The following is a 144,179-nucleotide window of genomic DNA, read 5'->3' on the forward strand; positions in this document are numbered from 1 at the left end:
TGAAAGCGGACCTCCCGTCCAATTGCTCCCCCGCAAGTTAGGCAATTATCTGCCCCGACCAACTCTTCATCCAGACCATCCTCTGTCTTCTGTCTCCTTCTACGCTGAATGCATGCGAATTGCATCCCACGTGTCTGTGCCCATGGTTTGACCTGTGTATAAACAGGTCGTATCAGGGCCAATATTAACATAGCTTTTATCTAGTTCATAGTTATATTCCGAAGAAAGACTACCAATTGTAGCAGCTACATTGGTGCAACTTCCAGAAAATTTTATATAGTTTTTCGTTTCAGGATCCATAAGAACCCAAAAACATTGTAATTTTAAAAGTGTGTGTATATATATCACATATTTATGGACACGATAACTGCATATATAAATTACGCTCATATTTCGGTAGGTTTGTAAATACTCTATAGTAATGCATTATATCCTTTTAGTAAGCGCGAGGTTCTGAACATCCCTCTTTTGCAGTGAGCAACTACCAAATTTAAAATGCTAACTATAGCACATGCTGTTTACCGAATATCTCATTCAAGAATCTTGAAATATACATCTAAAAAATACCCGTCTTTTATTGTTAACCCTCCGGATATTTGTTGAGAACTTTACAGAAATTCCGAATCAGACTTTCGTGAAAGGACAGGACGCTCGTGTCGTGCATCCTTGTAGACTTTTGAGGGGATTGTGACGCAATTTTGAGTGAAAATGTAAATATTGTCTGTCGCTTTGTCAGCCAACTGCTGTCTACACCCTTTTAGTTTTAGGTAGGCATCTTTTATTGTAGAATGCCTAACCCAAACGTGCAAAATTGAAAATTTCCTGAAAAATTGACATAACTCAAATAATTTACTCCAGAAAAAGTATTTTTTTTGTAGTTAATAAACCAGATTTTTTCTAGTGTCAAAATAATTAGGATATCCTTTCATGGCTATTTTCTCACTGATTTTACAGCTAAAAAATTTAAGAATCCTTTGATGGTAAAGGAAACATCCTTACTACTATTCGAAAACTGAAATCATCTTCATTACGTGGAAATAAATGTCTCGTAGGTGTAAACCAACTTTTCCACATCAAATATTGAAATAATGAGCAATAAGTATATAATCTAGTTGTTAAGATTTCAATATTGGCGGTCCTGTTGCCTTATGGCCATGTGTGACTTGAAATCCTATCAGTCAAACATGAATGTCTGTTTGAAAACACCCGTTTTAGTTATTTACACACTATAAAAATCAATAGACCAAATGTGAGCACAGGGCAACCTCTTCGACCCTAATAATTTCTTGAGTGATTTTCGTGGACTTACATAGTTATCTTGAGCAGTTTGATTAATAAAAACGTGTTATTTTATGAAGCTCTGCACATCGTTTAGCGGGCCAAGTGCAGTTCGGCTCACTTCAGTGCATTCCATATTCTCAGAACACTTTAGAATCCCCACTCAGTGCTCACTCTGATTCAGCGAGAAATTTAAAAACTGATTGATCGACCAATTTTATATGATACACATGCTTTAGATCTTGTTCAAGACTAATAAATTAATACCGCAGGTCACAATATTTTGGACTTAAAATACAATAATTAAGAGGAAAAATGCACAATGTTCTTTAACATAACGAACCAAGTTTCTAGTTAGTATAACATTGAAGCTATATCAGTGACCAATATTTGATTCAAAAGGTTAAATATCTTTTAGCAAGTCAATATTAATATAGATTTTTTTAATTTTTGTAACTTGCAAAGTGAAACAAATGTTACTGTCGTAATGAAGTTTTTGTTGGAATGTGTCCAAACCAATCGTCGTTTATTTGAGTTAATTTTTTTTGGCTCAGATGTGGACAGGGATGATCGCCGAAATTTGTTTCATTATGTTCCGATCATTTGAATATTGTTAAAAATTGCAGTACATTTATGGAATTTTTAACGAAGAACTAGCACCAAATAAACGAAAAGTTATTTGTAATCTAAAATGTTTGGATCTTCATAGAAACTACTCTGAGTTCGGACTTCCGAGTTACGTGTTACTTTGTAAACAAGGTAAACACACAGGTGCACGAAAAAAAAAAGTTTTTTCTTAGACGTTAAAATTTTTTTCAATGTTTTGTTACTATTTTAATCATGTTTGTCTCATGTTAAAAGTAAGTGAATTTCAAACAAGTAAATTTCAGAAGATAATCGTAAATTAACTTTAATCCCTGGATAATTTGCAACCAGCGTTCTTCGTAAATTTAATATGAAAATTTCTATCAGTGAACTCTCGATAAGTATTTTCTTTCAACCGGTAATGCATTAAAGCAGACAAAAAAAAAACACTGTTGACAGGAATGACTGCCGGAACTCGATTGCAAAGTGTGTTCAGATTGGCTGGAATTCCCTACAATTTGGCTGGTTACTCCAAGGCTGGAAGAAAAAAAAATTAAAAAGGTTCATCTTCGTTCGCTCTCCCTTTCATTTTATTTGCGGGCGTGACCAGTCACCCCATATATTGTTGTCCTTATTCCAAGCGGCTCTTGGGCCACAGAAAACATAACCACATTCTGCTCACCGAACCCGAGTCAGAAGCCACAATTAATTATCCTTGATCGAGCATCTTCGGATTTTTTGTTGTAGTTGATTTAGAAGTAAGAGTATTGTAAAAGTATTTACAACTAGCAGTTCACCCGAAAATGTAACATCGTAATGTTACTGTTTTTAGCAAATTTTTAAATTTTAACTCCATAACTAATAACTAATATTTACAATGCAATCTACAACTTACTGACAAAGTGTTACGAAACGTAGACAAGTGTGAAAATTTTTTTCAAGTTAACTAAGTTAATACATTCTTACATAAGTAGTAGGTCTAATAAAGTTACATTTAATTATATGTTATGGTCATTCGTTCACTTTGAGACGTGAAGTATGGTGATCTCAATGGCCATTATCCCAATTTTTTTCAGGAATTAAATTCAGTAATATTTAATTGCTTGTATTTTTTTAAGCTCACTCTGAGTTCATTTGCAGTATCAGATTACATGCCATAAATTAAAGTAATGAGTGTGATTTTGAAAGCTACTCGTGTATTTATTAAATACCTAAATAAACAAGTATACGCAACCTTTTTTTCTCATACATGAAGTTAAATATTCATTTTAATTATACCAACTTACCTACCATATTTTATGAAAATTCAATCAATAGTTCGAAAGTTATCGTTGGACAAAGTCACAAATAAAACATTCAATGATGCACATAAAATTCTTAGTTTCATTTGATCAAAAAAAAATTCTCGCGAAACTTACTTTTTTTTCTTCAAGAGGGTAGATTTTCGCACGTTTAGGGCATCGTTACTAAATTTTAGGGTTGATTGGGTTAGTTCGGGTCAGCAAAAGCTGAAAAACTTTAGTATCATGAAATGAATGAATTCTCACAGAATGTTTTGTTTTTAATTCCGAGGTTTTTTTTCCCCGGAGGTCAGTGAATAGCAGGCTTCCCTTCGCGCCGAGGTGTGTGTGCGTGGGTGCGTGCTTGATTGTCAGCGACCCCCACAAGGGGGGAGGGAGAAGGGGGAAGGGTGTGCGCGCACATCCTGCTAACCGCCGGCGGCGTGCGACCCGCTCGGCCGGGCGACTATCTGGCGGGAGCTGGCGTGGCGTATCGTGTTCCGGCACACCTCCGGGCTACGGCTATTGAGAGGAGTCCTACCCTCCCTCACACTCCCCCTCTCGCAAACCCCCTTGCGACAATGGAGCTCGCCCGGTATGCCGCAGGGCATACCGTGCCACGCGCTACCCTTTGGTATCCGGTAACCACCCAACTATCGCGTCTCGCACGTGGGGAGAACCCCACATGTCAGCCGTCCAGAGGGATGGTCAGAGGGGGAAAAATCTCTGGGCCACGGTCATCTTTGATGGAGGGGGTAAGGGGGGAGGCAGGTTGAGTTTCGAAAAATTTTTTTAGTTAATGAGTTTACCATGAGAGTACGAAGACATTACAAGTATTTTGCTAATTTAATTTCATTGCAAACCTGAAGCATTACGCTCAGTTCACATTCACATTTACTGCCACTATAACGTTTACAGTTTTTATTATTATTATTTTTTAATTGTGGGGTTAAAACAATTTGAAGCTAAGAAATGGAGAAGGGGCCCGATCAAATTATTTTCCCTAGGCCATCTTGGTTTCTCTCGACGGCCCTGCCGACCGATTCAATCTTTGACGTCACTGTAAACTTGCTGACGTTTCTTAAATTAATGCACCTCAGGAAAACGAAAGGTTATTTGCAGTTTCATGTTATTGGAATTTTTTTTTGTAGGAACTGGGCCAGATTCCACATTTTCGAGTTTTTTGTTTCGCTGTAAAACAGAGTAAACAGCCTTAAAATAAACTCTAACAATGTCGTAGGTTTAATACTTTTTTTAATACTTATTTAATGCAGCGAACATGTTCAGAATGTTTTTAATTGAATGCGTTCAACATTGAATAGCATAGAAAAATTCTTACTATGATATTTAAGGTTTATTTAAAACAATATTTTTGACATACAAAATTGATAGTTTAAACTGTATGTAATATTGAAAACCGGAAGAATGGACAAACAAAGTTAAATACACAAAATCAAAGAAAAAGACAAAATCAGCCAATGATACATATAAAACATAGAGAGTTCCGTCGAAGGAATTAGTGAGGACAATATCACAGCACAGACAAACCCAGAGGACTGACAACGATGAGACAGTTGCGACAAGAACAGTAAATACTGACAAACAACAGCCTTGGCTAACACAGTGGCAAACAAATGGACCCAACAATGATTCGAAACAGGTCATCCGGACAACACAAAGAAAATACAGTGAGCACATGCGAACCTAACGATGAAATTAAACTTATATTCTTGCGAAACTATGACAACAGATATAAACAAAGTAGGCTTCCTACGACACAACAATTACGACGTTTCTGGAACTGAGCTGCGAGGGTTGTTGGTTTGAAATTGTTTTTGTAACAATGTTGATTCTGTTATAATTGATGGTATAAATATATATTTTTTGTTTTAATACTTTTACCGATACATTGATGTTGCAGACTGCAAAAGCTGATTCGTTTTATTTTAATTTAATTGGATATTTTTTCTGTACGAGTGGAGTTGCATTGTCTCAAGACTATTTTATGACTGTGGTCCCAGGCATGGTCAGCAAGCCTAGATTATTGAATTAAAATGATTTCTTTGATGCGTGTTGTTAGGGATCGGCCAGTTTTATCAATACATAATCATACACACGCAAAGGGAAGTTATGACATCAAAACCTGTCTGTGGTTAGTTTATTCTGGTAATCATACTTATGGTGGAATTTTAATTAAAAACTTTTCTTTGTCTGTGTTTGTTGCCCAATCGTATTTTTTTTTTCAGGGAGGCTGCATACATAGGGAATAACTATCGTACCACATAGTTTTTCGGCTTTTTTGTTAAATAATATGGAATTGGTTGATTGTCATGAGTTGATTTATGACTTAATTTGGGTAAACATTTCATTTTTTAAAGTAGTTTTGTTAATCAGCAATTGATTATTGTCAGAACAAATAGATTAATCTGGGTTAATTAAAGTGTGAAGTATGACAGTTTTGGTGCCTGTTGGATAGTTGAAATATTAAAGTGGTTTTAGCCTTTAGGTGTTGGTTTCCTGAATACTTTTAGTTGAGATTTTGTAGTTTTCCTTTGAAACAAGAACATCTGGGAAAGGAAGGCACCCATCGGTTTTTTGTTTTATATTTGAAAAGTATAGACAGCCTAAGTGAATTGAGAAAATGAGCAAACTCCTTTAACTTTTCATGTTGTCAGACGAGAAAATTGTCGTCAACATAACGAAGTCAGGTTTTAGGTGGGTTATGTTCAACACTTCATTCTCAAAACTATTCATTAAAATATTGGCCTTTAAAAAGAGAAAAGTGAAGAACCCATTACTATTTCATCTGCTTGTTTTTAGAATCCTTCTTTAAACTGAAAATGGTAGTTGTAACACAGAGGGATATGTTTCATGAGTGATGCGATAGGTATGTATGTTCTTCCCTTCAGGGTGCTTTCGTTTTCCAGTTTGGTCTCTATCGCAATGTTTCTAGTACAGACACATTGGTGAAAAGGCTTTGAACGTCAAAGCTCACAAGTGTGTTTGTTGGTGACATTTCGTTTTGGTATGAAAATAAAGAGCCCAGAATCTTTAACGAAGGTGGATTTCTCACCTGTGAGTGGTTGGACAATTTTTTAGTAGAAAATAGCTGAAGTACCCGACGTTTCCCATACTGAACATAAGGTAAAGGGGATTTGTTTTTTGAAAATTGGATATAGTCAGTAATTGTATTCTTAATTTGAACGTCAAGTGTTTTAAATTTCACCACGCGTTGCTCAAATTCTGATTCAAAGTGTGTTGTGGAAGTGTTGAGAGAGAGAGAGAGAGAGAGAGAGAGAGAGAGGAAGGGGGGGGGGCAGGAGGTAATCAGTGTTTCACAATCTCATGCATTCAATTAACTTTTTTTTAAAATCATATGTAGATAGTAGGTAGTGTTCTTATTTTTAACGTCAAGTGTGCAAAAATTCATCTAGGAGGGTATAATACTGCTTTAAGGGGTAGTTAAGGAACATGGGAGTTGTTTTTCGTAATATAATGCTCAAAACTTCACCAAGGAGGGCCAAAAACTGGCTTTAGTCTTACTTCAAAATTTACCTAAAAAAATAGGCCACGGCAGTTGATCTGATCTTAGGCTCTGGCGTCGCAAAGTTCTGCTGAGACACTGACTGTGGACGGTCATCCAAGATTAAATTTGTGTACTGTACCACTTCTCCACCTACATTGTTAGAAATTACAGTAATTTGAAGAAATTTTAAACGAAGAGTTCTTCGTAATTTCAAATAACTGATCTTCGTATAAACTACACCGTATTTAGAATTACTATTTGTATGTTTCGTTACAAACAAAGGCAAACTACACGCGTGGAAAAACAAAAAGAGCTTTTACTTGTTACAGACTTAAGAATTTTTTGACTGTATTGTTAACATAACAAGAATATATATATTTTTAATCATCTTCAAAGAAGTGAGCCAACTCAGTGTCCCTAAATTTACGAAGTTAATCCTGTGTTTACGAATATCCCCTCATAATTTGTTACCAGCGTTCTTCGTAAATCCAAGGTGGAAATTTTTTAACGGCGTACCCGGTGCTCAGGAACTCGAGTCGTGCCGCGGCGCCGGGACCGAACCCACGACCCTCGCCCCATGAGCGCGATGCCCCAGCGGACACAGCCGCGAAGCAGCCCGCGGTGGCCCGTGTCCGCGCTCATAGAGGGACTGCACTCTTCCAAAATATTCACCTTTAATTTACGAAGAACGCCGGTTACAAATTATCCAAGGATCTTTGCATATTTATTGTTATCTTCGGAAATTTACGGGTTAAAATTTCACTTACTTTGAACCATGAACCCGCACGAATAATCTTAATGTATCAGTAAAACATAAAAAAAAAACTGTTTAAGACTCATGCAGTATTACACTTATTTCTTCCACTTGTACATTCACCCTGTTTATGCAAAAAAAAAAAAAAAAGGAATTATAAAATTTAAACACGGCTTAGTTTCTTTGAAGATCCAAGATCCAAGAACTCTTTGTTTATTTGAGATCATTCGTTTTTTATTTCAAAATTCCGTAAATTTACTGTATTTTCTAAGTGTGTAGAGTAGACATTTTGTGGCTGTACGCTCATGTTGAACAAATGTATTTTCGTACCAAAGCAACTGATATTAATCAGTTAATATTGTTAAGTCAACGATGATCTTGCTTCTATTTACCAATTGCCAACTATAAATAAACTTATGTTGAATATAAATAAAACCCACGCAGTTTTAATTGTTTACGCTCATATGCTGTCTGAAGCAATTTCTAACAAACGTTGTAACTTATCATCATCTAACGTGAGAAATCTGGGAGTTATGACGAACACAACTGAAACCTGTAAGAAGCATATGATGCAAATTATCAAGACAGTAAATTTATCCATTCATTGTTTACTCCAGTTAAACAATTTTCTCTTTCCTAGCATTGAAACCATTATTGTGTTGTTTAGAAAGCTCATACCAACGATTTGATTCGCAGGCTCGTATCTGGTACACTTGTCTAGTGTAAGTGACTCTCATGTTGGTTGAAATGGCGAAGATGGCCGACGTGCGGTCGCAGAATTGTGAGAGCAACGACTATCCGAAATTACTTTGGAAGAACTGCAAAGGACGACGAATCACCTGAAGCAGAAACATAAAATTTACAAACAAAACCTATCGTTGTATTAACTGTAACTCTGTTTAGGTCTATCTCTAGTATGCAAAACATTAACATAACTAACTAATTTCTTGCAGTTAGGTCTGATAAAATCATTGGTGCGTGTGAACGGCATTAAATACAATACAGTACCCTGAAGTTTACTTTTTCATTGTAAATTGAGAAGTTTCATTTTAAAGAAGTCTCTAAATAAAGTTAAATTTTTTTTTATCCATTTTAATAATATAACTGCTGCTTAACAAATCTATTATATCGAAAATGTTTGACGAATTAATGTTTACGAAATTGTGATATTTTAAGATTCGCCAGCCATTTTTGATAATTTGCTCTTCGCCATTTTCAGATTTGTTTCAATAAATGTTTCCAATTTCATTATACAAGAGAAAAATGCGTACATTAAACATATGTGGAAACATATTAAGTAAAATATTAATTATATTAGCAAAAGTTTTGTTTATCACGATTGCCTTCCAAACATTTAACAAACAGACAGTCTCTCATAAAAGCATTATCTAGGGTCTAACGACAGTAAAACATAATTTTCATTGATTTTACAGTGAAAAATCGATTAGAACTGCTCTCAAAGAAAAATTAATCACTCACAAAAAAAAATTGTATGTACTTTTACAAAAGATTCCTTTGGAAACCGGTTGCTAAGAAATAGTTTGTAATAAAAAAATATACTGCAAATTTCTATAACATATGTGTATGTTAGCATTTATCAAAAAAAATTTGAGGCAGAACTGAGTATTTATTACGAATATTGTCATTAAATTTTATATTCTAATTTATTGTTTTATTTAAACTTTTTGTAACATAATCGAATATTCAACAATTTGACATTATTTTGTTTAACTGTTCTTATTAATATGCACAGTTAATACTACAAATATATTCAGGATAATGTTACAAATAACTTTAAGTTACTGGAGGTACTGCGACAACAAAAAACACAAATGTCCGGGTGAAAGCCGAACCCAGATTTACTGCGGTATTTTTTTTGGTGACATAGTTGTTTTCACATAAACGTACAATTAACAATTATCTGTAATTTTACATCAATGTTTCTGTTCCATTTAAAAAGAAAATTTACAGTGCATGTAAATGTGAAATTATATCGCGGCTAATACCAAGACTTGATCAAAATTCTTTGGTGAACAGGATTTCCGCAGAACGACGAAACTCAGAACAGGATCCTTGGATCCGCGAATGGAATCTCCACTTCCCCCTCCCCAAACCTCTTCCAGAACAAAGGACACGTGCCGCGCATTCTCACCCTTGCTGTTGTTGCTACTATACGTGAGGAGCGCTGCTGGGAACATCTTAAACACTGTCCCCAGGAAAGGTAAACTGACGATGACAAACCATAATAACATATAAGAACTCATTTCTCCAGTACGTTAACAAAAAAGCATGACACTCTTCGTTGCAAGTTCCGTGAAATATCTCATGGTGTTTCAAGAAGGTTTTTTTTTCTGTCAGAAACATTCAGAGAGAATTATAGGAGTGTGCGTAAACCATATATTTTTTTAGTGCAAATGGAACAGGTATGTTCAAGTGAAATTACAGATGTATGTAAATTTGTACATTTGCATGAAAACAACTATATCAATACAAAATAGTGTTCGCAGTAATACTGGATTCGAATTAGTACTCGGTCATTTATGCTTTGTGTTGTCCCAGTACCTCCAAAATTAAAGATTTTTATTAACCGTTGCCTGATTAGCTTTCTAGTATTATTTGCACACATTAATATGCATAATAAAACAAAACAAAATAAAATTTTTGAATATTCAATTATGTTTTCCATAATGTTTTTTTCCAAAAAATTTGAAATCTATTAAAATATAAAATTATGTGATATTTTTGTAAGACTTACTTCATACATGCAAAAATAACTGTATATGTTGTAAAAAGTTACAACTATTTCTTGTAGTATTAAAAAAAACTTTTTTGTCAACTTTTTTTTCCACAGGAATCATTTGTAAGGAAACATAAATTTTTTTCTGTGTAGATACCTACGAAATTCGCGTTATTAATTTGAGGTAACTTAAAATCAATACCGTTTTAAATTAAAATAATGACGCACCATGAAATAAAATATACTGATAAAACATAACGGTACTACAATAAAACCCAACCCATAGTATGTGCAGTCAGGACAGAAGGTAGATTGAGGCAGTATCCAATGTACAAGTGCGTAGAGCCTATCCTGGTACCGTAAAGTATCGCTGGTTTTGCAAGTCTATACATTTTTCGTAAGAAGTAAATCTGTACATTTTTATGCAAACAAGTTTATAACTCATGTTTTCATACTGGGTGCCTAGTAGCAGTATAACAGGTAAACCTAGTAAAGTCAGGGAATTTTCAGCAGCAGGGAAATTTCATAGACAAAACAGGCAATATGTTGATCAGGGATTATTTTAATGACTATAATAAATGACAAGGTTGATGGAAAATTAAAGTGATAGCAGAGACTTGTTTCGTTTTGAAAGGTTTAATGTGCACACCCTTTCTTCCCCCTGTCCAACACATACCTGTGTGTAATAAAAAGTTTTCGGCCCAATTATTTTTTTATCACAAGTACCTAGATCAGCACTTCAACCACGCGAATTGACTTCAGCAGAGCGACAACATAATTTATAGTTGCCTGTTGAAGAAGTGAAGTGTGATATGCCTACGAGTCGCGAATTGTTACTTAAATTTTGATATTTATTGGCGATAAAATAATACCAGTTCTCAGGTTAATGGTTTTCCATACCGGGAAAAGTTTGAGAATTTTTCATCGCGGGTTTGCAAGTCATGCTGTCACAGGAAAACTCAACAATTTATCTGGCAAAAATTTTGTGTTAGTCAAGTAGTGGTTTTTGAGAGCAACCTCATTTCCAAGCTCTAGCTACGCACTGACGCGCAAACAAGCAGGAATTGATACGTATGTTGATAAGCCGGGTAGTTAACGTCTGTAACGAATTACAACAGCACCCACCTGCAGGGATTCACGCCCCAACAACGTGAGTTCATTTGATGCCAGCACAACTACTAACTTAGCTCATGTTTGGGGCGCAATACGTTAAGGGGTGCTATAACACATCTATAAAAAGCAAAAACCACCGTACAATGATCAACCTGTGAAGCCCTGGAAAGCGGTAAGTGCTGTGTCATTAGATCATGAGAAAGAAGGCAGAAAGGGTCAGAATGACCGGGGCGCAGACGAGCTAAAGGAAAAATTTTGTACTAAAAAACTTACAACACACATTCCACATCACAACAATTTCTTTAAATAGTGGCTGACGCTGGCTTCACACCGTCGATATAGTGATCACCATACGTTGGTGACAGCACCAGGCATGTTTATTATGGTGCCAGCAGAAACGGGATTCGGGCAAAAATGTCTTAATTTAAATCATCATAGGAAAAGCTCTTCGTATAGTCCTAGAGGAGACGAGATAAGTCAGGTGAGCTCGCTAGAAACTGCTCTCTAGAAGTCTGGAGATTCACCGTTTGAGTCCCGAGCATACATTGTACGCATGGTAATTTAAGCACGTCTATATGTAAATTTAAATTCTGTACTTTAACAAAAAAAATCCTTTGGAAAACAGTTACCAATAAATAGTTCATATACTACAAGAAATATATTGTAACTTTGTACAACACATGGTAATGGTCATTTTTTGCATATATAAAAAAAGTTATTAGAGTAAATATCGAATATTTCTTACGAAAATTGGCGCATAATTTTATATTTTAATTGCGGTTAAATTTAGGAATTATTTTTTCGAAACATAAACAAACCGAGTATTCAAAACTTTGACTTTATTTTGGTTTATTATTGTTATTAATGTGCGCAGTTAATACTGATAGTAACGGTTTACAAAAAAACTTAACTATTGGCTGTACTGGGAAAGAAATCATAAATCCCCGGGTATTAATCTGAACCCAGTATTATTACTAAGGCCTCTATTATGTTGTGATTTTGTTGTTTTCATGTAAATGTACAGATTTACAAATATCTGTACTTTTACATGAATATTTGTTCCATTAAAAAAAATAAGAGTAAGTCTTTTAGTACTCGCCAGTGAAGTGTTAACATCTAACCACGGTAACAACGAAATTCATGTGTTCTCATGTTGCTAATAAATGTATAATACAAAACTCCGACACCAAATTTGACGTAGAATTATTTAAAATAATGCTGGCTTGACAAATATACGAAAAGTATTCATTTTAGGGAAAAACGGGAATTTTTTTTCCCCTTTTAAATACCTAACTATAATTCTGTTTAACGAGACGGTCTCAGGGCTAGCTGAACCACAGGAGTACCGAACGCGTCGCATGTAAATGCCTCAACGCTGAACTTTTCCTGCTAGACCGAAATAATTATTGTTTACTACGTTTTTGAATTTATATATACTTCTTTAGGTGTGTTGAGGGTGACATTTTAGTGTGCAGCAGAAATGCAATGAAATAAGTGCGCATTACACAACGGCAATTAGACAGGTTGAATGTCCAATGCGCATACATGCAGAAACTGCTATAGCCACGAGCTGAAGTGATCAAGATGGTGGACCCACATGTGGTAACATGCACCCGTGCATGTTTCATTAACATCGGGGATGTACTAAGCCTATTGGTGAGCCAAAGTAAACATTATGGTAGTGAAACCATCCTGAAATACATTTTGTAAACTTGAATATTCGTAAAAAAATACAATAGCAACGTTAAAAATACCTATAATTTATTAACAAACTAGCTGCCCGACCCGGCATCGCACGTGGTATTAATGGGGTAAAAAATGAGATCAAATATCTTATTTACAGTTATAATAAATGAAATAAAATGAAAATTAATTAATTTTGACAAAAACCTAATACAATGCTTTGTAATGTACCGAAGAAAAAACGAATAGCACCGATGGTTTCACGACTCTCAAGAACACAACGTTGTCATGGAGACGAAGTACCCACTGTTTCCCGGGCTTAAACACCAAAAATCGGAAAAGTTGGAAAAAATTACACATACATGCCAATTTTCATCAAAATCGGTTGACTTGGTGAAGAGTTCACTGGAAACAAACACCAGGACACTGGATTTATATATATTAAGATAAAAATTGTTTTTGACGAACATGGCGTCAAAGATTTTAACATTTTGTTTTTTTCTCTAAAGCATTCCGAACGTGGCGCTGTCTTTAAGTATTTTTTTGAATTAAATTTGTAGTCCAATATATCCCGGCTTTGTTTTTGATTTTAGACAAAGAATTTTACTTAAATACTGTCCATATTGTTCAAATTCATTAAATCATTTAATACTTTAAAGATAATGCACACGTTAGAGGTTTTACTTCTATGGACTTGCAAAATTTTACACCTGAAACTTTAAAAAACACATATTATAATACTAGGTGAATGTATGGGATAATGATATTAATGTAATACTATATAATATCGGCAATTTAATGATTATTAACCTTTAATTACATTTCAACAGATGTGTATGCCAATTTAAAGTTAAAAACCAATTAATTTTCTGTTTATCTGTAATCTATGTATATTTATTTTACATTCAATTTTTTTTATATCAGGTATTTTTACTGAGCTATATTGTTTGAACAATGTTAATGCAATTTTAATGTAGAGAAACGTAAATCTTGAATTTTTTATGACTAAATTCCTTCCACGGAATTATTGTGCTGTCTGATATTTAAATTTGAATTTGTTCGTATGTGCTGTCGTCGTTATGTTGTCCATAGTACCTGTTTAGGATCATCTTTGGGTGTATCTGTTTGACATCAGCTGATTTAGGCTTGTTTTCCGTGGGTTTATATTTTCATTTTTATTTCTTATTTTGATTTTATGAATTTTAACCATTGAAAAAAAGTGCAAAACTGAAATAGCGTATGTCCAATAAAATGTATTAAATCAAAATTCCCCATTGCATGAATAATTTAATGAACGTTTCAATAATCTAGCCCGAGACGGCTGATTATTGATATAACTGATATAAGATATAAATTTATCAAGTCAATGGGACATCAAACAGACCTGAAGGTGGATTTAATGTGTACCATTAGGGTAAATGTGCTATAAATAGCCGTTTTGTATTCAATAGATATCAAATTTATTTTATTTTTTTGGTTCGAGAAGAACCTAATAGCCATCAAATAAATAAATAATAAATTCCAGCTTATGAATGATATAGACAGGCAAAGGGGGTGGGCTTGCATGAACATTCTTTTGAAATTAAATATTCAAGTTATTTTAACCAGTCCTGGTGACCAACTTTTGAACATTTCACCCAATATCCTGTCTTTGGTTTTCAATTGTTTCCCGAAATTACTTCAGGAAAACCCTTGCATAAATTACCTTAAATTACCTACCACATAACGTTATTTTCGAGAAAATATTTCTTCTAGCTATTCCAGCATTTAACAAATTCACGTGTTATTCTACATAGGACATTTAGCTGTAGCATATTAAAGAAAAGTAAAAAAAAATAGTTCACAGATATTTTTGTATTCTATGAAGAAAACAGAAAATTAGACTGGTTTGATTGTGTTTTTATGAATGAACCTAATGGTACATAAATTTCGAGAGTGTAAGAAATTCGTGACATTATTGTCATTAAAAATATTTATCTTAAATTGATTCAAGTGCCAGATTTGTGTTAGTTGTGTATTACTTATATATTTAACTGAAACACTTAATTGTCCAAACTACCTGTTCAAAAAACAACGTCTAGCCATTTGCTGGGAATGGGAATCAACGAGATGAAGATTGCACAGACTGCAGCACGCATACAAACTGAATATTATAAGTTTACCTACACAAGGGAAAAATATCTTGAAAATTTAAGTGACAAACGGGAGAATGAAATTGATCGGTAAAAATGTTTGTTTAGGAATGAAATCCCTTTGCTGAAATTTCAGTTATTCTACGCTGGAATGAAAATTTTATGGTGAACTGCTCAAAATTTACTTTCAGCTTACTGTATATTCAAACTCCACACAAATAAATCAACAATGACGTGATCCAAAGTGATTACATTCGTGGAATAATAATTGAAAAAAATACGATTTCAGTGTCCATTAAGTAAAATAATTTAGTCTCTTAGTGAGACGGCAAAACATTGAAATATATATATATATATATATATATATGCTTTCAGCATGCATATATTAGTATAGAAATTAACAATACACAGATAATTGATTCAAGAGATGAGAGGCAGTGATTATTTATTTAAAGTTAATTGCATGCGTTGAAATAATATTCGAATACTAGAGGAGCTGTTATCATTTACTCGCTGTAAAATTTAATCGATCAGGAGGCAGAATGTTACAAAATCTGAATTTAGGCTATTCTGGAACCTTGGACTGGGAATGTCCCAGACACTGAAGATAGTAAGAGTCCGCGTCACTGGGAAGGTGTCCCCGAGTTGGAAATTTTATAATATAAGTTAACTTGTAAAGTAAAACATACGTACACAAAATTGAGCGAATATAGGATTGTGCGGACTGCGCAAAGATATGCGTCACTGTGCAGGGGAAAAAAATTACCGTTTTCTTCCCTCGATACTGGTGATGGTGAGCTCCGAGAGCAAGAACGATAACATGTTTTGTTGATGAACAGATTTGTGACAGTTTTATTATACGTTGGTGGTTTTTAAACATCTCGACTCGCGGCGGAATTGAAATCTAGTATCAAACAATGAGTAGTTGGAACACCCGAGCTGAGTTGTGTCGCGATGCACGTTTATGCTGATTGGTCAAGTGCGCGCGTAATGGGTTTGTAGGCACGGGAAATGTTCCACAATGCTCCTACGTCCGCTCCGTTGGTCAACTACAAGCTAGACGTTTTCTCAGAGCAAAGGAATGCAAGAACGGTGTTGCTTTGTTTACCCACCAACTTGCTGCCGTGCGCGGACGACGCAGAACACACACAAAACATTCCCATTAATAGTGGCCCTGGAGTGCACTTTTGCTAACTACCAGCCCGAGCGAGGTAGTCACGGCCGAGGCGATAGCTGGTTATCAGCGGAGACCTGGTGGACCTCGGCGTGCCGAGCATGTCGAGCATGTCGAGTGCCATGTCGAGTGCCATGTCGAGTGCCTGCAGGCCGCCCCGCTGTCCAGGCGCTTGTTTGCTTCTCCCGCGGCGAGGTCCTGGCTCGCTGGGTGATAAGCAGCGGAGATCACACAGTTGTAATTAGGTTTGCTATCGCCTGGTTACAGTATTGCAGTACAAAGAAAATTACACTCACTGTTGCCAGTTTATACTACCTGGCTTGAAAACATTAAAAACTTTTGTTTTGGGTATGATTGATAATTTTAATAATTTTGAATATATTTTGCTTACTTTTCTAAGACAATAAAATAGTATGATTACAGTTATAAACAATCTGAAAGAAATAATAATTATAAATCCCAATTATTATTATTACGGGGGTGAGGTACTATTTGTAGCAGTCGGTCTCTAGTATGGTTAAATAGCCAAAATTTTTAATATGATATAAAACTTTTTTTGGCATAAATGGTTTAAACAAAGATGCCGTATTTTAGAACCGATTTTTTAAAAGTAATACTTGAATATTTTTATATGATGTTTTTGATTAAAGCAACAAGTAAAATATTTCCCAAATTATTTTTTTAATATTCCTTTGGATTTTTATATATTTTAATTTTTTTCATTTTATTATAAAGCTATGTCCAAAACGCAATCTAAGGATGATACACACTACAGCTCTTTTATGGAGGTACAAGTCCATTGGATGGGTGCCTATTCAGAGGTTGAATTCACTCTGGTAAGCAAAAAGCTGCAAAAACAAGAACGCAATATATCTGTTTTAATGATTGAAAGTAACTCGCTGAGAGGCATCGTCTAAATGCCTTTAGGAAATGAGTATAGTTAAAAAACAATGTTATCAAAACATCAGAAAGAAATCACCGTTGAAGTTAAGTACAACCAAAATAATGTAGTCGGTAGTCGTTCTTTTTTTAAATTAAATTACTAACACGCCAAAGATTGCACACAACTATTCCCTCACTTGTTCCCTCCATGCGCTGCTTCAAATATTTCTCAATGCTGATGCAGGAAGAAGAAAACAGCACAACCAACTTTATGGAATATGTACGAAATGCACAACATGCCACCAGGGACTGTTCACATATAAGCATTGTATGATATGTGCATTCAAGTAAACATTTCTCTACGGCTATCTAAAAACACTTGCAAATATTCACTCACCCTTGGAAAAAAGCCAAATACGGTAATCCTGATTATGTTATGGTACCATCTTTGTTCTTTAAGTTAAAAAAAAGCAAAAAACAAACTCTTAACTCATAGGAGAATATAAACATATATGAATAGCTTGAAGAAGAAATTGGTTTCATAGGAAATAGTCGTTTGGTTATACGAGCAACAAATTGTTCGTTTGTAAAGTGTTAACTTTGAAAGTAGTGGAATATTTAAAACATAGCTGTAGTTCATTAGCCACATAAAAAAATACTGAATATTAGATCTAATATACGTTCCTGTGGATATTTTGATCCGCGAGACCCTATAAATCAAGACACAAAATTCTTGACTTTGCTTTAATTGACGTTTTCTAGTTTTTAATAAAATTTTAATTCATTTACATTATTCCAATATCAACACGATCATTATTTAGATATTTTCAACCGGTACCTCCAAATTCAATTTGTGGTTTTGCTTGGAATATTAGGCCTACATTTTACCATACGCCGATACTAAAAAAATAGCGGTAACTGTAAATATGAAGTAATGTAATTTTTTTTTCATTTCAGAGAAATAGTTCGAAATAGAATAATGTCTTACGTAGAACAGATGACTTTAAAACTTTCCATGTTCCTGCTACGGTCCCGTACTTGATTCACTGCGGGTGAGTTTATACTGTCCACTCGGATACGACTTGTACGATCCTAGTCACCCGTAGTGAAGTCATGAAGGTTGAGCGTACAAACATTTCAGTATTGTCGCCACGTTATTTGTTTTCCATTATATTAAGGTTTCTTCTCACACTACAGGTTGATGTTTTAATTTTCGTGTCGCTGATGTAATTAAAGATCTACTGTTGTTAATTCATCCCCATTAACTATGTCAACATTTTTTGTTTATGTTGCAAGTTTCGTCACAAAATGTTTACAAGACTTTATGTGCGAGTTTTAAATTGTCACTCAATTCTTCATAAATATGATCGCTTGTGTGACTTTTAACTGACATTGTATAATAATTTGTGAGACTTGCGGAATCTGGTTAAGTAAAAACCAAGTAAAGACCCTTTTGAAGGTTAATTAAATAGAGAAATATAATTTCCTTTACCTCAAGTGACGACCGCTTAAGCCGGCATAAGACTATAAATATCTGGGGATGAAAGTGAAAAGTTCACCAACGTTTCGGTAGAAATTGCAGTCGCCATCATCAGGGTAACAGTTTCCTGGTGAGTATGAGTAGTAGCAGGAAACTAATACTCTGATAATGGACACGGCAATGTCGAATGAAACGTTAGTGAACTTTTCATTTTCGACGCGGCTACAAAACCCACAAGCCAAAAAACCTCAGACATTGGCCATGAAAGCCCACGATCCTTAATAAATACGAACGTTATGATGAAATACAAACCACAATAGAGTTGTTTTGACAAATATGTAAGAACATATCTTGGGAAAAAAAGGTGAGCAAGTATTTCAGTACTCACCAGTGATGTGTAAACATCTAACTTCGGTAACGAGCAAACTTATATGTTCTCATGTGGCAAATACACTTATAATAAGAAACTCTAACCGAAATTAAACTTAGACATATTTTAAATATTTTTTTGTTACTAAATTTCTGCACACGAATCACCTGTAGTTACTGCACCCACCGCTAGAATTCGCTGCCGGAGCTTCTACGTCGACATTCGAATCATTTGAATAGCAGTCCGAAATTTTAAACTATACAATTCAAAAACGCTCCGAAATACTTAACTCCGGCTTTGGACCTGATTTTCAACAAAGAAATTCATTAAAATACTGCTCGTCTTTTCAAAAAAAAAATAATTAAAATTTGGTTTACGACATCACTAACAGATGGCGGGAACGTGGTTCAAAAATATTCCGTTCGCATGCGACTTCCTTTTCATTAACGTAATTACTCCTAGCAAATGCCGTACACCGAGAGCTAAGACGTAGCGACGAACAGATAGTGAAATCACGGAGCCGTAGAGACAGCGAGGTCCTCTGCTTCAGACTGGCCCGAGAAGGCCGCGACAGATTCCCCGAGAAGGTGGAATGGAATCGCACGCACGCGACTCCCGTGGAAACCGAGACCTGCCATCGGGCGGGGCGAATGTTTACGGCGTCCTTGTAACCCTAGCCCAGAGCCGTGGAAGTATGCGTGCGGCGGCGGCGACGGACGGGCGAGCGCCCTTGGGGCTCCGAGCCGGGGCCTAGCCGCGCGTCTATCCGGCGAGGTGGCCGTATAAAAAGGTTTGGCTGGTCAGGACAACACATCAGTTCGCAACCAGCGTCGCTCCGCCATCACCGCGCAAAGCATCTCCTCGACATGGCCGGCTTCCGAGTCTCCGCTCTCCTGCTCCTCGTGGTAAGAGTCGCCGGCATGCTTCTCTGCGGGGGTCTTAACACAGGGGCGTCTTCAGTGCCGGGCCCCGGGCCCCATGACTAGCAGGCCCTTCCATAACGAACGCACTAGCAACATAAAATTGTTGTCATTAAACTGTAGAATACTATTTGTTATACAGGATGTCCATAAAAGAATATCCCAGTTACAGTGGTATATTATAGAAATTTATTAATTTAGACTATTTACAACAAATCATACATTAAATTGAAGGTAAACTACTAACCTTGTTTTTCTTACAAATGCCTAATATATGCACCCATATTGATACCAACCAAAATTTCAATTCTTCCCACACCTTGGTTAACACGTCCAGAGTAATGGAAGCAATAGCCTCTTCAATTCTGTCTCTCAACACTGGAAAATCATTACGTAGAGGCGGAAAGTAGACTCGGCCTTTTATAAAGCCACAAAACCAAAAATCGCATGGCGTTATGTCAGGTGAACTTGGAGGCCAGCGAAAAAGTGCTCTGTCGTCTCGAACATTACGACCGACCCAACGGTCCGGGACTTCGACTATCACCCACTCTCGTACAAAGAGATTTCAATGGGGAGAGCCACCGCCACGTTGTCAAATAAAGTTTACAGTTTCACGCTCTACTAATTCGGGAAAGGACCATTATTTTAACATAGGTGACGCTGCAAGCGAGAAAACCACAAAGCAGTATTCGCGAATGCACTTATTTAAAACTGAGTTACTCTTTAATTGTGACTTTGAAACAACACTTTCACTCTACAACGCTTACTGGTGATAATATTAAAATTTATAACTGGGACATAATTTTATGTACAAACTGTATAACTTACAGGTAGTTTACTAGAATTCAGTAAAGCTAAACTGATCACTATTTGTATTATTTATTTTTTAAGTTCCGAACTTAGAAATAATTTAGCAAAACCATCGTTTAAATTTGAGCTCCCGTTTGACTTAAATATGTTGTTTAAAATAGTTTATTTTTAAGACTGTCCGTCTTTTATCTAAGGGGGATTTGGTAAGGCCCGTTTCCAAAATATCAGAGTCCCGCAAACATAAATAGCCGTGGGCCCCGCAAATTCTGGGACCACCACTGTTTTAACATCACAAACACAGAAGATTCAGTGTCTCACCTAGTCAGTGGTGAATTTGTGTTAGTGAGGCTGGATGATAAGTGCGACGCTCGCTGGTTATGCTAGCGCGGTATCGCCTCTAAGTGTAAAGCTGTGGGCTGGTCCGCAGTTTTCTCTTCGTGCATAGGACAACTATGATATTTGAGGGGTAACCACATTATATAGCACAGAAATTAAGATAAAGGTGAAATCAAGTATCTTGAGTGCTATTAAGAATCTGTACCGGGTATTTCATGCCTAAAAATTATTCTGAAAACACTTTTATTTTAGCCATATTCACTCAACAAAAATGCAATTCAAAAACCAAAGTACAAGCTTAAAGCTACTAATCCGTCCTGTGCCTATTCTTAAATGCTTTTCGTAAATAAACACCGTTATGTGCCCAGGTAAGCATGACCTTTAATTAAGTTTCGGTCTCACACGCCATGTTTATTATTTAATTTTATGTTATGTGACTATCACACATAAAAATTACACATACGTACTCAACTTTTAAAATTTATCCGGGATCTACTTAAATCAGGAATATTATTGATACCTAAATTTTACTGCAGTGCTATCTAAAGGTTCCATGGTAACGTTTTATTCAACCATAAATACTTTTTTGTAAATTTAAGCACGCTGCAATACCTCACCGGAAGTTACAATTATTTAGTAAAACACTATCAGTATTTGTACGCATTATGCTCTGTTTCAGCTGACGTCACAACTCATGTTTATCGGGCGCATTAAAACTGATCTCGGTAGGGCGACACCAGGGGTGTTTCCCAAATCGCTGACTCTCACTCTCAGACAGCTTCATGTGACGCGCATCAGAGTGCATAGGTACCTGCCACCAGCCGGCCTTGCAGCAGCTCACACCAGCTTTTCAGTACACTCGAGTACACAACACGAAATGAATATTCACGCCTGATGCACTGAACTCAGTCTCCTTGGTAATCAGATAGACATAATTTCGTTAATATTTATTTTTATTAGTTCTTTTAATTTATTTTTAACAAAAAATATTTTATCGTGTTATTTTTCCTAGAAGAAAGTTAAAGAATCACCAGCTCCATAAACAAATTAATTATATCGAGTCACTATCCACTTTATCCTGGAATTAGAGTTTGAAAAAACCCTGCTAATTGCATGTCAGAGAGAATTTTATTTTTTTCAGGAACGCATTATAGAATGTTCGCAAAGGAAATTATTTAACAATATTTCACATCCCAGAATCTCCGACAGTTTTATCAATGTTACAGTTATTGTGTGAGCAAAACTTTTCCTTCCAAGGACATCTTGTTGGAGGTGACTAATAAGAAACATTTGCGCTATGAAAGGTTCTCGCAGATAGTAATAACGACGAAGATAGCACAACCCAGCATTTTTCGTTAGCCGACCCATGAATGCCGTAGCACGTTCTCGTACTTAACGTGCATATCGTGTTTTCCTCATGAATTTACATTATTTTTTCAAAGTGGTCAGCTATCTTCTTTTATTGTGCTTGAACTAACCGGAATGAAAAATAATATAGTTTAATATCTGCGATATTTAAGCGACAAGTAAGAATTCTTGTCGTTTGAATATCTTTTTAAAAAATATTCAAAATTTATTCAGACTCTCATAACATGCTTAAGTGCTTTAAGAACGCTTAGATGGATTCGCGTTAATGCCTTCTTAAATGGCTGCCTATAAACGGTGTCAGTTAAAGTTAAAATAATTTAATGAAGGGCAGTTTCAAACAACTTTGTTTTATAATTGAGTTGTTACTGTATTATGGGAAAAAAGTCAGACAATATTGCGTATTTAAACAACAAAAATTTTTAAAAAAAATTATTATCTAACCAACAATATATTTTGTAACTACTGCATAAAATAAATAATTAAAAACCAATATTTTACTGTATTCAAACAAAATGTAATAAAGCATATTTTAATTTTCTTCACTAATATAATTTGTTTTTCTGTAACAACTCGATAGCACGGTTTTAAGTAGCACTGATTAATTTTTAAATCTTAGAGATTCGTTGAACGTGAAACCATTACGGATAAAAATAAACTAAAATTATTAATCGGGGATCATAAGAAAGTAAGTAAGAATAATCCATAGCCAAAATCGTTCCCAGAATTTGCCATGGAAATTTTTGAAAACAATATCGAATCAAAGCCAAGGGGTTTAGTATGGGATTCAAGTCTACGTCTTTCCGAATGCAGATCAAGTGATTTTCCTCCACTTTACTACACTCAACGATCGAATTAAATATTGCCCCACGAAAAAAAGTAGGTTACCTATGACAAACACGAAGCTCCAAATTAGTCTTGACAATCAATTTTATAAATGCTGAATCTCTGTTTGCAATTTCAGATTGTAATTCCGTGATTGAAATAAACTTTTATCCAACGACTATTGATTACAAATAGCAATATATGCAATAAACATAGATTTTTTAAAATTTATTGGACCATTTTCGGAAGGACCCCTCTCAATTGGCTGAGAAAAATTACTTCTTAATATACGCAGATATTTAGGAATAATAATTAAACGACCAAAGAAAGAGTGTGACAATAATTATTTTAAATAGTTGTTAAAATTTTTATATTTGATATCACATCTTTCAGTGTAATTTTTATTGTTGAAAAGTGTTTATTTTTTTTATGCCTTAAAAGTTTGCTCTTGTTCTTGTGAACATAATATTTATAGTGCTTATATTTAATGCAGGCTTCATAATTGATGAAATATTTTATTTGAAATTTATATATTATTTTTTATATAGAGATTATGGGTTAAAATTAAAAAATACACCTGTTTATATAATTGATGTCACTTTCATATTAATTAAAATGCTATGCTCATAATTCATGTAGGTACAATGTTAATTCTTTAAATTTCTGCTGTCTTACTTTAATTTTTAATTCTATTTTACACTACTTCAATATTTATTTCATTTACTAAGAGGGGAAAAACAGGTTTGAGATGTTCCGAATCATTTATGGAGCAAAACAATTGGTAAGTTATTCAGGGCTATATTTTTAACTGCAATATGTGGAAGATGAATCAGAATGGCCAAATCTGTATTCAAACCCATGCACTTCGATTTGCGAGTCCTGACACTTGCTGTTACACCAACTCGCTCCATTAATTTGAAATATAACTGGATGTGTCTCACAACTTCCTATCGCTCCGGCCGATTATTTGACTGTTAGGATGAAAGTTGCACAGACGTGAAACAGAACTAATCAATTTAATATAGAATGGAATTACAAAAAATATATTATAGAATTTACATAGTTATAAATATTTTAATTTATTTTGGGTATTAAGTTTCTTTATTGAACGGTTTATTCACAAGAATTGGTACAAATATATTTTACTTCATGTATTGTATGAAGGCAAAATGAACAGATTCTTTGCAATTAAAATACTACACACAGTTGAAATAAAGATAGTTTTAAAATTCTATACATACATATACATATATATAAGAAAAAAGTCCAAATGTTTGTTTGCTTGGTGTCCTGTGTCACTCGGATGGATGGGTCCTCCCCTTGCGAGGAGGCCTCAGGAGTCTCCCCCACCCTCCCCCTCACACTAGCTGCGACTCGGCGTCCTGTGGCAGATCAAACAAGAGTCCTCTGTTCGAGCACAAGGGCTCAGTCTTCAACCTCCTCCTTCTCCATAATTCATACTTTCCTTCGTCCATCCATCTTTTGTGGATTACATCTGCCTGGAACGTCGGGCGGCGTTGAATACTTACATTATATTCGAAAAGTGCTCTAGATTTATATATAAAAAAACGTTTGTTTTACCAGCGTTAAATTTAGCTACGGTATACGAACCACAAGCTGTTTACGAATACCTCCTCAAAGGGTCCCGCCTACCTGGGCACACATAATGTGGGCAAAGATTCGGACGAGACCACGCAATTTGAAAACTGCTCGAGATGTAATAGTGATGTCTTTTTACAAAAATCAATTAGGAATACGCGAGGGAGGATGAGTAGTTCTGTTACCGTATTTCGTTTTCAAACTGAATTTTTAGAAGAATGAAAATGGCTAAAACGCGTGTTTTCAAAGTAATTACCAGGCGTAAAACATTCGGTGCATATTCTTGAAAGCACTCACGAGCCCTGCATTTCACCTTTATCTGGACTTCCCCTTCATGAATTGTTGTGTTTAACACCCAGACGAAGAAAAGATTGCTCGTCAGTCCACAAACTTGCACTTTTAAGCGATATCGCACTAGAAGCACGAGCTAGCGTCGCCCTTATAATCCCGCCTCACTAGACAAATACATCCTTGACTAGGTGGGGACCTTAAAGTACCTTTAGGTGCCGTTGTTACAGCGACTAAAACCATGATATTAAATTTCTTCGTGGCACGAATTAGTGGCGCGGGTTAGAATTCCTGATCAGGGCATGTTTATTTCAGTTGTCCATGTTTCCGAAAAATCCCATCAAGAAAATTATGTTTTCTCACTCAAATCCATCGATTGCCCACCCAATCGCGTTGATACATGTCGATGTGTATGTTTGGATGTGTAATTTGTACACAATGAATTTCTTATTCTCTTGGAATTTTTGATAAACCAACTGAAGTTGTTGCTGTTTGTGATGAAACAAAACGAATAAACGAGTTAGGAAGCCTACAGTTCACAGGGATGAGAGCCACACCCGAACAGTTTCGAATTTTTCCGAAGTTTGCTGATCACTCATTTTTAAAATAAAAACATATTTCAAGGATTTACATATTTTAAATCTCACTTTCATAAACTTCGGAGCTGTTCAGGTTGTAGTAGTTGTGGCTTCCGTCCCTGTGGACTGTAGACTAACCGTTGTTGTTAGTGACAAACAGAACGAATAATCGAGTTGGTGTCTTGGATATCTTAAATCTGTCTTATTAATTAAATCATTCAGGGTACTGCCGTATACGAAAGGTCGTCAACGTTATCTGGATGGATGAATAATTAATATATCGAGATAATTATCGACGGCCCCACGGTGGTCGGGCGGTCAGATCGATATTTTACCAGGACATATGTTTTATAGGCTTTTTAACTGTCCTTTTAAGAAATTTGGAAATGTCCCCATCTGTTTAACATATTGAAGAAAAAATAATATTATTTAGTCTGTTGTAATTTTTTAAACATTTTTAGTCAAATAACTCTATTTATTTTTCATACCTCGACTCAGACGTCCGAATAATCTGCATTTTTGAATTTTTTTTCTTTGTCGTTGTTGAAGTAAAGTGATGATTAATATGGGTCAGTAATAATAATATTAAAAATTGTTTGTTTCCCGTAGCCTGTTAATATGTTTGCTGAATTATACATTTAACGAAAACAGATTAGGCATTAAGTATCTTTTATTGCTGTAAAGTAGTAGTAAAAGTTCTCTTTTTTTTGTGTTACACATCTGGTAACCCTAGCTTCGATATTTCATTTGAAAGATACTTTCAATGGTGAAGGTTGATTTTATTATATTTCATGGGCATACGTCACTGCAGGTCCACACTGGTTGACACACCGCAGAATGGACGACAAGCTGGCTGGGCGGCGAGAGGTGACCTCGGATGTGCTCGGTGTTCGCAGGCGGTGGTGGCCGCGGCCTTCGCCGGCCCGCTGGGGCTGCTCGACTCCAACAAGTCCACGTCCAACAGCGGCGGACAGGACTTCCTGATGGGGCTGGTGAACGCCCTGCTGCGGCTGCACGTGAGCGCGCTCAACAACGTGCCGGTGCTGTCGCCGCTGCTGTCGCTCTGAGAGCCCTCGCGCGCGACTCGTCTCGCACCAGGCCACTGGCGGTGTTTGTACAGGAGTGCTGAGACGGGAAGGACAAACCGTACATTTATGGACTTTTAAACGATTGTTGTGGATTGGCGTTCGAAGTGAAAAACATAGACAGCGATAAATTTACGAAGACCCTTTGTTAATTTGTAGCCAGATTTCGTCGTAAATTTTAAGTGAAAATGTTTAACAGTCACGTCACCTTCTCTGCTTCTGTGAGTGTTCACTTCTTTCGAGCTTGACACGCACGAATCACTTACTTATTTGCACAAGAGACAGCTTGTGTTTTTCCTCTAGTTCACCCTAAATTAATAATGATTGTAATTGCTCCAAACGAGTAGAACTTAATTGGAAATTTGTTAAATCTGCTTCACGTTATCAGTGGCGTCATAATTTTTTTTTTCAGTAACTAAAATTTTCTTACTCTGAAATAAAATTTTTTAGTGAACATCCTGAAGAAGTCCAGTGTTTTAGGAGCCAATAAAAATGTTCTAGCATAATTTTTATGCATGACTTGTAATATTCCAAATTGAAACGCATACTCTGTCACGGATATTTCGTGGACTCATTTTGCGAAAAGGTAGACTTGGACGTTTGATCTGCCAAGATGATTGGATTACATTTCCTGTCACAACCTTGAGTTAATGGTAACCAGCGTGCAGGGTTGAGGCTTCTGAACCCATTTAAACAAATAGAGCTTTCTCACAAGGGAATGAGTCTATGAATACTTTATGTCACTGTCAAGAGTGCCCACATCACTGAGAAGTTTAGCTTACTGCAAATGAAGCCGCGAAGTTCCCGTGTCTGAAGTAAATTATCACGTAGTACCCTCTGGAACTAGACAAGCTGTTTCATCCTGACGCAGGCATCTCTGTCATTTCTGCGCTCTTAGCAAAGTTACTCAGAGTACTCGGAAAAGTTGTACCGTTGTGAATTTCTTTTCTAAAAAAGGTAAGCCGCTATAACTGTATGTGAAACCTTTCTTTTAAATAAAATTTTAATGTGTAAAAATAATGTATGTACGAAAAGTTTATATTAGATATAATTTTTTACTTGATATAGTCTTTGTGTATTTTCTACTATAATTTTACAATAAAAAATCACAATATACACAGTGGTTTTCTTTAAATGTTTCCTTTTTTCCAGTTACTTAAATAAATCAGTGGAATGTTTACTTTTCGTGTACTATAATGTGTGAAATTTACATGCACATAGGTACAAATTTAAATCGATAACACAATGCGCTATATCATTTGTATAAATTAAGCTTTGTTTTAATCCACAGGTTTTTATTCATCAGTAACACATGTTGGTTCTCTATCTCAGGACATAAAATGACATATTCGGTTGGGCGAGGATTAATTCTAAGCTCTAGAGGTTGCTGTTCGTCACGATCTGCGATGAAACACGTACAACAGTAGTTAGGTTGAGTTAATGATTTTATAAAAAAAAACAGAAATTATTATTTAAAATATTCTTTATTATCTTTTACTTTCTTGATTAATATCAATCAAGCAAAACCTACATTATATTACAGACACATTTCCTTCATCACATAAGCCATGCCTGAAAAAAAGCAAGGTTACTTTATATTGTTATATTTCGAATGTAACTATGCCACCAAACTGCTAATACTTACTCTCATTTACGTAAAGCAATAACACAGCAAGATTCAAATGACGATTTATTTAAATGATTATATGTGTTTTTCGTATTTGAAAGGCCATTCCACAGAATAAAAACTTAAAACAATATTAATTCTTAAATGTTTTAAACTGTAGCTATATTTCACATTTATAATTCAGTTGTTTGGATCAGGCTATTCTAATATCTTTACTAGGTATTCTATAAAAATAAAAGCTTTGTAAAAATTTTACGGTACTTACCGGGTTATTTTTAATGGTGATTTCAAATTGCTGAATCAACTAGTGATAAAAATAAATATTTAGCCATGTGCCCAGCGGGATTTAACACCGGAAACACCTCAGTAACCAACCGAACTTTCTGAAATGTTTCCAAAAAATTCTGATACAACTTAGTTTTGTTTATAAACAGAAGTATAAATACAAGTTTCCATATTTATAACTTTAAATATGACGAAATTCGATAAAAAAAGGTCATTCCCTGTTTAATAATTTTAGGAAATGAATTTTCAAAAATCCTTCCTTAATTCTCACCTACGTTATAAAAGTAACTCCTGTGCAAATTTTCATGCTGTGCGTTGTCTGTCAATCAGTGTTAGAGTTTTATTAAATATAATGTACATGAAATAATATGTTACGTATTATGATTTCAATCTTACAAGTTCGTAAATACAATTTTGATTGTGTGTCACTGAGCATGAATTCCAAGAGTTATAGGAAAGATTTTGATTACAACTTCGGGCTTGGTGTATGTCCTTAGAAAATCACAATTATTAGCTAGGTAAACCCGCAGATATGAAATGTTGCGACAGGTACTGTACCGTGTATTCAGAATTATTCTTAGTGTACAATTGGCTGTTCAAGTAATCTGCAAAACTTTCTTGTTTACTGAAGTCTATGCTATATTCTGTAAATGAGCTCAATATTACCAGATAATTTCTCTGTCTTAAGTGAATGATTTATTGCTTTTTTCTAGTGTCTTACTGACGTTTAAGATTTTACTTTGTGTTCCATGCAGCAGTTTTTCCACCTGTATTCCCATAAGGGCTCTTTGATTAAAATTTGTCCTTAGTTGAAATCCCCTCGTGAAATAGAAGAGATACAAATATTCCCTAAGCCGGTGTTTCATTTCATTCGTTTAAATCATTTGAACAATAAATAAATACATGTAAAAGTTTGCAATAAAGGATTATTTATCATTCTTTTTCCTATAAAAATAATTTTATTTCAACTCTGCATACAAACCATGTTTATTTTATTCATTTCGTAGAGTGCAGGAGTATTCATCTTATGAGCGCTTGAATATAAATTAAAATTGTGGCGCAAACTTGTTTCAGGTAATCATGAACATGTGATGTTGGCTAATGATAGTGAAACACCCAATTAACCGGATAAAAACTATCTTTTTTTAATTTTTCCTTACCTAGAGAAGGCCTTATAAATATGTCAAGAGTAAAATTTTGGACTAGAGAGAAATAGAACAAGAGTCATCACAGAGCAGTAATAAAGCGTGCCTAAATATTAAGCTCAAACATTTGAATTTATAGTACAAACGTAACCAGGAACATACAGTGTTAACATGGCGTGGTCATAAAAACTCATCGGTGGTTTTTGAACTTAATAACAAAAAATAACTCTCGATAATGAATTTGATCCATGTCGAAATCACGAACAAATATTATTTTGTAAACTCATTAATATCTTAATATTATTTTTTGATAATTTTGAAGTTTAATCCTCATCGTCGTCTTTGATTTCATTATCAGCGATTAAACAAGTTTTATGGACGCATGCCATTGTTTGTTGTCACAAGAATTTAAAAGAAGATGAATACAATAAACACTTGTAGAAAAAGCACAAATCAGCTGATGTCAAATGTTTGAATCCCATACACCACAAATAATTCTGTGGAAGGAATTAAGTCAGAAAAATATTATGTACGGCACAGGTGAACACAGTTGGTTGACAAAGTTTACGTCATTGTTATTTTTGACTACTCGGAATAACTCACACTAAAACCATTCTATTTGATTTCAGGTCCTGTAATAAATCATGTTTTGAAGTTGAAGCTCGCTGTTATTTCGAAGGACACTCGTAAACATCTTGTAACCAGTGCATTCCCCTACCAAGTTTCTCCATAAGGCTTGGAAAATGAAAACATAAGTAAATGGGTACCGTAAATACTTTTATTATACAAAGTAACAGCAATCATTTTAAATAGATAGCCGACACGCATTAGTGATTCGATATACGAGTGGTGTTTTTTTTTCAACCTCCGATTGTGCTTCTAAGTAAGCATGAAATACATCGGAGCTAGATCTGCACTTAGCGTGATTGCGCAGCTCCCCCACCATAACCTCTGCCGTTGTCGGCTCTAATGTATCAGTCGTAGCCGAGGTACATGGCCGCTACGATCGATAATCCCTCCAAATGTGAGTTACGATGTGTAATCCGTTTTCTGCAAGCAGAAGGACTTAGTGCTGCTGAAATCCACCACAGAATGAGCAGAGAGTATGGTGAAAACTTTATGAGTGTTGATAGTGTATGGGAATGGTGTATAAAACGTGAAAAAAAAAGGCGAACTGACGTCAATGTTGACGGTGGACAAGGGCGCAAGTCTGTCTCTACTGTAGACCTCGTTAAGCGTGTTGATCAGGTGGTCAGACGGATACGAAGGTTTACAATCAGTGAAATTTCTGAAGAATTTCCATAAATTTCAAGGTCTGCTTTGTACATAAATGTCAGTAAATACCTAGAATATCGGAAGCTGTGTGCTAGTTGGGTCCCAGAAATGTTGAGTGACGACCACAAAACGCAACGCATTGCGTCAGCCTTAAAGTTTCTCACACGTTATCGCAATGAGGGGGAAGATTTTTTGAAGTCCATCGTTACTGGCGATGAGACTTGGGTCCTGTATACAATCCTGAAACAAAGGAACAGTCTAAGCAGTGGATGCACACAGATTCTCCAAGCAAGCCGAAAAAGTTTAAACAGACGCTGAGCAACAGGAAAACAATGGCTACATTTTTTGGGCCCAAAAAGAAGAACTGTTCGTGGACCTTATGCAGCAGGGGACAACAATTACAATGGAAGTTTATTATGAAACTTTTCGTCATCTCCGCAGAGGAATGCTATCGTCAGGCGCCGTTTCGATCCATGGCAATGCAAGACCACATTGTACCAACATGACAAAATACCTTCTTAAACAGTTCAATTGCAAGTTTTCGACCAAATACCGTATAGTTCGGACCTAGCACCGACTGATTTTCATTTGTTCCGAGAATTGTAGTCATGGTTGGGCGGACACCACTTTGCCGCCAAAGACGAACTTCAGGATTATGTCAAGGCGTATTTATCTTTATTGCCGGCTACCTTCTTTGAAGAAGGCATAGAAAAACTTGTGTCACGTTATGACAAATGCCTCAACCGTTTTTGTGACTATGTAGAAAATAAGTAAGACCCATCTGCACTTTTGGTACAAAAATTATTATGTTATGTAAATTTGTCTTTTTTAGAGCCCATCGGAGGTCAAAAAAACAGCCTTCGTAAATTAAAACTTTAGTACATTTTTGCAATTAATTTTGTACAGCTATATCGAGGTTTTGGTTCTATAACACACGAGATTGAACTTCAATTTGAATTCACGAAATTGAGCATCTTTACTTTGTAGATCTGCCTGTTTAAGCATATGATTTTAAAGGGATAAATTTAGTTGAATAAAGACATTTATACTACCAAATATACAACAGCGAGAAATAAGAATGTGACAATGAATGATGTTAGGGAAAATTAAAGTACTTGTTACGAGTTACAGAAATTCTAAAGTTAAAGAAGTAAAAAAAAAAGTTTGTTTGGTTTTAAACATAAAAACTTAAACATGTATGTCTACTTAAGCTGGACGTTAGAAACTGAGCATAAAAAAATACAAGAAATGTCACGTACTTTTGAAGATATTGAAGTTACGCTTTTTATACGAGGTTCTCGCGTTTAACGTTTGCGTTACTTTCTAATGATGCCTTGGAGGGGGAAAAGAAAGAAAGAAATAGCCAGTAAATGATTGCTCGATGGCGCGGGGTTACTGATGGCAGAACCGCGTATGATTTAATATACTTTCAAATACTTTTTATGTAAACGTTTACATAATTTCTCATACTTTTGCCTACTTTCGCATACTTTCACAACTCGTAACCTAAAACTCTGAACTCTGATGGTGGAGCCGGTGTTAACATTAAATTTTGTGATATTATGTATGGACATTTCCAATTGGGTTATTATTCATATTTTTTGCTACCATAACCCATTGATTTATTTCTATATTCAATTGAAGACATGGACATACACTATTAAAAGTCTACTTTTAATGCATGATTACGAGTGTTTCAAATTTTAGAGTACCTACAAATTATGTTTGGAGTTGCTCTTCTGACGAGCGTGGCGGCCATACACCAATATTTAAAAAAAAAATTTATTTCAGATTATTTATTCACAATAATTATATTACATAAATGTTAAAATGCGCGTTCCAGCCGTACAACTATCTTCCATGCACACATATTTCTATACTATGCAACCATAATTAATACATTTTACTTAACGTTAAGGAAATGTTGTTTGGGGAAGAACATAAAAAACTATTCGAATAAATAGACATAGAAGAGAAGTATTTACATAATAAGAATTATATGTAATTCCGACATCCCAAATATCTATAAATCACAAACTTGATATCTAGTTTGGTAATCAATTTTTTTCACTAGTTCGTCGTGGATCATTTATTATATGCTTATTCGAAAATGATATAATTACAAGGAACAAATTGTTCATAAATTTAAATAATAATATCTATAATGGGAAAATAAAAACATAGGCATGAGCCCTGGGTGTAAAAAAAAGAAACAATATATACAGTTGTAATACTTACCAACTCTAATATAAAACAAAACGATCTCTATTGATGATTCTCTGGGGTCATCAAAGATTATTAGTACTGTTAAGGAGGACGGCGTTACAGTGAGTTCTTAATATGAGGGTGAGATGTGTCCTGATAAATGTCGTATTTAGCAAGTGTTTTACTAGAGAGTTAAGATGTTGGAAAGAAGGGTGGAAAAACTTGACAGCGACGTGAAATACCTTTTTTGAAGGTGGTCGTGTAACAAACAGTCGCGTAACAAACATACAACGATGTCCACAACGGATAGCCAAGAATCATACGTAGGCCGGTGTTAAAGATTGAAGTCACTGGGCCCTAGTGGCAACTGCATACAGAAGCACTGGCAACACGTAAATTATGTAAAGATAAAGTCGTAGGCACTCTGTAACAGGGCACATAACACAAAGTAAAGGGCTCAGCATACGATGTAACGTTTTCGACCAATGTCGGGACGTACGTTTTCCAAGTCATTGTATGGTCTATGATCACACCTAAGTATTTGGCAGTGTTCATATATGGCAATACTTTACCCATCAGTGTTATTGGCGTAGTTGCAAAAATGACTTGTGTTTTCTCTGGGTTGAGAAAGACTCCCAATCTGAATAAATACTAACAAACCTGAATTAAAGCTGACTGGGCACGAGCTTTCAAAGTCAAAGCATCTTCCCCTTGAAGTAGAAGGGAAGTGTCATCAGCATATAATACTATTGAACATCTCGGTGGTTGAGATTGACCAGGCCCGGTTGCATACAAGTTAGATGAATTTTGTGAAGAATTGCAGAATGGTGAACAGAATAAATTTTTTTTAAGATCCAAGGGAATGACAATATAATGAAAATGCATATTAAAACCAGCAGTGATTTTATCAGCAACATAAGCAATGGTATGGAGTGCAGAAACTGGAAATCTGAACCCTAACTGGAAATTGGGGAAAGATATTGGGTTATGAAATGTCTATTGATACATTGCAAAATGATGTCCTCAAATACTTTTGTAGGGTAAGACAGCAATGTAATTGGTCAAAAAGCAGCGGGCGAGGATTAAGTTGAGGTTTTTGCTATTGGTACAATGATTGCATGCCACCAGGATGATGGAAAGTGGGCTAACATGCAGCAAACACTCAGTAACTTTGTCAGATAAATGTCAGATTTTCTTGAGATTTCATAACGATCGGGTGTATACCATCAGGCCCTTGGGTTTTTCCAGCTTTCAGTTTAAACTTAACGAGGAATAGTTAGGAGTGTTCTATCATCAGGGGGCATTGTAAGAAGCTGAAATTCTGGATAATCGTATTGATGGAATGTAGGATCATATTGTCGTTTCACAATTAGAAGTATTCTCCGTAGGGAATCTAAAGTGAGTTGTTCCTATTTTAGGGAAGAGGGTGGGAAATTCCGACATTCTAAACATGAATTTGACGGACATAACAACAGACTGAACCTGAATTCACAGACAGTATCCCTAGAATGTTTAGCTGCTGTTCACTCATCCACACTTGAATTCCAGTGCGTGTACCATTCTAGATCTCCAAGACGGCGCGACTGCTGCTACCTGCGGCGGACAGCATTGCGTGCTTGTACAGCTGACATAATCTATAAACGGTGCTCCACCGGGGCATACCTTCCGAAGTGGAATGTTTACCGTTGTCGCTTCGTAAATGGTGTCCATATACCTCTGTACCAGATCATCCATCTCGTCTACATTGGTTACCAGCAGATTCAAGTGGCTGTCTAAGTGATGCCGGAACAAGCGCCAGTCAACCGCCTTGAAGTTGTACTGCATTTGAGAGTCTTTGGGGATGAAAGGCAACCGTAACAGTCCTAGTACAGGCAAATGATCAGAAGCCGTGTCCATCAGCATTGTTATGTTTTGTTCCAAAACAGAGAGAGAAGTTGGGAATAGATCCAAGACTAAAGGGTGGAATGTTTCATGAGTAGGAAAATAGGTGGGTGAGGGTGGAGCATGTAAGACAAGGTTGGTGTTGCCCATGAAATGGAGCAGTGCCCGCCCACGAGAGATATCAACCATACAGCCCTAGCTTGTGTGTATGCAGTTAAAATCACTAGCTATCATCCAATATTGTCCACACGAGATAAAACTTCAAGGTTCACTTTAGAGATTATTCTGTTTGGTTGCAGGTATAGTGCCACTGCTGTGAAAGCCAGTTGACTTGACGTGATATGTACGGCAACTGCAGCCAGAGTGTCCAATGGCGGGAGAGACCAGTGGTGATGTTGGATATGGTGCTGCACCAAGAGGGCTACCCCTATCGTGTGCCCGTGGTGCATTTTTGCCGGTGGCACACATGCCCGGAATTTGGAAAGGCGTAATTAACACCAATGATGATTGCAAATGTTATACAAAATCTTTCAGCTCCTGCAGATAATAGAGAACAGAACAGCCATTCTATGAGTAAAAAAATTTTTCCTAAGCATGTCTTCGAGGGTTGTACTTGATTGGGCTGTGGTGTTTGGTCATCAGAAACGATGATGTGTATAGACACTGTCAAAAGAACCTCTAGTTTAGCAGATAAGGTGTGGGTTGAGTGAAGCACAATAATGCCTGCAACAGAAAGGTGAGACATTCACAGAAATGTAGATATCTCAGCATATGTACTATCTCCTTAACATAATCCATGGCATTTTGAGCTGTATTGTCTGTTACAGACGGTGGGTTCGGTGGTGGTAGTTTTACCCTAATTCCTTTCATTTAACCAGCTGCAGCACTGTCATATGAACCAGGGAGGGAAGAGATTGGGTTGAATCGTAGCTGGACTGAAACCACCATCGTGTCTGCTTCTTCCTTGCGGCTTGCCCTTCTGTGTACTCCAGACGTTTTGCACATCCTGAATAACTGGTATGATGATCCCTTTAACAGTTACCTATAGCAAACCAGAGGATGTGTATGGTCTAAGGTCCATGCGCTGGAACAGTGTGGACTACTACATTTAACACAACGGGGTCGCTGGTTACACTCATGGCTATAGTGTCCAAATGCTTGACAATTGAAGCACTGCACCGTGCGTTGACTGCCATGGAACAACTAAATACGTACTTTGATACATCCAAAATGCCTTATTGCCTGAGTAAGTTGTGCAGTTACTTTTACAATAACTTGAAACAGAGATCATCAAACAGGGTGTGGGCCCCTGATGCTCATTTGGAAGATGTTACTATGCTCAAACCCAATATTATATTAACTATATTTAAGGTTGTTAATAAAGCGATTTTAGTGATAGAAGTAGCGAGTATTGAAATTTAAATACAAAATCTAATAAAAAGCTCTTCCAACCTACTTACATTGCGAAAATTTTAAGTCGTGCACTGCCCTTTGCAGAGCTATTTGATGGAATACTTGTATGCATGCATAAAATTTGCTCAATGTAGTTTTTATGTATCTGACTGTGTTAAGGTGAAGTTTTTTAATTTATAATTTTATTCAGTATATGTAAGAAATGTAAATGAATATAACGTTTATAATATTGTTTGATGTGGTAGAATGTTGGAATTTTGACTAGTGCCAAAACATAATATTTTGAAGTATACTACTATCAAATTTTTTTTCAATGAAACTACAGTGGCCGTAATTGCCAAAGTTTCGTGCTTGTGTGCATAGGATCGTGGGTTAGAATTAATGTTGTTCAATGGAATATTTTAATTTATATAAAATATTTAATCAATTACACTTAAGGTCTATTAAAACGAGAGTATTTAGATAAAAATATACGAAACCAAAAAAATAATAATTTATTGCTGCTTAAATAGACGCGGAATCAGGAGAATTCCAGCTGGAGCCATATCCGAAGCAATAATCTTTTTAAGATAATATTCAAAATTATCACAAAAACCATACATAAATATAGTGTCTGAAACCAAAATCGAGCACTTCATCGTAGACATTTTGCTCCGAGCATGCCAGAGCATTCCTGAAGTTTCATGAAAGGCAAGCCACAAAGCTAAAACTTCTGGCTTAAAAAAAGGTCCGTGCCAGAATAGGCTGTATTTTAACACTTATTGTGATGAAATAAATAAATATAATGGGAAATAATATTTTACATTGCAAAATAGAGTCGTTCTGTTCGCAAAAGTGGAGGTGCGTTAAAATTCTTTTCTAGAAAATTCTCTTTGGAGCCCCGGGTTGCTCTATTAGCCCGCCGAGTGGATTGAATATGCAGATTGCATAACTAAAAGGGGATTTCTTTTACATCATTCCTCTGTGGAGTTGCAGTGAGCGAAGAAGTCTTCAAATTTTGCTGACATTTCCTTTAACAATTAAAGTCCATTTACGTTATAGTTATTTGAAATACTTTCTTCCTGAAATTACTGTATGAAATGCCATATTTCGGATGAACACTCTTTAAAAAATATTTTGTTGCATATGACAGTTTCATAATTAAAAAATAACTAAAAGGGGTACATTAAAAAAATTGTTTAATATTTTACGTTACTTATGTAAAACCTGTGAGAAATTCAGTAAAAAAGGTTTGCTGTTATTGTTTTACAGTTATAGAGATTTTGGCTTGATAATAAGCTGAGTTCACGAAATAAATACATAGAAAAAGCACACACATACTCGTGGACAGACAAAATGCGTAAAAATAAAGCTCAAAAATCAAACTGGATAATGAAGCCTAAACTTATTTAATTATGCTTATTTTTTTTTGGTATACATGAAGTTTGTGTTATACAATGAACATCAGTTTATCTCAAGCTGGTCAAAAATTTATTTCAATTTTAGTTTTTTACTATAAATCAGCTTCTACCTTAAAAGATGGGTTAAAACAAAAACCAATTGCTTTTAAACTTTTTGTTTGTTCTGTTATCATGAAAAAGGATTTTCGTCAATGGCATTCATTCTAAGTTATAATGTTTAAGTATGTTTATATGCTTAACAATAGGTAAACTTAATGGATCAAGAACTGTGGAGATGTATTTCAGCTAAAATCTTAAGGCACGTGTAATAATATATTTTATGTCGAATAAAGTCAAATTAATGATTTTATTTTAATTAATCTTTTGCATTTCGATACAATTATATTCCTCTGATAGGACATATTAGGATATGTCTTAGAACATTAGAAAAGCAATAATTAATGTGTAACCTTAAAGGATTTTGTAAAGTATTTAAATACCTATATTAATGTATAAAAACTTACCACATCGCTATAAAACAGTTTTCTTCTTTTCACCTCTTGGTATTACAAGGGAATAATAAATAGCAAACGGTTCTTATACAAAATACATTGTGCCCAAAACGAATGACCCAGTTATAAATTTTAAAAGTACTAACTGTAAGTACAATAAAAATATAAGTCAAACGGTTTTATATAAGCGCATGTGCAAGTTCTGTTTTTTTTTCTCGCTTACAGTGTTACCTACGCAAAATGGAAATTACATGTAAACATGTAAACTTTATTTGGTAACAGGAAAGGATAGACCCCCTCCCCATTGGAATCTTTTGTACAAGAGAGGTTGAACGTCGAAGTCCCTGACCGTTGGATTGGTCGTAATGGTCGAGACGAAAGAGCTCTTTTTCTCTGGCCTCTACGTTAACTTGACATAAAGGTTTTTTACATTAAGGGCTTTATAAAAGATCGTGTGTACATTCAGCCTCTACCTAATGATTTTCCGGGGTTGAGACTCATAATTGAAGAGGCTATTGCTTAAATTACTCCGGACTTGTTGACCAGAGTGTGGGAAGAATTTGACTTCAGATTGGATGTGTGCCGTATAGCTAAAGGTGCACTTATATAACATTTGGAATAAAATCTAGGTTAGTTTTCCTTCAATTTGATGTACGATTGGTTGTAAATTGGCTAAATTAGATTGTCATAGTATACCATTGAAACAGGGACATTCTGTATAATATCTTCTTACATTAAATGCTTATTACATGCTTCTAAACATCCAGTCCATGAAACAGCCACTAGGCCTATTATTTAAACTCCGGCAAGATATGAAATTGGCTTGTCGATCTCCTACCACACCCTCACAAGCTGGCTCCTCACCTGGTGGCCTGGGTTTGAATACGCGGCATATCTTCGGCAGGGCCGTCCCAGAAAACCCTCCCCCCCCCCACGCAAAGGTTGGCAACCAGCAACGCCCCGTTCGTCACAGTACAACTACCCTCTATTCTCTGAGTTTATCTCTTTGATGCACAGAAAATTTTTTTCCTGTACTTTCAAAAAAGATTCCTTTGGAAACCAGTTACGAAGAAATAGTTCGTAATGCTACAAGAAAGGTACTGTTAATTTGTACAACGCATGCCTATGGTTATTTTTGTCTACATGAAAAACGGTTTTCGAGATAGAACTCAGTATTTCTTACGAAAATTAACGGATAATTTTTATATTTCAATTTATTGTTTCATTCAAGTATAGTTACAAAAAATCAAAAAAAAGTATATACTCAATTATTTGACATTATTTTCTTTTAATGTGTTTATTAATGTTTAGCAGTTAATCCTAGAAAGCTATTCAGGGAAGGGTTTACAAATAACTTTATCTATTGGAGGTTCTGGGACAACACAAAACATAAATGCCAGGGTAAGAATCCGAACCCAATATTAGTGCGAACGCTATTTTTTTATATCGACACAGTTGCTGTCACATAAATGTACAATTGCACAAATATTTGTAATTTTTCTTGAATAATTACGTTCCAGAAGAAAAAAAGAGAATTACAGTGTATCTGAGGCTCTCGCCCGGGGTCGACGGTTCAGCGGTCATTCAACTCAAGGCAACCGAAGGCTGCTCTGCCCGAAGAGCTGCGAGTGTTGCCACGAGGACTTGCACGGCCTGCGCACGTGTCGCTTGAGAGAGCTCACAACCACGTACCAGCAAGCCTCTCTGTAGCTTGAATCAAATGATGGTCCTGATGTATATAATGAAGAGCAAGGAAAGTGACAATCGGCTTTATTACATTATATATATGTATATATAAATGTGATCGAGTATTCATTTACTCGGCAGGGATGTGTTGTGGTACGTGCCACTTATTTTCTTACACAGTTCATTCCTCTTTTTACATTTAAATTATTGCAGGTTATTTTTCAAGTTAACCTTTACTATGGTTTTTGATTCTGTTTATTTTATTTAATTGTCTAATATTTTTATTTCGTTAAGACATTTAGTTTAAAATTCTGGTAAATTTTGTTGTAAGTTTTGCTAATGTTGGCTACGTGATCGTGAAAAAATACCACAACATATTAAAGACTGTGAGATGCTAATTTATAATTTTAGTTCATTTCAAATATTTCTATTGTGTTAGTTTTAGGTACATTTATTATTTATTTTAATTGGCAGAGTCAAAAAAAATTCTTCATGGGCATGCCTGATAATGCCTTGGTGTGTGGTTTAAGAATGCAAGACAGTGACTGCTTTCTGCCGCGCACGAATACAGCGCTGTGTGGCGGCCGAGCCGCGAGTCGCGACAGACGTGAGCTCGCGGGCGAAACTTCACCCGGCCCGCGGATGTGCTGTTTGATTTTCACCGGGCGTGTAAGAGCTGAGCATGGCTTTTGAAGTGTTCGTAAGTGCTGTACGCGAGGATCCAAAGAAATTTTAGGGATGCACGAGAAATGTGATGATCGTGCGCGCTGTAAAAAAACAAATAATCGGCACTTTGGTGTTTTGCAGTTCGGTTTTCATTCTGGATCTGTGCGTCGTCAACCGCCAGCTGTGGACTTCAGCTACAAGATACGTCCTTTTATGTGCCAGGCAAGGCTGTGTCTAGCACGCCTTCCAGTAAAGTTGCGAGACGCAATTTTACGACCTACTGCATGTATCGTCGGCTTGCCGCCCAGCGCATCAAGTGAGTTACTCCCCCCACCCCTCAGACCCGTTAAAACATTCACCACGACGTCTCCCAGCTGTGCTTTATTGCGTCGGGATAACAGTAAAATGTAAGTGCGCAGCTGCGTAGTGACACTTTGCCGCGGGGAACTGAGATGGTGATGTTAGGCCGCATTATACTGCGGGACTTTAAGAAAATTTAAATTTTTTGTAAAATATATTTTAGCCAATATTAACGTAACTTTAAACAGGCTGCCTAGAATGATGTATAAGAACAATCTGAAAGATACTTAAAAAAATTTGACATGTATCATTCTATTTTATAACTTTTTAGATAAGTTTGGTAATGTATTTACTTATTCAGATACTTTTTTATCGTTGTAATTTCTTTAATATAGCTCGCTAATATGTATTCATATGAGTTAAGTAACCGTGCACGGGATATTTAATGATTAATGAAATAGTAGGCCTATTGAAATATTTTATATTTAGTATATTTCTTTTGAAACATTTATATATTTTTGATCATGGTAAACTGCATAATTTGTATACAAGGTGCAGGCAAATACACTTCTTAAAGTATATAAGCATTGTACGAAGTGCGATCATATTAAAAGCACCAACAAGTAAAACCACCTGTCAATATTGGTCCTCCTTAAAATAATTTGTCATTATTTGTTTTTCTCTGCTCACAGACTTGCAAATAATGAGCAGCTATCATGATAATCGCGGTGTTTTACAGCTCACTGTTTTCAGCGATTGATAATTGCAATGTTTTGTTTGCTGCATGTAAATGTGGCTGCTACTAGCAAGTCGTGGGAACTGTCACTGCCTTCTGTCCTTGCGGGGGACAGTGACAGTGTAAACATCTAATCTCGGAAACTAGCCAATTAATGTGTTCTCATGTTGTTTATGTTACAAATAAGCTTATAATACAAAACTAGGACACAAAATTTAACGTAGAATTCTTTGAAATAATGCCAAGCGTGATAAATAAACTTATAAATAAAATAATTATTTTTCAAATACCAGAATTTCTGGGATTTCTGCAAATCACGCACATTCTTTCTGCGTCCGCCTGAATAGTAAACGTGGCATGTCACTATCAAACACTGATGGCCGAGCGGCATGAAACAACCGGAAATTTGAAGCTATTAGAAAAAGGCATCTTGTTAAAATTCACGAAACAGTTTATACTATAACGTTTCTGCACACGTAAGAAGTTATACTTCTATGGCATTACTGAAATTTTAAACTTAAATATTTTAAAACACAAACTATAAAACTAAATATATGTTTATATATTTGTTTTTTACCTTAAACGACTGAAATCATTCTGTAAATACTTCCTACAAATAAACCTTAACCTTATTTTAGTAATTCAGTATTATAATTATATTATAAAGTTATTAAAAAGCAAAAAAAAATGTTATAATTGGCGAGATTTGAACGTCACTTAAGGTCATCAAGCGCATGCTCAACCGCTCTGCTATTAATCCGATTGGGTAATTATAAGTATACAATATGTATTATTATCATTGTAATGTCAGGTTTCTTACGCTTTTTTAAAATTGGGATTATTTTTACAATGAATAATTTTTATTTAATGTGGTTTTTTGGTCATCAGCCATTGCAATGGCGTATGTAAAAAAAAAAACATTATACCATACGTACTGGTGTGTCAAATGAAACTTTATGTTAGTGAAACACGTGTGTACACCATTTTTTGTGTCACATTTCCGTTCATCTATATCCGTTCCATTTTCACGAAATTACTCCTACTAAATGCCGTATACCGATAGTTAAGATGTTTTCACAAAAAAATTATAAATCTCAAAATGGGTAAAAACAACTATTGAAAAACTTAAAACACTTTAAATCCAAGTGGTAAATTTTGATATTATCGTTATTAGTCATCCATATATTTAAATGATTCCAACATTTAAAAAAACTGTTTTGTGATCAAATAGAGCAGCATCTGTTCTCGTTCTTCAACAGTATTTTTTTTTAATCCTAGGAACTAAAAAACGATGTAATATTGTTTTAAAAAACTAACCTCTACCTGAATATTATAACCATGATTTCCAACGGTGAATCTTCCACACTAAATACCCTAAAACTTATCAGTTTGCATTAGGAAAGAAAAAGTAAACTCGCATGTAATACTAAAAAAACTAGTTTCATTCATAATATAAGACGCATGACATCGGAAAAGATTTGAAGGTTTTATCCGGGTGATATTGTTTCATACACCCAAACCATTCATTTACAACACCATCCACAACTCATCTCCCCCAAATGATAGCCGGGAAGAACAGGGAAACCCTTGGCGGAAAATATTTTATTTATTTATTATTTTTTGTATTGTTTGGTCTCTTCGACATCCGAGTGGTTTCGGAACACCGTTGTAACCAGGAATCGGGGAAAACCGGCCCAGTATTCGGTCTTGGGCCCCGTCGAACCCGAGTCAAGTGTTTAGTCGCTGCGTCACTCGCTTGACCTCAAACAGGACTGCCTGCTGCGCCAATCACCAGTCTTCTCTCACCTGCGATTAGCTTGTCTCAGATAAAAAGAAGAAAAAAACCAACATGACATTAGACGGAGAGTAGACATACTTAACCAAAAACAATTTTAAAAATGTAAAAGGTTGCGAAGGCTACTTTTATATTTCAAATTGTTTTATTGGTTGTTCAGTTCTCTGAAAAGATGAATTTGAATTCCGTAAAAAAATTTATAAAAAAATGGTAGCTAAATATTATTTATGATAAATAAATTGTCTTTTAAATCGTGTAGTGCTATTGCTTTACGTACATGACAGTAATACATTTATTTTTAGGAACATATTTACATAGCTCAAACTGAAAATTTTCCAATTGCCACGAATTTAAAACTGATATATTTTTTTTTAGTTTTAAAGTTTATATATATTTTAAATAAAAAATACATGAAGATATTTTAATTTAAATTTGAGCTAATATCTCTATTTACTATACATGTTTTTAATTTCAATAGAAAAATTGGGTTTTGTTACTTCATATATAGTTTTGACACATTTACTGTTATTTACAAAGAATTATATAAAAAACTTACTAGACGTTTAGCATTATTTCATCCCAACATTGCTTTTAACAATAATTTAATTTACCCATAATTTCTCTAGGTTTACAAACCATAAATATTTTAAATGTTGTGTTAGACCTACGGAATATATTTGAAACACGTTCTTCAATTATATATTCAATTTTTAAACATCATATATTTAAACCAAAACTGCTATGAGCCTTTCTCTTGTAGCAACTGGTCAGTAAAATTATATTCTTGATTATCAGCAAATCTATGAGTAAATTTGACCAAACGATCTATAAATATAATGAAAAACAATTCATTTTAAGTGCAAAAACTATTCCAAAAATTGAATTTTAAATAATACTGAAGCTTGTGCAAAGCATGATCTCTGAAACTCTCAATAACCTTGTAATCGCCACTGAAATAGTCTTTAGTTCTGTAACTACATTAAGAAATTAATCGCCGGTTTCACCAATATCGTATAACTTTTAAGGGCTGCTTAAGGCCAATTACATTGAATCGTTTCACCAATGGTTAACTACCTTGTAGCGATCTTAAGGAGAACTTAATTTAGGCAGCCAAAATGGGGCCCCTATGTTCTTAAGAAGTCATTACCGATCCCACTAAAATAATGCATGCTGGAGGAAACAGAAAGAACTTGCCGAAGAATTGTTGAAATTAATTTTTTTGACGTGACAACGTCTAATAAATCGATGAACGCCGGCTGCACGCACGTAAAAGTGTCCCACTACGGATGTCCCACTACGGATGTGCTCTGTTTGCTCATTGTACGCATGCGTGGCATTTCTCTTCATGCTCATTGTACGCATGCGTGGCATCTCCCTTCCACTCGATTGGAACGAACCATCGATTTGACTTTTCAATCATATTTTCGTCGTTTGAATTATTAATATTATGTAATTTAAGGATCGTCCACCGATTTTCAGCACAATCGGTACGGTTATTTAAAAGTAATGTTGAATATTCAAATACGTTTTGAACCAACAATTGTGTTTTACAGTTACACATAATAATTCAAATTACTCCCGGGATCTTTTGCACAATGTTTTAAAAAATATTGTAACACATTATAAATAAGTTTGGTGTATTTGGGATGCGTATTTGTTATGAAATCGTGTTATAAAAACGAAATAATATTATTCCCCTGCCGTGAACAAATTTTTTATAAATATGTATATAATATCTAAAACTATTAGATTTCAAGTTAGGCCTCGTGGCCATTCACACCAACCCCGTCATCGCTGGAATCGGTGCCTACGACATGTTCGGCCCGCATGTGCATCGTCGTATCAAGGACTTTGCGCTTCAAGATCCCCCCCTAGTGTAGTGGACCTTCTTGTGCTGTGTCCCATGCCCGTGCATGGTTTGTGTAGTGTTACGTGCCCGTGCTTGGCTTGTGCTGTGTTCCATGCCCGTGCATGGTCTGTGCAGTGTTCCATGCCCGTGCATGGTTTGTGTCGTATTTCATGCCCGTGCATGGTTTGTGCTGTGTCTCATGCCCGTGCATGGTTTTTTTGTTTATGTACTGCTACGGTGTGTTTTTGTTCTTGCCTTGTGCTTATTAAGTGCTTTGTTGTATATGTTTAGCATTAAATGACTTGTTACTTGTTCCTCCCACTAGCGGTCCCAAATTGGGTGCCTCACCCTCACTGTGTACTTACTTTTTCCATCTGTAAGCAAGAAGGCGGCCTGGTTTTTAAACCTTTTTTTTTCCGACCCTCCCTGATTCTTTAAGTTACTTTGGGTCGTCTTTTGTTATATTCTGTTCCCTTTTTGTTTGCTGTACTCTGGTTTTTTTGTACTTTTTCCTAGGACTTTTAGTGGTGATATTTTGTACGATAGTGTTGTGTTTTTATTGTAATATGTATTTATTTAAGCACGAAAGAGCTGAGTTACCTGGAGCGTGCTCTTATATTTGCTATAATGTTTGTTTGTAATGTGTATTTATGTGTTGAATAAAAATCAATATATAAATCTAAAAAAAATCTAACTTCTAATTGTAAGGTTATCGGTTCAAATCCCGGCAACTGCGAAATTTTTTTTTTGTTCTTGTATAAATAAATACGACGTACACAACATTTCAAAAGTAATAAATATATTTGAATTAATGAATGCAAATAAAAGTAAATTTATTAATTAAATTTTACATTTCATTTCACTGCTTTGTATCCATACAAAATAGTGATAATTCAATAAAAATGATTCGATTTTATTCATAAATATATGCAGAGGTAGATTTTATCATACAAAAGATAGAAATATTAAAAAAAAAATTCTTCCTCAAACAATATAACATTTTTAATGCCTAAATGGTTTGGTTGCGAAAACCAATTACGGCTCAGTCTCAGGCCGAATATGATATTTCCTTTTCTTCTGGATCTATCATTTCATCAATGTTTGGTTATGACGTTGTCACGTTAAACTATCGTCCGTAAACCGACTTTACAGACAACCATTTTTTTTTTTAAGTTTTGGTACAGCTGCCACGACCACGAATATTTCAACACATGCCTAACTATCATGAAGAACTAGATGCAAGTGATTTCTTTGAGAGATTTCGTATGAAGAAAAATGGTGTCCATTGGGTTTTGCTACACACTGAAAATTATTTGGAATTCCCTTCCGATAGTTTACAATATATATTTTTAAAGTTAAAATTTGATTTTGAGTTTTATGATCTATAAGATAGCAACTGAAAAAAAAAAAAACACTTTCCGAACATACACTTATTTTGATGTTAGTTTGATATATGAATATATTGATAGTGAATATATTCTGGTGCCAAACAGTAGGCTATAATATTTTTGATATTTTAATAAAGCAAAATAAGAACTTAACTGTTGAAGACAAAATTAAAACATAACCTGATTCTTTTCAACACATTTTACGCTAATTACAATAAAGGAACTACATATAACAATAACAATTACTACAAATATGACTTGCTGAGCATTGTTAAAGTACTAAAAATTCTCTATTAAATTTTTTCAATTTTGTGTTGTATTTTCCTTATTGTTTCGTTTTATTACTATGTATGTGTTGAAATTAATTTATAATATTATTGTTGCTTTCATTTTATGAATTTTTAACGCCTGTGTGTACTATTGTAACTTACGATTCTTTTTTTACTTGTTTTACGTTTTTGAGTTATTTATATTCATGCAGGAATTATAGAATACAAGCATATAAATAACCAAAAAGAATGGATCAGTTAGTTCAGAAAGTGAAGTATGATACAGGTAGGCTGTCAAAAGATACTAATGTGGAGCAAGAAATTTATAACCTTATAATAACACTCAATAATAACATTTTCTGTCGCACCGAATGCAAAAATCGTCATCAAAGGGATTCTGCAGACTAGTAAAACCCCTCACCATTGATGTATATGTCTTTAAAAGAACTGAATTAATTTTTACATCTGAAATTTACCCAGCACCAAATTTCATGAGATGAATATTCTCATTGGAATGTGCATAATTTTTTGCATAATTTTTTTAAACTTATAAAGTTTATTAAATTATCTTTATAGCGCACAACGCAGGACCATACGTTAAAATTAAATGCCAACTTTTCCCATGCCCCATCATTTTCCTTACTTGAAACTACATCCGTCCGATTATTATCTTTTTCAGTTTTTAATCTCTTAACTAAGCTCAAGTCCATTATTTTATTATCTACAGAAAAAATCTTGCATTGTTATTCTTCTTGTTTCATATATTTTCTTAATTAACTGTGACATTCAAATTACACAACTGTCCTAAACGTGTGAATACTCTAACAACATTCCATTTTGTTTTGTTTATTAAAAGATTTTTATTGGCTAGTATGTATCAAATGCGGTGCCTACATAAACATCCCCTACATAAGTGGATTTTACGATGGTGGGAACAAATTTTGTGAGTATTGTATGTAAGGATTGCCTTAACTTAAGCATTCCCTTGCTGGGGTATATTTAGAAGAAGTATATGAAAACGGCCATAAATATCATTGTGAATTAATGTGAACCAAGACGTGTATAATTTAAATTATAGATAAATATAAATACGTTAATTTTTCTTACAACGTGTACTTTTTTAGCGTTAGACTACCAAACATTCAATATACTCTTCATTTATCATCACAAAAGTGATATATTATTGCCGACTGAATTTCATAAAAACTAAAATGACTAGGGAATTTTTTTTTGTTTTTCAGATTATAGTACATTTTAATTAAAATTATTCCTCCTAAAGCTCGTACATAAAGTTAATTATGAGATAACACATTCCTTACCACTCATTAATTCCAAACATAAATGAATGGGAGATAATTAAAAAAATATAAATTTAATTAAAATAAATTATAAGTGCCATTATGACTTTAAACCAACAATAGCACATGAAAACAAAATATTTGGAATATTTGGAGGTTCTGGTGGGTTTTCAGTAATATGACACAAAATTTATTTTGCATTTAATTTTTGTTGACACTAAGCAAACTTTTAATCGCAGAATATGGTGATAGATTGGCTACTCGATCTAAAGATTCCTGTCGTGTCAAACAAATGCTAAAATATATGGAAGCTTTGCATATTTGTGTGAAAATATGGGAATGTTTGGAAAAATACTGATTTTAATCACTATTAATATTTAAAATAGAGTATTTCTCTTTACATACGAAAATTAAATAAATAAAAAAAACATTTACTGAAATAAATTTTTCAAATAAACACAACTTTTATATGAACTAAGAAATAATTAAGCTAAAATATTTAAGTGATTACAATTTTAAGCTGTGCCTACACAAGGTTTACATATCTATTAACAAAAATGAAAAGGTATATTAATTTTATATAAATTATATTTCTTAACTAATAAATCACCAAGCTAATGTTTTCACTCATATCCAATACATGATATTAAAAATTATATATTTTCTAAAATTAATGGTAGTTTGAATAGCAACCAAAAAAATCACCTCGTTTTAAAATTAATTTATAGTCTTCTTTCCATAATATAATTGCAACAAAGCATACTATGTTATACTCACAAACTTTTATAGTTTTGAATGAATTATTTTAGAACAACAAATTACTAAAGGTGAATATTCACGTGCAACATAATAATAGGATGCCACTGGAAGTCTTATAGTTGCTCGTACAATGAAGAAAACCTACACGCCACTTCATTGTCTTGCGTGTAGGTGTGACAGAACACTTGCAAGTGTCGATGTCATCCTTACCACTTTCTTGCTCATGGCCCTCCAGCACTGCAACATTTCAACTCGTTTAATTTTTATGTGATTCAATCACAACCTTTTAAAAATTTTGTTATGATGTTTTCTTTAATTAAAAATAATCCGTCTCATAATTTTTTAAATTTATTATCTATCATATTCCTGTTTTTAACGTATTGTTTACCTATTTCTTCTCAGCTTTTATATTTAGGCCTTGTCCGTATAAATGAAAATGTGCTCGACGTATCGGCATGTCCTGTTGCCGCTATCTCCAAGGGCGATTAACAGCTAAATGTCGGTATCCTGCAGGGTTTTTATATAATGCTATTCACAACTGTGCTGTGATTGGTTCCAGTGGGTGGCCATGATTGTAGAGAAGAGAGCTGCTTATACCTGACAGATATAAAAACTAAGGAAACCATCCTGATTGATCAGATCTTTCCTCCAGTCATGGCCGCCTACAGGGACTAATCATAGTTCGGCTGTTAATGCCCATATACAAAATGATTCCGTCAGTAAAACAGACCATCAGTAGTTGATCGCCCTTGAGGATGTGTAAGCATAACCAAACGGATTACGTAAGTGAAAATTTTATGTAAAAATTTTTAATGATTCATGTTACGTATACGAAAAGATTCTCGGGTTGAAAAAAAACAAACTTTTCGCTGGACTCCGTAGTAACGCATCTCAAACGAATTCCACGTCTGACTCGGTCTTTCGTTCGTATCTTGTCGGCAGAGTCGCTGGCACCTCGGGCGCTCGGCGCGAAGAAATGTGGTCGACGGTCGCTGTGGTTGGTCTCGAAGGGGTTGAGTGGTTGAAGTCTCACGTTTCACGGTAGGTCCTCGAAGTCCAGTGGTGAGTATCGACGACACCCAACAGAGTCAGTTTATATAGTACCACTGATACCTTTTAAAAACTGTCTTTCATAAAATAACACGATGTTTGATTATCAACACTGACAACCTCATAAAAGTTTTCAACAAACATTAAAAAAGAAAACAGTGACAGCATGATACGTAGGCAATTGGTGCTACTTTTGGGACACATCAAATTTGAGAGACATTACGTAACACATACTATAAAATCAATGCTGTCCAGCTAGGTCATCTGAATTCTATATTCCTGGTGGGATTAAACGAGAATAATTTTTTTCCTCGCAAGTGGTAAACGTCAGTTGACGTTGCAATGAATCAGTGACATCGTTGATCCAATTTCCTCCACAAAATGCATTCTACAAGATTTTTATGTCATTCATCTATTCATCTTCTACGACCATAAGCGTTTAGATTTTGGCTATAAAAACTACCTCACACTGTAAAAATATTTTGTAGTTTTTACAAGGAAAATCCTTGGAAACTCAGTTGCCAACACTATCACTTGTAAAATTACAAGGCAAAGATTTTTGTTAATCGTATATTTTACAAAGCTCTGTCTTGCAATTTTACAAGTGATTTTGTTGGCAACTGAGTTTTCAAAGAATATCCTTGTAAAAGTACAAAATGTGTATACTATTGCATTTTTGTACTCTTAAATTTATCTAAGACGAAAGCTATTGTTTTTATACTAATAAAGTATTGCATTTGGTGTTTCTCTGTTTCGTAGCCCTTCAAAATTGTATGTGGCCAAAACATAATAATCATCTTCTTACTTCTAGGACAAACACCGCTGGTAAAACAGGCTAACACCCACCACTGGTGCTACATTGGTGCAGTGAACAGGAATACAGCTCGTTACTGAACGCGTCCGTAGAGGCAGGACAATCCTCGACCCTCCTTGGTGACTCTCACGGACTCGACTCCCTGGAAAGCCGAGATAAGTTTAGTGGGTTCATTGCGATCGGAAGCAGTGAAATATTCTTGTGGATCTATTTCCTTTGCCTTCTGCAATCCATGGCAAGTTGGGCTTGAAATAATGGATAAGCTGCTATAGTGTGTAGATTTCCCGGATATACTTCCGTGGACGTTCCCCGTGGAAAGTACCTAGACAGTACCCCGTGGTTGATAGACCAAATTCCACGAAGGTTGCTTTGGATGGCCTCCGGTCTAGAAACAAACCTAGAAAAAAAATCCAATTTACAAGTAGGGATTAGGATTTTGGCGACCATTTTATAATTAACTTCTTATCTTTACAGGTTGAGCCACGTCCAAGTTGTAAATTGCAGCGAATTTTGCCCTGCATTGCAGCAGACATAAAAAAGGTTGAGAAATAACCTCTTCGACACGTCTCAATCTCTAAAGCCAATCTAAAGCAAATATACACCCACCTTTATGATGTGCAACATCTTAGCTCTCGGTATACGGCAATTGATAGAAGTAATTTTGTGAAAAGTAACAGAAGAACCATGGTAAGGAAATGTGTAACCACAGTACTGCCATCTGTGGCAGATGGTGAAAATAAAAGTTCACTAAGCCAAAGACAAACTTTATAGTACAGTATGAGCATAAAATAATGTCTCAGTTATAAATTTTAAAGTATTTACTGTAATCTCTGTAGAGTTTTGAACAAAGGTCATAATTAAATAGTAATTCAAACAGTTTCAGATAAGCGTATGAGCGATTACTGCTTTGTAGTTTTCTCGCTTGCAGTGCCACATACGCAAAATGGTGACTCCTGAGCATAAGGCGTTTTGTGTTCTGCAATTTGCTAAGATTGAATCTGTAATCCACCGATGGTACAGGCAATTCGCAACGACCGGATATGTCAGGAAAAGAACGGGACAACCAAAAGTGTCCAACTGTGCCAGAGCATATTACCTGTGTAGACCTTAGAAATATGTTCGGAAAGGAAGTCTTGAACTTCAGTTGCTAAAGACGATAGTGTGGAAGAACACGTTTAAACAAGCGGCCATACCAGTTACAGTTGCTACATGCTTCAAAGCAAGATAAATATGGTGTACGTTGTAACTTTGCACTAAGTGTTTGAGCGGGAAGATGACATTCTTTATCGTGTGGTGTTCAGCGATGAGTCAACTTTTCGTCTTAGTGGGAAGGTAAATACCCAAAATTTTCGTATCTGGGGGACAGAAAATCCTCATGAACTTGTAGAACACCAACAATATTACCCGAAATTAAAAGTTTTTTACGCTGCGTCCCAACGTCAAAAGTACGGCCATTTTGTTTCGCTGAAGCTGCTGTAACAGGGATGGCTTATCTGGATATGTTGAAAGAATGGCTCTTTCCCTAAGGTGAGGCGAGGGTGAGGGTGAACCTGTAAACTTTATTTGGGAACAGTATGTAACTCCTCCCCATTGGAATTTCTACGAGAGTGGTTGAAAGTCGAAGTCCCTAACCATTAAGCTGGCCTCCACTTCACCTGAATTAACGCTATTCGATATTTTTTTAAATAATCTTGTCTATGTCCCACCACTACCTAATGATTTGCCAGAGATAAAACTCAGAATCGAAGAGGCTATAGGTTCCATTATTCCGAACTTGTTAACCACAGTGTGGTAGGAACTGAACTTTAAGATGGATGTGTGCCGTGTAACTAAAGATGCACATTTTGAACATTTGTAAGAAAATCTATGTAAGTTTACCTTAAATTTGATGCATGATTTGTTGTAAATAGTCTTAATTAAACTGTTATAATATACCATTGAACCTTGGATATTATTTTATGGGCATCCTTTTTAATTGTTCAATGAATTTTAACACGGTAGGCAGTATTTTTATAAAATTTCTCGTTCGAAAATTAGGAACCAAGCCGGAGGCTTTTATCGGGGCTGTTTGAATACGTAGTTTAAAATTTTGTATTGCCAATGAAATGCTTGGATAGTCGACGCAGCTGCTAGTGGCGGGTGCTGAAACCTCGTGTGATTCGCAAGATATCGCGACAGGAGCAACACGACAACACACCTAGGTCACGGGACGCGGGCAGCCGCCCGGGAGAGGGCGGGCGGAGCGCTAGGCCACGCTGCTCTCGTCCAGGGACAGGAAGGTGCGGATGACGCCCTTCAGGAACACGATGAGGCCGCCCAGCTTGCCCCGCCGGTCGTCGCCGGTGCAGGGACCCCCCAGCTCGCACAGCAAGCGGGCGGCCGTGGCCACGGGCGGTTCCAGCGCGCACAGCGCCTGCGCACAACCACGACGTACATTATTATTTTTTTTTGTAAACGGAAACATAAATGTTCAGGTAAATCTACAGATGTTTGTCGATCTGTAAATTTACATGAAAACAACTGTGTCATTACAAAAAAGTGTTCGTGGTAATAATTGGCACGGATCCCCAAGCCTGAATTGCAATAGCCCGTCGTGTCATTCCGTCGCCCGTGTGTTCGTCCGTTTACCGCCGAGTCATTTACAACGTTCCGCTCGTCCGGCGAAATTATATATATATATATATATATATATATATATATATATATATATATATATATATATGTTTTCCGTTTCAATGCTGACAACTGTTGAGAAAATTGAAAATTTAGAAAAAAAAAATCTCATGTAATCTAAACATATAACTCATTAAAATTATATATGATTTCACTATTTTATTTATTATCACATTTCCAGAGTTATAATGCGTAATTAATACACTTCTGTGGCTCGGACCATATTTGTTTGAAAAAAAAAAAACATTTTCTACGTATTCCAGTAAGTTAAAATAATTTTGGAAGCAGTTAATACCATCTAATATAATAATATTTGACACGTCATAAAACTAGATGATATTTTGAGGTGATAATTTATGCGTCCGTCCGTCAAAAGTATGAAGTTACAAAACTTTTGATGAACGGACGGAAAAAATGTTTCTGGCCATCTTATTGGTTACAGGTCATGTGATTGACAGACCAATGACTGACGGACTGAGGCTATGGGCTATTGTAAATCCGGCAGTACTTGGGAACTTATGTTTTCTGTTGTTCCAAAAACCGTTCCCTGAATAGATTTCCAGTATTTACTGCGCACATTAATAAACATACTAAAACGAAATAAAGTCAGTAAAATTATCGAATATTCGATTACACTAGTCTACAAAAAAATATTTTTTTTATGTAACATGAATACTTTTTACTTATTCCTATGTACTTTTACCTGCTGAATCCGAAAATGACACTGAAAAATATCTACCACGTCTGGTTTTTTTTGTTATAGAGACACTGGCAATAGAGTGGTAAATATAGGAAAAATAACGCCACAGACTTATTATAAAAACAAAAATTTGTAATGTAATTGTACACATTATTTTTTTTCTCTTTCAAACAAATTAAACACATTATTTTACCTATGAGCATCTTTGAAATATATACATATATACAGTTTGTTCATGTTTTTTCATTTTTTTCTTTTATGTGGAGTGGCATCTTCCTTCTTCAAAAACCAACAGTAATCTCCGAGAATTGCAGGATCTCAGCGGCCTTGGTATCTCGTTTCAATAGTTGCTATATCCTGGTGGAATCTCTCAACTTGTTCATCACTTATAGCTCCAAGATTCTCCGGGAAAAAGTTGATATGCGAGTGAAGGAAGTGAATTTTAAGGGACATTCGGCAACCCATAGCTCTGTATGTTTTCAAAAGGTTAAGAACTAAACTATTGTAGTTATCTTCTCTGCTGTTGCCAATAAATCATTTTACCACCTTCACAAATGCTTTACAAGCTGCCAATTCTTTTTTGTTTAGCTTTTTTTTTTTTTTTTTTTTCAAATTCAGCATCACGTATGACCTTCCTGATGTCAGGTCCAGTGAAAACACCTTTTTATTTTCGCTTCACTAAGTTTTGGGAAAAGTTCCTACAAGTACTTAAAACCGGGTCCCTCTCTGTCCATGCCTTTTACAAAGTTCTTCATAAGACCCAACTTAATGTGCAGAGGAGGAAGTAGCATGTTTTTAGGGTCAACCAAAGGATCGTTTAACACATTTTGTTCCCCTGGAGTATAAAATTTTCTTGGCGGCCATGATTGTTTAACAAAGTGCTGTTTTTGGTCCCTGCTGTCCCATAAGCACAAAAAAAACAATGCTTTGTAAAGCCACCCTGAAGTCCCATTAATATAGCTATCACTTTCAAGTCACCACAAATTTGCCACTTAAAATCTACATACTTGATTGCCCTTAGAACTGCACCCAAGTTGTCATAAGTCTACTTCATTGAAACAGAGTAAGCAACTGGAATTGACGGCTTTTTATTTCCATTGCGGAGTAAAACAGCCTTGAGGCTAGACTTAGAGGAGTCAATAAAAAGTCGCCACTCTGTAGAAACATGAGTTAGTCCAAGTTCATTCATTAACCTCACAATGTCGAAACATACACACATAGGCCCCTCAATTTTGAGAAATACAGAGAAGTTAGCATTTCTCTTTCTAAAGGACGTTATGGTTGTGCCTTTTGCTAAAAGATTCCACTCTTGTAATCTTGAACCTAGTAGTTCAGACTGCTGCTTTGATAAGCCTAAGTCACGGGCCAAATCATTTAGTTAATTTTGCTTAATAAGGTGAGGCTCACTAGACTGAGGAACATATGTAGGATCAATGGTATTTTCCAACAACTATTCAGTTTCCGAATGTAAGTCTTCACTGTCATTTAGTTCTGGAATTAACAAATCTTCCCAGTTCAAAGGTGGAGTTGGAACGGGTAGGCCTTCACCGTGAGGAACAGGTTTAATGGCTGAAGGTACAGTCGTATAGTCAATATTCTTCTTCTTCTTTGAATAACCTTCAGTATTAGTAAGGCAAAAGTAGCAGTCATTAAAGTGGTTAGTTGGTTCACGCCAAATTATAGGTACAGCAAATGTCATACTGCTTCGGTTACCCTTCATCCACTGAATAACTGTTACGTGACAGCTCACACAACTACTATGTGGCGCCCATTGTTTATCTTGGTCTCCTATTTTGTATACAAAATACAAAAAAAAAATGCTTTTTTTACATCTTCATTCATATGCCTACCTTGAGATTTTAATACATAACGTCCAAAAATATAACAAAACTTATCTGGTGAATTTATACAAAGTCTTCGCTGCTTTGATGCCATTTTCGCACAAAACTTTAAATGAAAACACACATAACACATCACTTCACAGATGCAGCACTTCACTGACAGTGACAGAAGAATACAACGAACATCAAACTGCCCCCCCTCCCTCTTCTGCAGTGTTGCCAACTGTCGAGCTTCAAATATAGAAATAATGTGATATTATGGTAATATATGATGGTACCATATGTTGTTAACATAAAAATGGGACGTGATAGCTATATTTTATTAACTATTTCGTTATCAGAAAGGTATACACATAATAAAAATGCTATTTGGATCTGTGTTACATACACCTTGTTTACCAGTGTTATCTTTGTCATGGTTGAAAAAAAATATGCTTCAATAAAACGTAAATTAAAATATAAAATTTTGCCCCAAATTTTGTAATAAATACACAATATCTTCTCTATAAAGGAATTTTATATATGCTTACATTACCATAGCCATATGTTGCACAAAGTTACAATATTTTCTGGTAGTAGTACAAACTATTTCTTGGCAACTGGATTCCAAAAAAATCTTGTGTGATAGTATACTTACAAATTTCTTTCTATGCAAGTTACACTCCGCCCACTTTTCACGCCTCGTCGACAGCGATGTCGTCAGTCTTGTGATGCGCACAATCGTATTTTTAGTTTAGCAATCGATATTCAAAATCGATTGTTTGGACCTAGATCTCGTCTGATCCTTTCGCCATGCATGAATAACTACGAAGATCCTGCAAAAATCAGCATTCAGTCCTGCTGACGGACTACGTCAATGGGTGGAGGGCAGCGTTTGCATTGCGGAAACGGTTTTGAATGACCGTATATTTTATGAAAGTGGTAGAGTTTTACGATTGAAATGTTAATTTGTTACATATTTATTATCATCTAGCGATGAAAAGTGCCATATAGGCAAATTTTTGGGTGTTGCAATGTAGCGATGGTGAGTTTGAAAAAGACTTCAACCACGTCACAGCATGCCATTTACTGACAAGTTATAACCTCAATCATGTGTGCTCACGAAATATGTATGTATTTAATTTTGCAACACCTTACCTCTCAGCATGTACTCACAATGATGAGTACATATGTACGCAATAAGGTTTCAAGCAGAGAGTTTCCTCATGTTCGATTTTTTGGGCCCTAGCCAATAGTAAAACAATTTATTGCTATGAGAAACAGCTGTTTTGTCAGGTGAATAGCGTGAATTGATTTTCACCTTCGAGAATCAACGTTTCTATCGGTTGTCATTACTGGCAGAAGTTAAAAGAACTTACTAGGTTTAGACCAATAAAATCCTCAAATCTTCAAATAGTATCAACTTTTTAGTATTAGGTATAAGGATTATATATTAGAGGAAATAAATATTCCAAGCAAAAAGCTAAAGGAAATAAAGTAAATCAAAAAATGCATTACCTCGGAAATTTAATAGGTCAATTTTTTCTCCATATACCTATATTTTGTTACCTTTTCCCAAGGTATTGTAATTAGTATGTAATTATATAAATATAATTATATAAATAAAATTACAATATGTATTGATTGAGAAACTGAATTTGTGATACAGCCATTTTAAGGATATAATGTTTCAGCACCATAGTTTATAATTTTCATTTTGTGTATTTTTGTATTTTTAATCCTTAACACTTAGATTCGGGTTAGAGGATTATATTCAAAGTACTTTCTGGGATTCGAATTTGAGATTCTGTTTCGAGAAAATCTGGAATCGACCCATCACTAAAAAAGAACATAATTTTTAAAGAAGAAATGGCTATGGGCTGAAGCAAAATATCTCCCATCAGTTGGCTGAACTATTTCAGGAAATCACGGGGAATAAAAATCAGGACCCCGCTCTGGGATTCAAACCAGAATCGTTAGGAACGTAAGTCCTGTGTCTCATCTGCACCACCTCGCACCACATCCTCAATACGAACGTAGCAACACGATACCAGTAGCGGATCCAGAGGGGGGGCTAAGGGGCTCAAGCCCCCTCCAAAAGCATCTGGGTCCACAATTGTTTTAATATTTGCCTTAATAAATCCTAGCCTCAGCTGGGTCAAGCCCCTCCCAAACCAAAATCTTGGATCCGCCACTGCACAATACGTACATGTTTTTTTATGTAAATTTTATGTCTTGTTTTCAACGACTTTATTACATACAGATGTCTAATATTTAATAGAAACTTCTTTGCTGAGGTGGCTAAAATTTTCGAGCGTTACAAAAATTCCGATCACATGAGGGGGTAGTTAGGTACGTGGGGAGGGGGGGGGGGGGGGGGCTGGTAGTGCAGGACGTCAGCGGTGACGACGCTCCAATGCATGCGCTAGTTGTTGGATGATAAGTCGCCAGGGGGAGATAGGTACATAGCGTAGCAAGCTATATGCTCGTTGTAACGGGCGGAAGGGGTGACGGCGGGGGAGATGTAAAAAATGACGCAGCAGTTATGCTACGGAATTCTCGTAACGCTGCTTGTGTTTGCCTAATTCTCAGTTTTCGTAACGGCTAAGGATTGATGCTACCATTTTACTTTTATTTTATTTAAAGTAGCTACAATTTATTTAATCGTGTGGAAAAGCGTTATTGATTTGTGCAACTAACTTTATAAGTAAGATTTATTTTTATGTGACTAGTGTGATTGAAAATGCGAAAAAGACGTATAGACGATATATAGTACATATATATATATATGTGTGTTTTTTTTAGCTTCAAAAGTGTAATCTCTTTCTGGTATGTGAACACTGTGATTTGAAATGTCAAAATTATTTATATACTTGTGAGATAGACTTTCTTAAGTGTAATTTATTTTTGATTGAAGTGCTTTTTCATCATTTAATTTTATTCAGCTGGATATCATGATTTTACATTATGCCTAAAAATAATAAAAAGGCAGAATCATATATGATGTACTATCAAAGGCAACGTGGGAATAAACCGCCAAAAGAGGCACCAAAAAGTGCCAGTGAACGGAATCGAGAATACATACCTGCATCCAATGATTATCTCTTGTTCAATAAAAAAATACTAATAATTGATATCTATAAATACATATCACTTCTGTTGCGCGTGTAATCCACGCACACATTTTTTAAAAGTAGCGTGTACAAGTATTCGACCTAAACGCAGTAAAGCGTAAAGATAGACTGCTTAATTAGCTTTAGTGGTGGATACAAGAATTTGGAGGGAGTTGGGAAGAGCAAGATGATTAAAGAAAAAAAAACCGCTTTTCTAAAAAAATTAAATTTATTTTGACGCCATTGCACTGACTTATGGGCTTGCATAAGTAGTTGTAGGCTACGCAGCTTCTCAAACAGTTGAAATATCAGGTGTAGTAATATCTCTCCTTGCATCACCCAATACAACACACTGCCTTCACTGATATTTTGCAAAATACATTTTTCCCAAATCGTGGAGGGAGAGGGAGGTTATGTTCTCCCTGTCGTCCCTCTGCGCGCTACTGCATAGTTCCGCGGGGAATCACGCCAACTTGCGCGTGACCTCCGAGCGCTCTAGCACTGTATCCCGAGTGCAACTCAGCCTAGCCTTGGGTTGTTAAACAGACTTTAATTGCCCGTTTATCGCAGTTTCGTGGGAGTGGCATGGATCTGTGCGTTATAAGAGCCAAGGGATGGCGATGATCACATCCATCAATCAACACCCGGTCGAACTCTATAATGGTCAACGTAACGAACAAGGAATATTCGACAGCTTCGGACGTTGGCGATCAGTAGATGAGTCTTTTCAAGAAAATCAACGTTTAGGGAAATATGGCGAAGTGAGAAGCAACAATTTTATTCCCTACCTATCAGCCCTGGCTAATGACTGGCACGTGTATCGCAAACATTTTATCCAACAAAACAATATATCACGTTTTTTTTAATCATCTTACTAAAATAAATATTATAGTAAATTTTGAATATCTCAAAATGTATATCACCAATAAGTTCTTGTTATTTTTTTAATTCAATATTCGAATCTGGCTTACAATATGTTGAACGTCCGAGATTCAGACAGCGCATTTTAAATTCACAATATGTTTAAGAAGTCAATAGTGTTGCATGATAACAAATTGAAACTTAAGTTTTTTTAATGCAGGACAAAAGGTAGGATTGTAAGATAGGAGTAGTACAAAACATTCACGCCTTTATATTTGAAAATACTTATCACACAACGTGTAACCTGCGATATAGATTTATTAAGAAAATGATTTATTAATGTCCTATTATTTCTGAACACTAAGCACTGCAAGGGTTAGAAACTTTTTTTTTAAATCTCAGTCACATAGCTGGGGCCATGTTTTCAGTCACCTGAAGAATAGATTTATACGTACCTGTCACAGAACTGTAAGTGAAGTATGCAAGTAAACGAATCTGTGCAATTATTTTAATAAGTCGCCATTAAAAAAGCTGCTGTAAGATATATTAGATATATATCATTTAAGTAATTTAAAGACTTATAAAATTTCTTCACAGTAAGCATCTGAAATTTTCATTGAAATGTGATTCGGTGTTGGTTCACAGTTATCCCCGCTGTGTGGAGGCAGACTGACAACATAAAACACCTAGCCCTAGAACCAGGAAGCTGGTTTTATTCAAGTAAAAAATAAAAACATGTGTGTGGAGTTCACGTGCAATAGACGTTAAACTTCTTGGTTATTATATTATTAAGCATAGGAAACATATTTTCTTTGGCTGTGATCGCAGATAAAAAATGCAAGTATGCAAGTATTAAGTATGAAAGTGTGCAAGCATGCAAGGGTGTAAGTATGCTGCGTCATTTCTATATCTCCCCTGCCGTCTCCTCCTCTACCGGTTCCCCCATCACGTACCTGACTATTCTCCTCCTCTCCCGGTTTCCCCCCCCCCCCCCAAACGTACTTAACTATTGCCCTCATGCGATCGGAATTTTCGTAACGCTCGAAAATTGTAGCCCCCTCAGCAAAGAAGTTTCACTTGAAAAGTCTTGATCCAGCCAGCGATGGAGCTCGGTACCCCGCCTGAACAACCAACCAGGAGTCCTGATCGTAAGACGAAACGGCTGACAGCCTCGCGTCATGCTGGGACTGAAAAAGCGTAACGGAAGCTACGCGAAGGACACGATGCGACAGTAAAACTTCGCTTTGTTGTGAACTTGCGGTTTTCACGCGAGCGACAAACAAATATAATCTAGTACATATCAAATATTTCTGGCTATATCATACGCGCCCCACATACGACATCCATCAACATCAATACGTAACCTATTTCACCGATATGTTTGAGAAAAATATGCTAAGATAAAATTTAACGTTCATTCACAAAAAACACTGTTTTAAAATGTTTTTTAAGTAAAATCCTTTAAATTATATATTTTTTATTTGTTAATTTGTGTATTAAAGTGACGGGGAAAAAAATTTAAAAACATTACCAAGAATCAACAAACATAAACAATTGCATAAGACATACGAGAGATTATAAATAGTTAACTATAAAATGAATGTGTTTTTTCGACCATTTGGTGGAATATAACTAATACCAAAACAAATTAAAATATTTTTTAATTTATCTAGAATAATTTATATTTTATATTTTTATAATTTTTATTTTAATTGTAATCTATATTTAATTTTGCAACAATGTAATATGTCCTGCGAAAGTCTGTTGGTTTAATTTAATCTTGGTACATTAAAGTGACCAAACACCAAAATGTGATCCAAGTAAATTGGCAATTAAGTTTTCTAACAACGTATAATAATTCTGACACTCTGCAACGCTGAGAAACAATTTGTAAGTCAGAGAGTTGTCATGCATGCAATACGTGGATCCTGTAAGAAGCAGATTTCTGTCCTGCTGAAGGACTGCGCCATCCTAGGACACTAAAAAAACTGGATGAAGTTCCGTAAAACGGGGAGAATAGAAATAGTCTGCTCAAAAAATTGTTAGGAAGAAAATCATATACTAAACGTTTTTCTATTTTGCGAGTTATTTGCCAACATCATTAAGAGTGATTTATATTAAAGAATGGGGTTTTATGATTCTCTGAAAGGACTGTTTCTATTCACTCCATTTTACGGTTTATCGTTTGCATAGTAGAAACCGTTTTAAATGACCACATTTCATGGAGCTAAAGCGATTCCAGCATTACGCTGAGCTGAAACCTTCTAGTAACTTCTCTCCTTCGTCAAACAGTCGGCACGGACTGAGAAACGCGGAAGCATGATAGCGCATGGCCAGAATAAACAGTAGCTATCAGCCAGTTGACACCAAGCGTCACGTTGCTACAAAGCCGCGCAAGTGTCGACACAATCTAAAAAAAGAAAATATTCCATGATGTCATCAGATTTATGCAGCAATAACATTAATTTTCCTCTCAGAAAAGGACTTTCTTCAAAATAATCCCCTTCTTTCTTCTTCATCACTTCTGTTTTCGCAGTCTCGAAAGCAACCATGCTTATCTTTCGAAGGACGTGACAAGGCGGCGGCTTGTTAAGTAAAATGTGGAAATTTTTATATAAACATTTTTGATAAACACACAATACAGTATACCGTTGTTTATCTCTTCTTCACATTTATTTTAAAGGATTTAATGACACTATATGAAGCAAAATCTGTTGAAATGCAATGCAGGAATAAACTTTTTTAAAGTATTTACGCAACATAACTTTATTAATTGTGAAAGCTCTTACCTTATAAATCTTAAGACCACTTCAATGTTCATTAAATCATAAAGCATTTCGTTCCATATACGAATGTATTACGCAGAGGTGGAAACTTAACACTTTGGTTAGTTAAGACATTAATAATTACCTGCGGAACATATAATCTGAAAATAGTAAGGAAATATGTCTGTAAAAAAATTCTACGTTGTAAAATTTACTAGTTTTATTCCGAAAAATGCTTGGTTATTTCACAACTGCGGATGGTTTCTGCTGTTTGAAAATTATAATCACACGACGTGTGACCTGTGACATAGATTTAATAAGGAAATTTGTATTAATATGCTACTATTTCTGAACACTAAGCACGGTACGGGCTTTATGCTGTGTTTTTAAATCTCAATCACATAACTGGGACGGTGTTTGAATTCTCTGAAGAATAGATTTATACGTAGTACTTGTCACCGGAAGTGACAGCACAAGGGCTGTCCGAAGTGGAAGTGAAGTATGCAAGTCTACAAGTAAACGAATCTGTAAAATTCTTGCGTAATTCAAGTTTTAAATAAGTCGGTATTTAAAAAGAAACCTTGTGTAGGATATATTAGATACATCATTTAAGTAATATAATGACTTACAAAAATTTCTTCACTATATGTCTGACTGCTATTAACAAGGTAAATAAATTTAATATCTAAACGCGATTATAAGCTATCTTTAACAATGCATGCGCATAATACCAATCGTAACTACGAAACAAAAGTAGAATCATAAAGTAAATTGCGGTTATTTAGTGGAACACTAATGAAGTGTTAAAATTTACAACTGTCTGTAAGACATCCTTTTTACAATAAAATTTAAACATCCTGTTCGACTTGCTAATACCGTTTGAAGAGGCCAAACATTCAACCCACTCGGATTCTTCAAGTACGCCGCACAAGTACAAGTGAGGTATGCAAGGTCGCATGTACACAATTGCATACTTAAATTCGAACACAGCCTAAGTCAATATTGCTGTGATCTTAGTTCAAAACGATTCATCCAATTGTTAATTAAAACGAATAGAGTCTTGATCAAGCAAATTAATGTGGATCGTGACAACCTCGGATAAGTAAATTCTCAGATGACACGACTATAATAAGAAAACAGGCTCTTCGTAATTCTATATACGTAAAGAAACAACTACTCTAGTAACAAGGAGACAACTTGTAACAATGCATACATAAAAAAAAACACTTTCAAATTATTTATTCACACGTAGTTTTTGACCGTATTCTGTTTCATTGCACTGCATCGGTTTTTTGAACACCATACTGCGCAACAACCGCAACATAATAATGTCAGCTGGTGACGTGACATCTTGTTGTATAGAGTACTGACTTCTCAATAGACCTGATTGGATCTGCTCTTAAGTTTCCCTCAGCTCACGTGTCTCAATCTTCGTCATCAGTGATCAGTATTTCCATTTTATGACAATAAAATAGCAATAGTCACGTCAGAATTTTCACGTCTGTCGGCTCGGATAATACGGAACCGCGGCTTATCAAAGCCTGGTTAATCGAAAACGTTACTACAAAGTGTAAAAATGGTTTTTGCGTATTTTTTTCACTCAACGCAAATAAACTTTTTAAAGACGTATAAATCTGAAAGCGCAAATAAATATAAATAAACAACGATGTGTGTACAGAGTACTATTCGTGGTTGTGTAAAACAAAATAGGGTTCAAGTTGGAGTAAAACCTTACCATGTATACAACGGAGAGATAAAAACTCCGCTGGCTGAAGAATTCACTGGGATTAACGAAAGAATAATAAAATTAGTGAAAAATGCTCACGCTGAACCTACAAGACATGGCGGCCTCAAGAAAGAATGCGAGATAGAAGATATTGGAAGATGAGTGATGGATTAAGAAGGAGAATGTCAGAATCTTAAGCAATTTCCAGGAGGCTTGGAACTGAATTCAACGGCAAGACAATGAACTTGCTAAATTCTTTAATGAAATAGTTCCTGAAGAGATGTTAACAATATTAAATCTAGGTGATACCCAAAAGTTATACCTTACGCTAATAATTAGGTAGGACAAAAAGGTCTAAACATTAACTTCCAGAGTTAGTCGGTCATCATCGCGGCCTCTCTGCGTTCCAATCATTCAGGAGACCCAAACACCTGTTGTGGGGGTCTACCAAACATGATATCTCTTACTTGATGGTACCACAACTATATCGACGCCGACTACGCCATCCCATCATCCGCTTTTATCGGAGCCGTTTCATTGTATAGTTTAACACTTCGCTCTGTAAATCGAATGATTCGATAGTCGACTTTGCTGCTGGGGTAGTGAATCCTAGCGGCGTGTGCTGAAACTACGTCTGATTCGCAACCAGAAATTTGATTAAAAACAAATTTTGCTTAAATTTATCACGCACAACATTATTTAAAAAAATTATACGTTACATTTTGTATCCGAGTTTCGTATTATAAGTGTATTTGCGACATGACTACACAATAATTTGCTCGTTACTGACAGATTTTACACATCCCTGGCATTTTTAAACTTTTTTTAAGCTTCTCCTTGCCGATGTCTTTAGAGACTATGAAACTAAACCAAACGTTACGGCAATAGATGGAAAGGAACCGTTGTTGGCCTACTGCGAGGAACAATCATAGCATATGGCTGGTGTGCTTTCGAGGAATCTATGCTTTACTCTTGTTACAGATAATTATGACACACTATGTACATATTTTAAATAATTATTTTCTTATTGGCCCTACTCAGAGAAATAAAAACCTTTTTGCACTCAACTTAATCAACTAGGCAAATATATATGACGTCGGTGATTCACCATAAAATAACGACGCCACGTGGTAAAATATTTCTTCCAACCATAAGAGTAAAATGTTTCAGTGGATTGTAAACCATCCTGGTGCAATAGTTTTCGCTATAAATTATAATCCCTAGATATCTACACTAATATCGTAAATAGGGCATGTGATCTGATAGTTTGTAAGAACTAAACTCGAAAACTGATAAACCTTTTTCAGAATTTTTTCATTATTAAAAAAAAGTGTGCGTTGAGTCTATTCACGACAGAAGTGGAACTTCTTGCTAATTAGTATAGTTAGAGATAAATTATTAATTTTTATTGAACAAGAGATAATAATTGAGAATAGTAAGAATACAGGTAGCCTATGATATCAAATGAAAAAAATAAAATGCCTTTTTCAGCGCCCTGTACTCTCGCATCCGTTCGGTGGCACTTTTTGGCGCCTCTTTTAAGGTTAATTCCCACGTTGCCTTTGATAAAACCTATTATCAGTTTCTGCCTTTATGTTATTTTTTGCATTATGTTAAATCACGATCTACAGCTGAAAAAAGAGATAAAAAACACTTACTTTAAACTTAAATTACATTTAAAAAGCATATATCACAGGTTTCGAATCACAGGGTTCACATAACAAAAAAAAAAAATACTCTTAAGTCTATACGTCTTTTTTTTTTACATTTTAAATCACACTATTCACATAAAACTAATTGATACTTACAAAGTTAATTGAACAAATCAGTAAATCTTTTCCACACGAATAAATAAATAGTAAATACTTTAAGTAAAATAAAAGAAATATGGTAGCGTTAATATTAAGCTGTTACGAAAACTGAGGAGTATACAAACACAAGCAAGGTTACGATAATTCCGTAGCATCACTGCTGCGTCATTTCTACATCTCCCCTGCCATCTCCCATTTCGGCCGTTTGAACTAGCATATAACATGCTCTGATACTTACTTATTCCTCCGCACCCCTTTGCCATCTTCCCATTTGACCGTTAGCGCATGCGTTGAAGTGGCGTCGCCGCTGACGCACTCTCCTCCTCTACGGTTCCCCCACGACGTACCTGACCATTCCCCTCATGCGATCGGAATTTTCGCAACGCTCTCAAATTTTTTATCTCCCTCAACAAAGAAGTTTCTCTTCAAAACCTACATCATTCCAACAACCAAATTGACTTCCTCCTCTTACGGTGAGTAAAATGTTACATATGAAAATAATTTAATTTTCCACATATAGCCTGCATGTTATACTGCACGCGGAGCGTCTGAACGCCACGGCGCTGCGATCGCACGTCCTCTCAGCCAATGGAGTTGCCCCCTGAAGCCCGCCAAATTCAAACTTGCGCGCTAATGTTCGCGCCTGTAACTTTGCAGGGTTTCGTTTCCGGAGGTGTGTTCCTTAACACAAAACATGCTTGTTTTGTCATCGCCACCGCCCTCTAGATTTATGCCCAGGAATTTCCGTACATTGCGCGTGTATATGAGAATGCTTTGCAACGAAATTAAAATGTAAACCGTTAACAAATAGCACGGGTAGAAAAGTTAAGAATAATTTATCTACTCATGCAATGCCGGCAACAAAAGCTACAGTAGTAGGCTACTTTAATAAAGTGATTACCAACATGTGATGACATATTTTGGGTAAATTTCTTAGTATGTGCTCTTCTAAAAACGTTTTTATAACTTCTATTTTGAGTTCCTACAGTTTGTTAAACTAAGGTTGGATAAAAAAAATACAGTAAAATCATTTGAACTGTTGGTTAGTTCTGATAAGCTACATTTAAAATACTGCTGAATCGTGAGAATATTTTGTTAATTTAGCTCCTTTTATAACACTAAAAATTGTGTAAAATGTTAGTTGGTTATATTAGTACAGTGACATTTAAAATAGGAAATTAATGATGTTTTTCGGGACATGTAAATAATACCATATTCAAAATGTATACTTTTGGAGGTTATACTTCTTTAGGTAAGTTATGAAAATATGATGAGAGTGTTTTTAACGGTTCGCGCGCATCATGCAGCGTAATTATTAATAAGATGATAGAAGGCTACATACAATGTCGACTACATATGTATTTATAAAAATTAAATATTTATTTTGGAGATTGATATTGAATACTGGTCCAAATATACTTGAAAATTTTATTTATTGTAAATATTAGTGTTAGAAATTGTTATAAATTATTACATTAATTTCTACATAAATAAAATTAATTAATTAAAATAAAAATTCTGCATATTTCTTGATTTTCATAATAATTAAAATTCATTTGGATTATTTTACCAGATTTAATAATTAATTGTATTCACGTATTTATAATTCACGTGCTTATATTAATATTAATTTGATTGAATTTATACTTTTCCAACGGTATTTATTATATCACTCCAGTACTGTTAATGCTTCATTAGTATCAGTTATTTGAATGCAAAATTAAAAAAAAAAGTTTTTATTACGTCAAGCACAACTTCTGACGCGCATACATGAGCACACGCACAGATTTTCTTCTTCTCCCGGAGAGCACAAACATAATCTAGGGAATACCCAATTGTTAGTGTGTGCCTAAACCCGGTGGCACGCGTGCAGAGGCACAGCTTGCTCGGGACGCCCCGTCCAGCCCGCGCGCTCTCGACTCCACTAACGAGATTGAGAAACTTAACCAACCGCTCGTGGCTTATCCGGCCACGTAGACATCTGCGACCGTCTCCGCAAGGGGACTCACGTACCCGCGCGGGCGAAGGCCGCTCATAATTGGAGCTAATTGCCGTCATTTCAATTATCCCTGCCGCCGTTGGATATCTCACTCGCCCCACTTAAAATTCAACTCATATCTCCAGGAGAACTTAAATGGGCGGGAGTCGTGAAGACAAGAAGGGTTGGGGAAATTTGAAAACAAATTTCACTTTGCACGTTTTGTGAATTTCAGATTACACAATGAGGAAAAGTTAGTTCAACATGATTGCAATTGTTTAATAAATTTAAATTAAAACGTATGCATTTTCTTTGCTCGAAAGCTGGGTTTGAACCTTATCACTGGTACTGTGGCATGACATTGACACATTTGCAGCCACATTTGCAGCTAAAGAACGCTTAGCATCAACAAAGAACTGGTCAGCTCTACTTAGAATTTGAATGATAACCGGTCATTATTTTCCCTTTTTTTTTTTCGTTTAGCTCACGATACTGAGGATTACAGAAGTCATATATAGTGCTAAGTCTGCTGCATCATCCACGCCATAAACCCAAGCTAGATGCTGAGTAATCATCAATCATTTTTTTTCATCACAACCAACATGTTTTATTTTTCATATTTTCTTTTATTTTCCTTCCTGTCTTTACTGGTGCCGCAGTAAGAACATTCAGTCAGAATAATTCATGTGTGTAGTAACTGAAAATACACCGGGGAGATTCTTGCTATTTTTATTGCAAATTCATTTTGAAACCGAATATCAAGAGTTTTGTATCTTATAACAAAACAGACAATATTGCTCCGAAAAATCATGTGAAAGTAGGTAGACATGTGTAAAGTTAAGAGCGCAAGCTGTTGACCTGTGTTTGGATAAATCTGTATATTGAATACCTTCCGCACAATTTGACACCATTTCAAAGATAATACCATTTCTAGTAAAAAAAAAAAAGGCGCATGCTACGAAAAACATAATGCAGTAATCCTGGAGCAACAAATTATTTCACGAATTAACTTCGCTGCAATCTGGGCTCGTGTAGGTATTAATCTTTGGAGTGGATTTCGTTTATAAAGTTGGTATCACTCTGGTTAACAATTTGTTGGTTAGCAAAACAAACCATAGCTATACCAAGGTTAATAAAAAGTTAGTTTAATAGAATAAGAAGGAACTCGCTAGGAAGTATGGGGAAAAAAAAATTGCAAAACTAATTGATTGTTGTTAAACAAAGCATACAAGGAATTACCGTTCAACTTCATTATAGCTTAAATTATATTTTATCATCCACACGAGGGCAAAGATTCGATTCATTTTGACTTAAAATTTTTAAATATGGCAAAGATCATGCACACGCCGTCTCCCTTACTCCGTACCTCCATGGCTGGACTCAACAGACGTGTTGTGTACTCGGGTCTCTAGTGTGATTAATTCACTGCCACCATGATGCAGGGTACTCAATCTTATTCACTGATTATACATCATTGATTCACGCTCCTTCTCCCTGTTTATTACAGGATCGGGGTTCCTTCAGATGTGTCAAAACAACTGTGGGCCAATACTTAAATGTAAAGTAGAATAATACGTTATACTGTGCTTCATAAGCAACCCATTATTCTACAAAGAACCTTTTATATATGTTAGAGGGTCCAGCAGCTAGGTAAAACAGAAAAACTGGAATTTTCAGGAAATTCAAATTTCAGAAAAAAAAACATTGTATAGTCAGGGAAATGTATGCTATCTTAGGAAATTAAAACGAAATGTTTCGACAAAGGCTAATAGTGTATTCTATAATTCAATAGCTGTATCATAGCATAGCAGAAATGAATTTTTTTTAAATTTTATTTCTGTAGTTTTATTAAGAAGCATTTATTTGTTCCTAGTTTCCAGGATTTAGTTAATCTGTAACCAGTTTTTCTACAACATCGGTCAATTCATATTTACACTGTGCATGTGCCGGTGTTAGGGAGTAACGAAAAAAATAAGAATTGATCTATTGAGTTTTATTTAAAATATAACATATTTTGGCAAGTGGAAAATAATGAAAGATCTAGAGAAATCAGGTGATTCTGTTGGTTTTATTGAACACCATGATTTATAGTTCTAGCGTTTTGTTGACTTCGAGAACATTAGAGACAACGCGAGTTGACGATAAGAAAGTGGACCGTGAGGAATGCATGAAAAATCCTAAGTAACCCCGCATTAAATCTAATTCGTATGGATTTGGTGGGAAACGAGTGATATGACCACGTGACTACAGTTTCAAAGCCTGCTCTGCGCTGGTTAGTTATTTATTGCAAATTAATGTAAACCTTGTACAATTTTTTTTCAGTGACGCATGTTTTATGAGATCGCATTAATAACCAAGTTTGTTGTCAGGGAGGGGCTCAAAAGAAAATCATAAAGTAACGGATGTATGGCTCACTCTTTGGCCACTGAATATGAAATATTATCGAGTAAGTAGCCTTCTATTTGAAAAAAATAGTACATTTTTGTAAGGTTCTTTCGTTCACAAATGTCCCGTTTTATTTAATAATTTCACGTTTTGAAAAAGGAAAAAAAAAAAAAGCACGTGAAGGTCAACAGACAGTAAAAAAACGCGTATTAAATTTGAACACATTCCTGTGGAATGAATACCGTACCAGCCGCTTTTCTTTGAGCCCCGGGTAGGTCTATTTTTGTTGTATCTTCATTTGGCCCCTCTTTTTTTTTTTTTTGCAAAACCTGGCTACGCCCATGTCGATAACTGCTGTATTATTTTTACGTGGTACACTTAAAAAAAATCGGGGACCATTCCGTAATGAAAACTGACCAAATGGATGACCATGGTAGAGTTTTTTTTTTTTTTGTTTTTTTATTTTTTAAAAAATTTTCAGGACAACAGAATGAGGCACAAACTGCCACTCGCGACTCTTTCTTGTTTCTAAAACTGTGGCGCGGCTGTCACGCGGTGCTTGCTCGTTGCACAACAGTCCGTGCTGTTCGACGAGGCTGGCTGCACCCTTGCCCCCTTCCTCCGCCAGACATTGGCCTTCGACAATCACGTGCACTGCCGGATAACATGCCACTTTCTGGTCTAGACAGGCAACAAAAAACTTTGGACAACACAGCGACATGTACTTACTGTTCTTGTTGCAACTGCCTCCTTGTCAGCCTCACTGTGTGTGTCTGTGCTGTGACATTCTGCTAATTCCTTCCACGGAATAATCTGTGCTGTCTGTGCATTCAACATTTGACGTCGGCTGATTTTTTTTTCTTCCTTCTGTGTGTTTGTGTATTCATATTCCTTTGTTCATTCTTCAGGTTTTTTTCTGCTACATTCAGTGTGAACTGCAATGGCGTGCGTACAAAAAAAATGTTTTAAATCAATCTTCTCCGTTGCGAGAATCATTCGAAGAACGTATGTTGCCGAACAGAGAGAGAGAGAGGCAAAATTACTATCGTTGACATTTTTTTCCTAAAAAAGTGGCGTCATGGTGCACTTATTTAGCTGGGGCGTGCTTAGTAATTTTATTTTATAGTCTCATTTCCTAAACATTATTTATTTTGGTTCCGATGTACAATGTTTATCAGATATATTTGAATATCTACATATAAAATATTACTCCTGTTACCAAATTAATATTTTTGTCTGTTTATACAGAACGGTCTAACTCAATAACTACATACGCTGCTGACATTAAATTAAAAAAAACTTCTGCTGAATAGTAACGCCAGGATATTCTGTCCTTTTTCAATACGGCATCCCAAACTGTTTCAAATATATGACGATAATTATGCACCTAAATCTAATAACAAATATAATTAGTTCCTTTTCGAATGTAATTAAAAAAATATTGGATTTTTAAACTGATAAATACCAATGACGCACGGTTTGTAAGTTATATGAATAAATTTCTTGCAATAACTTGGGTCATTAAGGATTTTTTTTTATGTGGTGGCTAAATATCCTCTAAAATTAAAACTATTAAATAGTAAATTCCTATTCCGTGGGAAATCCAGGATTGTACTGTAAATAACATTCTGAGACAAACACCCATTCTATGGAGAATCCTCCTACTGTAGGGAAATACTCTTTCTGTAGTTAAGTACCAGTCAGATGTGCAGATTTGCTTGATTTCAGTTCTTTAATGTAACTTTTCTGGTTCAACATGAGTGGCGGAAAGCGGGATGTTGTATGGCTTTCATTTGAACAAGCTGAGAACCAAAATAACTAACGTAATGAAAAAAAGCTGGTTTGAACCGAAGAAACCTGGTTTGGACAAAAAAAATCCCTTTTGGCACATCCTACAGAAGAAGGTAGATCTCGAACTACGTTTTTATTCTGGACTATTTAAAAAAAATATTGCACATTTTTTTCATATTCCATGCAGCGAAAATATTTAGAATGTTTTTAACTCAATGCATCAGGAATTGAATAGCTTAGAAAGTTTTTTCATATTATGCCAACTAAAATATAATGATATTTTATCATAAGTATTATTTTTTATCCTTTGCGCTAATTCATAGAAAAATAAAAAATTGGTTTGGACCAATGCTTAGGACAATATTAAAATGGTTAAAAATAGTTTCGAACAAATTTTATATCAAGCAAGTTTAAATATTTTTTAATTAAAATCCTCCTGGTAGGCTATTTAATAAAATAGTTCGTCTTATCAGACATTGTTTCAGCTTATAGTTTAAGATAATGTTTAGGACTCTTACAACACATTATAAAGGATTTTATAGTTTAACTAATAAAAATGTTATGATTTTAATTTGTCTTTCAACCGTCGTTATTTCTATCCCTTGAAGTTATGGTTGGTTACATAAAAATGTACTTTAAACAAAAGTATTACACAAAATTTATGAAGTTAAAATAAATAAGAATGGATCCAATAGTGTACACAGTACGGAAGTTTTATTTATATTTTCGTTCCAATCCCTGATTTCTATCCCCTTTTAAGTAATGGTTCGTCTTATCAAAAATTGTTACAGTACAAAGTTTTTGATATTTTTTGGAAGATTTACAATAAAATGTTAATATTCTATAGTTTACGTAAGAAAAGTGTAATTTTTTTGTTCTTTAACTTATGACTTTTCTAACCCTTTGAAACAATGGTTGGTTGTATCAAAAAAATTTTTCCGAAAGAAATTTTGGACAACTTTTTTAAAGTTTACAAACAATGTGAACGTATTTGATATTTTGCCTACCTACGAAGTTATGAATATTTTTGTCATTCAACGGCTGTTTTACCCACCCCTGGAAGTAAAATATAAGTTGTTATAAAATTATTTCAGACGAAAGTTTTAGGTAATATTTTAATGTTTTATATTTAAAAAGGATGGATTTAGTTGAGTTCATGGTAGGGTTATTATGTATTTTGAAAATTCCATCCCTTTTTTTACTCCCTTGTTGTAATGGTTCGTTTTGTTAAAAATTTATACAGATAAAAGTATCAGAAAAAATTTTAGACGTTTTACAATCGATTTAAACGGATTCTAAGGGAGTTATGATTTTTCTTGCCCTCCAACCCTTGTTTCTTCCATTCCTTGCATTTATGGTTGGTCTTACCAAAAATGTATTTAGATAAAAGTTTTTTGCATTACTCCAACGAGTTATAATACATTCAAATGGATGCAATATTTGTATGATTATGGGAACTATATATATATTTTTTTTCTGTTTTTCAAAAAACCTTCCACATTTATACCTTTTTGGTGAAATTTGTCCATTAAGGAACTCGACCGAGATTTCCCAATACTATATGTATCAGTTAAGGAGTTATGCGTGCTAAATGACAGCAGTTATAGTGTCCATTAAATTGGGATATATATATATATATATATTTCAAAGAAATAAAGTTAGGTAGGTTTCGAAGAAATACTAGATACCTATTGAAGCCGTTAATTTAATGTGACTTTCGGGAAAAAAATATAGTTTTTCATTTCATGGTCCACAGACTCCAAAACCACCACCAACTCACAAGTTTATATATATATAAGTTTATATATATATATATATATAAAGTGAGTTGGTGGTGGTTTTGGAGTCTGTGGACCATGAAATGAAAAACTATATTTTTTTTTTCCGGAAGTCAAATTAAATTAACGGCTTCAATAGGTATTATATCTTCGAAACCTACCTAATATTATTTCTTTGAAATCTATCTAAAAACAGATTTTTGGTTTAAAAGAAAAACATTTTTTTTCAACCTTGCTTTAACGTGTTTTTAACATTAGAGAACATATTAATAAACAATAATTGCCCATGTTCTCTATTTTAATAGCATGCATGATTGTGTCGACGCGAACGCAGTCGCCGGGGCAGCTAGCAGCAGACACGAAGACCGAGAGCACTGAAGAATGACGGAGAAGTAGTCGCCGACTCACCAAGATGGCCGCGGCACAGACGAGCCAGCGCCGCATGATGGCTGCGAGAGGTCTCGGGCGGCTGTCGCCGTGTCTATAGCGCAGTTCCAGAGACTCCCGTCGCGGCCCGGGGAGGGGCGGTCCGCCATTGGGCGTCTGGCGGGTCACGTGACGGCCGAGGAGATCACCACCCGCTTCCCCCTTTCCCATCACCAACCCCTTCCAGGCGACTCCCGCCCATCTCAATACAAAGTGATACATGTCGTGGACTTTGTGAGTCGTGCAGTGGCGAAGCCTGCATCGTAAATACACAGATTGTCCATAGAAGAATGTCCTCGTTTCAATGGTATATTGTAACAGTTTAATTTAGACTATTTACAACAAATCATAAATCAAACTGAAGGTAAACTAGCCTAGTTTTTTTTACAAATGTTCAATATGTGCACCTTTAGTTATGCGGAACACATCCAAACTAAAGTTTTAATTCTTCTTACACTTTGGTTAACAAGTCCAAATTAATGGAAGCAGTAGCCTCTTCAATTCCGTATCTCAACTCTGCAAATCATAAGTTAGCGGCGGAACGTAGACACAATTTTTTATAAAGCCCCTAATAAAAATTATTTTATGGCGTTATGGCAGGTAAACGTGGATACCAGCGAGAAAGAGCTCTGTCGTCTGGACCATTACGACCAATCCAACGGTCAGGGACTTCGACAGTTAAAATTTAAACGAAACGCACGTTGAACAGATATTTACATATTCACTCTTACCAAATTGCAAAACAAAATACGCTTTACGCTCAAGAGTCGCCATTTTACTTAGGTGGAGAGGAAACAAAAAAGCATGCACTTATCTTAAACTGTTTGAGTTATTCTTTAATTGAGACCTTGAACAAAAACTTTACAACGCTTACAGTGGATACTATTACAATTTATAAGTGGGAAGTTCTTTTATGAACACACTGTAAAATTGTCCATCTTTTTACTCATTCTCTGAGTGAATCTTGCAATGTGGAAGGTTGATTTAACTCATTATTTAGGACATATGCCAAAGCTAGTTTGCACTTTGTCATAGAGAAGACCCGAAGAAGAGACAAATAAATTAGAATACACAAACACACAGAAAACAAGCCATAATTAGACGATGTTAAGTGTTAAAATTCACTGGGTTTTCCACAGTTGTTGTTTGTCTGTATCATCTATTTTTGTTGCAACTGTCTCGTTATCAGCCCACTATGATCGTCTGTGCTGTAATATTGTTCTAATTACGTTCACGGAATTCTCTGTGCTGACAATAAATGTTCACATTAGTCATCAAATGATTTTGGCTTGTTTTGTGTGTGTTTGTGTATTCATTTTTAATTGTCTGTTTTTCAGATTTTCTCTATGACATGCAGTGACAAACCAGCAATGGTATTTATTCAAAATAATGACTTAAAATTTCTTTATCAGTAAGTGAAATACGTGTTACAATAATTTTAGTTGATGAATTTGTACGTTCTCACTGACTAATAAGTGAAATTAACAGAAAATATTTTTATGAATATGGAACTTATTACTGAAATAGACGTGAATAAAGTCAAACTTGTTAGAAATTACAAATAAGGAAATCATTGCAAAACACACTGGAAAAAAGTTTAGTCATCGCAAAAGAAGTTTTGTTAGTATAAAACCCAAATATTTTGGGTTGCCAGTAATTTTTATATTGTATTGCTCACGAAGTGGTTTTTTGGTGACGGCGATGTATTGTAGTCACTAATAAATGGTTTTGTCAAGACTAAACAAATAACTTTATCGTCACAAAAATAAATTGGTGCAATGTATATTGAAAATATATGTTATATTTTTTTTGCCAGCCTCCTAACTGTACATTTAGCGAGTTTACTGAAACGAAAAGTTGAAATTTACTGTTTCGGAAGGCGCTGTTTGGATGATTTTACCGTTAGAAAGATTTGGTTGGTAACGTTTACATTTTTTCTTATTCCGAAGGAAGGCAGTTTACAAGCAATAAGCATGTGGGGCGCAAATAAAGAAAATTGGTGGTCGAATGGTGCAGAGGGAGTGTTTTTAGATCTGAGTCGACGTGTTTCATTAAAATTAATATATTTTTTTTTGGAAATACATCATTGACATTTCGCACTGTTTACAATGGGAAAAATAAATCGAGGATTATAAACAAGAAATAAAAATGAAAACGTAAACCCACACAGGACAAGCCTAAATAAGCATATGTCGAATAGATGGACTCAGTAGTGAACTCAAACATGTATCATGGACAACACAGCGACGGCAGCACAGACGAACACATTCAAACTTAAAGTATCAAGACAGCAAAATAATTCCGCGGAAGAAATTTTGTCATGAAAAAAAAAAACAACACAGACAAGCACAGTGAGCAATAAACAACTAGACAGTGTCAACAAGAACAGGACATCCATACAGACAACAAACCTGGACAACTCAGCAAACATTCAAGCACAAAAGTTGAAAATGTGCAGTTATTATGAACGATGCAACGACGACAGCACCGATGAAAAACAAGAGGTTTTCTACGAAGAAACAGTTTCGTAGTTTCGAGGACTGCGTTAAATTGTACTGAATTAAAATTTTCCCACTGCATGAATGCTTTAAAGAACATTAGGCAGTCCTCGAAGGTCGTGGTCCACAGGTCCTGAGGCTGACAGCACCTGGGGCGCGATCAAACTCCAACCCCGCCACGACTCAGTGAATGAACACTGGGTCGGTTTATCAGCGGGTTGAAGCCCACCTTAATATAGGAGTTATCTTCGTCTTCAGGCTCGATCTCACGCACCATCTGTTGATTATTTTTCTTTCGTTCTTTCATAATTTTTACTCTTCAATTCAAGGACTATGCTTCCCTTGTATTTGTAGTTTTGCCACAAACAAATATTTTCAACAATGTTCATTCACTGTAATATCATCGGTGTAAAATGTCGCTCAAGTGACGACTATTACGAAGACCTGCACGCCTTTTTTTAGATCAATGATGTCACTTTTAGTAAATATTTGTTGAAGATACTTATTTGTGGCAGAACATCAAATGCATTCCATTCTCCTTATTCCTATTGCAAAAAAAAAAGTTAAAAATTAAACTTTGCCAGCTGATTATGCAAAATAAGTATGCTATATTATATTATTTAATTTTTTTTAAGTTCGACAACTCAAAAAGTTGGCAAGTTTAACCGTGTGGAACAAAAATTTAAAATAATGATCGGCAACGGCACAAATGCCATGAGGTGAACATCATTTGCAGCAGCTTTAATCTGTATACGTTTTGCCTCGCATGTGGTGCTAAGCGTGCAAGCGAGGCGTGGAGGTGGCATGGCCCCCACTTTCGATTACGGGCCCTGGACCCAGGATTAGAGATGGGCCTCCCCCCCCCCCCAAATTTTACAAACACGTATTAAATTATATTTGCATGGTTATTTCCTACCTACACTTTTTCTTAATGTTATTTAACCTGAAAATACAGGGTATAATTACGGTTACTATTTTAGAAGTCCAAAACTAAGCTTTGTTTATAAAATATTCACTATGTTTTTCCTAGTTTATAAAAAAATGATAATAGTTTAACATTTAAAAATAAAGAGGCCTGGGCCCTGCACCCAGGGGTCCACCCAGCCCCACCCGTGTGGAGGCCATGGGAGGTGGAGACGAGTGCAGCCACCGAGTGTAAACCACGCGCGAGTGGGGTGAAGCCCTGCGCCCCGCCTGGCGTCACGGGTCTCGTAAGCCCTCCGGAACCCTGCGGTCACGCGACCAAACACACCCCGTCCCGTGGCGAGCGCCGCTGGTGACGAGGCACGCGCGCTCCCGGAGAAAATGGCGCTGGTTATTCGATCGCGATCCCCGAACGGTAATCTCTATTCTTTTTTTATTTTTATTTTTTTACCTCGATCGACTCTCCATCCGTATTACCATCACCTACCTGTCTCCTGTGTTACTATGCACTACCCGTTGCACCGCGCCTGTCTTCAGTCCATGTTTATCCTTGTCTCCATGCAGATTTCAGGCCCGTTCTACGTGAACGGAAACATATTTCCCTGTACATTTCACTAGCGCGTCTCTGCTGCTTGCATAATGCACGGAAACGTCAAAATTGCAACCAATGAGATTGCATTTCAAGGTTACGAAATATAAATTTAATTAAAAAACAATTATGCTTTAAGACCATAGCGCGAGCAGAATTTACATAATTATATAATAAAAATAGTTTAACCACTAAGTCAAAATAGAACAATAGATATGCTTTAACTTGAAACAATTTTTAACACATTTATGACAAAGAAACGTGACTACCATAGCAACAAGGCTTCCATTGGTTGCACAGAGCAACGTAAACAGAAGAGCTCAGCATTGCCGAGCTAATTCGTACGGGTTCGTCTCCATGAGATCCGTCTCCGTTTACGTGTCATTGTAATATGAGCCTTACCTAGGTCCATGGTTTTAATCGCTACCATGTCTGGTCAATCCCCTCATAGCACACTATGAATGCGACCCTTCCCTGCATGGCTAATCCCAGCACGGCTAGGCGTATAGGCTGCGGCCTGAGACGCTAACCCGGAACCCGCTATTTGTTTTAGTAAGTTAGGAAAAAATGTTTTTTTTTCTTTCATCCACGTCTGGCCGTTTGAGATGCACACACTCTGTGAATTAAAAAAAAAAAAAAATATTTATTTCCACATCAGTGAACTTTCATTGGAAAATAATCTGATAAAGGTGATACAAGTGAGACGGTGAATCTGAACAATTCACTTCAGTGACAGGTTTACACTCATTTGTAAATGAACCTCTTTTGTTTACCTGTCAGCAAAAGCTTGTTAGTAGACTACTGTAACTCTAATTGTTGTTTTATTATTTTTAATGATTTCCTTATTTGAATTATTTTCCTTATGATATTGCACTATTAAGGGAAGCGGTAAAAAATTAAATTCTATATTTTATTTGGATTGGCTTAACACTTACTCCACTATTTATTTTGTATATGGTTGCGTCACATCCTTAGACGAAAGTTATAGAAATATTTTCAAAACAAAATAATCCTTAATTTTTGTTAAAGTGAACGCAGATATCACTGGAAAATAGCTCATATTTAATTAATTTTTTAATTTTCAATCGATGAAATTATAAAATAATGAAGGTATAGCTCGTGGTAATGCGAACGATATGACAGATGACCTGGCAGCCCTACCTCAATGAGATAAAAATCAAAATTAATATTTGTCAAAGAATTGATCAATTATATACTGATAGATTACTAGTAACTTATAGAGGCAGAAATTAAAAACCAGGGTAAATAATAAATTTATATTTTTTGTTACCTTCTCTATCATAATATAATTCTTAGCGCGATTACAGTAGACAAACTTTATTATTTAGTTCCGTTTTAAGTACGGTATACTAGAAACCAAAAGACGCCATCTTGGTTTCCACAGAATTAGGCCATTAACTTATTTCTGACGTAATAATTTGAAATTTTGGGTTAGTTGAAACATAGTATTTTATTCAGTTGAATGTCTGAAATGACTGATTGCTACAAACAGATTACCCTGCGATGTTAATGGTTTTAAGAATTTAAATTTTTTTAAATTAATAGACGGTATGTATGAATGTTCTTCGTAAAATCTCTTAATGCGTGCCCCCTGCCTTAAAAAGGCAAACTCATAACCTTTTCTATGAAAAAAAAAACTATTCAAACTAAAACGTCGTATTTACATACAACGATTCGCATTTCATGTTGATATTATTTTAATTTCTGTTCACTGGGCTCCACCTATCTGGACTGTGATTCCTTTCTTTACACAAGTTGGTCTCTTCTTGCCTTGACTCCTGCCTTAATACTCAGCTAAAGCTAACCGTAGCTTAGGCTACCAGACTACACTTCGAGTAGTCCCTGTCTGGACAATAGATAACTGCATATTGTAACACATCAAGCGCTGCTGGTCAAAGTTTACAGCTCGAATAAGAGTAAGGTTTTCATTTAAGGAATTATTCCTCAAGCTGTTTCTTGGGAACAGTCTGCGAAGTCATATATTCAGATGAAATAATGAACAAAACCAAATACCCAATCCTTCTTGGATAATGCTGAGAATATTGTGGGATATTTTAAAACACCGTGACGAGTTCACAATGTCAGGTTGGTTGCAAGGTCGTACCACAGCACCCCATGTCAAGTAAATATGTCATAGTTTTTCACAAAAACACATGGACTCTTGAATACTTCAGCCTAGAATAATTGTGAATGACGTTTAAGCATTAGAAACTCTAGTTAAATCTGACGTATTAAATATTTTTGCCTTGAAAATTAACTATAAATATAAACTAAGGCGTACACAATTTAAATGTCCAGCAATGGAAGGAGAAAGAGACTGCTTAAGGTTTGACAGTGGAATTCAATGACAAACTTCATCAGCATGATTCGTGATAGCGAATCTTCACCATGTCATTTAATTTGAATAAACTAAGGTTAATAATGTTTTTAACCTTTGTCGAAAAGAAGAACTGAGTGCATGTTAAGTGCGTGGCATGTAAAGATCGCTATTGACACCTTTAAAAAAAATAAATATACGTAAAGAATGTCACGACGTAAACGGTAACCATTTCTACTAACTTTTTTGAGGTTATTATGTGATAAATTAGGTTTATTGTCTCTGAGGTATGAAGCAGTGACTCGTGGTACAAGGTATGCTTTGCCCGGATGAAGGAGTGGAGAAGGGGTTGAGGGCAAATCATATCACGTACGTGACTAAAATAATTCTAGCCATTTAAAAATTCCTCAACATGTTAACACGTTTCTTACTCCAAGTTTATTTTTAAATTATAATCCCTACAGTATAACCCTGGTATGTTCTTTAATGAAAGGAATTACATTAAAAACATGTTTAAAGTAAGGAAAAAAAACAGAAATTGATATATTGTAAAATATAAGACTGGTAAGCAGTTAGACTGGTCGCGAATATTTGCTAATATTCCGCGCGTACGACACAAATGGGACAAACGCGCATCGAAACTTTACCTCACAGAATCGCAACTATCGACCGCCGTCTGTCGGCCTGCAGACCGCATCCCACCCGACCTTCGACATCTTCCACGTGGCGCGCCTCTGCAAACTATCAACATAGAACTAACCCTAGGTAGCTGCGCTGTCGTCTGTCGTGTATTAGCCATATTTGTTTTCTTATACGGAGAATATGTTGCCGCCAGATACTGTTTTAAAGCCATGGTTTTTCTTATAGAAAATATTTTAAAATCTCTACCTTGGATGCACAAGTTACTATGTAAAGAAAAAACAATATTTTTCATGAGAGCGATTTGAAACAATTTTAAAGAGTACATCACTTAGTGACTCAACTATATTCTGCCCAAAATATGTGAAATTTTGCCATATCGTAGATATTAGTATTGTATACCACTAAAAAAAAAAAAATCAGATGATTGTGAAGTTTATGGTTGAAAATGCGCCTCGTGTGAAAATGGACCAAGTGCCATATGCCTCTGAAATACAGAAATATATATATTTTTAATAATATGTTTACTAGTATTTATGTATAGGTATTCAGATTTTTAAAAAATTCTAAATACTATTTTTAAGAGAATTACTTATCTTTAGTAGACTACATCAGATTTCACAAATTTTTATTAAATTATTACTATAAATAAATAAAATTCATTAAAACGCAAGTTTTTGTTACAAAGGATTGCAGGCTTTCGCAGCCATTGTCTGAAGTTAATTTGCAACAGTGTTCTTGACCGACATTTCGGTCGACCTTGCAGTCGCAATCTTCAGGGTAGCTACCAGGTATCCAGATTCCAAGCAACTTCAATGTTTTGTAAATAATTTTATATTGACAAAAAAGTGTTCAACTCTTGAAACAGCTAAAAATAAAAAAAAAAGACTTCTGGCCCTAAGAAGAGTGTGCGGAGAGTCGTGCCCGAACCAGCGCATAGCCGCTGGTGGTCTGCACGGCGCGCATACACACCGCGCAGAGAGCGAGGGTTCAACTGTTTGTTTGACGGGAGCCCAGGACACGTAGCGGGGCGTGGTCGAAGGCTTCGTGTTTTGGAAAACATGCTCAGAAGTCGAGCTCGCCTGTCCTTGACTGCCCGCCCCCGCGCAATGTTTGCGAAAAATAAGTTGCGAGGGGGCGGAGGGGGGGGGGAGATATATAGCGCCGCCGAGCTGGTGGGGGAAGGGGCACTGTAGTTTGGCCGCATCGGCACGCGCCGACGCTCCCCCCCACTTCACCCAGCCGATATGGAAAATTTCTGGAAGCGCCGAGCGTGGTTGCAGCACCGCCCTCACCCCTAGGCCCGTCCTCCCCCCCTGCCGGCAACTCTCGAAAACCAGAAACGTGCCGTCCCGGGTCTCGCGTATATAAGAGAAGCCGTGCAGCCGCGAGCTTCAGACAGTTGTCAGGTTGGCTAGCTTGACGACAGCAAACCGGCATACCCTCGCATAGAGGACGAACTTCGCGGCGTTTCTCCCAGCCTCGAAATGAGCTGCAAGGTAAGGAAGGTTGATCTGCTTCCGGTCACGACCTAGTTCTCGAAGATACCGCCAGGGGTCTCCTGGCGCACCCACAGCAGACTGTAAGCCTGGTATTAAGACACAAAAATAAGGGTTCAGGTGTTGAATATGCCACACTTGTACCCTAACCGCATTCCTAGTGCACGATAGGACACGGCCAGTCCCTTATTTTTAGCGAATGGTTTTTGGTGACTTATCCGTTGCTGAAATTAAATTCTGAGCATACGCAGATCTCACTTATTTGTTGATTTTGTCCAGATGGTGGACTCGCGTCTGGCGGTATTAACTGGTATTCAATTCAGTAAATATCGGAAGACGTACCAAGCGTGTTGGTGTGCCAAAGGAAACTTTATGATAGCGGAACTATCCTGGACAATATTTTGGACACTTAAATTATATTAATAAGTAATAATTATAACTTAAAAAGTACCCGAGAAAATGAGAAAGGCGGTTATATATTTGTGCGATGGTGCTGCTATCTCTAGTAAGTATTTTTTGCAGTAAAAACTTTATCGATGGTTGCGAAACATCCGCTAGAAGGCGTTAAAATCAGTTTAAACCTTGCGCAGGGCACAGTTTATTAAAACTTTTGCCGATTTGATTCCTTACTGGGATTCGGTTTGAACACGTTCTGGAACAAGACCCGCGTGTTAGGTTACGGTTGCGTTCCAACAAGGCAGTGCTTATCCGCTACCTTAACCGAACGTCTTGGAATACCGCCCTAAAAGCTTGACGTCACAGAAGACGTTGAGGGATGATCAGATTATAATGGAGCGTCGGCAAAATGCATGGGTGTAGCGCATAAACGGGAGAACACCGAAAAAAAATACATACTGACCCGAAACACAGTGGCGAAAACACCCGGGTTCCAGTTAATCTTGGTCGGGAGGCGTTTTCTGCCGTCGTGTACACCCAAAAGTAATAAAGAAATTCAATTAACAGAAATTCGCCCTAGTCTTAAAATTTTTATGGTCGAAACATTCTTTGAAATATCATACAAGGACATTTCACAAACTTTGAACAAAAAAATTATAAAACTGTGAGTGAGTCTTTCAGTACTCGCAGCAGATGTGTAACATCTAACCCAGCTTACGAGCAAATTTATGTGTTCTCATATTGAAAATACACTTATAAAACGAAACTTGGACACAAAGTTCCTTAAAATAATACCGAGCGTGATGTGTATACGCAAAATATTTCTTCAACTACATTTCTGAAATCGAATCACAAGTATTTTAACCACCGCTAGATTAAGTTGCCGGAGCAGCTACGGCGACTATCTAGTCAACCCATTTGCAGACCGAAATTTTAAAATATAAAATGAAACGGCTCCGATAAAAGCGGAAGAGAATTAAAAATAAAAAAAACTAACCCTGGCTTTGAACCTGATTTTAGACAACGATGTTTACTATAATTATGATCATATTCTGAAAATTAATTAAAAAGTAAATACTGTATAGTATAAAATGGTCTTTGTGAACTCTGGTTCGTGCCATACGCCCCAGATGGTAGCACCGTGGTCGTTACACATTTCCGTTCCGTGACTTCCGTCGCATTCACGAAATTAATCCCACCAAATACCGTATACCAAGGGCTAAGATGTTACACATCAAAAACGTTTAGTACTACCAAAGACTCTTGATGAAATTCGGTTGAATAACACACACATAAAAATATTTGCTGTTCAGAAAAATTCATGCATTGAACATAAAAAATTATATGCAATATCAGCAACTTAAAACACTCCGACTCTGCTGTTGTTATGAGAGACTCTGATGAAACAAGTTTATTTGAGTAAAATTCCGTGCTCTCAACAGTACAACTAAAAAGAACAGAAATTCTGTAACCGTGGAGAATTCATTATTTATTTTATTTTATTAATAATTACTATAATAGTTAATTTTTGTCAATTATCACAAATATAATAGGGAACACTATGATTGTGATATCGTTTCGAAGTGATAGTTGTACGAATAGAATAGTAAACACGCAAACAGAAACTTTTTTGAAAGTGATTTTAATGTGTATGACTAGAGGTACAAAATAATAAATAATATAAATACGCTCATCATTGACTCACAGACTCTGTAACGCTGTATGAATTCTGTTTCCACGTGCTTACTGCGTAACATTTTAATTGCTCTTTCTAACCTTTTCCTTCTAGCATTACTGCCGACAATGTGACTTAAAGATAATATGCATGTGGGAAAAGCGTCATATTTTGAAGAGGCCAATAGTTTCATCATTTTTCAGTGATTGTTATATTCATCATATTTCAACGGGTGCCTTAGGCGCCTTACAACTAACTAGTTTTACATACTTTTTAAAAAATAATTATTATAAAACAAATTGTATTAAAAATTCAATGTTATGATTTTAAATACTGCGAAAAATATTTTGAAATATTTAAACATTTTACTCCATGGCATTAATTATGGCGAAGATATATTTAAGGCTTAGCATTTATTTGCTAGTTGCAGGAATTCATGAAGAAATATTTTCAAAAAGCAATAATTGAAATATAATTGTAAGCTTTACCCATTAATGAATACCTTGTAATGAATAAAGCAAACATTTTAATAAATAATATTTCCCTGTTTTTTTACCAATAGCAGGTAAAATTATATATCTTTTGCAAAATTTTAAAATTGAACAGTAATATATAATGTAAATACAGTGAAACATTACTTAGTAGCAGGTTCAAAGGGAAGAGTTAAGGTTTTCTTACACACTGAAATAAAAAATAGTATAAAACTGTTGTAGAATACAGACTACAATTTTTGATATACTTATTGTTTATAGGTACATGATGTATTTCTTACAACACAAAGTTTTTTTTTAAATTTCGAAAATATATATAAATGTATGATGTCCTATATCTCAACGTCAAGGTGAGAACAGTTGATAGGCCAATTTATTAGTCACGGTTTTTAATGAAAAAGAAAAAGAAATTAAAACTGTCGTAGTTTTTGAGATACAGGCCTAGGCAATTTTTCAAATATTTGAACCCCCCTAAATTAAAATATTAGATACTGTAACAAAACTTTTGTTACGCAATCATTTAAAAAACCCACTTTTGATAATTAAAAATAAAATCAAACATTATACATTTTGGGTGGAAGAAATTTGGCCCGACTTATGCGGCAAATATTTTTCAGCAATAACTTTGACTACAAATTCTCAGTGTAATGAGCCACCTTGTCAAATAACTCGCTAAGTTGGGAAAGTTTATTATAGTATGACTAGCATAATTTACCCGATTAAAAATATTTTACCGCCTAAGTATTCCAAATATTTTTTTTCCCACTTAAGTTTTGCATGTTTGATTTATTATTTTTGATTTTTATGAATAAGTGGGTTATTTATGATTCAGTTTCGAACATTTTTATTCACAATATGATGTATGGTGGGGATTAAAAAAACTTTATAAAAATGTCAATAGCTGGAAAATTAAGAAACATTTTGAACTTTGGTGTTTTGATTCAGAACAGTAACTGTCCTCGGCTTGACGCTGAGTAATGGGAATGCTGAGGTGTCTGGGCAGTAAGCCGACTGACGTGTCTTGTTCCCCCAAGGTGCTGGCGATTGTGGCGCTGACGCTCCTCGCTGCGGCCGTCAGCGGGACCCACGGCGTCTTCGTGAGCGCAGGGACGGGCTTCGGGCCCTCGCTCGGCTTCCCGCCCTTCGGCTTCCCGCCCTTCGGCTTCCCGCCCTTCGGGCCGTTCGGCTTCGCCGGCCTGCCGTTCGGCAGCGGCGTGAGCGTGGGCTTCGGCGGGCCGCTCGGCTTCGGCCGCCACTTCTCGTTCGGCTTCGGGCCGGGCGGGTTCTTCGGGTCGGGCGCGCCCGGGGAGGTGAAGACCTTCTCGGTGAAGCCGGGCGAGGCCGTGGTCATCCCGAGCCCCGACGGCCGCGGGGGGGTCACCTTCTTCTCGGGGGGCGGGCCGGGCGGCGGCTTCACCAGCATGTTCACCAGCACCACCTTCTAGAGTCCCTCCCGCCGCACAACTCACTCCCGTCGAACTGCCTCGCGACCTGCTCTCTTCTCCGCCAGCAGCTCACCGGCTGTCGCCCTCCGCCACCGTCCAACCAACGATTTGTTTCCTTGGCGGAGGCCTGTGGAGTGGCGCCAAGTGCACTGCCTAGAAATCAGATATTGGGATGTACTAACTATTTATAGGGACAGGAAAAAACTCGCTGTTTCAATAATCTCTATGATAGACCTCTACATACTTGAGCCAATTTGCTGCTGACTTGCAAAACGTCGCGACTGGGATGCTCTTAATTCCACACTTCTTGGACTGAGAGTCTCTCGTTTAGCCCAGTCTCCTGCAGACGAACCGCAAGCCAATAGCAAAAAGGATCGCAAATGTATAATGTTTTGAAGTTTAGACTTTCGCCAAATGAATCCGCGATTTTTTTTTCCAGTCCCAGCTAATGTGTAGGGGCAGGCCTTTTCCCACAAATAAACCTGAACGCCCATCAGACCGCAGCATGGTATGCCTGCGCCAGCGGTTTCTTCCTTGTGATTGGCGGCTGTCAGAAAGATAAGTCATTGCCTTAATCGACCAGGCCATTCAGGTCGCGTTTGCTTCCGCACTGTGCTGACAGTAGACATGCACCTTAAAGAAACTCACCCAATCACGAAACAAAGGCAATGTTGCAGTGTTATAATTCTCAGTTAGTCTTGAAAGGTTTCGCAATAAAATACATCCCTTTAATAATTCTTTATAACAGTAAAAAAAATCACAATTCAGTTTATTGTGCTCATTAAACGGGGAATTTTTTAAAATTTGATCTTTTCTGAAAAAATTTAGCAGAAAATTTATTTTTAAAACTTCCAGTACCACCTTTGATATTCCCACTCGATACTGAAGTATTACAAATTTAATTTTCTTAAAGGAATTCAGCCACAAAAAAATTATTCGAGATATTTTACTCGCTGCTTGACAAACTCCCTTCATTAGCAAACTAAGAAATGACACTCCACCGAGGCCTAGTTGTGTGTTTCGACGGGAATTTAGCATCTTGCGGACATGGCAGTTCAGCCCACAGCGTTTTCTTCGAGACAAAAACTCTTCCCGGCGACTGTTGAAGACAAAATTCAAGATTTGTTAGTTTTGCAAGAGTACATTCTTTCACTGCTGCCAGATAACGTTTCGCAAAACATCCTTGTTCCTGCAAATGTTTTGTTATATCTTCCTTATTGTAATTATATAAAATAATAAAACTACTCACAGAAGTTCTGAAAATACGTATAGTAATTTTTTATCGTTGCATGAGGCAAAGTGAATATGGCTGATCAACCCACAATTAAATAGACAAGCATTAAAAGTAAAGATGCCAAGAAGCAAACATGAAGTGAAGATATAAAACTTCCCAACTATATTTTAAACAAATATATACAAATATTTTTAAAATTGTAACACTTATTAAAAATCATCCCAATGCCGAATCTTGTTTAATAAGACTAAATAGGTAGACTGAGTTAGATGTTCACTATGAATAGTTTTGTTTTAGAAACGCTAGATATTACCTTTATTTATGTTCACTCATCACAGTGAAATCTTAGGTATGGTACCCAATTTAAGGCGCTATTTTAGGATGTAACACTAATATAACTTGACTCGTTCAATCACTACTCTGCCAGTTCAGAATAGTACACGGAAAAGGTAATGTTTAAGCAGTTGTTAAAAACCGGCAATTTTGTAGGCTACAAGATATTTCAGTTAACAGCATTATGAAATAAAATGTCATTTACATCACAAACAGCGTGTAAAGTAAAAATAGGTGTTTTGTTTTAGTTCTAAAATTATGTATTCAACAATACTCAAGTGTCAGTGTCAATAATAGTAATACACTATTTACAATTATGAGTACTTGTTTTCTATGAAAATGTTTAAAACTACATTAAAGACTTTGATTTTTTTTAAATATTTTCACACGAAATTTTTTTTACTCACTTAAAATCTTCCTCGTGTAGTTACTACCTTAATACTTCAAAGTTTATTATCAGAAAGTTATGTCACATGTGATTGGGCCATTATTTGAGCGATTTGACACAAAAAAAGCATGTAATATGTATTTAATTGTAAATAATTTCCTTGACTTTCCTGTACATCAGTCTCGGCGTGGAGGGTATGCAAATAAACAAGTTGTTTCACTATGCTATAAACCCGATATAATTATTTAGAACCTATAATTTTTTAAAGTTCTCGTACACATTAATTGTCATTGTTTACTATTTAAGTTCAAAACTATATGCAGCTGGCATTTTAATGCTTAAAAAAAGTGTTATTGGCTTAACATTAAGCCTAACCTTGATTTTGAAGCATTTTAAGTATTCATGATTGAGCATATGAATAGTTATATACTGATGAGCAATATAATCCATTGTGAACATAACTCATTCTACATATATATTTTATTATATGACTACATCATCTAGTTAATTTAAACGAATTGGAATATTTTATAGTCAATTGTACAAACAAATGACTTTTCGAACCCACTTAAAAATATTAGATTAAAAAAAATCCCTGAGCTGGGAATGATCAGGGTAACCTTCAAGGCATAGCCAACAATCAGAATACTTTTGTGTGTTTTCATGCGGCGGCCCATTGTTCTCGTTCTCGCTCGACTCGCTGTTGTTCGCGTCGCGTGGAAGCAGAGAGAAGCGCGTGTTTTTCGAACAAGCAAACCTCCGAGGTCGCAGTTTTGAGAGAGTGTTTGCACACTGACAAAGCAATTTAAAAAAAAAAAAAAAAAAAGCGGGCGCCAGTCTCGGATACTGAAACTTTGTGAGTTCTGTCGCTGTCAGCTGAACAGAGGATGCACTGTATTCCAGTTGAATTCAAGGAGTAATGGTGCGGGAATAATGATTTGTTTCTTCACCATCAGTGAGCTAACTTGTAAATGACCTAGAAACTTTTGCCTTAATGAAATCGCAATAGAAAACATTTTATTTTTCTCAAATCGACATGAAAATGTACTTGTAGTTTCCAACCTGACGCAAGGTCTCAGGGATGAAACGGGGACGACACTCAAAGGAGCCAGCTGCCCGAGGGACAGTACTTTCGTTCCAGCCAATCTGAAGATTGCGTAAGGTGGTATTGGATGTGAGTAGTATAGGATAGCCGGTCCAAGCCCAGGCTTCAGACTGTGGTGCCTGGTGCCTGTCCGCAATCTTGTATTATAACGTCAAGGCGGCTATTTTGGATGACTTTGACCTTTGACCTTGATAATTACCTGGAAATTCAAATTGGTCCAAATTTGGCCAAACAATTTCTTCAATTGAACCCAAATTTCCAAAACAAATTGCCAAAATCCGCCAAAATGTTCAGTTCTATTGAAAAAATCTGCCAAAAAATATAAAATATCCAAAAAATAAAAAAGTCCTCTATTATAAGGAAGGAATTCCCATTATGAGGTAAAATTTCCCATTTTATCCTTAAAAAAGCAAACGGCTTGAAAATTCCTTAAAGTGGCTTAAATTCTCCGGCGACAAGTCGCCATAAGCAGCACCTTGACAGTTAAGATGCCATGGCTATAATTTGGAATTATGTCATCACCATTGTACTTTTTGTTATGGCCGCCATCTTGAAAATCCGTATTTTTTATGCTAAGTAATCGAAAAACTTTTTAAAACTATTAAAATAAATTCATAGTAATTTAAATAAAAAACATTCCGCCATGTTGGTTTATAAAATTCCATGTTATACAGTACGGCAACATATTTAATTCGTCGGGCAGGTATCTTTATTAGTGTTGTTTTTCGTAGAGTGAATAATTAATAAAAATCAGGAAAAGTAATAGGAAAAATAATTAAAAAAAAATATTTTAAGCTTTAGTTATCCTTATCACTGGCCGAGAATCAAACCAAACACGGGAATCTATCGCGTCAATAATTATTTTGATGAGTGATTTTTTTATGAATTTTTTTTTAAATTTATTGGTCAATAAACACAAATTTTGAAGATGGTGGTCCTATCGGCATATAAGGGGCTGGTATATGATAAACTTAAGCCTCTTTTAGGATTTTGAACATGATATATTAAATAAGTATTTTTATATCTAATTTTTTTTTGCATTGATCAAGTAGCGAACCAAAGATGGATATTGATCGAATCAATAATTATAATAATTGCAGAATTTTTTGATGAATTTTGGAATCAACCCGAATTTATAGCTAAATAATTAAGAATATCCAATATGGCGCCAAATGTCAAGATGGCGGGCACTAGAGCAATAATAAATTATTACTGCGCTCTAGTGGGTAAAAATTAATCCTATATGGGGGTAGCGCACTCTAGCAGATGAAAATAAGATGGAGACCTCCAGCAAAAGAAAAAAAGTTGGTTGACATGATGACATAATAGCTGGCTATATATACCGTGGCATTGGTGGTGGGAGGTCAGTCTGTTGGTTGCTCCCGTGGAGGAAAGATCTGACGTAATGTTTAATCGAATGACTTCACCGAGTTCGAACCGAGGACTCCATGATTTAAGTGCGGTTTTCAAATAATAATTTATTAAAATTTTATTTATTGATATTTGTAAATTTAAAATTTTTTCCTGAATTTATAGCTAAATAATTACAGATTTTCAAGATTGCGACCGTAACGTCATAATCTAAGATGATGGAGTGTTTTCATTTAAATATTATTAATTAATTTTTTATAAACTTATATTTTTTAATTTCTAGCACAATAAATACGGATTTTCAATATGTTGGCCGTAACGAAAATTCCAACGGTGACGCCATAATTCAAGATAGCGTTATGGCATCCTAATTGTCAAGGTGCTGCTTAGAGTGGTTTGTCTATGGGGTAATTTGAGCCGTATTTAAAAAATTTTAAAGGCGTTGACATTTTTGGGAACTAAAACGGTAAATTTTCCTTCAAAACAAGAATTTTTCCCTTGAGTAATTTTGAGTCATTTATAAAATTGTTTGAGTTCAAGATGGCCACTGTGACGTCACAATCAAAGATGGCTTTCGGCTCATGCGGCACCAAGCCTTGAAGCCTGGGCCCAGAGGAACTATTAAATACTACTACTTGCATCCCACATAAAAAAGAAGAATATTTACCACTATGAAAAACGTGGTTCCATCTGTTGTTGAAATGCATAACTACTTGTGACAATATTTTTGTATGAAATAAAATAACACTTGTTGCTGAATGGAGCTATTGGAGCTATTGACTTGGAACACTTTAAGCTGTTGGAGCAAATGGAGCTTTTGGGCAGTTGGAGCCAAAGACTTTTGGAGCTAAAGACTGATGAAGGCATTGAGCTATAGGGACAATAAGAGCTATTGAAGCATTGGAGCATTTGGGGATTTGGAGCACTTGGAGCACATGCAGCATTTAAAACTTTAGAGTACTTGGAGGTATCGGAGCACTTGGAGGACTTGGAACTTTCGGAGCTGTTGGAGCAATTGGAGCCTACCATATATTGGCAAAACCGTATTCCTGTGACAAAATCGTATCACACCACGTCAGATTTTGTCCAAATGTTCTTCCTTTTTGTCAAATATGTGTCCTGTGTTTGTATTGCATTTTATTTTGTGTGTCCTATGTGAACTGTGTGCTCATTGTGTTCATTGTGTGTGTACTGTGTGTCCATTGCGTGTAATGTGTTTACTGTTTGCACTAGGTGTGTGCTGTGTGTGTATGTGCTGTGTATACTGTGTGTGTACTGTGTGCGTACAGTGTGTCCAGTCTGTACTGTGTGTGCATTGTGTGTACTATGTGTACTGTGGATACTGTGTGTACTGTTTGTCCAGTGTGTGTACTCTCTGTGTGCTGTGCATGTACTGTTTTTTTTTTTTTTTTATAGAGGCGGGAAAATCTTTCAAATACACCGCCTTGAGGGATGATACATGATGGTCGGTAGTGTGGGATTTCCACCCACTAAAAACCCTCCTCTTCACGTAGGGGAGACTGGGCTGGAACCGCGTTAGCATTACTTCAACCCAGTCCGTGTTGCGTCAAACCCCATTTCACTGGTCTCTTTCTCAGATAAATTTCCTCGAGGATGCACCGCACGTAGGCAGAGATTTCATTCCAGTTTTATTCTCTTTGTATCATAAGGTTCACTAGGCTCGCAGGATTGAAAGTCTTGCCTATTGTTGCTTCGGTGTTAGCTCTGTGGTTTTTCCATCGTCCGTACTCGAAAAACGTGTGCTTAGCGTCATCGGTTTTGTCCGGGCAGTACTTGCACATCGGAGTGCGGTGAAGGCCTAATTTGTGTAGGTATGCGTTGAATGAGCCATGGCATGTCAACAGTTGAGTCAGGAAGAAATCCATGATTTCGGTCGATCCAGGTTTTGATGTTCGGAATCAAGCGAGCTGTTCATCTGCCCTTGTCGCTGGTCTTCCATCTGTCTTCCCATTCTTCCAGTGTTTTCGCCTTCACTTATTCTCTGACTTCCTTTGCGATGTCACCGGTAGCTTTGATGCCATAGAGTTTCGCCCCCTCTAATTTTAGTAGGTCAATAGGCTGCTTTAACTAGTACGGCAGCTTCGGAGACCGTGCAATAGGCGCAGGTCACCCTGAGAGCTCCACGCCGTTGTACTGCTGCTATCTTCCGCCGATGTCTTCTGCTTGAGAATATCTGCCCATACTTCCGCTACATAGAGTAGGATTGAGTGGACTACTTCGAGAAGAACTCTTCTCTTTTTGGTTACTAGAGGCTGGTAGATGAAAAACTTAAGCCGCTTTTAGGATTTTGAACATAAATTATTAAATAAGTATTTAAAATCTAAAATATTATTTTTCCATGGATCAAGTATCAAACAAGGACGTATATTGATTGAATAAATCATTATATGAATGAATGATTTTTTTTTGATGAATTTTGGAATTTTTCTCAAATTTTGAATGAAATAATTATGAATTTCAAAGATGGCGTCCAATATGAGGGACATCCTGGCAATAAATTATTATTGCGCTTTAGCGAGAAAAAATTAAACTAACATGTTAATAGCGGACTCCATTAGACGAAAACAAAATGGCGGAAGTGACGTTACACTAGCTGGCGATATATATACCTTGGCATTACTAGTGCGAGGTCAGTCAGTCGGTGTTTTCCATGAAGAAAGGATCCGTCTTTTTTTTTTGTATTTACCCTCACTGGGTTCGAATCGAGGACCTCATTATATTAGTGCATTTTAAAATTATAAATTAATAATTGTTTTTTTTAATTTTAAAAACTTTTTTTGGAATTTTTTGGATAAAAATTACGGATTTTCAATATGGCGGCCGTGACGTCATAATCCAAGATGGCGGAATGTTAATTATTTATATTTACGTTGATGAATTTTTTGTAAATTTAAATTTTTTCTTTATTTCCTAGCATAAAAAAAATTCAAGATGGCGGCCGAAATGAAAAGTGCAACGATGACGACATAATTCAAAATGGCTAGCAGTCCGAAGGGCGACGATTGCTTCTGTCCGCTGCCAGAGGAACATGCGCCACTGGTACCAACCCAGACGCGCACATAAAACAATACGGGCCGGAAGATACAAACTCGCAACCCCAACATGGGTAAAAAATTTCTGTCCCAACCAACTCTTCTTCCCCTTGTCTTCTTAATGCTTGCAATATTTAACCCCGCATGAATGAACCCAGGGTTTTTCCTGTGCCCATTCATATTTTATCTGGGCCCAACTTAACTATTTAGCTATGGCATCAATGCATACTACCAGGGGCGGATTCATGACTGACTTCTGGGTGTGGAACCGGTAGTCTGGTCCTGGTATAATACAAGTTTATTACTTCAGAAGTCATATTACCAGGTGCATATTTTAGCCTACTGATTTGGGGGGGGGGGGGGGGGGGGGGTACGTGCTTCCATGCCCACCTCTATATCATTCACTTCATACTACGTTTTCTGCAAGGCTGTAACCCAGCATGATTAGGCCTGGAACGCACCTAGAGTCTTTACTAACCCAGACCCCCTCCCATAATAAAACACTTAGTTTTTAGTTACGTTAGTATATGAAATACGAGTAATAGCGTGTAACTCAGTACACGTAAAAGAAAAGAAAATTGGGCCACGCGGTCCCCCCCCCCCCATGTAAATTTCGCCGGACCCTTTTACGAATCATACAGATTTGCGCCCCTGAAGCACCCCATTACTAAATTTAAGTACATTTTTGTTAAAAGTTCATATATTCATTTTCGTAATGACAATATCCTAAAATTGTCGTATTGACTATATCCTAAAATAAGCGATAGATTATCTATTACAAATCACATTGTTATTACTGACAGAAAATTTCCGACAAAAATGATATCAAGCACCCCATGTTCTTGGTTATACAGAGTTGAGCTGTATTATTTGGATGTTAGACAAAAAGCTTAAATTAAATTTTTTTTTTAAATTTTAGTTCATTCAAACAGAAAAGAGTTTTTGTTTTAATTTTTTAAACCATAAGTTTATTTAAATTATTTAAAAACATTTAACCAATTATATGATAACAAAAGACTAAATATAATTTATTAAAACAGATTGTAGTCTTTTTTAAAACACAATATTTGATTGAAGTACACATTTTGCTTTGCTTCTGATATAAAAATTATAAAAGGGTGTTAAGTTTATCATTTGTATGATAATCAAATTTAGGACATTAAAGTCTATATTTCGTTGAGTAAAATTCTTGTTTATGTTAAAAGGCAATATAGTAATATTTACAGCAGGCACTTGTACAAAAAACTACAACATATTATCCTACTGTCATCAGTACTTTTGTTTCCATAAAATAAACACAATATATCATAAGTAATAAATAGAAAAATGTATATAATTTTGTATAACAAATTACGACCCACATGTTAATTCACTTAAATCATGCACCTATATGAATTCCCAAATGTACAATAGTTATACATGATAAACACATTTATAAAAGATTTTTTTCACCAAAAATTGGCAGAAGCCTTTTTAATGCCTTAACATAATTAACAGGAAAAAGTGAAATAGACATGTCAAAAGCATCTGTACCAATCTTGAAAAAATCTTCAGCAGTAAAACCACTGTCTGAGTCTAATGATAATAAGGGAAGAAAAGTAACTGTATAAAATAAACCCATCAACATCTTGCTCTCGAATTCCTGGACCAGTTGTGACAGAGAGATGATGTGCAGATCTGTAGCACCCAGTGACTCTAGTGTGGACACTAATTCAGCGTGGTACTCCTGCAGGAGTACATCAATGTGGTTGGTCTTTACTTCCTCGCTGGCGCTGCTGAATAGGAACTGGATCAGGTCGAGCACTGGAGAGTTGTAACTGCAGCACTGGATGTCCACGAGCATGACGGCTTCCACCTCCCCAGATTCTGAATAGCGGAACATTGTGTTGTGAACACCAAAGTCTCCGTGGTCTAGAACATTAAAGGCGGCATCGTCTCTCGTCCAGAGAGTAAGTAAATTTTCTTGCATTTTCTCACAGCATTTCCGTAGGCGGTTTGACCAGCTGGGTCCGAAATCATCCCAAGACTCCACCAATTTGTATAGAGCTAACCATACACGAGATGCTATCTCTGTCATTGGTTTCTTAAGAGCTTCTTCTGTGAAACTATATTTGTCAAAAACTGCGAGCAAGTCCTTATCTCTTCTGTTTATCACCACAGACGCTGCATGAAATCGAGCGATCATCTTGAATGCAAGTTGACAATGTTTTAAGTCCAAACCGTACTTCCGTTTTTGTGCTTTGAAACCTTTCGGGGCTAAATCTTCTATAGCAATCAGGAAGTTAGGACTCTTCCGAGTGTAATACACTCGTGCAAAAAACTCTGTGTGGTCTCCAGCTAAAGCACTTTTCAGAAGATTTGACATCCTCGGTAGAATCTCATCAAACATTTGTATTTCCCTAGGGAACATGGATGAATTCCTGACTGCCTCTGACATGACAGCAATATTTGGAAGTACCTTGACGATAAGGGAAATTGTTTGTTGCGACTTGTCTTCACCCCTAGAGAAGTTAACAGTAACTCTACTAAGACAACTCCCACCATGAAGTTCTTTATTCAGTTCATCTACTAAAAGAGAAGGCAAGACGGTTAGTGTGTTGTCCTTTTCAACTTCCCTCATAATCTCCTGCATCAATTCCACTGTTATCTCATCCGAGGACTCCATATTTTGACTACAGTTTCCTGAAACAGGAACAAAACATATTTATAACTAAAGTAATCTATAGCATTTTTGTAAGTAACAGTGGGAAATTAAAAAAAAAATTAATGAAACGCTTTTGCAATTTATTTTTCTTGTTGCAATGAGATTCCATAACTTTTTTATCCTGATACATTTGATAAGATCAAAAATAATTATCTTTGCTTAGTTGTTAGGATATTACACTGAAACTGAGTGAATGAGAACACATAATCATTGCTATGCTCTTTCTTTTTTTTGTATTTGTTCTGGGAAGAAAAACTACTGCTTTGTAAAGTTAAGAATCTTGTTCATGCATTTTTTACACCAAACTTTGTTAACAAATATATTATTTATATCAATTATAGATTTCACGAGTATGTAAATTATTTCCTGTTTTTGTCGGCGGCCAGGTGAAATATCTGAAAAGAGTTTATTACTTGTACCTATATATTAATTTTCCGTTGATACTAGTTAAGCTTTCCACAACCACTGGAATAAAGAATAATGGCATACTTAAAGCTAATGTACAATTAAATAATTTTATCAATAAAGGAGGTATGGAATATAACGCTGTAGGAAACGATAGATAAATATAGGAAGACATAAGATCACAGTATGAAGTACCATAAAATTCAAAACAGTGACACTGCCATAGGTCTTCCATAAAATATCAAATGGCCATCTCACGAGAATTTACCTGGATTTCTTGGGGCATACTTCTATATCCTGCTTATTTATCACAAGTTCTTTATGTTATAAGATGCAGATTTCCTTTTTCTTTTCTTGGGACCAAACTTCGTGCATTAGATACTACATGAGATGAGCAAGCCCTAATGTAAGCCTGTGTCCGGGACATCATTCCTGCTGATCTTATTCTGGCGTTAAAATCAGTGACTTCAAACCAGCGAAAGTATAATAGAAATTTATTAACCTGAGAATATTTTCTTTAATTAAGTAATGTAAGTGAGATGTATACCTATACCTACACTTCACATATACTTATACATGCATAAATATTTATATCTTATTAAATACAAGTATTTTTATTTATTAAAATAGAGGATACGACTTTAAAAAGGGGCCCCGAGAAACATTTGAGAAAATAATGAGTGATTGAGTAAATACAGTACAGTGAGACAGCAACCTACCTAGAGGGTGTGTGGAAGAAGTCTACCAATAGCCATAAATAACTTGTCATACTGCACTTGATTGACTCAATCACTCAATATTTTCACAATCTTACATGGAACCCCTTATAAAAGACTCGCCCTCAATTTCTAAGTACTTCATAAATTGATTACGTCTCACAATAGTCACAGCTACTTTCTAAGCACTGGTTTGGAGAGGCACATCTGTGTGGGGCACGGCGAGTTTGTTGGCCTAGATTCCGTCTCACGCTCAGATAGCAGAACAGAGTAAATGGCGCCCATGTTTGCCAGATTAATATCAGTCAGCGTGTTAACCTTAATTCTTGATTATTTGAATATTTGGATAACACATTATTTTATGTATGATTCTTATTTTATAAATAATTTATATATAAATATTTTTATGTTTTCAGTTTACTATTTGTTGTCTTTTCTAAAACCATAAAATATTGTCTTTTGACATCATTATTACAGTTGTGTACATTCTGAACAAAATATATTAATTCTAGATACCAATTATTATTTTACAGGAGAAAATATTTATAGTAATCGATCAATATTCATAACAGAATATTTCATAATCAAACAGAGCAAAAATATTTTGATATTAAATTATATAAAAGCAATTATGGCAAAATCAGTTGAATCCAAGGTGGCATTACGCTTTCTTTAAAGTAAGATTAGAATATTATTAGAAGATGCTGTTAGTGAAATACAAGAAAAAATGTATTTAGAAATTTCTTTTTCCAAATTTTACCTTTGAAAATTTTTTTTTTCTTTTTTACATTCCAATAATTTCCCATTACAGCTGTGTCTAAAACTTTTGTGCTCTTTGGATGTATCTGAAACAACGTATACAGAAACAAGGACATCGTGACTTAGAAAGCGAGAGTAATTGCCTATTAAAATGCACACTGCAATCTAAGGATGAGACACGTTATAGGCGAGAGCTGAAGCACGCGCCGCTGGTCGGAATGGCGTCGTCGAAGCTGGGCGACGGTCGTGACTGAACACTGAAGGCAAATCAGCGTTTCTTGTTTGCAGCGAATCACTGGAGGTTGACAGTGCGCCGGACCAAGGTTGAAAGGGCAAATAAGAGTTAGACTGACAACGACACTCACTCCCGGTTCTCCCTTTTTTGTTCTTTATATTTCAAGTCTCAAGGTTAAGACGCGAATTAATCAACAAGTGTGACAACTTTACCTTTTAAGTAGTGATGGGCCAGATCCCAATTTTCTCGAATCCGAATCTCGATTTCTAATCCCAAATAGTCCTCGAATACACCCCTCACATCCAAATCTAAGTCTCAAGTGTCATAAAACTAATAATGTACAACAGATAAAAATGTTAACTATGGTGTTAAAATATTTAACCTTTTAAATATTTGTTTTACAAAATAATTTTCCAGAATGAAAACATTTCAGTTTTATTATATCATTACATAATAAATTACAATATTTTGGGGAATGGTAAAAATATAGGTTTGTTGAAAATAATAACCAAGTAAACTTAAAAGGTTATCAGTGTTAATTTTCTTAATGAACTTTATTTCCTATAATATTTTTCTTCGAATATTTTTCCTCGAATATCAAATCCTTCTAATAATACGAACTTGTGGCGTTTGTAAATGGATTTGTTTGGTTCATTCTAACTATAAGTAACTTTTTTCTAGTGCGTTTATCTCTTAAATTTACAGTGTAATAGTCCTTGTCGTTCAAAGCTTTAAAGGACGTTATATAGGGCTTGTCGCAAGACAGCAAACACGTTTGTTCAGCTTAAACACGTCCCACTGTCAACTGTCTCTCTCTCTGTCTGTCCCCTCTTTTACTTTCTATGCAATGCCTCTCAGACCACAGTTCAGTAGTTCTGCTAAAGTTTCCCAGTTCATTATATATATATTTTTTAAATTCATACATTTAATTCCATTGTAAACATTTAAATTATTATTTAATTATAAGTTTTAACGCTCTCTATGTATTAACAAAAGAACTAGCTTGCTTTAGTAACGCTATATTGTCGAGTTTAAACACTACTTGAGTATATATCGGGGTATTTAAGTTTCCTCCACTTTGCTATGTTAGTTTGCCTATGCTCGCGGTCAGTATCTGACCTTCGTTTGGGTTTCAGACAGGCAACATATTTTAACGTTATTAGACTGCTTTTGTAGATTCTCTCTGGTTAACTTAAGCTTTTGTTATCTTGTAATTCATTATCTACGTAAACTCTTCAATCTTGGTATCTCTAAACAAAACAAGTTGTTGTATTCTGGACATCCGGGTTTGTATCCTGCTTCGTGTTTTTTAATGCACCATCTTAAATGCTAAAGTTATTACATAATCACATTTGCCTATAGGGGGCATAGGTTTAGATGTTGTTGTTGTTGAGATCAGGTTCAAACGAGTTTGAAACACGCAAGTCTCCCATAATTTGCTGAAGCGTATAATTTTTAGTCTAAGCAATCTGTGTTTAAGCAACGTTGTAACTTATTATCTGGTTGTCCTGCAAGATTATGTATAAGAAGGCTGTATAGTCATTTTAATATCTTAGGAGATTTATTGTTACACCTGTTGAACTTTGTAATGGAATTATATATTAAATTGAACATTGTCTGTTAATTGAATGCTGACAGGAGGTAACACGGCTTAGAGCCTCCTACAAGGCTGTCAATCGTGTTCGTTTAGGTAATTAAGGGCGGTGTGTTTGGGACTTGGGGATCCGACCCGGCTTGGTGGTCTCTCCCCCTTCCCCTTCCCACCGTGGTTTCAAGTAGACATTTTGTTTTTACTCTGCAAAAAAAAAACACTAGGTTAAAAAAATATTTTTAACTTATTTGACCCATTACTGTATGTCATGAGCATAGACAAAGCCCGTTTGTGACAGCCGTGACGTCCCTATGCTTGCTAAGGCTATGCAATTCACTATTTATATCAAATAATGATCAAAAATCGATATTTACGAAATATTTATTTGCAGTGGACTTGCATTTGGACACTAGTCAACAACTACAAGTGAAATCATTCACGGGGTAATGTATTTTTATCGTTTTTGATACCTGACATGTGTAGTACTTTACTTTGCGCTGTGTTACTTTCCGAAGACTTGACGGATTCGGTCATCATATCTCCTTCCTCTCTTCTCCCCCAAAACTCTATCACCACCTCCGCCACTCCACCGTATTACCTTATTTTCCCACGATTCCTTCCCCTACCGCCGCCAGAGATCCGCACCGCAACATCAGAGATTTATTCCTAATATTAATAATTTTCGCAGGCTTTCACGGTCATTGTCTGAAGTACCTTGGTTTCTGGGTTGTAGCAGTGTCCTTGGCGATAAATTCACCGAAATATCGGTCGACATTGCAGTCGCCATCATCGGGGAGCAGTTACCTACTGAGGTACCTACCTATCTCAGTAGGTAACTTCTCCCTGATGATGGCGACTTCAATGTCGACCGATATGTCGGTGAATTTATCGCCGAGGACACGGCTACAACCCAGAAGCCAAACTACTTTATTCCTAATATTGCTTGTAAAATCACAATACCACAAGGCAGAAAACCACATTTTAAGCCAATACAAAGAAAGAAAACAATCTTAAAAATTGCACATGTCTTTAAAGATATGTTTCTGGGGTACAAGTTGAAACTACAATAATAATGTAGATTTTTCATGGCCAGTAGAACATTAGTAAATATGATGCAAAGCATGAAAGGTTAAAATTAAGGGTGTGCATATAAAAGTTTGTGTAATGTTTTGGCATAAAAAGCCGAGGGCAAAACTGCTGCAAGGTTCGAACCCATCTGCTTTCGTTCGCTTAAAGATTTGTTCATTTTGAACGAATCGTTCACGAACGACACATCTCTAGAGAGCAATCGGACTCAGACTGTCAATGAGTGTCGTGTCCAATTCTGCAAACAACACGGTATCCCTGCTCTACTGGGACCACTGTGAAAAATAACATGAAACTGGAGGAAATAATAAACGCGATGTAGGCTTCGCTCTAAAACTGATCACTTCGCAGACCATGCAAACTACACACCATAATATAATAATACAGAACACGACGCAAACAGTGTATATAAACATACACACTATTATCTTCTAGAACGCACTTTAAATAAGAAATAAAATAGACGTATTTCACGATTATTTACAAACAAATGCCATTAAAATTGCCGCAGTGAACGAAACACATTCCCAACGCCAGGACCATTTCACAGTCACGGTTATTTTTCTACGTATAGAAAGGACAGAAATGCAAACATGGACAGAGGGTGTGCTGTTGCTCTGTTCGTAAACCAGACTATTAATCATGTAACTCCCCATCTCCCGGATTATCCATATTTAGAAAAAGTAGGCAGTTAATTGCATCTGGGCTGGCAGCGAACTAAAATAGTCTCTATATAATGACCCGCCAGGGCGCACTTTATCGCAAGACGACCTTAATCTACTGTATAATAATACTGGAAACTGTTTTCTTGCAATAGGTGACATCAATTCCAAGCTTCCGAACTGGCATTCGCCGACACGAACTACGAATGGGATGATATTGCATAGACTGGAGGCCAATAGAAATTCCAAGTCTCTGCTCCATATCAGCCGACCTTTAACCCACATCAATTAAACAAGAAACCGGACGTTTTATACATGGTAATTAATAAACATCTTAATACTGGGTTCAACATCCGGGTAGATAAAGACCTCTCGCCTGACCATTACTCCGTCCACATGGAATTGCATGGAGTAAATACAGAAGCCAATGCACAGCGCAAAATTAAAGATTACACAAAATCCAGTTGGCCTGAATTTCAAAATTATGATAACAGCCACCTACACAATATTAATGATACCTCTCTTATGGACAAAGGGAAAGTACATGAACTTTTCTCTCACGTTTGCAATAATCAAGCAGGAATGACCGCGCACATCTTAGAAAAGGAATTTAAACAGATGCTGGATATTTTTCCGCGCTATGTGAGACTTAATCTCACAGAAAAATCGGCTGAGTAGAAGATTTCAACGACACAGGAAAAGACACATTAAAACCAACCTCCAAGAGCTCCGGAATGATATCTTTAAAGAATAGACACTGTGACGCAGCAGAGTGTGGGATGCAACCATTTCTAAATTAAACACTCGCGACAATACTCCTCTGCAACACAGTTCAAGTCTCGCTAATATGTAAGGGCCGTAAGGTTAGGAAAAACTTGGTTATGGTACCAAGACGCTGGAGAAGCATATAACTGTTAAAAAAATTACTTGGTTATGAGAAAACAAGGCACTCCGAAGGCAATAGCAGAGATTTATTCCTAACATTGCTTGTAAAATCAAAAGACCACAAGGCGACAAACAACATTTTAAGCTAATACAAAGACAGAAACAATCTTAAAAATTACACATGCCTTTAAAGAAAATTTACTGGTGGGCAAGTTAAAACTGCAATAACAATTTAGCACACTAAGCTATTTCATGGCCAGTGCGACATGAATAATTATGATGCAAGCGTGAAAGTTTACAATTAAGAGTGTGCATACAAAAGAAGAATTATACAGTGTAGCCAACCACTGAAGGCGAAGCATTACAAAAGGGACGGAGATTTTAAAGTTTTATTAAGAATTTAGCGTCAACCACAAAAACTAAGTACATAGTTGATGAACCTGACAAGGAATAACATTCCCTACGAGATTTTCATAGTTTCTTGAATGCCTCCAGGAAGAAATCCGTTGAATATCATGGCAATCCAAATCTCAAGTTCATCAGATCAAGATTTTGACAGTAGCGACCGAAAGCTAAATTTGGAAGAAAAACTTCAATTAAATTTACGTAGTTACGGTGGGATGATTACACACCAACAGCAAATACTACAAAATTATTTTACCGTGACTCACCCGAAGCCTCGCTGGGACACTCGCAGATGTATGAAAACCTGGTTGAAGACGTCCAAATAACCTAACTAAAACTAAGTGTATTTATTTGGGAGGGGTTTAGGTGCGTCCCAAGACGAAGCCTTTACGCCTAATCATGCTGGGTTTCAGTTATGCACAAAGGGTAGCATGCATCGTAGGATTTGATGCCATGACTAAATTCCCTATCTTAGATCTAGACTACAACTTGTTAATTTAGGCCCAGATAAAACCTGCATTGACACAGGAAAAACTCTGGGATCATCCATGCGGTGTTAAATGTCTCAAGCATTAAGCAGGCAGATTCAATACAGGGAAGGGTAGGGGAGGGGAGGAAATGAGAGTAAGGAGATACTATGGCCTACAATCCATGAGTTCTTCCGAAAGTTGCGCAGCGCAGGTTCATTTTTTTTTAGTATTGCTAAGTGGCATCAGTCACAGGACTGTACCTATTTTCGTAGTTACAGCTATCAACGCGGTAACATAGAATGCGTTGCTTTTTGTAGCATGCAATCATATGGCAATTTCTATCTTTGAGCTTATAACGACCAAGTCGCTATGCTTGTGGAGCAGCAACAGCATAAATCCAAAGATTCTTGTTTTTTTTTGCTTTGGCGGACTTTAGAGAACAGTCACCCGCTTCTTCTAGCCTTGGAGCTGTTGGACTTAACCATCCATGCTTTTGATCGACCACATATTTTTAGGCCATCTCTGCAAACAGGGGAAGTGGCTAGACCAGTGTAACACTATACGTTTGGACCAGAGCATTTGCCAGTTTCTATTCGGTAATTATGTCTAAATCAATTGCTTGTATGTTCAAGATTAATAAATTTAATATTATCAAGTTCTTGAAAAACCTGCATTTTGTACTCTAAGAAAAGCGGTCGAACGAATATTCAGCCAAATAAAAAAAGTGGCGGAAGTTTTAGCAAAGCGTAACATCAGCTTAAGCATGGGCTAAACTCTTATTATTATTATTTATTTTTTCACGTCTCGTCAACAGTTGGGTAGTTAGATGCAATGGCACGTGAATACTCAGATCATAGATATTTGGAATAAAGACTGCCACTGCTATTTCGTGCGCCCCGCGGTTAAAGTTTCAGTGACCACATATTCACTGTAACAAATGTGTATAAATTTACACATTCGGGGAGTGTAGGTACTATTACATTTTTGTCTTGTAATTTGTAAACACACACACAGTTTTGGGCACATTTACACATTTCTTGTGCAAAATTTCCAATGTTGCCGAGTAATTTTACACCAAATGTTTTATTATAATCTAAAATGTTAACATTGTTATACAAATACACATTTCCGTGTAAATTAACGATTCTTTTGATAGTTTTACATTCACAATGTCCTTGTAAAGAACACCAACGTAAAGTAAAATAACACATTGTGATAATAATTCACCATCATGGTTTGCATAATTTAATACAAACAGTACGTATTTATTCACTATCAAAAATTGTAAATTTACTAAATTATATTCAGGCGTGCTTATTCCTTTCTTAAAATTCTCACTTTAGTGTGTAATTTTACACTTATGTAGTATATTCTTCAAATTTCACATTCGTAATAAAACTGAGTTTCTATGTAGATCAATGATTCTTCGGGTGGTTTTACACCCAAAATGTGGTAGTAAAGTTACGCTAACATGAAGTAAAAAACATATTCGTATTTTGATACTAATACACCAAACTGGAATATGTAATTTTAAACAAAAAGTATGCTAACAACAAGTGTTAACTAATTCACTTGTATCCCCGTGTGCCTACTTCTGTGAAAAAAGTTTTTTTTTCACCTTTTCGAGTAGGTCTATTTTTAAAAGTTATGAAAACACATTTTGTATAATTTTGTATGCAGTTTAGCAAAGACTGTAAAATATAATACAAATCATAACTTAAAAAGCTTCGATTTTGTATTTTTGCACAAAGGTAGGCGTGAAGTTAAAATTTTGTTGGTATGTATAAAATTAATAAAAAGTAATTATAGGTACACACCTTTGGTAAAAATCTCAGTTTCAATGTAGTGGTTCCTTTGCATGTTTGAGTGTGTAAAATTACTAATTAGGCAGTGCTAAATTTATCCGTTATTGGAATAATATGTCAATGAACCTAGCGAACAACAACAACTGTAATAGCTTAAACTGCAATAGATGACACTATCACCCCTGGCTGCTCATTTAGAAATTAAAATATTGCGAGTGGAACGAAAGTGTTAAACTAAAACAGTGGACGACCCCCTTGTAATAACAATGACTTAATAGAGACCTATCGATGATTTAAAAAAAAAAATTCATAGTTTATATAGCTAGATTATTTAATTATGTAATTTCCATCTACTACGTATGAAGCAATGGCTAAGGTCGTTGCTTTTGGAGAACGAGATTAGCTTCTGCGATCATGGTTGGAGCCCGTGACAACGCAGTCGGGATTATACGAAGGTAAACGACAAGAAACCACACTAGCGACAAGTACTAGCGAGCTACGGAGCCTTCCATAATATTATACGAAATGCAAAACTGATTTACAATTTTATTATATGAATGATAGAAACAAATCTACACCAGCAGAATATTACACAGATAAAGAGTTTTTTTTTTTTAAACTGTGTTACACATAATGTACTACATAATCGCAATCGACAATGTTTGAGTAAATTTGCATTTAATTACTAAAATTACTCATCCAAAGTGTGTAAAATATGCATACAGTGTATATGCGGTTTTTGATGCTAAATGCTTAAATAATTCCAGTGATGTATAACATTACACCTACTTTTTCAAACAAAATTATGTCATTATACATATAAATGTTTGGGTTGGAATACACTCACACATGTTGGGTAAAAATACACCTACATCGGTGGAGATACAGTTGCCCCCTACATCTGTGTAAATTTACACTATTTTACAGTGTTATTTTAATTTACAGAGCCATGGGACGGACATCTAGGAGAGACTGCCTTGTTATATACTATAAGGCATATTTACTATCTGATATATTGTAATTAGGCGTCGTATAAGAAAAAAAAATGTTAATAGATCTTGTATACAACACACCTACACACACACACACACACACATATATATATTAATGCTTCCAAGCCCAGCATCTGTTATATATATATATATATATATATATATATATATATATTAAGCATTAAGAAATTGGAACGCTGAAAACTTTAAACAACAGAATACAAATTTGATACATACGTCTTCGTGTGCAGACGGCAATATAAACACACCCTCATTCCTTAGAATTTTTAGTACGTGTCGTTTTACTGTCACGTGTAGTTTACCACGTGGTTCATTTTTGTGTGTTGGGTTCGTTTTCAATGGTCGCGAGTACAAGTGAAAACCAAATTAAAATTATTAATGAAGGTCAAGGTGTTTATATAAAAGTAGTCGGCGAACTACATTTATGCCAATATTAAAGAAAAACTTTTTATTTACTTTGTCAATAATTTATGCCTATTTACCTGAATTTTTTTCTGGCTGAAAATAGTACCTTCCTGATATTTACGTCCTTCTAAAAAACTTGAACTTACGAATGATAGGTAAAAACAGTTTTACCATGAAAATATATTTGATAAAAATACTTTGTTTTTGGGAGATCTGAACCAAAAAGGAGATTTTACGTGCTTCTTAATTATAACTTAGGGTAAAAGGAATATAACAAATAAAGAAACGCATTCTCTGATTTAAGGTACCAATTTTTTGTACGCTTTCAAAACCAATGAAAATTGGTTTTAACCTATTTTAAATTTCATTTCGTTAATTAAGTAATCAATACCCATTTAAAAAATAAATTTTAAAATTATTATATTTTCACATTATACTCAAACACCTCGACAAAATACAATTTCCCAACTTCGAAATTATGCTGTGATATAATATCACTTTTTGGCAACACATTCATTTGTGAACAGAATTTATTAAATATGAAGAATATGCAGTAAAAGCTACTAAGGAATTAGCTGACAGACATCCATGTGAAAAATTTACTTACAAATTCTGACATTACTGCTGATATAGTTATAATTACTTACTAAAAATTAATTGTGATTTTAAAATAAATAATAAAATACTTATTCATAATAAGAAAATATGTCTTCCTAAGCAATAATTGTAATATCAGTTGTAAAATTTGACATATTTTTTTTCCTTTTAAGTCATATTATTAGAATATATAACTTTTATTTAGTGTAATAGGTTCATTTAATGAACATAGAAAATTTGGTGCGATGATCTAAAGAAAACATCAATGAAAATACATGTTTCATTTAAATTTGAACTATTTGATTTATGTTACTTTTCTAATATTGAAAAAAAAAAAAAATAATTGCTCTCGTGAAAAAATAGTCGTAACGATAATATTGGTATTATTTTTATGACACCATCCGGGTCGTAACACTAAATCTGCTCGAGAAAAAAAAGTCTTTGATTCTAAAAAAACCACGACTGAAGGACAATAGCTCACGTAATAAACAAACGTCCCAGTAATTTCCAGATATGATTCCAGGAAAGCATGCAAATCCCGTAATCAGGATTGCCGGACCAGGATTCCGAAACCATGTCATCTGGAATGCGAGGAAGAGATTCTACGAAAACATCAACAACACTCACACACACATGCGCGGTAGTTCCCTAAGGCCTGGGTCACACTATGAGTTTCTGTCTCCGCGGCTCAAACTTCTGCATCGTTTCGCGGCTGAATGTTCATTCAACCTGTTTTTTTTTTGTAGAGTGCACAATGCATGTCTGTCAAGAATGCATTAATGGTAAGTTAATAAAAAAAGATGTACACAAATTGATCTGGAAGAAATCACCGAGTGTAAACTGGAAACCGCTCGGGTTCAGCCACATAGTGTGAAATCGGCCTGGGCCCCTGCCGCGACAGTTCAGTTCAGTTCAAGAGGTTTATTCAACACATAGATACATAAAAGCCCATATTGGGCAAAAACAAACTAACAAACACATGCCTCAACTAAAAAGCACAGGAGTACCAACCTGCGAACGGAGAGAGAACAAGCGTCTGACAGCCTTCTCGTCTGATTGCCTGCCGCGTCGTGTGTGTCTCATCTCGTCAAGGTGATCCGGCGAGATGCCTTGGGAGGGGAAGGGGCGAAGTAATGGGAGGGGGAAGGAAAGATTTCCTGATGACGCAGACAACACGCGATTGAAATGACCTCGCGGAGACCACGTGACTACGTGATTGCCTGATTGCCTGACTGCCTAGCGGCAAGCATGTAATTCTGGCGCTCACTTAACGTACACATTTGGACACATTTTCGTGATATTGGACAAAAAATGAACACACATTCAACAAACCGAAACACATACTTGGACAAAAACGTAACGCAATATACACATATTTCGACACACATTCAAAAAGAACACACAATAAAAAAAACGAAACATTTGTACCCTTATAATACAAAAACATATACATGTTTTGACTCACATATGAAAACAAAATACATTATTTGATCACTTACAAAAAGGATTCACATTCGTCTTCTAAGATACACATTTGGAAACACATTGGACAGAAATTCAACCAATTGGACACACATCTGGACACACATTTAACGAAAATCGCGCCCGTTTGGAAGCACATTCGTCACCAATAATAAGTTTTTATTTTCAGTGGGTCTTAAAAATTTTTTAAAAAAATAGTTTATTTTTTATTTTTATCTTAAAAATATAAAAAATTATAAAAATCGTTCAACCAAAATAAAATATTTTTATTCTATGAATCAAAGTTCTCTCATGTCTTTAAGTATATAGGGTATCTCTTTCGTGCGAGAATAGACTCTAGAACATAGAGAAGCAATCAAATGTTTCAGGCTGTCACACACAAAATTTAATCCTTCTCTTTTGCTGCTTCCATCTTCTTTAAACTTTTACTTTCGATTTTCTATAAATCTCTATAATTTTCTGTTCTAGCACCAGCCTAAAAGTCACTATTATCATCGTCCTAGCTATCAGCATCTAGATTTACTGTAATAATTTGAAATGTTTGACGTCAAATGTTCTTCGTCGTCTACAAGCATCCTTTCTAACTGTCCATTATTTTTCCAACGTTCGAGTATCGACTTGAAATCGGCTAGATGAGATTCTCACTTTTCATGGTAGTGATACTTCCATTGTCTTCAGTCTCCCTTAAACCTGAAAAGTCCTTCAAAACAAGCTCTTTGTCAAGATCAAGAGAGCAATGAAGATAATCACATTTACGACAAGAAAATTATTTTCGTTATGCAGCAAACTATTCTTTGGCATAGCAGATTTATCGTTCACCTCTTTCTTGGGTGTATAGCTTCACAAGTCCTGCCCTTTTTTCAAATATTTAATTTAGCGTAAACAACCTGCCACACCGATCACAACTTAAAATTTTGCCGTAGTGGGCCTTTAACACAATCATTGTTCTCATGACGTCTAGTCTAGCATTCTTTCTCAAGGAAAATTCCTTGCCGCAGTACCTATATCTGTGGCCTTTTATAATGCTCCAGGCATCTACATTGATTCCATATTAGCTTCTGTGACTGGTCAGATGAAAAATTAATGCTACAAATAGTTCTGCTTTTTACAACAGATATCGCACATTAAAATACCTCTGGGAATGTTCCAGCTATAAAAGTAATATCTGAATAAAAAAAATCCATGGAGAACTGTCTCAATTAAGCACACTGAGATATACCAACAGAAATCTTGCAAACTTATTAGTTCAGTCGTATGGGAGGTTTACTTGGAAAGTTTTTCGGTAGTTTTGAATATTGGTTTGCTAATAGATTTGAACGTGCTCTTTTCGAATTTTCACTTTGCCACCTAGTATTTTTGACCCGCTCTCCTCGCCGTTTTGGATACATGTCACCCAAACCAGCTTTTCGACAATATCTCCTTTCCAACTCATTTTACGATGAAAATAGTTAGGTAATAAATTTAACTAGAGGAAATAATGCTATAATTTATGTACTTACGTAGTGTGATATTAATGGTTTCAGCATACGATTGCCGCAAAGTTACTCCAATACGCGTATTGGCTAAAAAAACTCATCTCAACACTACCATAAGGTAAAGTATGTTGCGTTTTTTTGTGGCATCCCCAGTTGGCCTAATCCAAATAATGCACTCATTAAAATTTTCAGTGCAATCTCCTTCGCTTCGTTATTCTTGATGAACCAGCTTTCGCGGGTTCATCGTCTTCAGAACCGAGCGAAACGTCACCTATATAAATTTCTTCTACGTTAGCCACGATGGAGTTATCAGCTTCGGTAAAATCACCTTCTTTTTAGAATTCTCTTAGATTTTGTCTCTGTTTATTTATCTTCGTTGCTATCTTGTAGTTGAACTTGCAAATTATTACAAGCACCATTGCAATTCGTGCAAATAATGGATCACTTTAACCCAGCCTTTGTGCAACCACAGGCTCCCGACATACTTGTCTGCATTTTCACGAAACGTGTTTCAACAAGTTTTCCGGAGCTGGGTGTTAAAGTGTTGTGACAAGAATTAGCCCATATCTGTTTTAATTTTTCCCGTTCCCATCGCTGTGCATTTTGTTCAACCCCACACCACTGCTGGACCTGGTGACAGATTCGGAACGAATGTTGTGCTACTGCTTCTGTCGGTGCCGGCGATGCAATATTAAATTAATTTTTATATCCTGATTTTGTTGGTTTGAGAATGTACATGTTTGAACGCGTAGGCCGAGCCGTCAAAACAATAAGATCTAAGTTTTCGAAATTGCACTGGCATGTGGATTAAGCCTACTGGGGATACCAAGATAAATAAAAGGCGCCACTTACTCTAACTCAAAGTGGTGTAGAAATGAGGTTATTTCGCCAATATGCGTGTTGTAGTAGACCTTGCGGCAATCGTACGCTGAAACCATTCATTTTACAAAACCCAAAAATGATAAGTATTAAATTATAGAAAATTCCCTTTATTTAAATTTATTACGTAACTATTTTTTATCGTAAAATGAGTTGGAATGGAGATGTTGTCAAAAAGCTTGTTTGGGCGTAATTTTTCGAAAATGGCGAGGAGAGCGGCATAGATACGAGGTGGCGAAGTGAACATTTGAAAATTCAAAATTCGAAATCTATAAGCAAACCAGTTGTATATAAAAGGGGGCTGCTGGCACAGGTTCCGTAAGGAGGAGCCGGAGGAACCGACCACCATTTTGGTTTGTGACGTCACAACGGTCATTTTGGTGTCAAATATCCTCAAAATTCTTCTAAAATGACTCACATTTCCTCAACATTACTAGAAATTTCCCTATTTCGAAGAAAAAATTTCGTTTCTTAATGAAAATTCCTCATTCTTGTCCTTAAAAAATTCAGTGGGATTAAAATTAGACGGAGAGGGGAAATTTTCCATCAAGAGGGAAGGGGCAAAATTCTTCATAGGCTCCATCATAGGTCAGGACCTTGACCTTGACCGTAAAAAATGAAATCTTTAATTTTCGACAAAAAATTACAGCATAAATAAACATATTGTTTACTTCAAATGCTTAGTCACTTAATCGATTTAGGTCCTCGGTTCGATTCCCAGCGATGTAGGCCCTACTTATTAAATTATTTTTAAAAACCTAAAATACTATTTATTTAAAATTAGGAATAATACTTTCTCTGTAACACCCGCCATATTGGATTCTAGAACGTTGCAATTTTCATTACGGCCACCATCTTGGAAAATCTTTAATTTTCATGCTATAAAATCAGGAATTTTTTTTTTAAATCATATAAAATTTATAAAACGTAATGGGTTCAAACCCAGCGAGGTCATTCAATTAAAAAATGGCGATGGTCTCTTCCTCCATGAAAGCAACTAGCAGACTGAGCTCCCACCACTAATGCCAAGGTAGATATTACATCATTGCGTATGACGTCATGACAGTCATTTTTTTAGTCTGCTGGAGGCCACCATATTAGGTCCGCCATTTTATTTTCAACTGATAGAGAGTGCTTTCGCCATATTAATTTTTTTTTACCTGATAGAGTGCATTATTATTTATTACAATTACTTCCACTATCTTGTTGGACGTCTAGACCACCATCATGGAGATTCGTAATTATTAATCTAGAAATTCAAGAAAAATTCCAAAAAAAATCATTAAAAACCGTTTATTAAAACAATGATTACTTTCATCGAAATTCGTCCTTGGTTCTATCATTGAAAAATATAAAAATGTAATTCAATTAAATATCACATTAATGTAATAAAAAAAAATGTGACAGGTTCGAGAAACAAAAAAAAAACACACTTTTTACAAATAAAATTTACTACATAAATTCTACTCAATTACAAGTACACAGATACGAGAAAATAATAATGATATTTTTTCAGTGAACAGAGTCTATTTGTTCTCAGTTGCAATGATCCACTACCTTTTTCCTGAAATTTTTTCAGTAGCATAATTTACACACTCTTCTACGTCGTGTGTCGTGTGATAGGTAAAGAGCAGTATTCATTCCAATACTTCTACAAGTTGATAAACAATATCCTTCTGGGTATCAGTTATAAAGGTACAAGAGAGCGGTTTGTGTAATAAAAGTCTTTACACATTCCACGGAATGCTGAATTAGCCAGGTATAATAAATATTTATTCCTTCCGAACGCACCGTGAACAGTCGTAGGTTGTATTGCATATTGAGTTGATATCAAAATTTTTTGACGCGGATCGGTTTTACTGTTAGGCATTGCTCGTACGAGTCTCAACCTTAACTTTCAGAACAGACTACAACTCTAGCTGGTTCACAGTGGGTTGTACGGACTTTACCTTTGCAGATTTTCACATGTCGTCTCAAATTGTCAATACGAGTAAACCATGCATGGCACTCATCACAGCGAAACTCCAAGCGTAATGGGTTCTTCGCACATTCACTTTTTTCATGCCTTCGTGCACCTTAAGAGAACACAAATGTCTTTTCACAGACGTTACAGGGATATATATTGTCTGTATTCCTCGATGCATCCATGCTCCGTAATGCACTACCATCACGGGTCTTCTGCAATGACAGTCTCAACCGTTTGACGGAAGAAGCAATTTTGTTTGCAGCTTATGGAATTAAATTTTGTACGACGTGGATTATTAGCACATTCTCTCTTCTCGTGTTTACGAGCATTACAGTTGTTCGAGAAAATCTTGTTACAGTAACGACACCGATGCTTGGAAGACGCCGATGTACCTTCAGTGGACGTCACTGATGCTAGTGGCAATGCAGTCATTGAAATCTCCTTCGACTGTGAAACGTCATTCATTGAGATTTCTTCTGCAGCCAGCAATGCAGGAATTAAAATCTCTTCTGGTGGTGGAACCACACCTGTTGAAGTCTCCTTTAATGTTGTCAGTGACGATGGGAGATATTCCATCGAGTTCTGCGTAGTTTTTGTCGACGATGCTAACGGGATCTTCATCGCCGTCGATGTCGCTACCATCAAGGTCTCCGCTACCATCGAGTTCTTAGTTGCCATCGTCGTCGTTGTCATCAGGGTCTACTCCATCGATGGTCGACCGTCCATCAACGTCGACAATGGAACAGCAACTAAATATCAGGTAACGTACTGAAGAGAGTACCGATTCGCACTGCTCAGCTGTCAGAGAAGGACTGAGGACCCTGTTGGCTATATCTCACTTATATAACCGCAGCTGCTGGTACACTACATGAGTCAAAACACTATCCATTTACATTAATACGGGAGTCAAAACAGCATTCATAAAAGGAAGTGCATAAGAACGCACATTCGTCAAAAAGGAAGCACATTAAAAAAAAAGCACATACCACAAAAGAAATGGACACACAAACATACACTGGGCAAGCAATGGACACGCAGTGGACACGCAATACAAACACCGAACACGCAATGTACACGCAATACACACATAGAACACGCAGTGAACACGCAATACACATATTGGACAAGCAATGGACACGTAATAACACACAAGACCCGCACTGGACATACAGTACACACTAGACACGCAATGAACACGCAACGAATCCGCAATGCATACAATTGACACGCAATGATCACACAATATACACACTGGACAAGCATTCGACAAAAAGAAAGCACATTTGGATGGAAATTGAAGTTAAACGATCTCGCCGCAAAATACGATTTCATTACTGAGATACGATCTCGCCACAGAGATACATTCTTGCCACAGGGATACGATCGGTCACAGGACACGGTAGGATACAGCTCCAACAGCTCCAGCGACATTAGACTACAAGACTAAAAGGCTAAGAGGCTACAAGGCTACGAGTCTACGACGTTCCAACTGGCTACGAGACTTCAAGACTCAAAGTCTATTAGATTACAAGGCTGCAAGGCTACGAGGATACATGGAAACAAAGTCTTCTTGGCTAATTGCAACAAATTCTTTTGCATTAGACAAATTAACTCACATAACTGATTTGTGTCAAAGTCTCGTAGCCTCGTAGACTTATACAGTAGCACTGTAGCCTCGTGGTCCCATAGCCTCGTAGTCATGTAGCCTCGAAGTCTCTTAGCTTTGGATTCTTGAAGTCTCGTAGCCAGTTGGAACCTTGTAGCCTTGTATCCTCGGTTCCTTTTAGTCTTGTAGTCTATAGTTAAAATTTCGCTGGAGCTGTTAGAGCTGTATCCTATCGTATCCTATGATCGATCGTATTCTTGTGGCGAGATCGCATCACACCAAGTTGAATTTTTGTCCATATGTGTTTCCTTATTGTAAAATGCGTGTACAATGTGTATTGTGTGTTCATTGTGTGTCCTGTATGTGTACTGCGTGTTCGTTACTTGTTCATTGCGTGTCCAGTGTGTATATTGCGTATTCGTTGCGTGTTATTTGCGTGTCCAGAGTGTACTATGTTTCCATTGCGCGGAGCCCTGGGCGGCTGCCCCGGTTTCTCGGGCCATGAGCCACTCCTGCCAACTACTACACTTAAACAACTCCTTAAATCTTTTTATTTTAGGACCATGTCAGATAAAATACGGTATCTTAACACGTAAAAAAGAGCGCGTATGATTCTTCAGTACACGCGATAGAATTAAAACTTATCTGGCAATTCAAACCTCGACTCGAAAGTGTATCTTAAGATAGAGAGAAAGAGAGAAAGAAGAAAATTCTGACCTTTATGTATTTAATATAAATTATTTAAAATTAAAATAATAATTAAATATAATTTAACAAAATTATTATTTCTTTCAAAATAACTGTTCAGGATATCAATAATTAGTGATCAATCAACAATAATGAATAAACACTAAATATTACTCTTGTTGAAATACAACATAAAGGTATAAATGTATGTTTTTTTTTCATATGTAAAATTGTGGCATTTATAAAATGACAAATCTCTGATATCAATATGAAATCCATAACAAGTAGGCCTCTCCATGCGGGAAATGCAGTGACTGTCTCAACAGCGCTCTCTACGCTGCTGGTTGAACAAGGAGGAACGCGAACGCGCTGGTAGGAAAAAATTAAATTCAAGGCATTCACAGCTGACTCTGTAAGATACCTATATCTATTATCTAAAACGAACGCATGCGAACACTCTCTATCTTATTCTTTCGTTCATCTATCTCTCTCGGTTATATTTCTTTGGGTTGGGGACGAATCATCGCAAAAAGAGGAGAACGAAAACAGGCCCAGCAACATAGATGGCATAGTGCTCTCTTTATATCTCTTCGGTCAAGTTCCTATTCTCTGTCGTCAGAATGTTTCATGAAAACGTTGCATTAAAATTTAGCCTTCAAATTTTACTCTCATCGAACCAAAGACGTTTCACTTCAAAAAGCCAAGAATTTGTTCAAAACTTTGGCTTGTTTTTGAACAATAATTGTAACGTGCCTCCAGATAACTGCGTGTCCCCCCCCCCCCCCCGACTCTTTGGCACGTGTTGTCACTTACATATGCCTAGCTCTCACGTATCACGTCTCGCTATCTGCGCGTCACGGGACACTGAAGCTCTCCAAGCAGAGGAAGAAATGTTTATCCAACGTCCGACGATAAGGCGCGAAGCAGATAGCAGTCGTCGCAGTGTTGCCAACGTAGTGATGCGTCCTGTATTTTTTTCAGGATTTACTCGCACTGTGCGATGCTTCAGTAGCAGGGGGTGGTAATGCCACTCAAGTTTACCACATGGATACTGTTAGTAGAAGACGTATTCTGTACATCTGATGGTAGCACAATTCTTCCCGAACATTTGTTGAACTTTAGTGTTTGCGTTGCGGAAATACGTTTAGAGGAATGTATTTTAATGGAAATGGCTGTTCAAACGACGAAAAAAATAATCATTCCTCATCGGGAGTGGTCAAAACCCCATTTCCGCTGTGTACTATTGAGTGTGTCGATACGGCAATGGTGAGGTATAAATTGACTTCAACTACGTCAGCGCATGTCATCTCCTGGTAATTCCTAAATACATGGGTCATCAAAATGCCTGAATATTGTGTGATATTACGCCGATTAAAAGGAATGATTTCAAAGAATAAATTAACGAATCACGGCCTTAAGGTGGGGTCACAATGCCACGACGGACACGACTTGAAAACTCCGATTACACGTCATACTACTTTCCAGCACGAGACAGTTAATAGCGCAGGGTCACAATACCACGACAACATCAGTAAGATATTAATATCCATCCTGCTACAGGTGGGTTGCGCGTGGTGGCGGTGGGGTCAATGACCGACCGACCTCTGACGTCACGGTGGCCATTTGGTGACTAATTTTCTCAAACTTCCTCAAAAATTACTAAAAAATCCTCAATATTCCTAGAAATTTCCCTATTTAAAAGGAAAAAACCCTTATAGAGAAAAACCTTTCATATTCCCCCTGATGGGGCCAAATTTCCTTAAAGAGGGGCAATTTTCCGCCGAAAGGAGCAAATTTTCCTCCAAAGTACCATCAGACCTTGACCGTAAACTCAAATTCTACATTTTTTTTTTACCAAAAAATTCAGAAAACAACCAAAACAGTTATTATTAAAAACGTTTACTTTAAAATTCATTAAAAATGTTAATAAGAATTTATTTAATATGCAATAACGTCATGGAGTCCAAGGTTAAAATCTGGTGAAGGCAAAAAAAAAAGATGACTCTATCTTTCACAGAAGACACCGGCGAACTGACCCCTCACCTCTAATGTCCAGGAATATATTACATCAGCCAGTATTACGTCAAGGAGGCCATCTTATTTTTGTCCTTGATGAGGATGCAGCCGCCATATTATTTTCTTCTGCTAGAGTAGCTACTGACATATTAGTTTAGTTTTTACCTGCTAGAGTGCAGTAGTCTTTATTAATTTTGTCTTTCGTCGCCATCTTGGCAGCCGTCTTAGCTGCCATCTTGCAATTTGAAATTTTTAAGCAAGTAATTCGGGAAAAAATTAAATAGATTATCAAAACATCAGCAATTAATTTACTGATTGATTTGATTTATATATGTCCTTAGTTGAATCCTTTCTCGATGTAAAATTTTAATTTTATGTAAAAATATATATTTCATTAGGACTAAATAATGAGAAAATACTAAAACCGACTTAATTTTTCATCTAGTCTCCAGGAAGTCGACAATGTCGTTATGAACTCAATATTATAATTTCGTAATTATTAACCTAAAAAAATTAGGAACAAATTTTAAAAATCATCAAAAAAAGTCTTACTAAAAGAATAATAGACTCGATTCATTTCAGTACCAGGTTCAATCATTTGTCGATGCAAAAAAGTAATTAACACTGTAAAATATTAATTTTTTAATTAAGCTCCTTAAAAGAAAAATGACTCTCTTCAAGATATCTGTCTGGCTGAAATAATATGTTACTTTTAACAGTTCACCTAACAAGGAGGTATTTTACGATAGTCGGCGGATAATTTAAAATGGTAAAGTACAATTTCAAGCGTGTAGACCAAGCATCTCCGAACCATGTGACCGTCTTCGTGGATACTATGTTTTCCTTTCAAAAAAAGTTATAACCTTTTTCAAACAGACACGACCCTTCGAACAGTCGGAATAATTTTATGGATCTAATCTAATACAAGAAATAGCGTTTTGATTCATTAAATATTCAGTCCAGACGACAGACTTATCTACATGCATTCAGTGGCGTAGCCAGGATTTGTGTATGGGGGGTGTTAAGAAGCATGCGCTCCCCCCCTGTATTAAAGCGTGGGGTCCAGGGGTCCTCCCAAGGAAAATTTGGATTTTCAGGTGTAAAATAATGCTATTTTAGCAGTTTTCGGTACTTAAATTTAAATATTGTAATGGTAACATTTTTATTAATTTTAATATGAAATTTGTTTGAGTGATGAATAAGAAATCAATTAAAGATTTGGGGCTAAGGGGGGGGGGGGGTTGAAACCCTAAACCGCCCCCCCCCCCTGGCTCCGCCCCTGCATGCATTTAAAGAAAAGGACGTACACCTATACAAACACTCAACTCAGTAGGATACGAGCTGTAGGGTACGATCACAGGATACAATTACATCAGGGGAAACGATCTCTCATCAGAGGGGTACGATATGATCAGAAGGAAACAATCCATAAGAGGGACACGATCTCATCACTAGAATATGTTACTACAGGCTTGACTATGCGCATTTAACGAAAAGGACGTACATTTATATAACCATTCAACTCAGTAGGATTCGATCCTATTAGTAGGGTATGACCGCTCATATACGTAAGCTTCAGCTGCTCCAACGACTTTTGGGTACAAGACTACAAGACTACATGGCTACGAGGCAAAATGGCTAGAGCTAAATGGCTACAAGCCTACAAGTCTAAACTGCTCCAACATTCTAATATAGCTAAATTAACAGCGAGAAAATTACAATGATATTATGGCTTGTGCTAGATCTATCCTTGCTGAACAAATGAGAGATTCGCAAGCTAAAAGAAATTTTTGTAATTTTTTAGTATAATTTTTCTGGACTCACTGAGCTTGTTGAAGTAAGACTAAAATTGGTTTTCTCCGTGTGCTTTTGGATTTATCTACCCTTTCCAGCAATGGTTAGTTGAATCAAAAATTGTTTCGGACAAAAGTGTTACATATTTATTAGGTTTAAAACAATTTTGAATGGATTTTATATTGTACTTACAAAGGGAGTTAATAATTTTGTTGTCCTTTAACCCCTGTTATTTTCCACCTCGTGCAAAAATAGTTTGTCTATTAAAAATTATTTCAGACGAAGTTGTAAATAATGATTTACGGTTTACAATAAATTAAAATGGATTTAATCGAGTACATGGTACGGAAACAATGATTTTTCATTTAATTCTACCCTTATTGTTTCATCCCGTTTATGCAATGGTTTGTTCTATCAAAAGTTGTTTTAGACAAAAATTATGCCATTTAAAATCAATTCGAATGAATTCTATAGTGTCCTCTTGTTTTTTTTCACCCCTTGCCATTGTTCTGGTTAACTTGCGAGTTTGGCTGCGTGCTATTGTTTGCATTGCCGTGATGTTCACCGAAATTTCTCCTGGAGGCATTCAAGAATTTGTGATATTACAGGAATATTTTCCTTGTCAGGATCTTCATCCACTCTGTCTCTAGTTTTAGTGGTTGACGTTAATTCATTATTAAATCTTGAAAATATATGTCCTTTTTTGTAACGCTTCACCTTGAGTGCTTCGTAAAACGTTTATGCTTTGCGTCATAATAACTCACCTTTTATTGTATTATTTTTAATATCTCTCAGTTAACCTTCAGTATGTATAGTAACCCTGAAATGTTCTTAGATAGTTTCGCCATTTGGGCTTTGCCTCTTGATTTTTCTGCGTGTGTTAGGTTTTTAACACACTTTTGTGTAGCTGTTGTTTCCACCTTGCTGCATTATGATATTGCGGGACAAATTGCGTAATCATTCTGGCTTTGCGCCCACTCCTGTTTGTCATAAGCCGCACTGGCTATGTAATATATTAGAGAGCTAAATTGTTATTGAAGCTTTAAATTGTTGTCCCAAAGTAACATCCTTTTAAGCCTTGTGTAATTTGAAGATTATTTTCAGTATTTTGATTGGCTTAAAATTTTGTTTGCCGCCTTGCGTTGTTGTGATTTTGCAAGCAATTTTTGGAATAAATATCAGCAGCTGTCTTTGGAACAATTTGTTTTCTAAAAATCAAATAATTTTTGAACACTTTAATGCTCCTGTATCGTGTTTTTACCATAAACAAGTGTTTTACTCTATGCAATTTACTCATTAGAAAACCTGTACTTTATTGGCAGAGAGTTCATGCCCCTATACTTTAAATCTGCACTACTCTGCTGTATGCAATGGAAAATTGTCGTCCAACGTCTTAAATTCCAAGGGCTGTAAATTAAAAACAAGCCCAGAGTCACTTCAAAAATTATCGCAGTTATCAATATTTTTTATTCTTTGAATGTTAGGTGATCGATGACATTGTAAATATTAGTTATGGGGTTTAAAATGTACAAAGTCTATAAAACACGTTTCGTTACGGGGCGAACTACTTATAACTTAGTTCAGGCATCTCACTCGCCTACCCACTGTTAATTGGACAGACAGTGCAGTGGCTATTTGCTCCGCGGTAAAGTGAAGTGAGCTTCGTGCCGGTGAAGCTCGGACAATCAGCTGTTCAGAAGCGTGGACCACCAACAAACGGCCCGTGTGAATCAAGGCGCTATCCCGGCACTTCGTCGCGGTCAAAGGAAAGTTAGCAAGTGACCAGTGCAATGGGTTCCTCACGTGGGACAAGCTTCTTTGGAGGGGCCACACCCAGTCAGGGGCGAATTTGTGTTAGTGTGACGGGATGATAAGTGCGATGCCCTATAGTGCTTCTAGCACGGTATCGCCTCTAAGCTCAATGTTGTGAACTGACGCGCAGTCTTCTTCTGATCGTGCACAAGGCAAATATAATATTTGAGCCGTATTCATAAAATTACATGAGAAATGAATATGAAGGTGTTTGCAAGTCGCTTGAGTGCTTCGATATTTTTACCCTCCCAAAAACTAAGTTTAAAAACGAATTCAGGAAATAGGATTACTCACCCACCTTTAGGGTTTCTTAAAAGACATACCTACTCGTATATCTTGAGCAGTTTTCAACTCTCATAAATTTTTTCTGAAGCACTGCTGACGCATGTGTATCCAGGTAGGCAATACCCAGAGGCAGGCTTGCACAGTCGTGACTTCAGGCAAAGTTAAGTACAGTATGTCCATAAACGAATGTCCCAGTTATAAATTTTAATAGCATCAACTTTAAGCGTTGTAGAGTTTTAGTTCAAAATTACACAATTAATGAATAACTTAAATAGTTTTTTATGAGTGCATACGCGAGTACTGTTATGATATTATCTCGCTTGCAGCGCCACCTACGCTAAATGGTGACTCCTGAGCGTAAAGCGTTTTGTGTTTTGCAATTTTCTAAGAGTGAATCTGTAATTTAAGTTCAACGAGCGTTTCGTTTAAAATTTAATTGTGATCCCCCATGAGACAAAAAACATCCGCCGATGGTATAGGCAGTTCGAGAAGACAGGGCTATTTTTCGCTTGCCTCCAAGTTCACTTCACCTTAACACCATGCCATTATTTCCTCTGAGACTTTATGAAAGATCGTGTCTACTTTCCACCTTTATCTAATGATTTGCCAGAGTTAAGAAACAGAATTGAATAGGCTATTAGTTCCATTACTCCAGAATTGTTAATCAAAGAATGGAAACATTTCAATTTTAAGTTGGTATAAATAAAGGTGCACATATTAAACATTTCTAAGAAAAACTTTGTTAGTTCATTTTCAATTTAATGTGTGTTTTGTTGTAAATTGTCTAAATTAAACTGTTATACAATTGAAACTGGGACATTCTTTTATGGAGATTCTTTTATGGACAGTCTGTATTAATCAATTTGATTAACCTGCTAAGATTTTGGTTGGATTTTACTTACCTTACTCTGTAAGCGGCCCTTAGTTTCGCATAGTTAAAGGGGGATTGTAGTTGGCACATCCCACAAGGGTGAGGATGGGCTCATTCCCTCAGTCAAGTAAGACTCGTAGCACAAACTAAATACTAAGTCTGCGTCACCTGGCGGACTTGCTTAAGATCCTCTGGCAGTTTACCGCGTGTCTTAAGAAACTTTTAAACTTTAATTTTAAGTTTGCGTATTATTTGCCTTGTAATGGAAGTTTCATCTTGCAGTAATCGTGATCGTTCAGTGTGAGTCCAAGTGAGATAGAGCTTAAAAGGCTCAGAATCCACGATGAACTTTATTTTACGTTTAAATTTCTAAATAAGTTTTACGTTAAGGGGATTAATATTTAACTCCTGTATCAACTGATCAGTCCAACCATCAAAGTGTGTTAAAATTTACTATCGTGAAACTGTTTTTTTTATTAGGCATACACTTCATGTACTTAATTTCAGAATTCCTTTCAACTGGGTTTTAAAAGTTGGTGACCATGGGCCATTATATGCCAGCAGTGGCCTACGCAGAAATTATAAAATATCTAACATTCCCGGAGAAATAGAGGAAATAAACTACAAGTAAACAATGGGCGGAGCAGTACTATTCACCCATTATCCTACCCGAAACGAAAACATACGCACGCCACTGGTATGGCGGAATGGCGCATTTCCCTTAAATAATAATTATCTGCTAATCATCATATATGCAAAGCTGCTGCATTGGAGACGTCTGGGAATTTGAATAATAGATATAACCCAACTCCCATATCTCAATATGCAAGAGATGTAAACCACTAGTTGGAGATTAGTAGAAAAAATGCAGTTCTCTCCATTTGGGGTGGATGAACAGCATGCCAATAGAGTTACATACTATATAGAAACCATAAAGTATTTTTTTATAAATGGGCTTTAGTCTAGTCCAAAGATTAGCTTCTGAATGTATAAGTTACACCATATTTACTGATAGTCAATAATTTCCATATTAGACTTTCTTCAATAAAAACATCGTTTATTATAATAAATTATCCTTCGTTACGGCAAAGCCTGTAACTGATTTGAATGATTGAAACTGGAATATATATATATATATATATATATATATATATATATATATATATATATATCTTTCCCTTGCAAAATCGCTAGGGTGAAACAACGGATTGATTCTTACGACTGAAAAGGGAGCTGCGTATTCGCGTTATTATGAGACAAAAGTCAGACGGAGTTTTCACCATCGCGTTTTGCCCCTTAATTCTGTCAGAACTCCACCAGCAACGCTCCGGCAGTGCACTTCCTTTCATGCCAGTAGTTATAGTGTAGCGGTTAGGTCCGTTACTTTCGTACTGCGCGCGTCATCGCGGGCCTCCGGCACTCCGTTCCCCTCCTCCTTCTCACTCCTTTTCCCCCCTCCTAGTGTTTGTTCAATTTGTACTCGTTCCCCCACCCTTTTGATTAAAGGCGCATGCGCGCGCCGCGGCGCGAGCTTATAAATTAAGCTGCAACCATGTTGAGCGCCTTCTTCTACTGGTTGACTTTGTCAGGCTTGGTTGTCAGCGGTATCTGATCTGTTGTAATTCTACAAGCATGTAGTCCGAGAGCTTCTAGTTAAACTTCGTGCGTGTGCGACCTCAGGGGAGAAATGTAAGTTGGTTTGAGTCGTCAGTGAGGCGGTGGCCCTCACCCTAATGTAGAATCATTTATTCTTGAATTTGTTCTGTCTAAATTCCTTTTCGGCCACCACCATCAAAAATTGTTTGGATTATTGCTTTAAATTTAACTTCACCTTCGCTTCCGTTTTTCTGCTTGTAACTGTCTCCCCCTGAGACGTTGTCGCACGTATTTGCTTGTTAAAGTTTTTTAAAGAATAATGTAACTTTCTTCTTTCTTGTACCTGCACTTTGCAGTTGTTCTGTAATTTAATTTTGTAATATAACTTAATTCGTGGCAATGCTTGTGTTTCGAGTTAACTGCGCATTGTCTCTTTTTGACGATCGTTGTTTGGATCGCTTACTGTGTAGCCGGCTTACCCATTAAAATTATAATTGTCAACTAACTCGCTTTGTCAGAAATTGTTCTCACTTTATGTATTCAGCCTTGCATTGTTTAAACTTAACATTATCAGCAATGTTAACGTAATGTTATTTGAATTAATTTTGAATATGAATAAAATGTCTGTGTACCTTAAACCATTTACCTTGCATACCTGATCTATTCCATTCACGTATACCCCAGTCCATGCCAGGTTCTGGCCTCCCCCCAACCCCTAGTAGGCTACCACACCTACTTCAATAGGACCACCGAAGCTTGGCCCCGGCTATGGAAGAATAGTCTAGGGCGTTTGACCGCCACGTTGCCTGAAGTCCGCGCCACGTGGAAGCCGAGCACGTTCAAGAACGTTCTGGCTCACGAAGTCAGTTGCTAGAAGGGGTATATAAACCCCGCCTGCAAGCCGAGAGGAGGAGAAGCAGCCCGATCGCCACCGAAGTACATCCTCATGTCGCCGCCGTCCGCCGCCGTCGCCTACGTCACTCTGCCCCCGGCCGACTTCTCTGACGCCCACGCACTTTATCCTCAAGAATGGTAAGCCCAGCGATCCTCATGCATCGATCATAAACATTGAACGAGTCGTCTCAGGTGTTGAGCGTCTTGACAAGATTTCCAAAGAGGAGCAACTGTGACTCGCTCGACGAGTATATATTCTTACTCGGTCAGCGAGTAGAAGGTTTATTGACTTGTGGATAAGGGCGGGCGGGTGGCTATATTACTTTGGTCTGCACTAAATGAAGTCTTCGCCAAAACCCTCGAATGATTAGAATCATCTCCACATCTTCCACTACCGATTACATCCATCCCACACGACAACCAATGAGCTGGATGGTGACTGCTTTATGTGTTGTGCAACAGACATAGTTTGGGTGAACGAGTCGTTGGTCAGCGAGTGTAATTGAACAATTTCCGGCCGACGAAATTCTGTACGTTTGAGGTCGGCACTTCAACAGCACGAGTTGACAGAGCGAGTTGGAACTAATCGCTTGGGGAGGCGTAGGCCACCTGAACTAGGACGACAAAAATATGTCAGAAGACGAGTTACGACATTTGTAAGAACCGCAATTGTCGCGGTGGATACCAATAAAATTCCTTGGTTTATTAATTCATATTTTGCCACTTATATTGGTGCCAGTCATAGTTCATAATAATATTTATTAATTGTTACCATACTTTTCACGTCTGATTACTGAGCAATGTTAATTCTTTAGCTGCCGTTTTATGTACGAGTTTTACTAGTAAAGCTGAAGCTGTTAATAATAATTTCTCTTTGGGGCCTTAAAATTTTAATATGAGCTATGAGAAACTTATTTTAAAGAGCCGGTAATTAAATTGTAATTGTTATTGCAATATAAAATCAATTGCGATGGCTTAGTTGATAGTTGATTTCATATTCAGCCCTTAAAATTCTTTTACTTGGTGTTTATGAAAATATGTTTGCTTTAATTTAATCGTAACGATTTGTAGGTTCACGGCAGAAGCGAACGAGTGTGTTCAAAGCTTGATCCCAAGTATTACCACTAGTACGTATTGTAGCGAAATTGTTTTTTTCTAATTTTGTCAATCAACTTTTAGCATACCACTATTATTTAACATTTTATTGCACTCCATAACTGGTGTGTAACCATTCACTCTCTGTTTCAGAACATTATTATTTTTTTTAAAACGTACTTTTTAGAAAGCCTAATGTGCTCTTCTGTGCTGTCGTCGTGTCGTCAGAATGCCTGTTTGATTTCATCTTTGGGTTTGCATGTGCGTTGCCTTATTGTGCTGAGTTTTCCAGATTATCTCTTTAGTATTGTTGTTGAGTTTCTCTGTTTGTGGCTACTTTGGCCAAAGATCATTTTTTATTAACTCTTTTATTTGGAATTGTCTCGTCGATGTCAGCCCACTGAATTCTCTGTGCTGTGTTTTCTTTTAACATTTGACATCGGTTAACTTTGGCTTGTTTTATGTATTTGTTTGTGTATTTCACTTTGTTTATCCGTTTTTAAGTTTTACTCTATTAAATATAGTGCAAACTAGCAATGGACTACGTCCAAAATAATGGTGTAAATCAAGCTTCTCCTTTGCAAGAAACATTCAAATAATTTATCTATAGCGTGACTCATCATGTAGATTACAGTGTGTATTTTAATGGGCATTTACCCTCTCTTTCCAATGCAAGGTATCTGACATAAGCAATGACCTTGTATCAGTGTGTACTGTTGCCAGATATACCAAAGATCACAACAATTCTAGAAACAAATTTATTATTTGATGAAATTTTTAAATTACTATAAATATTTTATTTTGTAAAATAAAATTTGGTATTAGAATTTTGTAAATATATTTTCTGTTTGTATTTTGTCAAGATAATATTGTATCAATGATGATATTCATGTATTCTTTTATTAAAACGTAACTCAATCGTTTTTGCCATCAAATATTTATATAATTTAGTATCTACTAAAAATATTTTCTGTTTTGGAAATATTACATAATTAATATAATGTATTTTTATTATTAGTGATAGATTGCTACAATTAGTTTCTTCTGTGATATAATAATTGGTGTTTACAAATGATATTTGTTTCTTTCAGAATCTATAAAACTGTAATAATACTTCCAAAAGGCACACATTTATGTTCTTATAAAGTTCAAAAAAAAAAAAGACTTAAAACATTAAAAAACTTATAGTTATTGATAGAATGCTAAAAAAAAATGGGTGCGTGTATTTAGGTATGCGCGTGAGAAGTTATACTTCTTTGGCATCATTAAAAAATAGTTTTTAATTGCATGCAAAAATAGTGCGTGGAGTCCCTCCGCGCGGAAGAAGTGAAACTTCGTAATTTGTAAATGAAAATAGGAAGGGGTAGAAATTGATTTTTAGTGAAATCATATTGTATTAAATCAAACTAAAAAAATAAAGGAAATAAATTTGTAACGATTCATTGATTTATTTTCAGAGAGAGAGAGAGAGAGAGAGAAAGAGAGAGAGAGAGAGAGAGAGAGAGAAAGAGAGAGAGAGAGAGAGAGAGACCTTTAGAATGTCTATAAAACCAACTTTTTATGAGAGCATATTTTCATGAAATAAATCATGAAATCATTCAACGATAAAAGCTGTTTATTAAAATAAGCGGACGGGTTCGCCCTTAGGAGAAAATTGACACGGCGAGACCTCGTGGACATAGAGAATGACACACACTCACTATTTATGTGTCTATCAAAAATGATTTTTTTCTGCAATTTAAATTGTAATATACAAACACAGTATTGAAAATTGAAACAAATACGGCGACACTACAAACTGTCAGGATCTTAATTTTTTTCCTACTCTCTACTTAGTTACTTACAATAGCATTCACTCTCGCTCTCTCTCTTTCTATTCCCCCTCCCCAGGAGCGTTAAACGTTTAACGCAACCTTGTTGGAAGTCGCATTAGAAGTACAACTTAAAAAACTTCAACAAGAATTTTACTGTTAAAAAGCCGGGTAGTATCAATCTGGCAACAGTGAGTGCCATTTGCTTTGAACTGCAATTTGAGCTTGGGACAGACCACAAAAGACGGCAAGTTTAAATGTATCGGCGGTGAAACAATTTGTCGCGAAGATTTCGTTAGCAAAATAATGGCGAGGCTCCTGCGTCCCGCTTCTCCCCGCTCCCGACACTGAGGAGCCGAGACGGCATCGAACCTGCGACGCAGGGGGCGGCACCTGCTCCGCGCCGACGGAGCGGCGAAGGGGTGCGGGGTGAAGGGGGGCCACCGAGTCCGCCCGCGCAGGCGTCGCTCGGGGCGCGGAGGACGCCTAGGGCTCCGGGCGTCGCGACGCCAGTCGTCTGCCGCTGCTCGCTCGGGCCGGACGTCCTATCCCCCTCGCCGCTGCGGGAGACTCAACAGGTGACCGTCCCGTGTCGCCGACTGCGACGACCTGCGCGCGCGGTTCCAAACCTCAAGGAGTCCTCGCGCTTGCGCTCTGCGTTTACGCGGGAAACCAACACTCCGACAACTCGTCTTTCTTTTTCACGTCGGGGATTGACTCCCTCTCATCAAGAGCCACCTCATCCTCATCGGCGGGCCACAAATACCAAGCAAGTTCCCAGCTTAAACCGCGGAGAGACAGCAGATACAAGAGGGTGCAAACGCAAGTCACTCACCGGGAGACACTTGCAGGGCCGTTAATCCTACCAACCGTAGTTGGGGCGTGTGGACAAATATTTACATAGCCCCCACAAAAAAACAACTTAATATCACGAATATCCGGAGAATTGATTCACGTGGGCCAGAAGTTACTTAAAAGTAAGAATCTTGGTGATACGATCAGCAGACAGTGATGACAGGTCGGTGGGCGAGTGTCACCAAGTGAGAAAGATCGGCGCGTCAACGGAACACCCAAACAGTGGTCCTTGTGGTGAACGAATCCAACAGTTCCATCAACGATTCCAAGATTGAAAAATAAATAAATCAGTGGGCATCATCGTTCAGATAGTGGATTTTGGTCTTGGGACGAACTGATAGTAAAGTTTTAACGTAATTTCAATATAAGTTGAGCGGGCCGGAGAGTGTCGAGGACTCGGGGCGCAGAGAGGTGGTGCTTGGACGGTCGACAGGAGGTCGAGGATGGCGCCGGCGGCGGAGGAGACGGACGAAGCGCCCGCCCAGTGGCTGCAGGTGGTGCTGCACCACATGATGGGGCTGCGCAACGACTCGACGGACCACAGCGCGCCGCAGCTGCGCCCCTCCATGGCGCGCGTGTACCCGCTGTTCGCGCTGCTGTACGCGGCGCTGGCGGCCGCCGGGGCCGGAGCCAACCTGGCGGCGGCGTGGGCCGTGGCGCGCGCGCGCCTGCACCGCGACCCCACGTGCGGCTACCTGCTCAACGCCGCGCTGGCCGACCTGGTGAAGAGCGTGGCGGTGCTGCCCGTATCGCTGACCGTGCTGCTGGTGCAGAACTGGGTGTTCGGCAGCTTCCTCTGCTACTTCCTGCCCATGCTGCAGGTAGGCAACACTTCCTCTGCTACTTCCTGCCCATGCTGCAGGTAGGCAACACTTCCTCTGCTTCTTCTTGCCCATGCTGCAGGTAGGCAACACTTCCTCTGCTACTTCCTGCCCATGCTGCAGGTAGGCAACACTTCCTCTGCTACTTCCTACTTCCTGCCCATGCTGCAGGTAGGCAACACTTTCTCTGCTACTTCCTGCCCATGCTGCAGGTAGGAAACACTTCCTCTGCTACTTTCTGCCCATGCTGCAGGTAGGCAACACTTCCTCTGCTACTTCTTGCCCATGCTGCAGGTAGGCAACACTTTCTCTGCTTCTTCTTGCCCATGCTGCAGGTAGGCAACACTTCCTCTGCTACTTCCTGCCCATGCTGCAGGTAGGCAACACTTCCTCTGCTTCTTCTTGCCCATGCTGCAGGTAGGCAACACTTCCTCTGCTACTTCCTGCCCATGCTGCAGGTAGGCAACACTTCCTCTGCTACTTCCTACTTCCTGCCCATGCTGCAGGTAGGCAACACTTTCTCTGCTTCTTCTTGCCCATGCTGCAGGTAGGCAACACTTCCTCTGCTACTTCCTGCCCATGCTGCAGGTAGGCAACACTTCCTCTGCTTCTTCTTGCCCATGCTGCAGGTAGGCAACACTTTCTCTGCTTCTTATTGCCCATGCTGCAGGTAGGCAACACTTCCTCTGCTACTTCTTGCCCATGCTGCAGGTAGGCAACACTTCCTCTGCTACTTCTTGCCCATGCTGCAGGTAGGCAACACTTCCTCCGCTACTTCCTGCCCATGCTGCAGGTAGGCAACACTTCCTCTGCTTCTTCTTGCCCATGATGCAGGTAGGCAACACTTTCTCTGCTTCTTCTTGCCCATGCTGCAGGTAGGCAACACTTCCTCTGCTACTTCCTGCCCATGCTGCAGGTAGGCAACACTTCCTCTGTTACTTCTTGCCCATGCTGCAGGTAGGCAACACTTCCTCTGCTACTTCCTGCCCATGCTGCAGGTAGGCAACACTTCCTCTGCTAATTCTTGCCCATGCTGCAGGTAGGCAAAACCTTCCTATCACCCTCCGACACTACCTATCGATTTTTAACCACTACACACTAACTAATTTAACTTATGCTTTCCTTTAAACAAAACAGAAAAAAACGAATGGTACACAAATTTTCATTAACCTATGGTGTCTTTATTTAACTTGTGTAGGAAGAATTTAAGGGTATATGTAGGGGCATGTATATTCCACGAAATAATCTGATTGCTCAGTTCACTGCAATACGGTATGCTCGCGCTAGCAATCGTGTCCTTGTAACTGGCAGCCGTCTGCAAGAGACACCATTGCCCTATTTGGCCGGGCCATTCAGGACGCGTTTGCTTCCGCACTGGATGGCGTTGATTGGAGTGATGACAGTAGACATATACCTTAAACTAACCCAGTCAACCACGATACACAGACAATTATACCAAATTTTAACACACATCTGGTCTGGAAATATTTCCGCGTAAAGTCCATTGCCTTAGTTATATGACATCTACCTACCATACTCATAAAACCATCAAGGTTGAAATCCCATATTAAAAAAAAATACTATAAATATTTACAGCGAATATAAAATTAATTTGTAGTATTATTTGCATTGCCCTAACTCCATCTTACAGTAAGTTAAATGATTTAACACTTTCTTCTTTAAGATATAAATAATTGCAATAAATTAAAATAGTTCTAACTCGCTGGAGCTCACTATAGACCGAGTGTTAATACTATCAGAATTCACAAGGCCGGCGAAAAAAAATTACTTTCCAGAGCATTTAATTTTTTAGACTAAAAATAATTTATTAAAATATCTCAGAATTAGTGGATTTTATATTTGGAAATAAGGAAAACCTTGCCGTTAAGGTCTAGTGTGTTAATTTTTTCTAAATTGTTGTTCGTACAATTTTTTTAAAAATCTGTTTCAAGGTGTAGTAAAGCTACTGAAATAGAATGAGTAATATAAAACCTCACAATAATTTTGTACTCTGTTGCAACAAAAATGCGCATTTAAAGCCCCATTCTTAAGGTTCGCTTTAAAACCTGGTCGCGGAAAAACGAAATGTGGTGCGTGCCCGCCACAAAAGTCAAGATACTTTTAGTGAAAGCATGAAGGTCGGCTTTATTGTCATTCCAATATCCTGTGGGGACTAAAAAGAACACGTAAATAATTCGACAAGTGGGTATCGCGCCAGATATGGTACATAATAGTTCAACTTGCACTGAACATATCTCCGCATTTGTAATTGGCTTCTGCAGACTGTCTGCTCTTAGGCGATTTGCATTTGAAATCAAGGTGCGAGGATGAAGATTTAAACTTAAGTTATTCATTGCAATAAAAGTGACAGAAAGGTTTCCAATTTTTCAGATATTATTCCTAAAAAATAACATAAATAACTTAAAATTTTTAACATTTCAATTAATTAAAAAAAGAACATTACTTGTACAACCCTTAAGGCAAAGTTTTCTTGTTTTCTTAAAAAAAAAGAAAAAAATACACTGCAATGAACTTGGTGCTGGTTAAAAAAGGGAAAACTTTTGCCTGCCCGGGACATCAAAAGTTGTGTAATGATGCAAAAGAACAAACGCAATAAAACAATTACCGTCAGAAATCTGTCTGGCGTCGATTTACCAAACAAAAACAAGGGGGGAGGTTAAGAAGATAATTCCTGGTTTTGTTTTAACAAAATTTGAAACATTTTTACAAATGTCAAGGTGTAATTTTTGGGTCGATTTCGCAGTTCGTTTGTAAAAAAATGTAAGGTTAAACAAAGTGAGTTAGCGCACAATTCGTTTTAATTACCATTCCGAATTGTATATTAGTATTACTTTCAGCATTTTACGTGACTTGTTACTTTCATTTACACCTTTTTGAAAAATGCTAAAAGTAAAATATATATAATCAAACTAAACATTAATGCCTGTTTTCAAAAGTAGTGTTTTTCTTCATCTCTCCCTGAATGTTAGTGTTATACGGCGTTGGAAGTGATACAGATGAGGTAGGGTGTTGAACATACATTTATACTCATAAATTTATACTCATTAAAACATTTATACTCATAGGTACATTTATACTCATTTAAACATTTATACTCATCAAAACATTGGTTAATATTTATATCTAAACACAATAGCGCACAAAAAAAAAATTTTCCTTGATAGAAACATGAAAAAAGTGTAAAAAAATAATTCATTAAACTATTATTTCTTAGTAATAACTAAACGTTCATTTGGCTGAAGAAATAGTGATAAGTAGATAATAATGTATCCCTGTTGATAAAATATAATCAGATAAGTTGTAAAAATATCAACATAAATAGCAGTGTGTTCGTTAGCTATATGTTTATTAAAGTTTAATGAAATGAAAAATCAAGGGCTAGAATAGGATATTTTACAGAAATATCCAGTATTTCCAGCTGACAAAAGCGATTTCCGGCGGAGTAATCACGGCTACGTTCAAGCTGTATACCTGTCGAACACTACCAACGCACTGCGAATAGCAAAATGACAATATCAACTGCGCCATCTAATCCGGTGCACCAACTCACCCTGTTTTACCTTTTACTAAAACGTGAATATGTCTAAATCTAGTGTATATTTAAATGTACTAACGTACGAAAATTGTGTTACCGAATTTTGGAGACATCCGAATTTAATCTTTACATTTATTTCAAAGCCATAATTTGGAGGTCTCTTCTCATACATTATTTTGGTATAAGGCGACTGTAGAAAGGGGTAATTGACTTTCTTTTTTTTACTTCTAAAACTTCCTCTGTTTCTTGGTGTCTGTATTAAACTCCTTGTTCGTGAAACATTTTTACAATACGGAAATAAATGTTAATTATCATATTTATATATTTTTTATTTTGTGACTACATATATAATTGTACATTAAGTTGGTATTTTTATTGTGGCAAAAAGGATGTGCAAGCAAATAAAAAAATAACTGTGATGTAGGCTGAGTGCACAAGATTTTAGCACCATAAATTTCGAACCCACTTGTTGAAGACTACTCACAGCACGGTAGTGCGCGCGGGAGATATGTTGTTCGCATGAAAGGTAAAATAAGAAATTTTATTTCGTTTACAGACACATGACGTAACTACTTATGACAGTAGAGTAGTTTGGGATTTTGGCTGGTGTTGGAAATTGTATATATTAATCTATAATGATGGTAATTAACTGGTAATATTATACTGCTCATAAATTTATATTTTAAAAATAAAATAGGCTATTACTTGTATACGTGATTACCATTTCATTAAAATAAGTTTATTAAAAGTTTCAAGAGTTCAATACTGCTCATTGAAAATAATATTTTATGAAGTAAACATTTTATATATGGTGAAAAACAATTTTTGCAGGCTTTTGATCTACTGTAAGTGAAATATTCAGTATCAAATAAATATATATTTAAATCTATAGCACTTCCAACTGATGTCAGCTACTTTGTGAAGTTTCATTGGTTAAAATTAAGGCATAAATGCATAGATGCCCGGTTCGTGTGCATAGTCGTGGGCTTAGCCCACTATGCACTTGCTATTTTTTTTTAAATATTGAACCCAGCTTAAAAAAACTTGAAATCGACTTGATTAATACCACAGCGTGACATTTGTGTGGTCTAAAGACCAAATTAAATCATAAGAAATAGAGCTCCAGAGATGTTCATGGAATCACGACCAGAGAATGTGCACCTGATCAGAGCCTCGTGTTTAAAGGCGATGCCACACTTGATGCATCAGCGAGTAACGCACTTATCACTCAGCCTTACACTAACACATTCCTGGCTTCGCATCCGGCTGGGGTTACCTTGCGTTCACAAGTTCTGGGAGCGCGTGAGCAGTAAGGGCGATACTTGCCAGCACACCATGTGCCGCATCGCCTCTTATCGCAACGTCCTAAAGCTGAGCGATGTCCCCGTTTTGATATGGTTTCAACACGAGAAATCCATATCGATATTGATGCCATGTATCGTTTTCAACATAAAGGACGTTAATGAAAATTTTAACTAACATCAATTATCTTTATTCTGAACACTAATGTCATTGATATCAGTATCGAAAATAATGGTAGGCTTTCGCAAATTTGGTTATTAAAAAATCGGTAACGCAAAATAAAAACCACGAAAATCAAAATTTCAATAATAAAAATTTACCACAACGGAAATTGTAAATATCAAAAGTACATTGCACATATCGCTTTACAGATGTACCGAGAACTGTCCAGATTTATGCAAAACCTTTGTGTCAAAAATTCAACGAGCTAACATCGATGCTTCAGATGTTACAAAAATGATTATAGTAGTGAGGCAAAAACATTTTTTGAATACGATGCATCGCAAAAATCGCGATATGCAGTGTATCGAAATCACCGCGATTTTGGGATGTATCTTTCTAAGCCGCACTCAATTGGTGCAGTACCCTCGTGAAAAGTGCCACGGTGGACGAGAGGTCAGATCACGCGCCTACAACCAAGGCTATCTGGGTTCGATTACCAGCGCTGTCAAACTCGTTCAGGGAAGACGTCGGTGGCGGATGTTTCTATGACACGGCTGGTTTCCTCGTGTTCCTCCATGTCCTCCAATAACATAATCCTTCACTGCTGTACTCATATCGCTTTACCCTTCGTCGATGTGAGTGATCTTTGTGTCGAAAAGACATTAAACCGAGGTTCTCTTAGAACAATTTTAATAATTTCTTTGACCGCTCTCTTATGTGGTATTTCAAGCTCTTTCCCTATTGTTTTACACTATTGTATATATGTATGTATATATATATATATATATATATATACAATGGTTAAATGTATGTGCGCCTATAACTTCAAAAATATTTTGCCAAAAATTATAATTTGAATACAGACACAAAAAAAAACTTTCATTTTGATGTATGACTTTTTTAAATACCACTTCAGTAGAACTTATTGCTTATTCTTGTGCTCAGTTTTCATCTCTCAACATTACATCAATTTAACGCAGAATATAAAAATATACACACTTTTCAGAAATAGTGATTTACTCATGCTTGTGACACACCACATCAATAAATTATGTACTGCATTTTTACCCCAAAAGTGTTTATTTAATCTGAAAATGTAATGCTGAAACTACAAATCATAATAAAACCAATAGTGGCTCACACTGCAATGTTTGAATCTGGTAAAGAATACATTAATAATGAAAGTAGTAATTCCCTTACCTCGTGAACAGTGCCACGCCATTTGTTTTCCTGTAATGAAGTTTGAAGCACCGTCAAGCCAGAAGTATGGAACACGTTCACTCATGCGTTTATAGTAAAAATAACAGTCTGCCTACCATATCATTGGTAGGCGTATATGCGCGTAGCGAGGTAGGGAAATGAAAACAAATATTGTATTTTTAGCGTCCCTTTTCAGGTCCTATTCGTGAAGGGTGCCCTTTTGAATGTGTTAGGACAAAGCCCCCTATGTTCAAAACAGTATTCAGTTGCATAAACATATGGATGGTGTTTGACATATATTTTTGCTCACAGTACTCTCTTGGTACAATTTTTTTTCTGCGTGCACTACCCTCTCACCCTGCTATACTCTCCAGCGAACGAGTAAAGCAAAGAATTGTTTCATTTTTGGGCGTAATTTAATTTGTTGACTATCCCGACAACTGGATGTGTTAGAAAAAACTCATAGGAAAGAGCGGATGCGTCGAGGCATAGACACGGGTTTATTCATTAAATAAATTAAATAAACTCAACTGAATGAAATACACAGATCAACACAATTTGCTCTTGCTTTACAATTATTATACGAGATTATTACATTACAGGTGTTTAGGCAAAATTGTAACACTATTGTAACTCAATCAAGCATTTACTAAATAACTGTAATGTGTGTACAATTAACGTGTGACCAATTTAATATTAATTATCAAACCGTTATTTTCAAATGATTTTTTATGATTATAAATTATACAAAATTTTAAAAAAAACTGTAACATTAAAATTATTCAAACTTTAAGTTTTATAAATTATAATGCTATTAAGGCACTTAAATAAACAGAACAATTTTTAGCACACTATTTTCAAATAAATTTTAAGACATAACATATTTAATTATAGTCCAGAAATGTGTCCAAAATCACTAAATCACAATAGACAAAGGCCATAGCCGGTTAAGTAAGAGTGAGCAGGCCCCACCAAACATTTCGTCTGATGGGTTACAAACTAACCCCAAATTTCAACCTTGTAGCTGTACTAGGAACGAAAAAAATACCAATAGTATTTTTGTGAATATTTATTTTCTCAGGATCTACTGGACAGATTTTTATGAAAAAAAAATGCTGTCAATATACTCAAGGTAATTCACAGAAACCATTAAGAACCTAATCCCACCAACGTAACTATCTTAAAAAAATTTATTTTAGTTTTCATGGTTTTTTTAGGTCACTCACTCACGAGATATATTTATCAGTTGTTTTTTATATTAGACAATTGGGTGTCTTTCTACAACATATAATTTTTCCAAGTCGATCGAAGAGGTGGAGCATATTAAAAACAAAATTAAAATACACTTTCATTCTGGACCATGGCTTTCGTGATGAAAACTCACGTAAAATCGAAAGGTTTTCGAGAACTGATGCCAGCACATAAAGGAATGCGTTCTCAGTTATCAGTTCAAGAATCGAATGAGTCGCACTTCGTGACAAAAATTCGTTGGCCAGTTGAATCTGTTCATGGTATAATCAAACAGAAATATCAAATCCTTGAAAAAAAAATTAGATAGTAAAATGCTTCCAAAAGTGGGCAGTTTATTTAAAATCGCATCATTTCTGCACAATAATTTTGGATACGATGCAGAATGTGCAGATGAAGTCTTAGAGAGAATGAAAATTCAGAACAGTGTCGAAAATACATTAGCAATTGAGGTCGAAGAGAAATGATGGCTTCGTAAGAAAAGACCTTTTCAAAGTATTTAATCGGAGGATCTTCTAGATTTTCCGGAAATTACTGTGAGAGAGCTAAAAATTCTGTTCACCGGGTCATACCAGTTTTCACAAGCCATATAATGTCTTGCAGAAATGATTGACGAAGCTAGGAACGTAAATATACAATTCGTCAAAGATAATTCAAACGTTTTGAAGCTTCAACTTTAGTCTCGCGACATATCCAGGATGGTTTATCGTTCCTTCGTTGAATATACCCTTCACGGTATTGTCACAAAAGGAATCACAAAGACATTTTTGTGAATAGCCAATGGGAAGAGGACTGTTGGTTGCTGTTCTCATGTAACTGCAATCATATATTACGTGGCACATGGAATATATTTGTCCAAGATTTTACGACCAGCTGCGATTCTGAGTAAATTATTCGTAAGGAAGAATACAATTTCCATCATCAATGATGATAGTGATAATGATTAAGGGGGGCAGTGAAAATCTTCATCGGCCAGAAACGTAAATGACAGCACCAAAAATTGATCGAAATTATAATTATATTGTAAGAAATCTTAATAAAATTTTGATAAAATATGCAAACACATTGTAGTTATATTTTTTTAACTATGCTCCACCACTCTGATTGACATGGAAAAATATGTTTTAGAAAGAGATCCGATTGTCTAATAGAAAAAAATTGGTAGTTGTATCTTGTGAGCGAGTGACCAAAAAAAAATCACGAAAACTAAAGCAATTTTTTTAGGGTAGTTAACGTTCGTGGGATTAGGTTCTTGATATTTTCTATGAATTTCCTTAAATATATTTACCACAATTTTTTCTCTTGAAAAAAATCTGTCCAGTAGATCCTGAGAAAAAAAATTTCACCAAAAATATTAGTGGTATTTTTATTTTTGTTCCTAGTACATCTACATGGTTGAAATTTGGAGTGAGTTTGTAACCCATCTGACAAAACGTTTGGACAAAATTTGGAACGAATTCACGTGGGGGCCGCTCACCCCTACTTAGCCTGCTATGGCCTTTCAAATGAATTACCTAAAACTAATATACCTAAAATTATGACGTTACGACGTGAATGTAAACGCCTTACGTTTATTGAGGCCACGAATACGTATCGTAACTTTCCTCTAAGAAGCCCGAACTCTTAGCTGGCTCCCACTCCAGCACTCGCCCGGTGACTCATGTTGGGGAACAGCGAGTTTGAGAAGCAGCGAACACCCCCGGGATGTCGAGCACGAACTCCTCTTGCAAGTTCACGTAAGTTGATTCAGCTCGTAGATACTCATCTCCAGAATACTCAGTCGCTACGCAGACGCTTACGTACAGTGTATATGACTAAGCACACATCACACCAATAATCCCCGACGAAGTGTCTACGTTTGGGTAATGCATAAACCGTATACGGCAAACACACTACCGTGTTCCCAGTTACTAACAATGCAGTTATAGCGCTAAGAAGTAAACACAATTATTCAAAGCTGGAAATTCACAAAATTACGTATATTTTCATAAATGTCCTTACTGATGGACTCCCAATTTAAGTAGTGGTTTTCATAATACGTAAACGTATGAGACGTTAGGTAATCGACGTAACACTACATAAGTGCTCTGAGGCTAAGTAATGTTTTTAAGTCATTTCCATGGGTTGTAACCACCAAATATTGACTGCCACCGACCAACTCAACAATATCAGCTACAGTTACGTGTTAGTATTATGTATTCGTATGTACGTCTTACGGCACACGTTAAGTCGACAACGCTCTGTCCATGAAATAACTAAGGCCAAATTCAGCAGAATATTTACTGCTGCACCTGCCATTATAATTTCAATCACAGACTCAGAAAAAATTTATATCACCAACATGAATTACGTTAATGACGGCATTCCAAACTTCATGTCCAGCGCAGTTCCGGCAGCATGAGGGTGTGTGGAGAGTCGGAGCCTCAGGGTGGCGTAGATGCTATCTTCATCGCTGGGCGACTGCGTTGCGGCAGTCGAAATTAGGCCTTATATTCTCCTCTGGTCGGCGGACGGTCAAATCTAGAACATTCTTCAATGATCTCCGAACAACTGGCAGCAATGGCCGCACTTCCATTGACGTAACACGTAGTGTGGAGAATTTTTTTTTTTTTGCTGGAGCACTTATTATTTAGTGCACTGACGGTTGCCTACTCAATAGGCGTTTTAAAACGAGGCTTGAGTGTTGCCTACTCCATAGGCGTCAAGCGCAGTGCACCAAGGAGTCAGCTAATACTCTCGTGTAACAGGAAGGAAAAAGGACAAAGAAAAAATGTTGGTGTGGGGGTGTGCAGGCCACAACGAATTCATGCGAATAATTTAGTGTGGTCATGGATTTTTTTTTTCTAATTCGGTGTAATTTTCTTTCAACAGGTAACATTTTGTAGAATTATATGAAAACAACTGTATCACTACAAAATAGTGTTCGAAATCATACTGGGTGTGGATTATAACCCGGACATTTATTCTTCATGTTGTCTCAGTACCTCCAAAAGTTTAACTTATTTGTAAACTTTCTGAATAGCTTTCCAATATTAACTGCGCCTATAAATAATATGCAACGCAAAACTAAATAAATTATTTTTTTATATATACTAGACTATCCAAGCTATGATTAAAAAAATTAATTCTTGAAATAAACAAAAATTAAAATAAATAAATAAATTATGCGCCAATTTCTATAATAAATAATCAGTATTATCTCGAAAAACGTCTTTCATACATGCAAAAATAGCCCTAGCAATTCACAATATCTTTCTTGTATTTCTTGCCAACTGATTTTCAAAGGAATCTTTTATAAAAGATCAGAAATTTTGTTTTCTGTGTACGAAATTACAATTCAAACCTCAATATTCCATTTACTTGCTTTACATGAAACATTGAGAGGTAGGGATGGCAGCTTTTATATCTGACAATGAAACGGAACTAAAGAATGTAGCTGGATTACAAGTAGAATTCTGTCAGCCATCAATCTACTTGCAGATGAAAAATTTGCACTATCCATTTTCAGATTCATCCTACATTTAGGGTTAGTGCATTTCCAAGTCATTTTGTTTTAAATGTTTCATTGAAATTCTGGCGCATATTTGACTAAGTATGCAAGCAATGAATGACAATTTTTGGTCGATTTATGCGCCTGATATATTATATCACCTTCGTCCGGTTTGTTTGCTAAAAGTCACGCAAATATCATTTGTTATTATTTTGTCTGTTTCGAATGTTTGCGTCCCGTCTAGTCGGCAACGATTATAAGAAAACAAGAGCTATACTGGAATTTTAAATTAGATATATTTCATATAAATACTACCAATTGTAGCCGTTACCATAGTGCAACTTTTTGATAAATTTTTATATAGTTTTTCGTTTTATGGTCTATAGACCCCAAAACCATCGTCAACTCAAGAGTTAATATATATTTATGAATTGAATATATAAATATATATTAAATATATATAAATTTAATATATATAAATTGAAAATAGATTTATATAAATAGCATTGTGATATATTTTTCACAATTATTATGTAGACACCATAACGGTCACAATTTTTCAGAAATAACTTTCAAACTGATACAAAAATCTAGTAGTGGAAAATATCGGTCGTGTTCGTTAATGGGCAATATCCAACCCAAGGGGTAGAAAAAGGGATGCTTATTTGAAAAACATAAATATCTTTAAAACTCCCATAATATGGAAAAATTAACATCTTTTTGAACGTATTATTACTCGTAGGAGTAATACCAAAATTTTTTGTCTTAAATTTTTTTTGATACGACCTACCATAGTTGAAAAGGGGTTAAAAAAAATAAGGGCTGTAGGGAAAAAAATCATAACTCCCTTCGTAGTCACAACATATAATGCGTGTGAATTAATTATTAATTATATAATTTTAATCTAAATATTTTATCCGAAACAATTTTTGATTAGACGAATAACTTTGTAAAGAATTTAAAAATGAGGGTTAAAATTAAAACAAAAATCGGTGACTCACGTAGTAGGTACAATATAAAATTCGTTTGACTTGTTTGTAGATATTATAATACATATTTATAAAACAAACCATTATTGAAAGGGTTTGTAGAAGCCTGGGTTTGGAATAAGAAAATCAATAAAACTTCTCCACCATGTACTTTATCAGATTCCATTCTAATTTTTGTTTATGTTTCTAAATTTTGACTAAAAATAAAAATGAAATAAATTTTTATCCAACCAACTATTATTGAAAGGGGTGGAAATAACAAAGTTTGAAAGTAAAAAAAATAATCAATACATTTAAAAAAAATATATTTACTATAATATCCCATATAATGTATTGTATATATCCTAAACTTCATCCAAAACTTTGGCTAAAACCATTTTTGATGAAACGAATTGTTACCTAAAAGCAGGGGTTGTAATTAAAAAAAAAATCAAAATTTCTTAGTATCAAATACATTCGAATTTATTCTAAACCATCTTAATATTAGCTTAAACCTTGGTGCAAAGTAAATTTTTATTCGACCACTTTATTAGTGAAAGGGATTAAAAATAGTGTTTAAAGGTTATCACAATTATATAGTTACCTTATTTGATATATTATATGAAATTCGTTATTCCATGTTGGATACATTGAGTTAAAAATGGTCTTAATATTTTCGCTGCATGTAAAATAAGCATATATTTAATCGAACTGTTTGTAATATTGGAGAACATAAAAAATGTTACGTGCATTAAGTTCTTAAAATGTTCCATAATTTTATAGAAGTTTCCACAATATAACCAGAAGAAATAGGTACTTCTAAATCTACCTACGTCTGGAGGCTGTGCCTTAGAGGAAATTTTTTATTATAATTATTAATTTTAAATTTAATCGAAACGGTCAAAACGACATAGCTAATGTATATTAATAAAAGAGAATGTTTTACAGCCCTGTGTTTCTGTCAGTAGTTCGCATAGCGTGAAGTAGGTGAAGCCTAGAGCCGTGAAATTCTGGTACGTGGATTCTCCACAAAATAAAAGTTTTTTTTTTTCGTCCTCAACACAAGTAAATTTGTTCCAAATTATTTTTAAAAAATTATAAAATTTTTGTTGAAAATTTTACCACTTTTTTATATTATCTATGGCAACGGCTGTTGCATTGTTGATGCTTTATTCACTTTTGGATCTTAACACAGTATTTCTTGTCATCAATATTAACACAGTATTTTGTTTTAAATAAGTGTGAACTCAAAGGGTCCTCAAAGAGTTTTGAATCCAAGATGGCGTTCTTCGGTTTATATTTATCCAGGCTGTATTATATATTAATTGCTTTTTTAATTCTATTTATTAAATTATTTTTTATTTGAGGCACGACAATTGCGTTCCCAGGAGAAGGGGCATGTGTAATGAGCTGTGAGAGAGTGTTCTGCCTGTCGACTGCCTTAGCGAAGCGCGGGTGAATCAGCTAGCACATTTTATTTCAGATCTGAATTGCCTTCCTTTTTGTCTGGCATCAACTAACAGTGCTAGCCTGAAAACTCCACGTGAAAACACCCTATTTCTTCGCATCGGCGACCAGTTGTAGTATTAGTTGTCACGGATGTTGGCTCAGTGGAGTGTCAAAAATGAGGTTG

The 144,179-nt window shown here is 36.2% G+C and overlaps 2 protein-coding genes and 1 long non-coding RNA gene across 12 annotated transcripts; 2 read left to right on the forward strand and 1 right to left on the reverse strand.

The window, feature by feature from the left end:
• Positions 1-19,738: 19,738 nt before the first annotated feature.
• Positions 19,739-27,916, forward strand: LOC134530860 (uncharacterized). The gene is made up of 2 exons (XR_010074882.1): positions 19,739-19,899; positions 26,612-27,916. It is a non-coding gene; the product is annotated as an uncharacterized LOC134530860 (long non-coding RNA).
• Positions 27,917-28,228: 312 nt separating this feature from the next.
• Positions 28,229-109,773, reverse strand: LOC134530858 (uncharacterized). Of its 10 annotated transcripts, none has more exons than XR_010074881.1 (3): positions 109,687-109,773; positions 53,330-53,545; positions 28,229-31,372 (listed from the first exon to the last, which is right to left on the reverse strand). XR_010074881.1 is itself a non-coding variant. In XM_063366121.1 (3 exons), the coding sequence occupies exons 1-2, from the start codon at positions 75,128-75,130 to the stop codon at positions 53,378-53,380; spliced, it is 357 nt and encodes a 118-aa protein (XP_063222191.1). In that variant the 5' UTR covers positions 75,131-75,145; the 3' UTR covers positions 28,230-31,372; positions 53,330-53,377. The 10 variants fall into 10 exon arrangements, 8 of the variants coding, with proteins under 8 accessions (XP_063222191.1, XP_063222192.1, XP_063222193.1 ...); XM_063366121.1 differs by lacking the exon at positions 109,687-109,773 and adding an exon at positions 74,942-75,145 and having other exon boundaries at positions 28,230-31,372; XM_063366122.1 differs by lacking the exons at positions 28,229-31,372; positions 109,687-109,773 and adding exons at positions 43,507-43,716; positions 74,942-75,145.
• On the forward strand, positions 83,331-89,639 carry LOC134530857 (small nuclear ribonucleoprotein-associated protein B-like). The gene is made up of 2 exons (XM_063366115.1): positions 83,331-83,446; positions 87,043-89,639. Exons 1-2 carry the CDS (start codon positions 83,435-83,437, stop codon positions 87,451-87,453), a joined length of 423 nt encoding a protein of 140 aa, XP_063222185.1. The 5' UTR covers positions 83,331-83,434; the 3' UTR covers positions 87,454-89,639.
• Positions 109,774-144,179: the final 34,406 nt, after the last annotated feature.

Source organism: Bacillus rossius, chromosome 3 (assembly GCF_032445375.1).
Source record: "Bacillus rossius redtenbacheri isolate Brsri chromosome 3, Brsri_v3, whole genome shotgun sequence".
Taxonomy (NCBI): Eukaryota; Metazoa; Arthropoda; class Insecta; order Phasmatodea; family Bacillidae; genus Bacillus; species Bacillus rossius.

Bases quoted from the DNA above. Each gene is read 5' to 3' on its own strand.
- LOC134530858 (XM_063366116.1), bottom strand. From the start codon at position 99,637: ATGTCCTTGTTTCTGTATACGTTGTTTCAGATACATCCAAAGAGCACA. The intron at 97,620-99,522 runs GTAAAATTTGGA...TTCCTGTTTCAG, and splicing joins GAAAAAAAAAATTTTCAAAG to GAAACTGTAGTCAAAATATG.